The following is a 114579-nucleotide window of genomic DNA, read 5'->3' as shown; positions in this document are numbered from 1 at the left end:
GTAAGTGTTCTATGGAGGCAACCGTTTTGATCCCTACAAAATGTAAAACATGAGATCAGTTAGACATACCAGCCTAAATTACTTGGTAGTCCTTATGTTCTTGCACTGGCTGCCAAGCACTTCATAGGAAGCTCACCCAGAAAGCAATGGGGTCATTTAAAGCTTTAGATAGTCATGATAAAATAACAAGCTCAATCGTTTAAATCTTCTATTCACGCATTACATATGACTTAAATCTGCGTCAACTGGTTGGATCAGAATGGATTTTCCCTGGAAAAGCAAAAGGCTCTCTGTAAATACAAAGCAAACTTTGTACCAAATTCCCATTGCTTCTCCATTTTCAGGATAAAAGCTATTTGAGTAACTAAATGATGAGTAGTGGGCAACAGATTTCTGTAGAGGCTAACTACAGACTGATCTATAAGTACAGGATAACTACTGTGACTGATCTTGTATCTTCTGAGGCAATCGCTCCCTACACTATTTATCGCCTCACAGTCTTGTATTATTACCACAAAAATCAGTGAGGCAGGAAAGTGCTGTTATTTCTTTTTTTTTTTCCTTTCTTTTTACAGATGGGAAACTAGGACACAGAAAGAGACTAGGGATTTGGCAGACAAACTGATTATTGTACAGTACATGTAGGTTGTGAACTTGCAGTATTTATTAGCTGCCCATAGGCTTTTTACTCATTAGTGAGTGCATGCTGGCTTACCAAGTCTTTTCTCCCTACTGTGGGATAAGGATGTACTATGCTTACACATAGGAATTAATATTCTTTATGGATGAGCTGTGCTTATAAAGTTGTTATATAAAGTCAGCTGTCAGACATTAATTGCACTAAGTAATTGAAAGTAATACAGTACTGTTTCAGGAGTATTATGCTTTTTTGCATACTTCTGTTTGACAAAGAACAGATAGCTGTTTGTTGAATAGCTGTCAGCAGCCAGTTTGCTGTAGGTTCCTGTCCTTGCTTCCTCTTCAGTAACTGACTGCCCATCTTACTCAAGGGACTTCTCCAAAGGAAGTGACCCCCCTGTCTGTTTACTCTAGGCAGTGTTCAGTCTCCTTAAAGTGAACCTCCACAGATCAGGTAGACTTCAGCACTAAAAAATAAAGCTAATGAAAACCTGTGCTATGCTAAAGGAGAAGTCCTCTAAAAAAGCCTCTAAGTCCTCAGGTTGGAATATCCTCTGTGAATTTTCTGCTGGATATGGATTTCAGCTTTTTTTCTTACTTTAGGTATGTGAAAGCACAGCAACTCTCCCCTTTGGATTTCTGGAGCTTACAAAGAGATTGCTACAACACATGTGCACATAAAACTGTATATGTTTAGGTGGACCTAAGTCAGATGTCACATATGCACTGTGTAGTCAAATCTGGCATGTGAAGCCTGAGCAAAATGGGTAAAATGCACTCAGAGTAGTTGTCCTTTACCCATATGCATATCTGGGTAATTGTCCAGTCCAGCTTGCAGAAGATACCACTAAGATTCATCTTAAAAGTGCAGCCAGTGTTTTTCTGATTGTTATTTAAAGTACATTAAGTCTTTACTAAATAAAGTGTCACCTCTTTTTTATGCTTTTATCAAAAATGGTGGTTAGGATAGCTTTAAAAGAAAATCATGCAAGGTAGTCTTTGTTCATTATTTCAAATGAACAGGAAGGAAGACTTATCTTTTCTGAGGTGAAATCTTGTACCTTTTCTATGTTGAACTATACTTTCACCCATGATTTCCTTGAAATAATTTGATTGCATTGCTGATAAAATGCTACATGGTTAGGGATAATAAAGTGCAGCCCCAACAAAAAACTGTTGCAGTGTAACATACATCAGTGATCACTGAGTAGTTGGTCATATTTGTACATCACATGTATATTTTAATATAAACAGGTTCAGAGGGGAAAACAACAGCAGAATGGAACAGAGTTTATAGACCAGTTACTAACAAGAGGAAAGAGAAGATCTGCTGTCTAAAAAGGAAAAAAAAAAGCGCTGCATATTCAGATCCTCAATCAGCGTGAATGGCATTAACAAAGGATTCATCTGCATGGATTAAATGGATTATCACAGCTGCCTGGTGAGTTTTACAGAGCACTAAAATTTTTAACTACAGTCACTGAAATACATTTTTAGCCATCAGTTTACAGCAACAAAAAAAACAGTTAAATGATTTGCAGACTATCATAAATTTGATAAACATGCAAGGTAGTTTATCTTATTCATTCTTGTTGTAACAGTTTTACCATTTAAATTTCAGGTATGACATTACTTAAATAATAGAAAACAGAAACTTTAGTTCAGTGAATCTGTTTTTAGAGGAAAAATGTTCATACCTTCTAGCGATAAGATGCTTGAGGAGGAAAAAGTAATGACAAATTCAAACCAGAATGTCTCTTCCCAGTAATTTGCAGATGAGGGAGAGTTGTTATAAGGGATGAAGAAAACTTTCATGGCATGAGATGGAAATACTTAACAGCCATGGCAGGAGTTCTTTCTGGAGGAGAGCCATCCTAAAGGAGAAGATTGGTCACTACAGTCAGGCGTGTTCAAAGATTGTTTTGAGAGCCCAACTCTTCAGTTTTCCTTGTTTTATCAGATCTTTGTGCATCTTCTTGAACCAGGATCTTTAGGACTCTGAAATTAAGCTTTTCTATGTGAGAGCCTGGCCTAGCAAACGTACCTTGTTTGAAGCAGACATCAATGGATTGCTAGGCAGTCATCAATCATATTGATATGCCTGAACTGTCTCCTGTGTCTTTTTCATGCTTATTTGATTTTTGCAAACCCTGCCTGCTTGCTACTCAGGGATTCTCCAATGAGCACCCTTCCATCTTGGTCATCTCCCCAAAGCAGCTGTTCTTGTTGTTGTTTTTCTTTTTAATTTCCCCCATCTATTTTTAAGTGGCTTGCCTCTAAAGGCCTTATGATTATTTGAGTACACAGACAACATCTGTCTGCATTCTGGAGACAGGGATTTTGAAATGACAGAGGACATTTGACAGTCTGGCAAACACGTGCCTACCATACCTTCCTGAAAAAAGGAGACTTCAGCCTAGTACATCAACAACATCATCATTGAATTTCCATTTAATTGGCAAGAGTTTCATAGAAACTTGTCATTTTCTTGAATGAAAAATATCTTGCACCTGGCCAATGTTAACATGGGAAAAAATATTTATAGAGATTATCTGCAAGTTCAGGAGGTTAAGAGAAAAAACAGCCTCATAAATTAGTTACAGTCACACCATAGACCTATTCTCTATTACTTGCTTGAATTTGTCCCAGGAGTTAAATCCTTTCTACACCAACTCACTTGATACATTAAGAGTGGAACTACCAAGATTAGCAAGGACTCAACGGCTACCCATCCGGCTACAGTCCAGCAGTGTGGACTGTTGCTATCTTGGTTTCTGAGGAATATGGTCTTGGCTTCAAATACGGGGCTAGCGGGTAGCGCTTAGTGTAGTTGCACTGCTGTTGCTCCTCATCTTGTGCTATAACTGCTGTACTCCACCAATCACTACTTTGTTTTTCTTTTTTTTTTTCCTCACGAGTGCATACCTCTCCATATCTTTTTCATTCTAGTTTGCATAGTTTTTATTTATTTATTATACTGCGAGCCCACGAAACCAGTGTCTCCAAAGGATGCATTTCCTTTATTTTCCCTCTGGGCAGGTATAATACTGCCAGTAAATCTATCAGGCATAAAGTCACTAACAATAATGCATATGCCAAAATCCAGGAATTTTGCTTATACATTCCCTGTCTTCCCTTGCTCCCTTTTCATTTATTTACCTATTTGGAGCTTAGATTCTGTATACAGAAAATGTTAGACTCATTATTACACAAAACTGCTCTGGGATCATGCAGCTATTCTGAGTGTCTGCTCCCCTTTTCCTCTACCCACTCCAGCCTTCATTTTATTATCACACTCCTTTTGGGGCTCATGTACTTCACCTCCTGTCTGCTATGGAAGCAGATACCTGTCTGGAATGATTGCTCTCTGGCCAGTCTTAATTCTGAAGCTGGGGTAGGTTATGAGGGGGAAATGACACAAGGGCTTTTACATAGTCTTAGATGTCCCTGTCTGTTTACTGTCAGTTTCACATATCCAAAAACCATAAAATCATAATGCGTAGGCTGACCATTTCTCGATGAAAAGTAGTTCCCTTTATAATTGCATTTGTTTAGTAAATAAGTCCTGTTTGGACTGATTAATCAGATGTACACGCTTCTCACTTTTCAGAGGATACATTTTTGTGAAGATTGGATACCAGAAGTTTAATGTTAATGTAGTTTTTTCCTCTTTTAAATCAGGTGGCTGCTGATTGTTTTTTCAACACAAGAAATTGATGGGGTAAGTGATACAGATATTTACTTCAGAGAGTTGATAAATGGGATTTACAGTTCAAACAAGCTCAAACATTATGTATACCAAAACACCCTATAGTTGTCTAGCAAAACTGTGCTGTTTCAGTATTTCTGCACTTCTTTCTGATTTCTGTTCTTATTGCTAAGATACTTATCTCTCATGCACTACCGATTTCCCAGTTGAACCATTTTGTAATCTTCATCTTTGGATTCATTTTTTTTTTTTCATTTTAACTTTGGCATCTTTAGATGCATTCAGAAAGCTCATTTATAAAGCTCTCATGCACTGAATTCATTACCTTCCTTATGAATCCCTTCAATGGCTGTATATTATACTGTATATTTTGCTTGTGTTAGCTTTCAAGCCCTTTTAAGTTAAACTTCATCTTAAATGATATCTCTATACATTCACATCTCTCTGAAGCCACAATATCATATATAATGTATTCTCAATATCTAGTTTACCTTTCTCCCTATGCTGTCCTCCATATTACCCTGATGTTTGCAACACCCTTGCTGAAACTGAGTCCCTCTACTACTACATTGATAAACAGCTCCAGCAGCACCTGTCCTGTCTCCTTCTAATGATTGGCTTATAGAAGAACCCAACTCCCATACCTTGAACAATATTAGAAAAGGCTTTTTTGTTGTTGTTCCTTTTAGTATCCTCAGCTGCATTATCTATGAAAGTTATAAGCGTGTATTATTTCTAATGACATTATTTAATTATCTGCATGCTAATATCTTAGATGCTAATATTTTAGAAAAGATAAAAAAAAACTTGTATGAAATAAAAGAAAAACCTGTTATTTCCCCCAAAGTTGTAGAACAATATTTTTGTCACATTTCAGAAGAGAATGAGCTTGCAAGTTCTTCAGTTGTCATTTCATATAGACACTGAGAATCTGCACAAATTATTCCATGTTACATTTCCTAAAAGTTAAAAAGTGAGCAATGACCTATGCAATGATAAAGGTGAAATAAATTAAAAGGCTGAAAATATTTACTTGTTTTTGAAAATGAGCATACAAGAAGCAGGATACCAAATCTGTACATACATTTGATGGGTAGTTAAAAATAGCAATTACAAATAATTGTGTGACTCTAGTTAAAGCAAATGAATTATAATGGTTGCAGAAGCAGTCTGCTTTATTGTCTTCCGTGACCACTGTGATATTTGCCTTTTTAGCAGCAGTATTGATGGTGGATGTGCTTTTTAAAATATTTTTTTCCTAAAATAACAAAGAACAACAACATAGCTCTTACTGGAAACTTGCATTCCATTGACATTCCAGTAGAGATAAGATTTTAATAACTAGGTGAGGGACTACTGTCGAGTACATTAATCATTTCATGGGAAACCCAGTATGTGAAAGTGAAGCAGTCAGTGAGAGAGCCCATCATAACCTCTTGCTCTGAGGCTTGGGAGTACCAGATATTCTAAAAATATTATAGATAGAAAGAGCAGAGTTTTCCCTCTTTATCTAATATTTGTCAGTGTCTTTCTCCTTGAAAAATTAAAGTAAGAACCTACTGTGTTCTGATAATCATTAAAACCAGGAACAAAACAATGTTGACCTTGATAAAAATGAAATCCACATTGAACAACTATTTTCATACTATCACTGTTTATTAGTTTATTTAAATTATTTTTAAATCTTTAAAATTCTTGTCATCCTTTTTAAAATTACTTTGAGTATTTTCACTCTAAATTATATTGGAAAAATAATGCGACATTCCAACCACCTAAAAAAGTTTACAAATATATATCGTGTGGATAATTAGGATGTGTTTACTTTAATGCTAGTCAATGGGAAATTGAAAAGAGTAATAAAAAGGTAAATCGCAAGGTAAATCTACTGAATTTACATTTTCTGGTATTTTAGGTTTTCCTCAGGTATACTTTTTTCCCCTCATTTCTGATTTGTGAAATAAAATAGTCACTTCCTTGCTATTAAGAGCACAATGAGAGGAAGTTATAATACAATAATAAGTAAATTAGTAGTAGGCAATGGATAATTCCACTATGCCCTTTTTTTCTCCCCCTCCTCATATAATACAAGAGTTAAATATAAGGCCTTATTGCTGAGTGGTCATCTTGACATCTTGATATTCAGCCTCTTTTAAAATTTTTCACTTTATCTTAGTTAATGTCCTAACCTAATGGCAATGGGTTTACAAATGGTAACAGATTCAATTCTGACTTTGTTAAAATATTTCTAGATGTGACCTATTTCCATGTTTATATTTAGGTGTAATATTTAGCTTCACTAAATGAAACACAGTTAATATCTTTCACCTTCTACATCATGCTTTTGCCTATTGCTTCTGCTTTGACAGAATATTTATGCTAAGATGTCTAAGGGGATTTTAAATGAGGGTAGGGGTGTTTCATTAATTAAGCATTGGAAAAGTTTCATATGATGCTAATAGACAACTTCTAGCCCATTCAACCTAAATAAACATCAGCATAGCAAACAGGTCCTTTTTGGATTGCCACCAAGGATACTGATGCATCATCATGTTTCAGTCCTCGGAGAAGCAAAATTTTGAAGATGTGCTGCTGCTTCTGTATCACTAATATGAACAACTGTAAATAATCAGAGAGGCAGGTCACGTGCTGTGGTAGTGCAGTTCACCCTCACTTTGCCCCATGACTGGCAAAACAAAGTGCAAGCTGAGCGTGCGAGAGCAGCTTGGAGGCTCCAGTTGTGCTCTGTGCTGCCAGTGCTCACCCAGAGCGGGAGAGCTGGGTCCCGGCGCTGCAGAGAAGCGCCCTGGCCACCTCCCAGCAGCAGAGGGAGGGCATTTCTTGTGCCCTGTGCTCTCCACTGCCAGACCAGAGGACCTACTGGATTGTAGATCTTTCCCTACACATGGGAGTTACCTTCTGACAAAGCACATACCCATACCACTCCCAGGCACGTGTTTGCAAATGACAAATGACACACAAATCACCACTGTTCATCAAGAGTAGGTAGCAGGCTTGCCAGCTTGAAAGCGTGGGCATCACTCCTCTAAGATAATGGTTTTTCTCTCAGATCAAAACTATCCATTCTTCATTGTGTCAAGTTGAAGCGCTATACTGTAACCTGAGGGTTGCTGCTGAGCCAGGTTTCCTGTGTAGCAGGAAATTGCCCTGTGGCTATGCAAGGGTAGCCATATTTTTGATCTTAAATAAATTTAAAAAACCCATTTATTTAGATGATATTTGTATAGATCAAAAGGTTTAGGGCATACCTTAGCTGTATACAAAGTAATAGTCTCAATTCTGATAACATTCTGACATAGATTCCACAAAGTATGTTTAGTTTTATAACAGATAGCAATTAAACAGCAATTTCTTCCTAGTATTTTACCCTTTCAGGAATATCTAACAATTTAAAGAAAACTAATGAAATGTTCTATCATGTGATATAGTAATTGCTGTCTGCTGCATCTTAATAAATTCATAAACTTTTGATTTTTAGGGTGAATATGCATATATTGATCCATGCGGGGGACAGGATTGTTCAGTTTGTCGGTGCTTTCCAGAAAAAGGATCAAGAGTAAGTGATAAGTAGAACTACTGATAACTCTTGTTGTAAGTACTGCTTCCTTGGTACTCATCACTTCTTTCAGATCAATATGTCCAGTGAACAAAAGTAAGTGAAAATGAACAAGTCAGAATTATGCTAACCTGCTACATACAATCATTGCTCTCTATCACTGAAGTACAGCAATGGCAAAGAAAGTTAAGATCTATTGTGGGCAGGCTTGCTAGTAATTAGGTGTATAATAATCTCAGTAGCTTTGGTGGTGTTGTAAAGGAGAAGATTCTCTTGAGATTATCCTGATGCTTAGACAAAGGTTAAGATGTATTATGTATACTAAGATGTATTAAATTAAAAAAAAAATCTGTATTAATTATCTCTTAAGAAAATGCTTTTCCTTTTTAGCAGTTTTGTGAGAACTTAGGTATTTGATTATGTCATTCTGATCAGTTTATTATTTATTTACTAAATAGAAAACAAATCTGAATTGTCGTAGCCCTATAAATAATTGTAAAGTGTGAAATTAAGCTTAGGTATTTCTCTTATAATATGCTACAACTAGTAAGTTCTGCATATTCCCCGTCTTGATATTTACTTGAACACTTGTAAGAACTAGATACCATCTCTTGGAAGTGTGTGTACATTGCTATTTATCCATTGAAATATGGTCCAGCTATAGCTACTTTTTATATACTTATAGTTCTTTCTCAAAGTATGTATATAGCATGCAGTAATTATAGCAATAGCAAGTGACTTAAGTGTCATATGAGGAAAAGACTTATTAAATACCTTCCATGATTAGCGAAAAAAGGGAAAGTTTCAGTTAGTAGAAGAAAATTTTGTTCAAAGCACTCAGAGTTTAGGACTAGAAAACTTAACTACTGTGGATCAGTTTTGAGAAGTTCTCCATGTGTTTGTGTCCAACCTGAGGAAATGGCCACAGAAGCAGGGCACACCTTTTGCCTCCTGTGCTTCTGCTTGCTGCAGTCAGCTGCATGCTTTGCTGTGTCATGATCACTGCCTGGGTGTCCTTGGATACTATCCTAATCCTCCAGGATTATGTCTATATGAAAGTCCCTTGTGTTGTAGGATTTTCATAATACAGGGCCTAGGATGTGTCTATCTGTAACACTGTATTAACAAAGGGGCGTCCCAGGAAAAGTATTTTGGCTAGCAGTGTCATAGTGTCTTTCAGCGCTACTGAATAGACTGATTTGGATACCAAAAAACCCTAATCTGAAGTGTTATTTAAAAACAACTGACTTTAAAACTGGAAGAAAAAAAATGGATCATGAAATTTCTCACAAATCTAGTTCTTTCAGTAACCTAGAAGTTCTGGACTGCATGGCTCTATTCAGCCAATAATAAACACGCGCTGCACTCATGAGGGCTCATTACTAAGCTGTCCTCCCCATCTCAGTTAAACTGAGCCAAGATTCATGCATTTTCACTTAATTTTCTAATTACTTCCAAGGATTTGGATCTAAGTGCCAGATAGGCATTCTGTAGAGCAATAAATATTTTTAAAAATATTTTAAATCTGGGAATTGTACTCCATCCTAAACAGCAATACACACTGATGGATACAATATTTCCAATGTAACATGAATTTATATTCCATAAAATTATTACCATTTGTCAAAATGCGAGGGGTAAAAGGACTCATCCACTATATGTCATATATAAATAAATTTTGCCTCAGATACTTACAAATATTTTCTGTATTTATGCATAATGATGAGTTCTCTTATATAGAATTGATCAATCTTTTTTTTCTTTTTTTTTTTTTTTTTGCAGCCTATAACCATGCTCATTTCTGAACTTGGCTGGGATCTGTCTGCACTTTGACACACTGACTAACTTTGCTTCCTAGCTTTTGTGGAGACTACCCATGAAATAAAATACACGTTTATCTTATTGTCAGCTTTCTAGAACACTAAATAATGTTTTATCTACATTTTAGTCTGATTTTTGCTGCCAGGCTGGTTCCTCTGAGGTTTCCAATCTTCTCCAGTCCTCTCTTTGAAGTGCAAGAAATAGATGAACATTGAAAGACTCTGTCATTGTACAGTATGCAAGCTTAAAATTTTAGTAAGGTACAGATTATTAAATAAATCTTCTCTATAAAGAAGCCGAGATGGGGTAAGAGCGTATATTTGGTTGCTCTGTGCTTTTAAGTAGTTAGCTAGTTGTCAAAAGCAGCATGTTTCAACACATTGCTAGTGGCCACTTCCCTACATCCTTCTCAAACGCAGTTTTATAGCTTCATAGTTAGAGTGTGCCCATTTGCTGAAGGATTCACTTTGTCAGCAGACTGTGAACCAAGTTTTCTAGTTTCATTTAAGAGATTTTTGTTGACTTACAAAACACTATGACAGGTATTTGATGACATTGCCCTTATGCAAATTTTAGAATGTTGCCTTTTTACGCTTTCAGTGGAAGCATTGCTCCCTGGAACTTTAGCTGGGAAAGTACACAAGTTTTTTTCTCCCCCCCCCCCCGCCTCCAGATTTGGAGTAGAATTCCTTAACTTCTGTCCCCTAAAAAAAACAAAGACTGGGATAGTGAGAGAATAGAAAGCTGAAGTTAAACTTGTAAATATTTTTAAAGTTCCTGAGTAAACAGAATGGCTGTCAGAAGTGTCATGTGTATACTCAGAAGTTTCCATAGGAAAGCAGGACTTCAGTTCTTGCCCCAGTATCTTTGGCATAGTACACAATGAGCTTTTTTTTTTTTTTTTTTTCCTCCATGAAGTTTAGTATGATTAGTTGAAGCTGTGATTACCAGGAAAGCATAAAAAACTTGTGCAGCCAACTGTGAATGTGATGGAAATTAAGAGTTTAGCTCCTATTTCTCCACATAAAAAATCTTTTAAAATGTCAACATAGGAAATAATTTTCGCTGAAAGAGGGCAGGATAATTCAGGTTGTAGCTACAGAAGGGATGATTACTGAAGAACTGGTGGCCATAGCTGGATGATGAGAAACTAGATAAGTTGGAAGGAAAGTAGGAGCAGATATTCAAACTTGTATTCAATATATTATTTATAAACAAGCATATGTATGTACTGATTGCTATACTAGGTTTTAGAAGAGCTTGTGTACCTATTTCCCTCACCCTTAGGCAACACTGTTCTATAGAATAAAAAGATTTGAATTGCTATTCACTAGCAAGAAAGCACTGTCTGAAAAACATCCTTGTCAATATTCCTAGTAGCATATCCCATTCTTATGGCATTACAGTTAGACACATCACCATAGAATGTCAACTTATATTAGGAATACAGCCTTGTTGGAATCATTTTTGAATTATACTATTTATCTCTTGATTTTATGTCAGAATTTGGAAGTACTCTTTCTGCCATAGAACTCTGTTAAACTGTACTGTTAAGTCTCTGCATGTAGCGTGTGCCATTATACATGTTAGCTTAAGAACTAGGGAGCAATTAATGAGGAAAAAGTTGTAAGTGGGAGTATATAAACCAGTGAGCATGCTGGTCTGAACAACTGAGACTTCCTCCTACCTCTTCTCTCCCAGTCAAGATGTATAATCTTTAAAGAGGTAAGGGCAGCCCATTTTATTAATTTTAGGTGAAGAAAAATTCTTTTTCTTCTTCTGTTTTGCTCTCATACAATCCTACAGTCCTCGATTTTAATCTTCTTCTGATACTTCCCTCATCTGGTGGTGGAACCTTTCTTACATTTCACCTCTGTTCTCTAAGTCAGTTCCTTGATAACTCTATCAGAGGTGTTCAGAAATGCTGGATGCTCCAACAGAATTTAGATAGTTAAAAAGGAAAGTTTGCAGTTAGCACTGACGGATTATAAACCTGTCCTGTGGCGACCCCGCAGTTTTATCCCATTCAATTCTTTGGCTTTGTTGATAGAGTTAAGTAGATTTAGAAAGCAAGCGTCTATTCATGACCCAACCTGATCTAGCTTCTGCTATGAGATCATGTGAAATGCCTGGAGCAAAGTGAATAGCAAATATAACTCAGCAGGACTGATGTTCATTCTTTTGCTTATAAAGTGAGTGGCCTGTTTTCACGGTAGTTTCAAAATTGTCCTTGATGCAATATAAGAGAGAACCTAGAAAACATATCAAGAAGTTCTCGCAATTGGGGGCATATGAATTACAAACAATAAACATTCATGCAAGATACTGAATCAATTTGTTGTCAAAGGTAAGTTAGAAAGTCAGCTGATGTATATACATCTAGGGTAGCGAGGTAAAAAGTAGCGAAGTTTAACTCTGTGGTAGGTTGGTCCTCTGGCATCACTACTCTTATCACATTCTGATTATAGTTCCTGTGCGTTAACCAAGGCTAAGTTATAGAACAGTATGAATTAATTTAAGATCTACTAACTGGAAAATTGTGCAAGTTCTGTCTGTTTTCATGACCAAGAGGCATTTATTAAACCATGCCTATTTTCATGCTAATATGCTGTTAAAATTTTGTGTATGTAGAACATAAGTGTCAATTTGTTATTCATATGGAATATCCAACATTGTATTTGAGTTCCAAAACTGCATTCTAGGAAGCAAATACAAAACCTATTTTGGACATCAAAAACACATGTTTTAGCTGAATCTACAGTTAGGGATGCACCTCAAATTTGGCCCACTGTTTGCTTCATACTCTTGGATCCTTTTTCTGAAATTCTGAAGCTAGTGTTTCTGAAGTGTTTCTATCATATTTCACAGAGATTAGGTGAGAAATATGCAACAGCAGCCCTGGAAAAACTAGGCCCCTGGACCTATATCTGAAGCAGACCACAAGTCTATAAATGGGCCCTAGACAGTTCTCTGGTTTCAGGAGTTCATATTTGAACTGGTAGAGATTGGAGCATGTTTACTTGGATATGGAATTAGGAACAGCATCACTCTAGTTTCCTCGCTGTAAGGTTTCTTTGAGGTGGTTGTTTTTCATACAACATGTCCACCTAGAAGACCTGTAAATTAGCAATTTTCCTATTAGATATGTTTCATAATTTCCCCAAAGTTTTGATTATGATAAATAATCTCTTATTTTGTCCTGAGAGATCTTATTTCATATGTTCTTTCCTCAGTAATTTTGGTTTGTCCCATCATATTAAATACAATATTTTTGCTCAGTTACTGAAGATTTGGCAGCCTTCTACATACTGAAGAAGACTGAGAGATTGCAAAGCTCTATAAAACCATTCATCTTCATAAATCTATGGGACACAGATATTGCCAATCCGTAACTTTCTTTTCAGAATCAGAAGAGGAATAAATTTGATTTTGTTAGTAAATCTGATGTTAATTATTTGTGGTCTAAAATGCCCCATTTGCAGCTCTCTGCTTTTAGCCATTAACAGTTTTTAAGAGTTTCAGTGCTAAATTCTCACTCAGTTTTTCTAACACAATAGTGACACCCACTGGCTTAGTGGATGCTTTTTCTCTTCATAGTTGCACAGGGTTGAAAACAAAAAGATGGACACTGAAAAAGGTTTTCAGCTCTTCCCTGTGCTTTGTAATGCTTTAGTGAATTATCACTGTAAACTCTAAGCTGCATTGCCAGGCAGTATGTTCCTGTAGCATTTTGAATCATTAGAAAAAATGCAGAAAGAGGGTAAAATTTTCAAATAAGGTGCTGATACGATTTACATGCAGAGACCAGTCAAGCTTTACATCTTACTGTTGCATTTAACCAACTCAAAATCTGTGCATAGGAAGACGTTACCTAATATTTAAAAGTCATTAAGTGATCTGCTGTTTCTGGACAAACTGCATATAAAGTATATCCTATATATTAGAATAAATCTGTTACCATTTAACTCACAAAGAAAATTGTTTTAGTAAAAATAAGAGAATGGATTTAATGCTAAATAGCTGTATGTTCTCATCTGTATCTCATGTTCATAAACTTAGTATTTAGAAAGTAGTTTTTGGAACTGAAATAAAATTATTTTGGTCCCAGTTCTACGTAGCTACAGTGGAGAAGGAGCAGACACCTTACAGCCTCTGGAAACTGAGCCTTTGCCCTCTGGGATAGACTCACTCTTCCAAAAGTGGAGAGGAAATGGGTGGAGCTCAGAGGAGGAGCAAATGCTGCCATCTCACTGAGCAAATCACATAGGAAAATATATGTCTGCAAATGCCTGTGTGTTATCCACTGTTGCCTCTGTATTACTCCCCTTCCTTCCCTTTTCCTTCTGCCTTGGTAATATCAGAAGGACCCTGGTTGCATGACAGAATAATACAAAAAAAAAAAATCTGCATTCATGTAGAATGAAAAAGAGCACTATTATTTACCTAGGACCCAGGTCTGTGAATGAGTTATTTTCATTTTTGTTTGTGTGAACAGAAGATAAATGCAATTTACAAATCATTTAAACCTTCATATAGACTATAACCTATGGCACTGTTCTAACTGAAAGGAATAGCTGAGCTTCTTTTGACTGGATTAGCAATGAGAAGAGAATCACAGAATTTAGTCCAGTAGCATGAGCCAAAATTTCCCAGTGATTTGTGATTTTTTTTTTTAGATTTTTTTTTTAATCCCCCTTTCATTTCCAGTTTAAGACTCCTTTAAAATATCTGATTTTTAGGTACTTAGTGCTCATAGCACTCAAAAACAGGTGCTCTGAGGTATCTCACTCCAGGGCAACCAAAATGAGGTGTCATTCCAAAAAAAACCTTGGCCGTTGGCCTCTCTAAACAGTATTAAATGCTTTGCTGCATGATTCTGAAGTATTTGCAATCTTAATCTTAGGAAGCATGCTTAATTAAAAAAAATACAGTCTTGTTTTGTCTAAAGTCAGCTTCTTAATGCAGGTCAAGCCCAGGATATGCTAAAACAACAGACCATAGTCTTGGCATTGGTAGTTCCTGACCTAGACAATTAACAAGGCAGTGAAATCCTAAAGGAATTTATTGGCATCAGATGGCAGAGCAGGCATAATATTCTGTCCATTTTAACTGAGCTAATTTGTCATTTTCACATGAGCATGACTACCTTCATCCTCTTTATTTGGACAGCTGTCCTTTACAGTGGTAGTCACATTGGATGGGCACAAATAATAGATGTGATAATAGATGTTATGACATGGTATCAGTTTGGTCTTTACAAAGTCATTATCAGTCACTATCAGACTTTGAACTGAAAGAAAGAGAGACAATCCACAGGCTTCACATGGCATGCTAAAGTTGTATCAGCTGTCAAATCTATTGTGAATTCTGGATTCAGTGATTACTTTTTTTTGACTTCACTACCTCCTATTGAAGATATAACCCTGAAGCAATTAAATACACAAGGTAGAAACTAACTTAAGACATTTTATCAGCCTAAAAGGCCACTTGTCCTGGAGGTGTTCATTCATCAGTCGTAGAGGTTAATTAGAATTCATGCAGTGTCTAAGGTTTTCTGAGTACTGTGAAAAATCAAATGTCTTTAAGTGTCTAAAGAATATAAATAACATGATTTGAAAATTTTCTTTCAAATCCTGAAAGCAGAGCATGTACAATATGAATTAAAAATATTTAAGTTGCTCCAGAAGCTTCATGTCAAACTATACTGTTAATGCTTAGAGTATGCGTGAAAAATAGCTAATGCCTTTTCCCCCCCCCCCCCCCATCCTGTTAATGAGTGCTGTGTTTTAACAGCTAATTCAGAATGAGAAATATTACTTCTCCCGGTAGAAAGAATGGTTGAAACAGTTGTATTTTATTATGTTACTAGTCCCATTCATTTTGTTTTTTCACAAGCTGCAGTTGTTCATGGAAGCAAACATTCAAATTCAGTAACACCACCCAGACTCGTAACTTGAACATTGTTCAAAAGAATTCAGAATCAGAAGAATCTACTTCCACTAGTCCTGAATTTGCATAATATTTTACAATGTTCAAGTTACAATTCTCTGGTTATTCTAACTGTTGCTCAAGACAACTTGCTGATTCTGCCCGGGATTTTTTTGCATGACATTGCTGGCAGCAAAATCAAAGCTCAAGTGAGGAGAATCAGAAAAGACCAAAAGAATGCGAGTTACACAGGATGTTTTTCGCAGTCCTCTCTTACCATTATTTGCAGGAGTAGGACTTCTTTTCCTAGTCCATTGGCTAAACTCCTCATAGCTTCAGGGCCATTAGTGATCCGGACATGACTCTGGTATTGCCTACGCCAATAATATGTTTTTGTACCAAGCATTAAAGTGTAATTTACTCCAAACTATTTCTTTGCTAATTTGACAGAATGATGCATCCTCTACCTTTCTTAACTTCATGCCCAAAATATCAAGTACCATTTTTATCATTTTTAGAAGAAAAATAAAAAATAAATTAATAAAAAAGAAAATATTGGAGTTACAACTAGACTTAGAGTTATTTAAAATGTTTACTCTGAGTGTAATACAGCTTATTGCTTCCAAGTAATCTGACTCTCAAAGCCAACAGAACTGTCTACAAACACCTTTGATTTCTGACATGTTGTTTTTCTTCAAACTATTCATAGAAATAAATGTATTGTCCACTGTTTCAGTGGATGGAGATTGTACTGAAAAAAATGGTAGTGCCCTGAGTGGTCTTAGAGCTGTGTGCTTTTCTCTGGAAAGCACAGGGCTCAGTTTTGTTCTTTCTTTCAGTAATGCGATATAATTAATAAGTTAATTCTGAAAAAGAAAGCAAAGCACTCTTCAACTGAAAGACAAAACAAGTTAGGGCGAAACAAATATATAGAAATGCTAAAGATAAGAAATAAAGACCTGTAAACACACAGGATTTGTAGGGTTAAAAGCACAGACATTTCATATTTCAAGCTTGATTAATTAGAAATTATTTTCTCCAGTACTTATAAATTTATGACTTAGATGTTTAGCAGCACAGAACAAAATCTGCAACAAAACCAAAGCAGTCTCGTACCAACCCTTCAGCCAAAAACAATCCAGCTGCTCTTTGGCTTGGGAATCTTTGTTACTTATGGAGTACGGATATTGCCTTGGAAGAATTGGTAAAAAACAGATATAATGGTTGGTATGGTAATGTAAATACAGTAACTTGCAGTAACAGTTACATACAGATAAATGAGACTCTGTACCCTCTTTTTAATATAGGTAATACGATCTGTTACATAAACATGCTTGCTAATAACTACCCTTTTTCCTGTTGCAAACTTTGAAACTTAAAATGAGGCATTAAAATCTCAGAGAGATGACACAAGATATTTGAGCTAAAAACTTACATTATGATTTGAAAAAAAGAATGAACTTTCTCAATTTATATACAAAGTCCTTCTGCCTAAGATGAACCACCACTTCTCTGGTGGCAAAAATGTGATGCTTGGTGGTGCCCTAGGCTTGCAGAAGGTACTGCTTACCTATGGAAAAACTGCAGGTCTTCCTGTCTCTCCCAAGTATCTCAGAGGTGGTGCTGGACACCTAATTCGTGTGAAAAAAACTACCATCCCGAGGAACTTTTTAAATTAGAAGCTGTGATCCTGTAGTATCTAATGCATGTAAAAGACCTGCAGTCTGTACAGCAAACTACTTCAGCTCCTGAGTATGTGTGCATTATAAGCCTTATGTTAGCCCTAGAATCATCTCCAAAACACTCTGAGATTTACTGCATTATTCACTTTCTTCTTTGGATTCTTTTCAGGGTCAGCCTGGTGAGTTGGGAGCTCAAGGTCCCATTGGATCCTTGGGATCTACAGGACCAGCTGGTCTGCCAGGTGAAAAAGGTCAGAGAGGTGAGAATGGGCAACCTGGGCCAGCTGGAGGAAAAGGTGATAAGGTAGGAAACACCACAGACAGTTCTTTTGAGTGCATGCTATATATAATAGTAAATATTGCCAAGTAAAAAAGAACCTGAATGATAAAAAAGCATTTGCCATACCCTGCTCTTGCTCGCATAAAATTGTCGTTGAAATCAATTACGATGTCTTGGAAAAAAATTATGTGGGAGATATATGCTCTATTAGAAATGTCAGAAGAATAAATAAAATGAAAGAGATCACACTCTAATTGACACACACTGTATCATCATTATTAACCTCAGCAAGTGCTGTGGAAGGAATGTGGAGCTTGGGGGAAGACAGTGTGGTGCTTCTAAAGCAGTGTTGTACACTAAGCAAAACATTGCCACTTTGTGATGGGAGTATAACTTCTTATCTTTCATAGTTGTACAATACCTCTGCTTTGCCCTTGGTGCTTTATATCAGTTTCAATGGTCTCATTCAAAGGTCAATGTCTGTCATTCGTGAGATGTAAGCCGTGCTGCTGTACGTACAGAAAATGCCCTGCTGGTATTGCCAGAACTGGAGAAGAGTTCTGAAGTGACCTGCACAATTATTTTATATGTTATAGCCATATGCTATGTGTAGTTTTACTGTCTTCAGAAAATGATTTTGAGCTTAAGAATTTGACATTTGCCCAGGACCATGTGTATTTGTGTAGCAACTGAGTAGTTTCATGCTAAGGCTGTGCACCTTTTGTCAGATACTTACTTCTGATTGCAATATAACTCAAACTCATGACTGTAAACAAGACTGTTTCTTCCTTCTCACTATATAGTGTCATGTATTACTGCTTTTCATTCTTTTTAAGGGTTAATGACATCAACAGCTTTGTTTTTCTGTGTCACCTATTTTTTAGGGTCCCACAGGAGTCCCGGGATTTCCTGGTTTAAATGGTGTTCCTGTATGTATTGAGTGAACATTGCTTCATAAAAATTATAATCTGTAAAGTCATAGCAAGTCCTCTTATAGAATAATGTATTCCATAAATTAGTAGGTCTTATACCTGTTATTAACGTCACCTACAGCATTATACAGCTTGCAAAAATGTAAAATAGGTGTTAGCAATTGTGTTAATAAACTCCACAGAGTCCCTATAGAGTAAATCATTCTTATGGAAAGAGTGGTAGTGAAGGCAGAAACTGGCCTAAATTCATAGAGCAGATAAGTGTCAGAGCTAGGAAAAATTATGAGATTATTTTTTCAGGCTCTGTAGCAGGCTGCTTTCTGCAGTCGTAATTCCAAATGTATCTCCAATCATGTATCCTTTTTTTGTTCAAACTTTTTGATTTTTGCCTGAAGACCTTTTGCAGGAAAAAAGCAACCACTGAGTTCAGTGAGATTTACCTGCATAGGGACTGAACAAGTAAAGTCGGTCTTAGGCACATATTTATGTGTATGCGATTATGCATTTTTGTGACCGTAGTTTTCATTGTGAAAATGGTGTGCTAGAAGATCCAGTATTTTGAAAAATACCGTGTATTATAACTGAATTCATGCAGCTCAAAGTAAAAAATGTTGAATTTTGAATGTGAAAACAGAAGCAGAAACTAAAGGAATGCCTTAGCCTCTGCTTGTCAGCTGTCTATACTTAACAATAGGAATACTGCCAGAGTGTTTGTATAATATGCAGTTCACAAGGCTAAAATTTAGCACAAGAAAGAAGAGTCCTCAATAAACAGGTATCCTTTTCATGGAGAGAGGAAAAAAAAAAAAAAGACCACATACTTTCCTGATCATTTTCCAGAACACTTTCCTGATCATTTTCCAGAAGAACAATAAAAAATTGCGGCAAATTTATTTTTTCCCTACCAAAATTTTCAATTGTCATAATTATATTTTTTCACGTGGAAAGAACATTCCAAGGGAATTTTTCTCGCTGCTTCTAGTGAATGGTGTCTCATTTGCAGTACTATTGAATATTGAATATCCAGTCTGGATATTGGTTAATTTGTACTAGGTTGAAAAATCAGCTCCTTGGTTCCAAAACATACAGTTATATTTCCTTGCAGTCATGGTATGTTCAATTTAATCTCTGTCCTGTTTTTCATTATTTTGTCCTAATCGATTAAAAAAATATGAGACTGCTTAAGATGACATCTGTGTGTGTCTTTCAAAAATAAAGCTATGTGATTCTTAGGCAGGATGGCTTTTCCTTACAGCCTACAAGAAAGGCTGTAGGCTCTTTCTTTTCTACAAGAGAGATTAGAGGTGTGAGGACTAGAATTTGCTTTCCTTGAGAAAAATAGCGTGTTATTTGCTGACGGAAGTAAAAGCGGATACTTTCTGCTCTTATTTGCACAGGTCTTTCGATCCTGTGGTGTCCCTGTCATATTTGTTAAGCATCAAAGAACAAGATATGAAAAATTTAGGGTCTAGATTCTTCACCTGTTATACACACACACACACACACACACAAGTACTATTGATCACAACAGAAAACATTTCTAATCCTAAAAAGTATGAAGTTGAGAAAATTGTGAGGTGTGCTCTGTTGCTGTCCAGGGATATTTGTCTCAAATATTATGTTCAGTAAAAAAGTAGTTCCCTATTTATAAAGTTTTAGCTGTAACAAATATTAAACTGTCTGTCAGGGATTACCAGGAAGTGAAGGACCCCTGGGTAAACGTGGTTTGGATGGCTGCAATGGCTCAAGAGGAGATCCAGGATTCCCAGGCGAAAATGGATACATTGGACCAAGAGGTCATTATGTATGTTACAAGAATTCTTACTGTTTATTGATGATGTATATCTGCATTTCCTCTCCAAGATAACAGGCCTTAACATGGAAGGAGCTTTAGCCTATGGCACTAGCTTTAGGGCTGCAGATACTTGGGCTCATCTGCTGTATTAGGATATTTTTCTCTACTGCACCATTAAGTTGCATACAACTTTCATTCTTACTAAAGCTAAAGGGAATATAAGACACTTGGTAACTTGACAGATATAAATTTGAATATTAAATAAGTTCTTTTATCCTTAAAGTATATTTGTCTAACTTAAGAGTTAAGTTCCACTTTATTTCCCTCACACATAACCATACCAAAGCCAGTAGCACTTTAAGAAAGTATCATTGAGAAGGAATACCTCAAGACCATTGTACCATTTGAAAAATCTTAATAGCAGGGATACATCTGAGAGGACTCAGCAGTTAGCAAAAGTTTCAGCAAGTATAAATCTGTAACAGTTGAAGATTTTCAGTGGTAGATCACACAATTATATCAATGAATCTCTTCCAGACTTCTGGCCTTAAAGCTGTAAGCGGCCGTGTGCCGCTCCTCACGTGTATCTACTCACAACTGCCGTGTGCATAGCCAGGCTTGCCTGGGTGTCTGTCCAAATACATAGAGATCCTTTTAGTTAAAATGGTTAAAGTTAGCACTTCTATATTGGTCACTTTTCCTGTTAAACGATTTTAAAAATGCTTCCCATTTTAAATTTTTAGTCTGGCAATGCCTTATTAAAGAAGATAAAAAAAACACCTATCTGTAAATCTAAGTCCTATCTGTAAAATGATATAAATTGCTATAGATCTAAAGAAATTGTTCTGAACATATCTAGTCCCTAACTTTTTGCAGAAACAGGTTTTAGTTCTGAGTGACTAATATAGCTCATTAGTTGGTTTAGGAGCTTGCCTAAAATTTTCTAAATAAAGCAAAAAAAGCCAACTGCACATTAAATTAAAGTCAAATATGTTTACTAGGAGATAAACAACATGCTGATTCATCCCTAGGCAATAAAAAACTGTGCAAACGGTGAGATAACAAGACAACATTATCAAAATATAAAATATAGTAAATAAACAGAAAAAGCATTTCCAGTCTTGGACCTACCATAGAGTCTATTGAACTCACAACCTGATAAAAAAAAAAAAAAAAAAAAAGAGATAATCTGATGTACTACACCTCAGAAGGTAACCTTGTTATCCTCCAAAATGGTAAAATGGCTTCTGCTTGCTTTTCCTTACTTATTACATCTTTCAAAATGAAATTCGCCACAGTTACATACAAGGAAAATGAGACACTGGACAAATTATAGCACAAATCCTCCAACTCCAGGAGCATGCGTTTGGGCAGAGCTGGAAAAGTATTTGCAACTTGAAAAGGAATGGAGACACAATAGGCATGTAGACTTAGATATTCACACTAAAACTCCAATGCAAATTATTTGACTGCCCAGAAAAGCAAAACATTGCAGCTACATTTGCTCATGTACAAGAATGTCATTCCAACCTCTCTATGCAAATTGCCTGTTTTAAAATCAATTTGTTGCACCAAGTACCATCTTGACTATATATTACAGCTATTTTTTATATTTTAATATAAATATAATTTTTAATATAATAATAATTATATATATGTTTTTCCTAATTAAAACTTTGTCTCTTATAATTTTATGTAATGCTACATGCATACTTGTCAGCTTTACTTCTGTTATCTTTTAAGATCTGCACATTTACCTCCTGAGTAACTTGGAAAAGAACAGGGTTTCTATTTGTGAGAGCTTTTAAGTCATGTAGAGGGTAACAAACTGAATCTACTAAGGATATTTGATTATGTAAGAGATGAGATGTAAAATGTGTTTAGAAACATGAGTTAAATAATGCAAAGACAAATTTATATTTTCCTGTTGCAGCTGTTTGACCTGCTCTCTGTACACAGGCTACTGTAGATATATGCAGCTGCAAGCAGCTGTAACTCTCTTCTCTTTGTTGTTGCATTCCAGGGGTAAAGACTTTATCTATCTTATTCTGATTCAGGATTTAAACAGCCACATAAATATCAGCAAAACGATACAGCTTTAAAGAGGTTAAATTCTGTGAATAACAGTACCGAGTTTATTGAAGCCGACAGCTAATTGGCTATAGATTCCAACTAATTATACTCACTACATTTGGATATCTTGTGAAAAACTTTAGAAGGAACGCCTCTATATATCCATTTTTAAATATGTAGCATGGACATAATATTTAAGTAATAAAATAAGTTTTGCAAAAGCAGTCATCATTCCTTCTAAGACAGATTGAGGTTTTGAGGGTGCTAGGATAGACTAAGTTATGTAACTCCACTGCAAGTAGCATTAAAACTTAATTTTATGATAAACAAGGCCTTTCAGTGTTGGATTTACATTTTTTTGTAAACTGTGAAATGTATTTACTAATGTCTGGAAATGTTAAATATTAGGCATGTAAAGCCGTCCATGCTTTCAGCTTTTTAATGCAGAATTAACGTAGCTTCTTCTAAACTGTGGCATGAACTTCGGAGAAATAGAGCGCATAATAAATAAAGCCACTGACCCAGTGAAATAAGAGACTGCAATACCAATAGAAAGGCCAAGTTTGAAAAGACTCTAGAATGTACCCAAGAGCTAAGGAGTCCCTAACAGGGCAGAAGTCCAAAAGCTGTGAGGAGCTGTTTTGCTCCCTGGCAAGAAGGGAATTTTACATTTAAGGATCTTGTTAAATAGAAGAACTGCAAAATGCTGATGAAGCAATAGTGGTTCTTATGGATTACCTAGCGATACGTGAACACCAGAAGAACACAGCCAAGGGAAATACCAATGAATCTCTGCTATCAGAAAGCAGAGCAGAATATTTGACAAGATTTTTTTTTTTTTTTAATTTTAAAGGGGTATCCAGGACAAAAAGGAGAAAAAGGAAATTCAGTATATCTTTCCCATTTTGGAAAAGGACCTCCTGTGAGTATAGGATTACAAACTATATATATATTTATATATATATATATATATATATAAAAAACAAAAATATGTATGGCATATTTAATTATTTTCAAAAATCCTAACTGTTTAATAAAGCTTGCTGTAAGCAAGCTTAATGCAAATATACAACTTGATCAGATAGTTTAAGATCTTAAAAATTATAAAGCTACAAAATTTCCACAATTAAAAGTCAAAGATTTTTTAATAAGACTTAACAAATCATTAATTTGTTAAATGACTGTCATTACAGGGAGACAGAGGTGATCCTGGACCTCCTGGCATGCCAGTAAGTACAGTCAGCAGGATTTATACATACATTTTACATATAATAAAGCAATATTAGGATTTCTCTGTGCCTTTCATAAATAGCAATATTCAAAAACACAGTATAGCAAAAATTCAGTTCCTATAGATTGCCTCCATGGGTAGCTCTTGCTTGCTCAAAGAAGCAAAAATGAACCTTGCCCCATGCTGCACTGTGGTTTGGGCTGAAGCACTGGCAAAGCACTGGACAACTGTTACACCTGATATATTCAAGTCTGTCAATTTTTTTTTGAGATTCAAGATGCAAAGAGCTGTAACACTTTCTTCAAAAATATCTTTGGGATCTTCCAAGAACATGTAGCATTCTACCATATTTTGGCCATAAAAATACAACAGAGGTAGGAGAGAGGATTTAACGCGGTTACCGAGCTCTTATAAACTCACACTCTTATGACTCTGGGATCTTTTTTTAGACTCTCCATAAAAATATTAATTGATGAGCTATATCAAGTTCCCACACTCTAGAACAGCTGCTAAAAAGGTATTTGTTCAATCCATTGATACTGTATAACTTTACATTGCTCAGTATCGGTACAGTACCATCCAAAAACTAGTGCAGAACTATTCTAGTGACCATTACATTTCAGGAGAGGTATAAACCTCAGGCCAAGGATACCTGGGGGGAACGCAGTCAGTGGCCTGTAGACTGAGTCCAAGCAATACAGGCATTTTAGAGAAATTGCTTTTGTGAAGAAAAGGAAAAGCTTGTAGTTTTTTCACAAAGAAGTCTTTTTTTTTTTTTTTTCCATCTTTTTTCAGGGACCTAGAGGATCAAGAGGTACTACAGGCCCATCTGGATACCCAGGCCAACCAGGCTTGCCTGTAAGATCACCACAGTTACATAGCCTCATATTTTCAGGACATGCACAAATTCCAGTCTATTGCTGTTAGAACTTGTTTTATTGTCAATTAAGGCAGTATGAATTCAAGTCTAGACATCATTTCTGAGGTAGCTGATAAAAAACCGAGTTTCTTCCCTTACCTTGTAAGTTTGGAACTATGAGAATTGGGGTATCCGTTGTTCCTTCCCATGCCTATGTGACAGTGTTTCACCCTGGCAGCTAGAAGAATGCTAGTAGTGCTCTCTCCTTTATTCCTCTTCCCCAAGCCCATCTTGGGAGACAGGAAAAGGGAGCCTTTCTGAAAGTAGCAACCAGGTGAGGTAAATTGCAGGTGGAGAGGGGTGCATCCCAGGTGGAGATTCTAACCCTGTGTGATGCTGTCAAGTAGGTATAATTTTCAAAAGAAAGCTGTCTTTTTATGTGAGACATCCTAACTTTTCTTCTCTTTCTTTTAAAGGGTACACCAGGTTTCCCAGGTTTCCCAGGTGAACAGGTAGGCAACTTTTTTCCTGAAGCTGTTAGTGAGATAATGCATTAATTCATACAGATCTTGAAACATCTCTTGTGGTTGTTATCAGGTTTTTTGATGCTTTTTGAATTAAATTCTGTTATCAGGATTTTCTGATTATCTGTAAACTGTGTATGTTTTTTGTCAACTAGGGAAATCCAGGCATTGGAGTGGATGGACAGAAGGGGGAGCCGGTAAGAAAACAAATGGTATTAAAGCTGTCTTTGCTCTAGAATTAGAAGCACATCCTAAGAAATTAAGTTCCATTTATTGAAGATCTCCTGAACAGAAATGCATGTTTGAGTTTTTGTTGGTTTGACTATACACAGGTGTGTGGGTTCCATGTGGATCTTTGGATTTTCTGATCTTGCAGTGATTCTGTAAGAGCAGGAGAAGCACATAGCCTTATTTCCTCTCCCCGTCTCCACCTTTGAGCATATTCATGGCTTCCAACACCAAAGTAGCATATTTGACTTTTCTTTCATGAATTGGTCTAATCGCTTTTTGGAATCCATATAGGTTTATAATATGCATAACTTTCCATAGCAAATCTCCTGTTTACATGCAGGAAGCCATATGCTCAAAGGCTTCAGGTTGGAACGTGGCAGCAAAGAGTGACAGTCATGTAACTGGCTCAGAGCTGGAACCATGACTTCAGAGCTCTCATTTATTTCCTTAACTGTAATATTATTTTTTAATGATGGGAGAGAATAGAAGTGAATTAAGATTTTCAGCCATGCTCATCGGGGAAGAATGTAGAGAAGCTTACAGACCTCAGTACAAACCCTGACTTATCTGCACGTGTTTAGTGAGTAAAGAAATACATAAGAAATACATAATTCTGCAGTACAGTATGCATGCTAAGTCTCACTGAATTGCTGCACTGAACAAAAACTTTCCTTCTGCTGTTCCTCTGACTTCTGCAGGGTGATGTTGGACTTCCTGGGCCACCAGGCTCACCACTGTTAATTGGACCTCCTGGAGCTCAGTTGTTCAAGGGAGAAAAGGTGTTAATCTCTATTTGCATTTAACTGTACTCAACTTAGCAAGTACAAGCCTGTGATGTAGTTTTTGCAATGGAGTCATACATAGGACATACCTTGCTGTAATAAACCATCACCTTCAGTAGAAAACCCGTTCGGCACCCTTCCCACAGGCCTTGAAGCTCATTGCCTGGGAGATGGCTCTTTATCACAGTAAGGAAAGTTAAATGGCACATAGGCATATCATGCATATCCAAATACACTTAGAAGCTTTTCCTGTACACTTAGGGTCAAAAAGGACTTCCTGGGGTTACGGGATATAGAGGACCACGTGGACCTAAGGTAAGTAATGTGATTTTTTTATATGCAACAGTTTTATGTTCCTTGACCTGTAAGTGAATAATTGAAGCACTGCTGTATGAAATAAATCCCACTAACTTAACCTACCAAGTGAAACAAGTACTATTAATGTAATATATACATAACCTAATAAACATGCACATAAAATAAAGTTTATAACAGCACTTTACCAAGCATTTTGCTTAAAGAAAGTGTTTTGAATGTTTCAGGGTGTATCTGGGAGAGGAGAAAAGGGTGAAAAAGGTATTCCTGGATTCCTTGGAGTACGGGTAAGAAAGCAGAATAAACTATTTCCCAAAGTCAGTATGATTATTTTAGCAAATATTTGATGGTTAGATTAAGTAAGTTTAATTTAAAAAAGATTTTTTTAAACAAATTTGTCTTTCGATCTGAAGTATTTATACATTTTTTGCTCTGGGAGTCACCTCATCCCAGACGTAAGCATAAAATCATATATATTTTCTGTCCCTGGAAAGACAACAAATCTGGGGACTTTGCAATAAATATTTAGTATTGCACAAAGCTACTGTGATAACACAGTACTAACACTACTTTTAATGTATTTAGTACATACTGGTGTCAAGTGTTTGCAGCAGTTTCCACCTGATTTGCATAACAGTGCTCACATGGAGCAATGTGTCTGCTATTATGCTTGGTACAATATAATAAAAATTTAAGTGAAGACTTTCTGGCTATAGTTCAAATTCATGCCCATGCACAATAGTTGCAAATGCTAACTACTGGGAAATATTATGCTGGGTAATAATTATCTAAGGAATATTAAGTGTTCGGGTGTGGTTTCGAATAGCCTTTCACTGTTTTAGTTTTCAATCTGCTTGCTTTTAACAGGGTAGTCCTGGATCTTATGGACCTGCAGGGGTTCCTGGAATAAAGGTAAGAAATAAAGTCTAAGCAGCACACTGAGCAGTGGAATCAGTGAGGACTGATTTCCTATGGATTTGTGTAGATTTGGAATTTCTTGATGCTTGATAGCTCATACTGCATTCCCTCATTTCTCCCCTGCTGCTGTTGCCACTAAGGTTGTATGACCTCCTTCTCCTTGGAACCTCTGCCCTCTCTGAAATTGGGCAGAAGTTGGCAAAGGTATCCAAAGTTGTGAGCGAAAGGAATAGCAAGTGGAACATGCAGATAGCATGATAGAAAAGTTACATACCTTGGCAAGTTTTGTCACTTTGTCTTACATATATATTTTGTTTGCCTTTCTGGCTCATGAAATTCTAGTTTTGCTGTTAAGTCTGTGAAATGTTAGTTATGAGCTTACAACATCTTTCTGAATTAAAGCACAGCATATGTAAGTACATCTTGCTTTTTTCCTATCTCTTCTCCAAAATGATCACCAAATTTAGTTAAGGTATTCATAAATCTATTCATAAATCACATTAATGTACAGATATTTGCTTCTTGAATTATTCTCCAGGTGTATTATTTGCTAAATTACTTTTTACTTTGATTTATACCACTGTCAGCTCAAAAGAGTATGAATATTGGATACATGAATATATTAATAGATCATAAAAAGATAGGAGAAGCTGATATATAAAGCTGCTTTCCATGCAGTAATAGTTTAAGAGGGTCATTCAGCAAGCCACAAGCCAATTTCAGCTACATTAAACAGAAGCCATCTGTTAGAGCCTGCTCGTATGTGTTCCAGTGAGTTCTGTGCTCCAGCTGCACTGTATCCACTGACTGATATCTAAAATAACCTGATGATCTATAAAAAGGTGCGTGTGGAGGTTGTTTTGCTGAATAGATTGTATGAAATTCAGAATTCATTTTCCATTAAATCCTGTTGAACAAGTTCAGTTAAGTTCTTTCAAACAAACTGTGAATGTTGCTATAAGATGCCAGTATGACTGCTATATTGATTTTTGTGCAACATTAATGTATTAAGAGATTTACCCAAAGATATTTATGTAATCTTTTCCAGGGAGAACCAGGAGTTGCTGGTTTTCCTGGACAAGTTGGCTATCCAGGCGTAAAGGTAAAAAGAAAGAACACACACACACACATACATATGTGCATGTATCTATATAGATGGTAATAGTTCTTCCCAAATGCACCTGCCTATCAGATCATTGCTTTTTCTATAATAGTAACTACTTTTAAGATTTATTGTTTTGATAATAGTTGTAGTTACTCAGCACAGTAATGGTAAGTAACTATGGGAGAAAACTTTTCTGTCTGGTGCGTATGATGAGAGGGGGAACTCCACATTACTGACCACAGGAGCTGGTGATTCCCATTTGCCAACAGTTATTTCTGAGTTTATGTAGTCATAGTTGGAAAAAATTCTCCATGGATATACATTTTTTTCTGCCTTTTACCCATTGCTAGCATTATAACAATGCAGGATCATTTGGATGCTAATTAGATGTAAACATTGCATGTCTCATTCAGTAATAGAAATATCATTGCAATCCATTATCCTTCAAAACTGGAATCAAACCCTGAGTGTCGTGTTGTTAATAAATACTCACTGTGATAAACATATTACTTTAGTGAGGGGCATCGTTAATAAATGAGAGAAAATACGTGAAGAAGGAGTATCACAATGAATACACAGAACCTCTCCAATCCCTGTTCCTTAGCCCACAGCCTCAGAAGCCATCAGTTAATGCTGCAAAGTGTAAGCAGACAATTACAATTACTGCTGTTATGCAGACAACTTCTTGTCACAAGAAAATGCTAGGAAAAATTGGAATGTTTGCATAAAGATTCAGGAAGATGATACTACATTTGCTTATGCACAGAGCAAAAGAAAAATAATCATGTATCGATGCAACTGATTCAGGTTAATTCATGCTTATCTGTCATCATAAAAGTAATTTCCTATTTCTTTTATACAATTTTAAAACAATTTTAGAATTATTTTTAAATCAAAGTATTTCAATTTCAGTTATTTTTACTGTAATTGGCCCTGTTTTACAATACTGTGAATGAAGTAAGACACAGCAGTTGCAAGTTCCAAAATGTCAAGTAAATGTGTATGCATTAAGGTATATTACTGTTTAATTACTGTTAAAGAATTTTTGTCTGTTCTTAAATGTTATAAAGCGTCAGAATTGAGTTTCTTAGGTGATCTGGATTTGCCACATCTTTGTGCCCCCACTATTGTTGAAAAGTTCAGTAACACACTAGCAAAGTGCATGCTTGTATCTATCTGTAAACTTTATTGTTGGATTTTTACAGGGGGATCCTGGAGAAAAAGGGCCCCCAGGTCCTCCTGGAACTGTTGGAGCTCCATTCTTTCCTGTAAAAGGTTATAGCTATTTTCTATTACTTTTTCTACCATATAAAGTGTGCAGGACCTATTTTGCTAAGGTGTTTGAAAGCCATCATTAGTGATTCACCAGAGATCCTAAAACACTGTCTCCCTTATTGCCACATCCTGCATTTCATCCGAGTCCCACTGACCTTACTGGACCTATATTAGATGTACACATTTCAGATTAAATATTTACTTTAAATATCTTTATGAATGCAGTCACAGCTAGATCTGCCAGGCTAGTTGTTTAGCATATTTAGACCTATGAAAAAGACCCATGTTAGGTAATGGTAGTTTGTGTAGTTCCTGAATTATAATTCCAGGTGCAGCTTACTTTAAATCTAAGATGTCAATTGTGTAAGATGTTAAATTCACATATTTTAAAATTCTGTGTAGGTCTGCAGGGAGATCCTGGATTTCCAGGTCCTGCTGGTGATATGGGGTCGATTGGACCACCTGGCCCTGCAGGCCCACTAGGAAGACCAGGAGATGATGGAACAAGTAAGAGATGTTGGGATTAAAATATGAACTATCTACCTGTAGGAAAACTCCTTATTCTAGTTTGCAGTGAGTCACTAACAGTAAAGATGTGGACTTTCCAGACAGTTCTATAAAAATATTAGCTCAGCACTAAGTAAGAGCCAAAAAAAAAAAAAAAAGAAGGAAGAAGCCTCAAATAAAACATTAGGAATTACTAGGAAAGGAACAAAAGAGAAAACAGAATGCTCCCGACCACTCCAACCCTGTGGTATGCCTGTATCTGGAGTGCTGTGCCCAGAAATTCTCTTCTCTGCTCAAAAAGATGAAAACCAAGATGATGTGGATGATCCAAGGTGTGGACTTTGCTGTGTGTAAGGAAAAAAAAGATTGGCTGGGGTGACTGGAAAAAAAAAGATAATGAGGTGAAAGAAGAGAGTATTTGAAGGTCCAAGGCAGGATCCTTTTTTTTCTTTTTTTTTCCTGGGAATTTTGGAGAACCTAAAAAGATATGAATCAAAACTAGACAAATAAATAAAAAGGATGCATTTCGGAGGATTTTGCCCAGTTAAGTCTTTGTTATAGAAGCTCTTCTGCAGGATAGTTCTCAATGGCCTATAATTCCCTTATTGCTATCTCATAGTAATCTTTATTATGATGTTGTATGGGCCATATATCATTATTTTCTTTGCAGGTCTGCCTGGCCTGCCAGGAACAAGTGGGGTACCAGGACCACAAGGTTTTCAAGGTGACCCTGGTTTCCCTGGAACAGGTGAATCAACCCCAGGAAGACCAGGATTTCCTGGGCCGCCAGGATTACCAGGACAGCCAGGAAGACCAGGATTACCTGGGCCACCCAGTAGGTTCAGCAGCAACAGCGGTTTGTACGGGGCAACATCATTTTGCACGTTAATAGACTCAAGAGTGCAGCACTAACAAAAATGTTCTTCTTTCTCCACCACCATACTAACAAACATGACAAATGTTCCTTAAAAATACAGGACCTGAATTTAAAAACAGAGCTCATTATAGAGAAGCCCAAATCAGCATCCTTTGTAAAAAAACAAGAGCCAGAAAGTTCAGTAATGGGAAAGGAAGAAAGGGTAGCAAAAATAAAAAGCACTTGTGTGAACATGGACTCTAGCCAGACTGACTTTTGTAGAATGATCTGTAAGCAATGTCTTGTAAAGCATTTCATCAGATCAGTAGTTATCAGGTGAAGATGCCAAAATAAGGGAAAAGAGAACACGTGCATTAAGTTGTGAAAACAGTAAGCCTGATTTATATTAGCTGTACAATTTCTGTTTCTTTAAAGGTGTAATTTGTACTGACAGAGGAGTACCTGGAGAACCTGGAGCAAAAGGTCAGACAGGCCCTCCAGGAAGGAAAGGTGAAAAAGGAGAAAAGGGTAAGTAAGCCGGGATAGCAGCATTTTAAATACAAGACCTTAGCCAGACCTATCAGCACCTCAGGTCTAAATTTGCAAGCAGTTTATGGTGACTTGAAGGATCATGCCTATTGAAGGGTCCGTTAAGTGACCTGTTCATGTTGTGGCTTCTGAATTAATAATCATCCTGATACTGCAGTTTCTCAATATTGTAAAAGGATACTGATATGCTTCACGTCTGTTGAAGGCCATCATGAAATAAAATTTTCTGTGCGTTACACATACAGAAAAGTAGAAGGCAGTATTACTAATTTTGCAACTGTTTGAATGTGATTTTGCAACACCCACATAGGAAATCAAGGCCTCTGCTCATGTAGTCCTGGTCCTCCTGGTGTCCGTGGTATACATGGACCTCCAGGTACTCAAGGAAAGAAAGGACAAATGGGATACCCTGGAAGATATGGAGAAAAAGGCAGTCCAGGCTTATCTGGTGCAATAGGATCACCAGGGCTCCCTGTGAGTAGTTTTCATGAGAGAGATGTTTGTGGGGTGGAGGGTGGGGAGACAAGCTGCCCTGAAAAATTCTCTGAACATTGCTTTTATGTCTCCTTATTACATGTTTTTACAGCTTATTTAGGTTTTTTTTTTTCTTGCATCAAGGGGCAAAGTTTTATACCAAAGAATAGAATCCCCTGCTGTTTCTGTGGGGTGGTCAGGAGGCTTGGGAAGGCTGGTGTGTGTTCATTTTATTTTGGTTTCAGCTCTTTTTTACTTTTAGCTTTGAATACCCACCATTTTTCATGATAATATTGTTGACACACAGATTTCCTCTGTGAAATTTTTTTCAGTTATTTCAAAGGAAAGGATTTCCAGCAAAATGTTATTAAGACAAAGAACTGCATGACGTTAGCAGGTCAAGATGGATTTTATGTCAACATTCCTCTGAGGGTGGCAGGGCAAGGAAACCTTCATTTTAGTTAGACATTTCAAGCAATTTTCTTTTTTCTTGTCTTTCCTATTTTTCATATACAATGCTTGAAATATTTAGAGCGGTATCCACAGTCTTAATTACTTTGATGAGGCAGTCTGAATATAGTCTCTCTGCCACAGATTCAGAAAGGCAGTGTTATTTTTTGTGCTGTGTTTATCCCCTCAATGTTCCATATTACTTTATAATCTTCCATTTTCGGTCATGGTGCCAGGACAATGCCGTGTCTCTCTACGATACATGTATTAGCAAAAAGGCAGAAATGGAATTAAGATTTTGCCTTTGATTTACTAGTCTGTAGAAGGAAAATTACCAAAACCATCAAAATCAAGTCTCGTCAATTTGTGTGAATGTCTTTCTTGCTATATAAACTTCATCTACTTACCGGCACGTTCAGTAGCGGGAGGGCAGCCTCACTGAGCAGTTGTGATGCTCCAGTTGCTTGCCTCGGTGGTGTCAGGGTTGCAGTCTGCAAGAGGAAGAGTTTGTGAATTCTTTATATCTTAATATTCTTGCATTTCAAGCTACAGCTGAGAAAGGCCCAATTCTTTCCTGAATTACTTCATTTTATGTAGTTGTATCTCTGCACTTTTGGCAGAGATAAACTGAAAAGACAAGGCTCTGTTCAGAAATGTCTTTATAGATGTCAAAAGGGATAGTGTTTCTTTTTTCACTCATTACTAGTTTTAGAGCCCATGTTGGATATTTAATTCCCACTGTATATATTGTTTCATTGCTTGAGAGTAACTTACACTTTTTTGTTGTTGTTCAACGGCAAGGGAACACCTGGTTCTGCTGGGCAAGATGGTGAAAAAGGAGAGAAAGGTGACCCAGGAAGAATTAGAATAAAAGGCAAGTCTGCATTTTATCATTAGCTTTTTTGCTTCCTCTGTGATGCTTAAGTAATGAGAGAACTGCATTCATGTACTCTTATTAAAACTATTATTTGCCAAGTTACTGAATCCTAGAAGTCTGGTTTATCCAGACTGCTTTCTTGGTACTATCTATTTCATCATCATCTTGATCAAAACAAGTTATACTTTTTACTCTGAGACATGAAACAGGTTTAACAACTTGCTATTAATGGTAACAAATGACTTTATGTCCCGAAAAATAACCAGGATCCTATCAAGGTCCATATAGCTAAGACTAAACAGAACACAATTCTTGTCACAGTGTGAAGAAACATTATTGTATAACAACACATCTTCTGAAGTGCCATAAGACAGTGTCTCATCTGTTACCTTCATTTAAACATTCTTCCTGGGAAAAAATTAAATCTCAATAGCCATTCAAATTCCTGCTCCTGTTTCTAAAAATTACTGTGAACCAGGCCTTGAAGAGAAACAGTAGGCCACAAGTTGCACAAACAAAATTCTTGCAGTTAAACAGATGAAAGACCCTTCACAGATACGCTGATAATTTGCAAAAGAAGCTGAAAGCAACAAGTTACAGTTATCTGTCGGCAAAACTTAATTAGAAATGCTAAATTAATTGTTCAAACAAAAGAAAGTCTAACTTACCGGTTATAAAGAGTTAGTTTAGTTTTGGATGCCCATGTGTGTTTACGGATATTGAAGTGGGGTAGAACATATGCCATTTATTTGCAAAGTATTTCTTGACCCAGCAGAATGAATCTAAATAAAATAAATCTAGAGACTTGTTTTACTGTGTCAAGAATCCTTTATTTTTCTTGATGTAAAAATTACATTTTCATAAATAATGGAAAAGAAACATACACAGGCACACACATCCACAGCTTTCAGGAATTTTGGTGCAAACGTGCCACATGGCAAGGCTGTGTGCCAATTTCAGTGAAATCAAGGATTAAAACTTTGACTGATTTCAGTAGCAAAACATTTCTACTCTCTGCGTATGGAATGACAAGAAGTTGCATTCTTGTGCCTATAAACATGCCTTTTACAGAGAGACCAAGTTGTTCCATGAGGTGTCCAACTTCATACTGCCTTCCTGAGCCCAAAATATCTCACCAAGTGAATCTGAATTCAGGAATTGAAAATCCTTAATACAGATCCAGATATAATAAATGGTTACCCAGCACTTATACGAGCAGAAAGAAATTTTAAAAAGCTGCTGTAAATGTCATATTTCATTTTTCAAACTGTTTTAAGGAATAAAAGGAGAAAGAGGTCCTAGAGGGATTCCAGGATTTCCAGGCCAAAGAGGAAATTATGGCAGAGATGGGGAATTAGGATTGCCTGGAGAGAAAGGAGACAAGGTTTGTTTGACTTTCTGTGACTTTTTTTTTTCCGATTGCTTAAATAAAAGTGTAATTTTATTCCATATTCATAGAAGATTAATTCCTTTTACAATTTTGATCAAACAAATATTATAGTAATTAACCATTGAAAAATGATTTCCTTATAAATACCACTTTTCATTGTGGGATTTCTGGGTATAATTTCTGCATATACAGTGTGGATATGGGATCAGGAAGGCACAGACTCTGCCCTGTGTTCAGTTGCCTTTGTATATTTTAAACTGCTCATGTCATCCATCCAGTCACTTAAACTGGTACCAGAGTTTCCCAAGATACTTGTATAACACAGCTTTTGATAATCAAGGAGAAGAAAGAAATTAGGGCTTGTTCCTTCTTATCCACAAACTCTTTTCTTTTAGGGTGACTCTGGAGTACCACTGCTGGGTGACAAAGGGTTCCCTGGGGTCCCAGGGAGTCCTGGGGTGAAAGGACGTATGGGACTGCCTGGCCTGGGCTTTCCTGGCCCCCCAGGAGTCCGAGGAGTGCCTGGGGACTTCGGGGATCCTGGTAGTGTGGGGCCACCTGGGCCAAAGGGTCAGAAAGGTAAATCTGAATGTAAATATTAAGAGATAAAGAGATGAAATACTTATGGAACTGTAATAGATCCTACCAAACATTGATCATATGCAGTGTTATTCATTCATTTATAGTGAAAAGCAATTATGGCAAGTTTGATGGTCTTGTGAAACATGCCCACTGAAAAGTAGAGTGCTCTGTGGATTTTACAGGAAACGGTGGTGGGAGTATGAATCATTAGGGGCTCTGAACCTGCAAACTGGTACTTGCACATTGAAGTATTCCTGTATATAAGAATTCGCAGGCGCAGGGCAAGGCATTTTTGCTGAAGGAGCAGGGAGAACTCAAATGCTTGTGGCTCAGTTTGCTTATAAATATTCTCTGGTTAAAAACAATTCCAGCCTGATATCAATATGAATAAACAAGAAATGTACACAGAATTGAGATGAAAATGTTGTTTCTCTGTCTTTCAACCCAGCTTATTGTAAAGAGAAATTTCTGCTGATGCAAAGTAAAAATAAAAATCTTTGTCTTTACAAAGCTGCATTCAACATCTTGATTCACTACCAGTAATATAAATAAATAGTGTGAAAAATGTGTTTTAAGATTCTCCACCAAACCTCCACCAGAAATACAGTATGGGAAGGAAGATACGCCTATATAGTCCCTTCTCTTTGCCTGTGCACATGGTTAATTTAACAGAAATATTACAGCAAACAGTCAGATTCCATTTATTCACAAATAAAAACTATCAGTTTCTTTTTTTTTCTTCTTGCGTCAGGTGAGACAGTTTGTATTACTCCACCATCCCCTGGAAGTCCAGGGCACCCAGGTTTTAAAGGTGCTCAAGGTATGTCTACTGAGGGCCAGATGGGGGAAATTTCTGTTTTTCTTAATTGAAAATGAGTTTTAATTGCTAACTAAAAAAATTAACTATCATAAAAATATACAGTACACATTTTAGGTTTTAAAAAGGTATATTGCTCAAACTGTAAAACTGCAATCTAATACTAATCTAATATAAACAAAGGCTTGACAGCTGCAGTTTGCATGATCAAAAGGTGTGCAGGCTGCCACCACAGAAATGATTACATGAAGGTAGCTGCATGAAACTGTCCTCCTTCAATTAAAATGCATAAGAGAGACTGAAAATAGGCAGGTAGTTTGACTCTGGCAGGTCCTAGAATGCCTACATCAGGATGCCAGGAAAGAAAGGAGTGTTAAGCAAAGATATGCTGCAAGTCTGTAATTTCTAGACTGACATTGCTCATACCAAATTATGCCTGAACCTCAAGATCTAAATACTTATTACCAAGACTTCACTTGTTCAAATTAAATAAGAACTGTACCAGGAACTGGCCTAATGTTGCTTGTGATCATTTCCAAAACATTTGGAAAAAATCTCATGAAAATACAGAGATGCTGAGCAGAACAAATGAAGAGACTGGATTTTAAACAGTCATTTTAAGATAGTGGACATCACTACTGCAGGTGGTAGCTAGAGGTTTAATAGGTTGCTTATTCTCTTTCTGTTCCAGGACAAAAGGGTTTAAAAGGACTCCCTGGTCGTCCCGGACCAAATGGCTTTGATGGGCAGAAAGGCCAGCCAGGCAGACCAGGAGCAGGAATCCCTGGGCCGCAAGGTGAAATGTGCTTTTCTTTGTCCAAGAGACCTGCTGGTCAGGGTAAAATGCACACAAACAGGGTAAGGCAGCTATCATGGTCGATTAGAATGGGAATTACACTACAACTAAAGCTTAGGGGAGGATAAAGGGATAGAGGAATCTTTACCACTTCCCTTTCTTACCTCTAGGCAGGTACTTCAGTGATGTAAAATTCAATGCAGTGGAGGAAATACTGCAGTATAAATAGATTTGCACTGTAAATGGAAAATAACTAATACCATTTTAGCAAATAGAACTGGACAAAGATTGACCATACACAAAATAAACAGATGTTGCCCCAAACAAAATCAGTTCCCACAGGAATGATGCCCTTCATTCCTCATGTATCAATAGATGTAAATAAGGAATCTAGAGTATATTGTATTATGTTACTTTTCTTGCAAAGTGATAATTTATTTCTAGTTAAATTTGCATTATGATGTTCAACACTTCTTAAAAATCCTCTGAATTATGCCCTGTTTGAATTTAAAAATCATATTGACAGGCTTTCGAGGAAAAGCTGGTGATCCTGGCGATGAGGGTGTAAGAGGATCTACGGTTGATGGTAAAAGTGGTCCTCCAGGTCCACCCGGCTTAGATGGTCAGAAGGGTGTTCCAGGTGATACCACATATGGTCCTCCAGGAATCCCAGGCTATAGAGGACCGCCAGGACCACCTGGTGCGCAAGGAAGAAGGGGTGATCCAGGCATTCCTGGGCTTCAAGGTATGAGGTTTTTTTTTTTTTTTTTTAAATGAAGCATTTTAATATGCTCGGAGAAGAAAGTTAGCAAGGCCAGTGCTGGTTCTGATGTGGCTTACCCTTGCATGGATCCATAATGCTGACTGTGAAAATAGGCCATATTTTTACATTTGTATTCTTACAGCTGAGCAGCCACTGTAGAAGATCTGCACTGCAGAACAAGAATGCCTCTCCCCAGTCCCTGGAGTAGCGCTGCAGCTTCCTGCTGTTACTGTTGTTATTTGACTCTTAGGTGGCCATCTGTGATTAGGATCTTGTGCTCTGCTCCACATATATATTCACAAATTGCCTACTCTGAAAAGACGGAAAAAAAAAAAAAAAAGGCAAAAGGAGGAAGACAGATGATTTGTTTGCCCAGTGTTACACAGTATTACCCCCATCTGCGTCTCCACAGCACGACTTCCTTTCTGGTTCATAGCAGATATTCCTGTTTCCTTTTTATGTCAACACACACATGCCCTTCTGTGCAGAGAACCCTTGTAGAACTGAATCCATCTCTCTGCAGCTGGTCCATACCTGTGAGCTCCTTCCATTCTGTTCTCCCACACATCAGAAACAGCTCGTGTCTCGGGCCATAAACCCCCCTCACCTCTAGGTGAGAGCTGAATTGGTATTTGTTCTATTAGAGCAACAGCTCCACAACAGCTAATTCTAAATTACAGAAAAGCATCAGTTTTTGAAATTTGTACAAAAACTAGAGGTTAAGTAAAATATTCCAATAATCAAATATGTCACTTCTGAATTACAATTAGGAATTCTGAGGGATGGTAAATAATAGAAGGAAAACTTTTTACAATGTTTTTTGTTTCCAGGCCAGCCTGGCACTCCAGGATTTCCAGGAGCCAAAGGTTTTAGAGGCCCAGAAGGTGGTATAGGAGTACCAGGCTGCCCAGGCTTCCCTGGTCTCCCATGTGACAGGGGCTTGCCAGGACCACCAGGACTCAGAGGTGTCATAGGCCAACCAGGCGCTCAAGGTAGACAACATCTTTAGGTTGCCTTACACTGAGCTTTGTATATCTTTATATCTTCTCTAACAAACTTACCCTCTTTTTGGTTGTTTTTTTTTTGACTAGCATGAAAAATTCTGTAGTTGGTATAGACAGGGATTGTTCCTTAATAGGAAGCTCCCTTTTACCCAGAGAATATATAATGTGCTTCTCAGATTTTGTCCAACTTACCTTTTCCCTAAATGCTGTTCCTTAACCAGCCAAATCACAATGTGTTTGCTGCGGAATAATAAGAAGAGCAAATTGTCTCTTACATTGTTGTCCTGAGTAACTTAGTTCCTGAATTTTATCTTCCTTATTCTTTATCTTAAGTGTGATTTAAGGAAAGCTGGAAAAAAAGTGTATATTAAAACTACTTTTGAATTAAAAGTTAGGATTACTTTTAAATTAGAAGTTAGGATTTTTCATAGGAAGCTTCTACTGATATTTCACTCATTATAGAAAACAAAATATTCCAGATAAAAATCTAGACACAACCAAGATTCCTTTCCAGGATGGTGGCAAAGCTTTCAAGTCATTTTGCCATAACTGATGATTTTCAAGTTCACACCAAAATCTACCACTTTCTACTTTTTAAACACAATTACTGAGCCTTTTTTCCTGCATTTATGTACAACTTATATACGTAGAGCATTTTTTTCTCCTCTTCTCAGGATTACAAGGCTTTAAAGGTCAGAGAGGAGACAGAGGCCTTGTAGGACCACCTGGGCTGAAAGGTCTCAAAGGCTCTCCTGGCTCCCCGGGGCCCCCAGGACCTCCAGGCTCCCGCGGAGTTCCAGGATCTCCTGGGGATAGGGGAGCACCTGGTTTCCCAGGCCAAACAGGTACGTTGAGCATCATGCAAAGCCATCATGACTGTAACCACTCTTGTAGGGGGAGATCTTTCTGCTGCCATTAAAGCTAAGAAATAGTTTGCACCCTATTTTTCTTTCCAGCTTCTACAATATCTGCAGAAGGAGAAGACCCTAACAATAGCGTCCTTTATTCTTCCTTTTATAGTAAAATATAGGAATGAAAGGAATTTGAAGATTAAGGAACAGCTGGGGTATCCTGAAGTTTTACTTGTTTTGTAAGATCTTGCTGTCATATTTCCATGCACCATTTTCTATTTAATTAGGTTGTTATTGTGATATGTTAAAAAAACAATATTCCTGTTACTATATTTAGAGGATCTGCTTTACTAAGGCAGTGTTTGACTGCATGCTATGCACGCTGATCAGTAAAGGGAGAAGTAGCTTCATATTACATATAATTCTCCAGAATGTGAGAAATTGTGCAGCAGATCCCTGCCTACACTGGGTTAAGAGCTGCTGAAGCATGAAAGCGGCGTTTAAACTGGGCAGTTCCATGAGTTCTAGTGCAAAACTACATTTACCATGGACAGGAAAAAAAAAATCAAAGTTTGATGCGCACTAGGGCTGGACTAACCTAGTCAGCAGGGATACAGTTAGAAGGTTTTTTTGACTTGAACTAAGGCTAGATCCCATTGAGAATTGTATGAGATTTTAAATTCCAAAGGAAGGACATTTTCCAGGAAAATGAGATTAGGGGAAGGTGATATGTCAATTTAGGTGTTTTGTATCAACAGTTCAGAGCAGTTGTATCAACAATTTGTATCAACAATTTCAGGGCAATTGTTCAAAGTCACCAGAACCATTTCATGCCCCATGTTAGTAGAAAGCAGTATTAAAATATTTTGAGCACTCCACTCCATTTTTTTTGTGGAAAGATAGTGCTGATAAGAATTGGAGGACATGACCTCTGCATATAAGTGAGAGATTTCCTTGTGGTTGGCTGGTTTAGGTGCCCCTTTCCATTACATTTAGGTGCAACCTTATTCCCAAATCAACACTGACTTGTGAGCAAAAGTCCTGAGCTTCTGCAGCAAGGCCCTATTTTCTCTGTCAATCTGGATAATCGAGTCATGATTTCTAGTAGCCACAAGCAAAATCAGATAGTGACTTAGATTATGTGTTGTATTTAAGGCATGTGTTGGGAATAGCTGCTTTAACAACTGTGGGGTGTGAGAAGGAGGGGATGGAAGGGAGGTTTGTTTCAAGACACTCTGGATTTCTAGATGAGTTTGGATTTGATGAGAAGCAATGTTCTAATTATTGAGTAGTTTTCCTGATTTCCTAAGGAGTCTTTCTAAACACCCTACTTTTTGCTTTATACTCATTCTTAGAGTATGACAGCAACACCATAACAGACTGAATATGTAAACAAATGATTTAATATTACCAGGAAGCAAAGGGATTCGAGGACCTCAAGGATTCCCAGGACTCCCAGGAATACAAGGGCCAACGGGAATCCCTGGTTTAAAAGGGGAAGAAGGAGAAATGGGTCTACCTGGACCTGGTGGAGAATGTGGGGATTTGGGAATAAAAGGTATGTAAAACCCATCTTCACTCTGTAGTTTCATTACAACTGTGGTTGGTATATATTTACATTTTCTGCTTGTTAAAACAGTATATTCTCTTCCATCTCCAGATATACCAAATACAGTTCTCTCACTTTCAATTATGTAATGAAAATTCACTAAGAAAAATTAATTCCACTCAGGTCAATAGATGCATTTACTACTGTAGATCAAACCAGTTCAAAGAAACCTTGGATTTTGTCCTGTACACATCTGAAACTTAAGATTTTCATATTTTCTATATTACCTGTGTTGTTCACTCTGTGTAAAGTGTACAGAAAATAACTTATTTAAATATTAATACGGAGAGGAGAATAGTCATTTTGAGGGTGTAGTCATTCAAAATCACAGACTGCACAATGGACAGTACAATTGCCCTCTGTCTAGGCAGGTAGGGAATGATTCTGGTGTAGCATGGGCTCAGTTACTACTGATTTAAATAAAAAGCAAGAGAAGAAAAAAGTGGTGACAGCAGTGACCCTGCTGAAACAACTGGTATCTGCTGAAGACTTTCTCTGTGAGGAAAGCCTGAACTGAAATTACTTTTCAAGACATCTTAGCCATCAAGGATTTACTTATGTTCCATGTTTGGTTCAAAGGTGAAAGAGGACCACCAGGAGACAGTGGCTGCATTACCATTCGACTTGAGAAGGGACAAAAGGGGGAACCAGGTTTTCCTGGAGAGAATGGACTTAGAGGTGGAAGAGGTAAGACCATAAAATGAAGCTGTACACAGGGCACACGTCCCTCCGATTCAGTAAAAACGGCTGGTGTTTTCATCGGTTTGGCCTCACACTAACATCTAGCTTTGTAGATTCTTAAGCTATAAGTGCAGGCTAGTTTCTTCGAGCAGTTACTAAGGCAATTAAAGTGTGAATGCACAGCCAGGCTCCAAATCAGCGTCAAATCACAGCTTGAGTAAACTGGTCATCTTGTTCTGTAATTAACTTCAGGTGAAAAAGGCAATGTCGGTTCCAGAGGCATCCCAGGATTTCCAGGGAAAAATGGTCTCCCAGGACTGCCAGGTGACCATGGTGACACTGGACTGATGGGGTTTCCAGGATCACAAGGTTTTCCAGGACCAAAGGGCTTTAAAGGAATTATGGGCTTTCAAGGACAACCAGGTGACCAGGTAAATTGAAAGTGGCAATAAAAGATAACGTAGATTTTGCAGCTACATCTCTCCTGACTCCAAAAAAAATGGTACAGGGTACTTATATTGCACTTCCTCTTTAGACTGTTCTGCTGAGAAAAGAGCCTCAGACTCATAATATGAAAAGTCAGTTCCTCAATGCAACACTCCAATGCCTGGAATTCTTTTAGCAAAGGAATTGTAGGCAATGTCAATGAATGGCCTCTTGCCTCTCTCCTAGATGCCCGTTGTGATCTTACTATATTGCCACTTGGTGGAACATTTCACTATTTAGGAAAATTAACATGATTCTAAAGAAAAGATTGCCGGGTTACTTACTGGTGCTATCATGAGACAGCAGCAGCCCCAGGCTGAAGTTTGTATGGCTGCTTCTTCATGTCTCAGAGAGAGCAGCTGAGACACTGGCTGGGGGGCTTCTGTGCCCATATGGACAGGCTGTACTCAACACAACAAAGGTAGGCACTGCTGCTGAACAACAAATATACTAAAGCAAACATACATCACACGGGATGCAGGCTGGTTAACATTTGTAATATAGTAATATTTGCATAAAATATAATAACATTTGGTACATTTTCATAGTAGCTTTTAAATCATTCAAGCCCATTGGAAGGAATTTAAAATATTCAAGCCAAATATTAGCAAAAACTATAAAAACACAAATAAAAAATGATTAGAAATTATAATCTAGAGGCTCTTGGAAGCATTAATGATCAATGTTGGACCAGTAACAAAGATGGCATGCTTTTCTGCCGAGTTTAAGATATAGTCTTACTGATTGCTAATCTTTTTTTATCACTGTAAGAGAATCAAATGCTCTTATAGATAATTCCTATTACATGTTATATATCATACATGAAACATTATATTTTGTATTTAAATAAATCAGGGTGATGTTGGCTTACCAGGAATCCCTGGAAAACCAGGATCGACTGGCCCAAAAGGACCTAAAGGTAATAATATAGATGTGCTTTTGCAAGACAGCAGTATTATTAGAATGTGTATATTTTGATACATGGTGGGAACTTACTTTACAAGAGAAAATGGGACAGAAGTGAACATAAATCAGATGGGAATATCATTTTAAAAAATCTGATGTACCCAAAGGCAATATTTGCACTTAACAATATCACATCTTAAAATAGTTTAGAAGAATTTTTGTCAAATTTAATGGAATTTTAAAATTTAACCAAAAAAGAACCTATTTGTAATATATCTTTTAAATCTGTCAGACCAAGTGAAGGAAAATTTCATTATTTATGGCATTTTACAGACATAAAGTTTTAAAAACAGTACATAATGATTTATAATTATTTTTATATCCCTTATTTTCCAGTGTTGTAGGCTGCGGTATTTAAATACTTGGAAATTCTGTAACATTAAAAAAAAGGGCAGAATTTGTATTATCTATGCATCCAATACTATTCAACTGAAAAATTGAGTTTTTACTTACATGATTTTTGCATGGGTTGAGATCACTCTGAGAATTTGTTGTCTAATATTTAGATTTTAAAATTTGATGTTTAAACAAAATATAAAATACTTCACCCATATTATCCCAAATTTCCTTGGAGCACGATTTTATTCTTAATAAATAATGAAATTAAATCAACATCTAGAAAAAAGAAAAGAGACTGGAAAAATTCTTTCACAGTTACATTTTCTCTTTCCTCAAAAATACGCAACATTCTCAGCTACGCAATGTATTGCTACATTGGAAAAAAAAACTAAAGAACAATACTCAATATAAGGTAAACTTTATCAAATGAATTTAAAACAAACTTACTGAAAAAATATCCTTAAAGCAAGCAGAAAATAACTAAAAAACATGGAGATTGGCAGAGTAGATGATCTCTAGCGATACTTGGACTTAGTTATTTCCTCTTACCTTCACAGTAACATCAGACAAAAAAAAGCTTGAGACAGCACAAGTAGGCAGGAAAGGTCAGACATCTGTACAGAAAACAGAAAGCAAAATCCCTTGGAATTATTGAGTCTGATAAACAGGAATTTCAGCACAGCCAGAAGGAGGTTACCTGGCTTAAAGCCCCAGATGTCCCTTAAAAGCTCTATACTAAGTTGACTCATGCTGTACTGATTTTGCATATTCTTACAACCTACCTCTGTAGGAGTTCTATGTTTTATTAAAGTGCTACAGGGAATGTATGTAACATCTTTCAGCATATTCAGTATATGCTGCCAATACTAGAAAAGTTACCATAATTGTTGAGGTTCTTTGTGTGTTGTTACTATGGAAAATGTGCATTGATACTGGCAGGAATCTAAATACAAATAATTGAGTTAGTACTTCAAGACAGCCTGAACTGGCAGATAATTTCCATGTGCTAAAGCACTTCGCATTCTCTATTCTCACAGTCCATTTTATAGAATTGTCTTCTAGCTGTGAATATTTGTGAGGAGGTTTTTCAGTCCTACAAAATTCTCCAGTTTGAGTGTTGTAGATGAAAAGAATATTTATATCAAATGAAACTCATCCTACCTTAACAGGTGAGAAAGGTGATCCAACTGTTCTGCTTGGTACATGTGGTCAAAAAGGGCCTCCAGGAGATCCAGGATTACCAGGTACCTCTGTACTATTAAGAGAATTGGACATAAGAAAATTTCTACAAGCTTTGTTGGCATGTGGGAGGGATTGGGAAGAAGCTCTGCTTTCTGTAAGTATTGAGCTGTCTTTTCTATAGTTACAAACCAACAGGTTGGAGAGGTATCACAATATTGCTAGTGTGAGCGTAGAAGATATAGTCAGCTATAGTTTAATACACCTGTGAACATACCCTGAGCTACTAGGAGAAGAGCTGGCTTGCCTGTATCTTGTTAGTCATTTATACTCTTGCTTTAGAGATACCAGCAGAGAGAACAGGAGATGCAGTGCTAACAAACACATGCAGGCATCTAAAGTATTGAAAATAGAATTCTTTTTCTATTCAAACAAAACCTTACCAGACCTTTATATTTCTAAATATGCAATGAGGAATGGGTAACTTATTAAATGAGAAACTACCTTTTTTTTTTCTCTCTTTAAGGACTCTGTGGATTCCCAGGAGAGAAAGGTTCATCAGGTATCCAAGGGCAACCTGGAAGACCAGGATCCAAGGGGCAACCTGGATACCCAGGAATACCTGGATTTCCAGGTAATGCCAAAGTTTAAAACAATATTGTCATGTAATAGTTCAAAAGAGATGGAACAGGCCAATGCAGTGGAGGATGCACCTCTATGGAGGAGACTACTTTAGTATCCACAGATAGTATCCACATAGAATCTGTTCCAAGTCTCTCAGAGGAGCAAAGTCAGTTGGTTCTTCAGACCTTTTAATTTTTTTTTTTTCCTCCTCAGGTGCTATGGGCCCTCAGGGATTGCCAGGAGAACCTGGAGAAAGGGGGAAACATGGATTTTTAGGACCTCCAGGATTGCAAGGATTTGCTGGTTCTCAAGGCAGAAAGGGTAAGCAGCAGAGTGGAATAACAGCATCAGATGTTACTGTCCTTTTAGCACTGAAAATAGAAAAGCGCCTTCAAACATGCCTAACAAAAGCATGATTTTGATTCCATATTCCATATACACACACACATAAAAAAAGAGTTAAGATGGTTCCTAGCATCTTTGAAAATCCCACTCAAGTAATACAAATGCCCCCTGCCCAAATTATGCTACAATCTAAAGTGAGTAAGAAGGAAAGTAGAACCATACTGATGGCAGAAGTAAAGCAAAGCAATCGTCTTTTTTTTTTTTTCTCTCCAATAATTCAGTTTTTTTCACTTTCATTTCAATTATGCTGTTTTACCTTTTGACCGTGGAGTGCCACTGTTACTCTACGAAAAGAGCAGGCTGCTTTGGATTGTTTTAATGATGAAAAAACATAGTGTCTTCAAACACTGGAAACTTCTAAACCCGTTTTATCAAGTTGTGATCATAAAAATAACCTTGTCTTGCAAAAACAAACAAACAAACAAAACAAACAAAAACTCGCTGGATTGTATGTAGAAACAAAATTACATTTCCCCAGTGGTTGTTATATTTAGATTGAACAGTGGTTGATCTACACAGTTGTTTCTGTTGAAGAAGACTATATCCTCATAAGTATAGAAAACGTTAATAATGAAATTAAAAGTTACATTTTATAAATACACTGATAGTTGCCTCATAACCTGTTCCTGGGTAAAAAGAGTAACAGTAATGACCCATATAAAGATATCACAGTAGTGTAACACTTGAGTCTATGACCAATGGTTACAGAGGACAGGAGATTCTCAATTTCAGCCTAAGGGAAGGTTTCTAATAGGCTACTAGAAAACTGAATTAAACATGGAAACCATTTATGACTGCTTGTAGAAAAATACTGGGGTACTGGTTTAAATTGTCATACAGATTCCTTGCTGGTGCATAATCCAAAAGACAACTTTTCATTGTCTCAAACAATATTGGCTTCTGCACTGAAAACAATATCTAAGTTTGAAGAAGAAAGCAAAGCATTGCATTCCAGAAAACTTTTTAGTAATAGATGGATCCTTTCCATCTTGTTATGAGCAGTCAGACACTTACCTCCTACATTATACAGAAATTATCCCAAGTCCTGCAGAGGAAACCTAATAAATTAACATGTATTCTGGAGAAAGGAAATTTCAGTTTCAGATGGAAATTTATAAGAAACCAAGTTGCCCATTAAAGCTTTGACCCTTTAATTGCCAGGATAGTTGAAAAAAAGGCATAGTACCTTTGAAATTTTACCCAATGATAACAACTAGTGGATCTAAGTGGAATTAGTATTCCAGTTCACTGTAGAATATGGATCTTGTGCTATTTTTAATAAAAAAGTAGCATTAGAAATGAAATGGTTAACTAGTTGTGTATTGCTAAGGACACAATCTTATTAGTGTAATTGCTTTTCATATACATTACATGTCTCACACCTGAAGAATTTTTAGAATAAGAAATATACTTCAATAGCATCTATAAAAGATCACTTTTTTTTATTACAGAGATAATTTTACTACTTAAGGTCTCAGACTGACAAGCCTTACTTGTGTGAATAATTCTTGATGAAGCAAATAGTAAGATCAGCAGAATTACTTGCATGAGCAAAAGATGAGTTTGTCTGTAAAACAGAGACAGTGGTTCACATATAGGTCAGCCAATTCAGCTGTACCTAGACGTATGAAACTCTTAACAGTCCAAAATCTAGAATTACAAGTGTTGATGTTATAATGAATTGTTGGCAAATGTGACAGAATTTCCTTGGAAAGCGAGTAAACCAGGCCATCAGTCTTGACCAAATATGCTAAACATCCAAAAAGTTTTAAATGGTGAACTGAGTGCCAAAAATCATTAGAGCCCATAATAATTTTAAAAATACTATTGTTAAATATCTCAAAGTGGCATGCAAATATTACATAAACTTGAAAAAGGGAACATCCCCAAAGCACAAGCAGTCTATAGAAAGTAGGATTGCAAGTTGGAACAAATGTCATGAAAAAGTAAAGAGCAATGAATCAAGGGCACAACAGATATTACCGGGTGGATTATTAGCTTTGCATATTATAAGCAGGATTCCTTACATAGTAGAGTATATTAACAAGGTCTTGCAGGTTCTCAAACAATTTTCAGCATTGAAATTTTTCCAGGCAAGTCTCTACTACTTTGCTTTTGTTAACTAAAATAGTCCCACAGTTTCTGAGAACAAACCATTGGGACATTATTTTCTTTGACTATTAAAGAACCTTAGTAACCTTTTATTTTTCCTTTCTCAGATGACTGCATCTTTGACTTTCATATTTGCCTGGTGAATTATTTGATGAAGGACATTTGCTGTTGCTGGTGTTTGCAGCAGTTTGTCCCTACCAGATGTGACTTGCTTATAAATTAAAAGAAAAAAATATATATATATATTCATATATGCTTAACTCTAACATGATTCCTGTGCTGGATATACAGCAGATTTTTATCATGCAGAACATGTTGGGATCAAGCACAGAAACTGGCACAGATATCTCCTCTGCCAGGAAAAGGCTAGACAGAGAAACAGAGACAGGAAAAAAGGCACAGAAGAACTAGGCTGGAAGGCCTAGGTGGTAGCAGAAGGAAATTGGCAGAGGAGAGCAGCAGTGGTGAAAGGACAGGAATGGACACCGACAGTAGTGTTGAGCATCTTGAACATCAGCATCCACTATGTTTTTTTTCTCTTCAGAGCAAGAGGCGTCTTAAGTCTACTCTTCTGTCTGAAATCTCTCACTGTCGCCAAGTCTCCCATCAGTTCTGTCAAAGCTATTCCTACCAGTAGCAGTTACAACCTTAGCTCGAGAAAGACACCCCAGAATTAGTCCTGTTTCCTCAGTGCCCAACTGATAGGGTTTTACCTATCGCAGGGCCACAAGGGTGATTAGGGGCCTGGATGATCAGGGGCCTGGAACATCTGCCCTACAAGGAGAGGCTGAGGGAGCTGGGCCTGTTCAGCCTGGAGAAGAGAAGGCTGAGAGGGGATCTAATCAGTGTCTATAAGTACCTCAAGGGAGGCAGTGAGGAGGATGGTGCTGGCCTCTTTTCACTGGTGGCCACTGACAGAACTAGAGGAAATGGCCCCAAACTGAAACACCAAAAGTTCCACAGGAACTTAAGGAAAAATTTCTTAACAGTGAGGGTGACAGAGCATTGGAACAGGCTGCCCAGAGAGGTTGTGGAGTCTCCTTCTCTAGAGATCTTCCAAACCCGCTTGGATGCAGTCCTGTGCCACGTGCTCTAGGTGACCCTGCGTGTGCAGGGGGTTGGACTAGATGATCTCTAGAGGTCCCTTCCAACCCTAAGCATTCTATGATTCTATGATTCTACCTCCCCTCCAGTTCTAAACACCAACATCTTATATGAAAGCAAACTACATGACAAGAACTTTAAACAAGTTTCAGTATTAAGCAGCATTAAGTTAGGAAGTATAAGTAGGAGCATTGTGATGTAATTAATTTATATCTCCCCAAACAATAACATAGTGATGACTGAAAAAATTCTGATTTTTTGTCTTTTTTTCTAGAGTGTTTTTAATGTGTGTTACAAGTTACTGATTCTCATTGGCATTTGCACAAAATAACACCTACCTTTCTCTAACCAAAGAAGTGCCAGAATATAGGTACTATTTTCAATATAATATCAATAAACTTTGAATTTTACTTAAAAGGAACGTACATTTATTTGTACTTCTTTATTGTTCAAAATGGAGACAGCAAGGCACTGTAAGAAAAGCCTGCAGTTTGTATTTTATAAGTGTACGTCTTTTGGCTGTTTCATACTTCATCTACAATTTAGGAAGCTATAAAATGCTAATGACATGGAAATATTTGGCTCTCTACTAAATAAAATGAGCACGATTTCAGATTAGTTCAACTCTTTTTTTTTCTTTTTTTTTTCTTTTTTTTTTTAAGGAGTGGGAGAGGTAAATTGCAGCCATGTTTTTATTTGTTGTACTTCAGTAATTTTCCAAAAAGCACAGCTGATAAGAACAAATATATCCCTAGTGACAAAGCTATTGTATACTATCCTACTTCAGCACTGGTCTCCATTTCAGGTGTGTAAGTTTGTTGCCTGCAAAAACTTTGTGCTGTTAGGTGTAAAGAATTGTTGCAGGATACTGGTGTTTTGCATCCCCTGTCCCTTTTGTTAAATCTGCAAGGACAGGAGAAAAAAAATCAAAGCCACACGGGTGTGCAAACCGCACAAGCTAGAAGAGCGGCTGTGCGGAAGCCCCATCGTCCCAGCCCGCCGAGGCGGCCGCTGGGGGCCAGCGCGGCTCCCGTGGGAGCAGCTGCGGGCAGGGAGCAGCTCGTGCGTCCAGCCGCGGTCTCCAGGGCCGATGCAGAGTGAGGGCTTCTTGCTGTTAGCTGCAGTACAGAAATACCTAAAGGATTAAAGCGCATGTTTTCTGATTGCTTTGATGTGAAAGGATATTATGGCTGCTATTTTCAGATTTCCTTCACACTTCCCTGTCCAAGACGACTGCACTCAATTACAGTGTGGTCTCCTCTTCTCTTGCCAATATGAATCAAATTCAGCAACTATTCTGTCTAGATCCAGAATGCTGTCAGCAAAAACGGCATGATTTTTAATTTTGGCTGTTTAAAGGATTTTTGTAACATTCATTTTGTGGCCTTTAATACCTCTCAGGTCTTCCTGGACTGCCCGGACTAGATGGCTTGGATGGACTAAAAGGTCAAAAGGGTTCCCCAGGATCTCCAGGTAAAGAATGAAAATAGTCATGTGGAGCAGAAAATGTCTTGAATGACTGAATGTATGAGGAATGATGCATGTTATTTTAATTTTTGCCTTGCTCAGAAGAGAACATTAAGTCAGGATAAACTTTCAAACAGAACCTAAAGCTAATAATCTCGTAACACACCTGCAGTTAGTTGTGGAGAAAACTTTAAAACTTCCATTACTCACGTAGTTTTGTTAGAAACTTTCAGAGCTGTTTTTACAATGAACATATTCAAATGGAATATGTTCAAAGTAAAGTCTCCATTTTTTTTATATGTAAGAGATAAACTAACAAATTAACAGGAGACTTACAAAATCCCAGCCCCATTAAAGTCAATGGGAATTGTGCCACAGACTTCAGAGGAACCTGGATTTCACTCATGCTAGTCTATTTGCAACTTTCAAAAAGAACTTTTGAAGCAGTATTAAAATCAGTGCTCACCATCCATCTAGAGATTAAAAATTTATGCTGATAAAAAATTAGATTTAAGACCCTGAATCAGTTTACATTTCATATTACAAGACAATAATACCATATAAAATAACCCCTGAAGGAAAGAGGTGAATGAATAAGGGCCAGATTCAACAAAGCTGTATCCAGCTTTCAAGTGAGAACCAGAAAAGTAGTGCTAGGCAGCCCTTGCTAAGGAAAAACATCTGCAGCTGCTGTTTCTATTCTGCACATCTGTAATTGTACGTGCTATAGACTATATGTACATGACAGTTTTTCTATAAAGGTCAAAGTGAAACAGGGATCCCCGGATACTCAGGAGAACATGGGCCGAAAGGAGACAGAGGTGAACCTGGATGGCCTGGTATTTCTATTCCAGGTCCCCCTGGAGAAAGGGGGTTCCCAGGATTCCCAGGTAAGAAAAGCTTTTTCCCTCATCATGCCCTGCAAACCTGAAATGAAGCTTGTGAAATGAAGTAGGCTCTTCCCCAGCTAGCATGAACATGAATACATAGACAGGACATGCCCTCAACTAAGAAAACCATTTCCAGTGCAATACAATGCCACTTTCTTACCAGTTATAGATAGATATAGATATTATGTTTACAGGCCAGTTAGGAGTGAGAATAGAAGGCAGTGGACTTGGACAGACTCAGGGTACTGCTAAAAATTACCTCTTGGGGAGAAATTCCTGAAGAAAAAATGTGCAGGAGAGTGTGTAGTCACAGAAATACAGTAACTCTATCATCTGCCCTGATGTCAATGAAAGATGCAACTATATTAGAAGATTGTTATGATTATTTAAGAGCTTTGGTGATGAAGGAATTGCACAGAAGTAGGAAGAAGCAAATGTTTGAAAAACAGATATGAAGAAGTGGTACAAGATGTAAGGAGAAAAAGAATCAGGCAACATCAAATATGAGAAAATCACAGGGTTCCTCAAAGCAAACTTCCTGAGATTAATTCCAGTGCGGTAAATAAATTCAAGACAAACAATCAGTTGTCTTCTCAATTCAAACAGTTACAAGTTTTCATGAACTGAAGGACTGTGTTGAAGAATAGAGTTGAAAACAAGCTCAAATAAACTAGATTTCTTTCGTGTAGAAAAGAGAAGTCAGCGTACAACCCCCGGTAATAACCTTCCTGTATTCAAAAGCATTATGCAGGATGGTGACTAGTAGCTCTTCCTACACGTCATGCAAAGTAAGACTTAAGTGCCTTTGCAAAACAAAACAAAACAACAACAACAACAAAAAACCCACAGACATTAACCATTAAACATCAGGCTTTACACATCAGAAAAACAGTACACCTAGGGCTAGTAACTTTATGTTGTTTGCTATTAGTTTTTAGAAAATAGCTGAACTCTCTCATAGACATAAAGTTATCCTGCCGCAGGCAGGATAGTCTTAGAGTCTCTACTTGTCTTGCATTTTTACAATTTCTGTGACTGTTAGAACTCAGGGATAGAGCATTATCTCTGGTAATGACACCCATATGTAACGATCCATTCTGTAACATTTTATTGAAAGGAATTAAAAATTTCAGAAGGTAGCAAGTATTTTCAATTCTAAAAAGTCTTAATTAGTTTAATCGCCAACATATTCAGTATAAAACCGGCAGAATATGTTACCTCCATGTCCATGTCTTGACATTTCAGTATTTTATTTAATAACTTATTTCTGTAATCTAAAATAAAAACAGACCAAAAACTCAGCACTTTTCTTATGTGATCCCATAGGTAGAAGAGGAGCTGTTGGACCTGCTGGACCTATGGGAAGGTCTCCTGTGAGTGCTCCTCCTGGTCCTCCAGGTGACCAAGGACCACCTGGTGTAGATGGCATCAGAGGTATTAAGAATCAAAAATATCAAATGTGAGCCATGGTGCTGTTAGGAGACTCTGGGTTGTTGCCTGTGGAACAACATCCAAAAGTTCATAGGGAACAAAGAAACCAATCAAAACCTCTATGAATGAACAGAGAAGAAAACAGTGGACAGGTCACTGGAGCAAGAATAAAACAATGATCTCCAGATTCAGTTTTCTTGCCTATTTGGTGGTTCTGTGCAAGTTCCATTGTTACAGCATATATCCATTTCCCCACAACCATAATGCAAATAGGGTTCCTGCTGTCTCTTTTTAGTAGGAAGGATAAAATGCCTTGTCCAGAGCTTGTGTGGGCATTTTCTTCAGTTTCCTTTCTACGGTTTTACCTGCAGCTGGTTGGAAACCCAGAAAAAGCTTTCTGATCTAAATGCAGCCCTAGCAGAGATAAAGTCCTAACACTTCTGTAAACATCTCTATAGACCACGTGTTAGGCCCTGGGCCAAACTGAATGCTGTCAGCTCTTCTGACCTTTTTACCTTAGGTAATTATCTGACCTTTTCCTTGCCTAGTCAAAAGATTGGGAAATAGGGGATGGGGATTGGAAGGGTCTACACTACTCTAATAAACACAAAGAAACAGTCTTTCAGTAAAGGTAACATTGACTTGCTGCTTCGTCCTTGTGCAGAATCTATGTAATTTTAGAAGCTATTCCCCTGATTTCCTTTTTACCAGCACCTCGGAGAAAGACTGAGGCTAGTATTTCCAAAAACATGCAAGTTCCATACCATATCCCAGTGAAAAAAAATCAGTGGAACACATCTATTTTAGATGTTCATGCTTTGTGTATTTTTTCAGAATAAAATGGTTTTACTGTAGGTCAGCCAGGGAATCCTGGCCCTCCTGGAGAGACGGTCTTTGTGCGAGGAGATCCAGGTGATGTTGGTTTTCGAGGGGCACCTGGGATTCCTGGACAGCGAGGGCAACAAGGAGCCAAAGGTCTTCCAGGGAACCACGGAAGAAGAGGCCCACAGGGTATGATGTGAAGCTTTTAAGCGGCGGGTATGAGCCAGCAACTGGTCCCTCTGCACAAGGATTGCTGTCGGCAAGGCTGCTGCAGCCACGTAGAAAGGGGCACCTCATAGTTGGGCTCTCTTATCTACAGAGAAGGTAGGGCTGGGGAAGAAGGGCCAGATTCACACACAGTGGTTGCAACATCTTGTTGGAGGACTCCCCCACCAACCTGACATTTGAAGCCATTTGGACTCTGTCTGCATGGATTTTGAGAAACCATGGAAGCTGCAGACAGGTATGAGCTAACACGGAGTCACACGTCCACACTGTGAATAGCTGTTTGGCTCTCAACAGGTTCTTTAGTTTGGAAACAGGGATCTAAATTCTATGCTTCTTCCACAGATTGTAGAGAAAATGTTTCTACACAAGCCCTTTCTCTTCTCTACAAAAGGAAAAGTTCTAAATATTAATTAAATTCAAGAGTAGGGAGAGAAGAAAAGAGAAAAGTTCTGTCTCATTCTTTCTGAGACAAGGGAGTTGAGCATCCCAAGTATGTGTTACTCAAGCAGCCAGTCTTGTGTGTTCACCTTGGAATGTGAACACATGTAACTGCAGAGCTGTTTGCTTTGCAGGTCCTATGGGAATCCCTGGCCCACATGGTCCACCTGGTGCTACAGGACAGGCAGGGGACCAAGGTTTTCAAGGAAAACCTGGTCCTCCAGGTCCCTCAGGTACTTCTGAATCTGTTGTTGTTTGTCATTCATTTACAACTCATATTTGTATTCTTATATAAAATATTCTTACTAATATTTACTTGAATATAGAAAATGTAAGGAACTTTGGAAAAACTCTAAATCTGTTTTTCCTATGAGCTTGCTAAAAGTATCTGAAATGTCTTTTTTTTTTTTAATTTGATGTCATCTCATGATTTTAGTTCTCATTCTGTTCTTTATTCTAATTTACATGCCTGAAACTTGCTCCTACCTGAACCACAATGGCTGCAATCTGCTTTTCATTTTTCAAATCTTTCAGGTGTCATAGGTAAGGTGATGTTTATTGATTACTGTTTTTATCTGGGCTTCCTTCTTTTTGGATACACTCCATTTAATTAGAAGATCTTCGCCAGGCTGCTAGGAATAGGATATTGCCACAACAGTGCCATTCTATTAAGATTTTTCACATAAACAGCTTGCATATCCAAGCAGAGCATTATCATAATGGTGCTGCATAAGATGGCTCATGCTAAGACATCACTTATAATTTTGTCCAGAGATATATAAAATACTTCTGTTTTAAGTTATTTATCCGTTCATTTTGTTCACTTATCACAACAGACACTATCTAGCCAGAAACCTATCCAGAGTCTGAATCCTACACAGACTGACACTTAATTCTTAGTGTGATTAAACTGATGTGATATTGCTTTTGTTCCAAAATGCAAATAACCAATAACTTTTAGAACAGAGAGAGAGAATGGCCACAATATTTTTTGTGTGTGTTGTGGGACAGAACAGCTAGGATTAATTGTAATCATTTGGGGGCACATTAACACCAAATAGAGAATGGAGACCAAGTGTCAGCTAGCACACGCTTATGGACACATGCCATCCTGTTAAATGCTGTTCTTAAAGGTTGAGAGTGAAGTTAAAATGAGTGAGACAGATCATTCAAGTTTTTAAATAGTTGACTTTAAAATATCCACTTGAATACCAAAATCAACTAACAATTTTTTGTCTGATTTGTTTCCTATTACACATTTGAGGTGACCCCGGTGAACCAGGAAAAATAGATGACTCATGCCCTACAATCCCAGGGCCTCCTGGAGAAGCTGGGCAAAGAGGAGATGATGGTTCTATAGGATTACCAGGGCCGATAGGCCACCCTGGACCCCAAGGTAAGCTTAGGTTTTGAAAGGCTTGGATGGCTGTTTTAGTTTTTCAAACAAGGTATTGGAAAGGGCTCTTGTCCATTTTTTATCTTGTCTCTTCTTCCTAAGTATTTTTAGCTGTCTCCAGAAATAAATAATTGCTCTGTTATCCTGCTTCCACTTCTGAACTACCACTGCAGTCACAAGGAACGAGAATAAGCTATAAACCAATTACAGAAGGAAAAAAAAAAAGTTCTAGACCTTTCTGTTCCTTATATGTAATTTCTTGATGGTCTCAGTTTTGCTAACTGGCAATGTAAATGGTGACAATGATAGATGTTGAACGCAGCCCTGTGAAGGAAGAGCATGCCCTTTGTATTTGTCTAGGAAGAAAAGGTGAAGAAGGGTCATGTGGCCTGCCGGGTCAGGATGGCTTGCCTGGGCCACCTGGGCCTCCAGGGGACCAAGGGAGTACAGGAGAACAAGGATACACTGGGCCACAAGGTGAGAATGTTTCATTTCCTCTGTTTACCACTGTGGGATGAGATAATCATATGCTGCGATGTCTTCATTTTAAAGATAAACTTACTGATGCTTTTGGGAAGTGTTGGCTCCAGTTCAGAACACCTTCAGTGCAGTCAGCAAGATTTGCTGCTCTCAGTAAGCCCAGACTAAAGAGGTAGATTAGACTGACAAGGGCACTGCTGATGTGTACAGCTAAACCAAGGTTCAGCAGAAGAGGGGAGCCCGCAAGACCAGGGAGAAGGGAGTTTGTTCCTATCGGTAACGTTCACGCAGCAACGCAGTCACGCGACTCGGAGATGAACGAGGCGATGGAGAGGCCACGTTTGCTTTCCGCTCCCCTCATTCACCCCAGTTCTCTCTCTGACCTCAATACCAGACCATTCCTTTTTCCCCTGCAGCTCAAGTACTGGTAACAATACTTGTGGATTGATAGCAAGTAAAAAGGCCTCAGCTCCAGAAAAATCGCAATATACATTATTAACAAGAAAAACAAGTCCAGACAGCAGTGTCATCCTAGGGAACAAGTCCGTAAAACTATTGCCCACCAAAGTTCATTTTTTCGTGGTCAGATATCCATGCAGCACAGGACAGAGGCAGGACCATAAAAGGCAACATCAGAGCATTCAGCAGCAACTTACTTCAGTTCTCTCCAGTAACAAGGATAATGCGAGTCTTCTGTTACTTTTACTGCCCCCAGAAAGCTGTGTTATATTCAGTCAGGAACCTCTTACTGAGCACTAACATAGAGCAAAATATAAAAGCTCCGACTAGTTAAGTGTTCACTTAACCAGCAAATTGTTTTACCTTGTCTCCTGTGCATCAGGTCCACCTGGCCAGACCGGTATCCCAGGACCACCAGGCCCTCAAGTTAGATCTGAAAGTGGATTCTTGCTTGTTCTCCACAGTCAGTCAGACAGAGAACCACTCTGTCCGCAGGGGATGCCAAAATTATGGACTGGCTATAGCCTGTTGTACCTGGAAGGACAAGAGAAAGCTCATAATCAAGACCTTGGTATGTATTGCACTACAGTAGTCACTCTCCAATTGAGATCTAATGTGATGTGCTCTATTTACAATAAAAGACAAGCCTGATGGGGCACACATTTAAGAACTATCATCAATTATTTACTTTCTGTAGACTCCATACTAATTTTCAAGATTTTTTTTCCTATATTGATTATAATGAATTTATAATGAAGAGGGGCCCATTTTGGTGTCTTGGGCCACCTGTACCAATTTTGACTGAAGTTAGCTGCCTAAATATGTGGCCAGAAATGCAACCTTAAAAATTGAGCGGCTGCAATTTACATAGAAGAAAATTATTGAATTTTTGTCCTCTTTTTAGACAAGAGGCAGAGAAGTCCCTTAGGATGAAAGATGAAGAAGATAATAAGCTGAAAAAAGAAGTTTTAAAAAGAACTTACTAAAAGTAATAAAAAATAGATATTTTTAGTACACGAGTGTTGGTTTGAAATGTTTTCACTATTACATGTTTGGTATTCCCAGGGTAGCCAAATTTAGTAACACAGGGCCTTATAGCAACAGTGAAAATAAGAGCCAAGTAAAATAAAATCCTTGTTCCCTCTGACCAAAATATGTTCTTTTTGCAGGCCTATTCCTTACTAAGGCTACTCTAGATGCTTTCTTATTCTTGGAATGGAATAATGTCCGTGATAAGCACAACTGTCTTTTGTGTAGGAGTGTTATATGCCTTTACAGCACACTTTAAGGTTTTGGTGCATTACAGAAATAATATATCGATCATGAAATTCAAGGCAGAATATATTTTCAGTGATTACATTAACTGAAAGATCACAATGAAACTATTCCAAACTAAGTTCTGGAAGAAGAACTTGAATCTGACATATGCAGTAATCACTCCTTGGTTCCTGCTAGTGTCTGGCTGATGAGAGTTTTGCAGCATGGGTGCCTCTGTGGCGAGTCTCAGTCCTTTTTCCGTTAGTTTGAGAGTCCATGAAACCAGGAAGGCAACAACCTGGAAGGCAACAAAACACCTAATGAAATTTCTTCCCAGGTCATTGATCACAACAGCTTGTCACCCTTCACAAAAATGATCTATTTTAGCAATGTTGGTATTTGGTTTCTCACTGCTCCTAGTGAGTGTGTAAATAGCCATTTTCCTTTTTAACCAGCTGCTACCTCTTGTCTAATGAATTTTTCAGTGTTGTCACAGTTCAAAAATTTGTCATCATAACAGTTTCTCATGGTGGCAAGCTACATGTTTAAATACTGTGACATCCTGAAATGTTATTGGTCAAAGACAGATATCGATTATTAAAAAAAAGTTTCTACTTAAAATATTATTATTCATTTTGGTAGGGAAATTTAGGAGTTGTGAATTATGCAGCATCTCTTAAGTAACATAGTTTTGGAACAACATTGGCCAAAATACTGCTTTGAACTTACCTGGGAAAAATGGAGTAATTTTCAACATTTGTTACTATTTTCAGGTCTAGCTGGATCTTGTCTTCCTATATTTAATACCATGCCTTTTGCTTACTGTAACATCAACCAAGTTTGTTATTACGCCAGCCGAAATGATAAGTCTTACTGGTTGTCAAGTGCTGCTCCTCTCCCAACGATGCCGCTCTCCGAGGAGGAGATCCGGCCCTACATAAGCAGATGTGCCGTGTGCGAGGCGCCGGCGCAGGCTGTGGCCGTTCACAGCCAAGACCAGTCAATTCCTCCCTGCCCACTGAACTGGAGAAGTCTTTGGATAGGATATTCCTTTTTGATGGTAAGAGTCTGCACACACGAGCATACACAGAGAAATTTCTTTCATATGGCTTTTGTGATATAAAGGTTCACACATTTGAGCTTTGACAGGTGAACTCAAACATGTAGCAAACCCTACAGAGTAAAAGCAACACCAAAAATGGATCAAATCCAAGTTACAGTAACGTATATAAAGAATGGGCACCATAACGTGGGCAAAGATGCATTTTGAGAAATTCAAAGTTCTTTTTAATGCTGTCCTCCAGTCAGATCTGAAGCAAGTTTAGAGAACATCATTTAGTATGCACCTGGATTACTCTTTTCTTCAGTTTGATAAAAAAGGGTATAAGGAAAATAAGGTGCTTCCAGACTTTTTCATATATATAATTTATAAAGATTAAGACTGAGATTAAATTATTAAAGAAAAAAAATAGAGATGAAGTTATTAAGGAATTACTGAAATTTTTCTTCAGCTAAGAAAGCTTACACCAATCTGTGAACAAAGTAGCACCATCAAAGCAATCAAAACCCCCAAGCACATGAACATCATTTACCTGTTTTTCACATGCAGTGATCAAGGTGTTTTTTTCCATTGTTCTTTGCAGCACACTGGATCGGGTGATCAGGGAGGTGGACAGTCCCTTATGTCACCTGGAAGTTGCCTAGAAGACTTCAGATCTGCACCATTCATTGAATGCCAGGGTCAGCGGGGAACATGTCAGTTTTTTGCGAATGAATACAGTTTCTGGCTGATAACAGTGATGCCTGAATTGCAGTTTGCATCAGCCCCTCTGTCAGGAACTCTCAAAGAAGGACAAGAGCAGAGAAAAAAAATCAGTAGGTGTCAGGTGTGCCTGAAGCATGGCTAACAGTCAGGAAGAAACTGAGCAGGGTAGGGAAGAGCAGCATGCTCAAGGTTAAACATGACTTGATATTGGAATATATTGGAAAGTCCACATTTCTTTTGTATTGATATATAGCACTGAAAGATGCATCTATGGACTTTTATCCACCCATGTGCACATCTACAGATACTAAGAGCTACTGTAAACCACCTGAGATCAGAAAAAAAAAAAATCTGTCACACCAGCGTTGACTACCGTAATATAGAGGCAACAGGGAGAATTTGGAGTCTTGAATAAGTTGTTCTGGATTACCCAGGAACACATCGCATGATTATACGAGACAACAGATTTTCCGTTAGAAGGAATATTTAGAACAGGAGGAGAATGTGTATTTTATAAGGCGTATTATAAACAACACCTCTGATCGATATATAGATAGAGATGTGCAAATACTCAGTGCCTTCTCAGAAGCAGAGAATAGGTGGGGTTGACAGGGACCTCTGGAGATGATCTGGTCCAACCTTCCTGCTCAAGGAGAGACAACTACAGCAGGTTGTCCGGGACTGCATCCAGTCAAATCTTGAACATCTCCAAGGATGGAAACTCCACAACGACCTGCGAGAGTGCTCAACAGCCTCCTGAGGAAGAAGTGTTTTCTTATGCTCAGATTGAGTTTCCTGTATTTCAGTTTGTGACTGTTGTCTGTAGTCCTGCCACTTGGCATTGTTGAGGAGACTCCTACTTGGTTGTCTTTAGTCCCTCCTGTGAGACATTGATAAACATTGATAAAATCCCCCTTCTCTTCTCCAGGCTCTTCCCAGCTCTCTCAGCCTTCCTTCATGAGAGATGCTTCAGGCCTTAATCATCTCTGTGGCCCATTCTGGACCCATTCCAGTAATTCCGTGTTTCTTTTGTACTGGGGAGCCCAGCAATGGACACAGCACTCCAGATGTGGCCTTAGCAGTGCTGACCTGAATGGAGAGACCAGCTCCTCAACCTGCCTGCGCTGCTCTTCCCAAGGCCCAAGAGACTGTTGGCCTTTTTTTACCAAAGGACACATCTCTGGCTTGTGTTCAGCATGATGTCCATCAGACACCTCTGGCCCTTCTCTGAGCTGCTTTCCAGACGGTCATCTCCCAGTGTGCGATGGTGCTGCATAGGTGCTGCCCCTGCTTCTACCCAGGGGCACAACTCGGTGCTTTCCCTTGTTCAGCTTTGTGGGTTTCCTCTCTGCCCATTTCTGCAGCCTGTTGGGGTTCCTCCACATAGCAGCACAACCAGCTGGAGAAACAGCCTGTCCTCCCAGTTTTTTTATCACCTGCCAACTTGCTGAGCGAGCCTTTGGTCCCATCATCCAGGCCATTAAAGAGGAGGTTAAATGGTATTGGCCCCAGCATCGACACCAGGGGGGCATCACTAGTGACTGGCCTCCAGCTGGGCTTCCTGCTGCTGATCACAACCCTCTGGGCTGGGCAGTTCAGCCAGGTTTCTGTAAAGCAGCTTCACGGCCCCTTCCTCCTCTGCCGCCGCTTGTCTCCGTCTATCAGCTGCATCATCAGCTTGTCTACAAAGATGTTCTAGGAGACGCTTTCAAAAGCTTCACTCAAGTCGAGATAAAAGTCTTAAGCACTGCAGCTTCAATTCCCAAGCTCAACAAGGTTGCCCACTCTGTTTCTGGAGGATGGGCAAAAATGTAATTTTATTGAGAACACATGCTTGCACATAATAAAATAGTGAAGATCAAATCTTGCTTTACCATTGCAGTACCGAACAAACTGGAAAAGAAGTGTTAATTGATCTTTTATAAGCTACAAAAAAGTTGCCAAAACACTAGCAGCAGGTTGTTATGTAAGAAAATAAAATTAGCTGAAATAATGAAGCCTTAAAAACTATATTTGCAATTATTTTTTTTCTGGAGCAGTTAAATGAAATTAAGCTCTAGTCCAAAGAAGTTGCCAATGACAATTAAAAAGAAATAGTACCCTGGTGATAACATGGGTGATTTCATCTGCATGATGCATAAAAGAAATCTTTGAACAATCACCTAACCCTGAAGCAAATAAATTTTGTTCATTTTTGTTTGTTTGTAAATATACCACAAAAGGAAGGTGAACCTTCACCTTGCAGCGCCTTATGGAATCTTGGCTTTGGAGTTATTTTGATATATTACTATTAACAGTGTTTATTGTTTAAAAGTTTAGAAGCTAAAGCACTACCTTTTGTAAAAGCTGAATACATCTGTACCTTCATTCATCGATAAGGGAACAAAAGTAGGATATGTGCATTTGAATCACAGTGAAACTACTGAAAAAAATGCATTGATTGCAGAAGGAGAATTCATTGTGTGCAGAAGGGCCACAAATGCTCTTTCTACCCCTTAAATAAGGGATATTTTCATAGAAGAGATTAAAGTGTCTTTCTGCCACTTGTGTGCTACAAGATTTTTCTTTTTTTTGGTGAGCAAAGTATTTTTCAAGCAGACGGAAAATCACATCTGTAAATCCTAATTCAAGAAAAAGCTCCTTGTAAAGGTATCACGAGCACGCAATGTGATCAGACAACTTGAAAGCTAGATCCAGAGCCTGAAACAGCAGGAGAGAAAGATGCATCTTTCTGTCTAGCAGTCCTAGCTAGAGGAAGGCAGGATGGGCCAGTCCTCCTGGCGCAGTCGTGTCAGCCTGTGTCGCTTCTCTGACAGCCCGGAGCAGCCCGGCTGACACGGGGCCAAGGGCCCACGGGGCTCTCCCAGCTGGGAAGCAGCCAAGAGCCAGGGCCCAGCGCGGCCCTGCCGGGCTCCAGCAGCCCCTCGCTGGGCCAGCTCCTTCGGCTCGCGCGCAGCCGTCGCCCCACGCGCGCCTCCCGCATGCCCTCTGCGGCTGGCAGGACACACGGGTCTTGAGAGGGAATTAATCGCTGCGTCAAAGAATTTAATCCATCCTGCCCCAGACGGCATCTCCCACACACAAGAGACTCTGGCTTTCTGGTTGCAGAGAGTCTTGAGCAAAAGGATCTCCATCTCCAAGGTGCAGAGCTGTGAGAAGAGAGCAGCTACTTAAGGCAGGTCCCACGCCTTAGTTATCTACTCCTTAAGCAGTGCAGAAGGCTTTTCCAAGAAGGCCACAGCTGATGTTTTCTGAAACACAATTGGTTTCAGTTTCTATTCAGCAGAATTTAGACACTGCATTTTCTTTAGTTGTCGCTCCTGCATCCTCACTGGATTTGGGGAATTCCTCACTAAGGTCCCATAAAGGGCAGTTTCCTAAGAGTGCTCACCAGCCTCCTCCTCGTTTGCAGCCTCTGCTCAGGTTTCTCAGACCCCCTTTAGATACAGGGGGGCTCTGCTCTTCCGAGAGCAGTTAGAGAGCCCACGAAGCAGTGCTGAGGCTCTCGGAACTGACTGTACTGTGGGCACTTTAATAAATTGTAATTAAATCCTTATAGACTCTGTTGCTAAAGGCTTTGTCTCAGTAAGACAAATTAAAGACAAATAAGATGCAATACAATGGGATTTAGGAGTTGAGTTTTTGTTCAGAAAAATCTTATAATACCCATAAAAATCAACAAAGAAACAAAGACCTAATCTAAATAAATAATCTAAAGTCCCTTCTTAGAACTGTATCATCTTGCACTTGCTCTTAAATATGATGTAAAACAATCACGTTTTCTGGTATTTTGATGCACACTTCTTGCAACAGTGCCAAGAATGGTTTACTAAGGTTGCTAAAAACATACTATACTGGAGATACTTTTAGGCTGTCATTGATAGTTTGGAATACATAAGAAGTATGCCAGTTTGTTTCATGCTTCAGCAGAATCCATCTAAAATATTGCACTCATTAAAAAAAAAGTTGTACATAAATTGCTTAACATTATAAAGCAAGCAAGACATAGCCCAAATTAAAAAGCAACATGTGCTTTAGTTGTGTAATCACTGGTCCACTGATTCTAAGCAGCAAATAATTAGGTGGGTTATTCATATGGGACTTAATTATGACATTATGTATAAAAAAGAATAGTTAGACTGCTTATAAGAGTCAAAACCCTCCTCAAGGCAATGGCCTTGTGCTAGTCCTTATAGCACAGGTAACCTGCACAACTGTATTCAAGGGCTCTAGAGCTTGGGCAAGCCTAGCAGAGAAGTGAATTTTATTGTAGACAGCAGCCAGTATAGAAGAGTGTCCTGGCTACACTGGGAGGTCACTGGCGTTAACACGGTTCTGGAGAGCTACCCTGGAACTGAACGCAGAACTGGGATTACAGCGAGGCAGGTTGCCTTCCCATCACCCTGGCCAACGACGGCACCCGAGGGCTGCCAGCCTCTCACTCGTGGCAAATCCTCAGGACACTGGCAACATCTCCCTCTGCTCCCAGCCAGGGCTCTAAGGCAGGAGAGCAGCCATTACTGCTCAGCAGTTCATACAAGGATTTGGAATAAAGTTAAACTGCAAACTCCATCACATTCGGCTGGGTAAAACAAAATTCTGCTAAACAGAAAAGCCAGATCTGACCACAAAAGATACCCCTATGTTGGGCTCTGTATGCACCTCTTTGGCAGTTTTGCATGAGGAAGACAGAGGTTTCTTTTCATTGAAGAGAAGATTAGAATTTCTCGCAGGTAGAGAGCAATTAAATTCAGATGGGAATTGAAGCAATCTACATTACAAACAGCTACTCTGAGGCAGCTGCAGCTGTAGTTCATTAAGCCTCCACATACTATATCCTAAAAATGCTAAGGCAAGTCAGAACTTTCAAATGCATTTTAAATGTTTAAGCACGATAAAGTAAAGCATGTAAAAAGTGAAATACATGCAGTAAGTGCTACCAATATTATATAATTTTTGGCCATAAAAAGAGCTGAGCATGATAAAGTGTAGAAACTGAAAATTTTATGTACTCTACCTAAAGAAACGTTTTATCATTTCAGCATGTTTGAAATGAAATGCATCAAGGATCATTCATCCTCTGTTCTACTAGCTACAAGGACATAATCCAGTTTAAAATACATATTTCTTTATGCTGACAGCTCCATCTGTATTTCAGCTCCATGCAGCAGTGAAAGAGGTACAAACAACATATTCTTAATACAGTAAACAGACTCAGGTGAACACAGCAGCTAACCTGCTCTGGCCACTCTGACGCAAACCCATGTCCTGGATTTGTTGTTGTTGCTGTTAATGCTGCATGCAACGAAAGGGGGAGCTCTGGCCTTTGCACACCAACTATTTCAAAACTTTTATCAGAAGCTGCTGAAAGACTTTTCCTACTGATGGAAACGAAAGGACTCCTATGAGCACCAACTGAATTATGGTGTTTAAACTGAGGTTGAATTCGGCTCCTTAAAAACACAATTGACATATTCTTTAACCAACAGATTATACAACAGATGCAGAACAATACGCCTAACACAAATGAAAGAAAAATAGTCAAAAAGATAATTTCTTACTCATTTGCAGTGTGCAGGTTTAGGGGACATTCCTTAACTTCTAATCTGGGCATGGAAAACCCTACATAGATTGCTGGATTCACAGGAGTGAAGTGCCCACCAACAGCTCTTAAAGGATCCTTGTGAAGAGTTGTGAAATTGGGTAGAAAATGAAACCCAACTCGCTCAACTAAGGCAAGAGCAAGTAAACAGTAGATGTTCAACAGATTGTAACAGACACTGGTCTAACCGCCTCTTAAAAGGCTAATGGAGGAAATTCCAGAACATCCTTAACCTGTTTCAAGGATTCATTACCCACATGGCTTAAATCTCTTTGCTTATATTTGCTTTGCTGCAATGGAAACTAACCCAATTCCTTTACCCTGAGCAGGCAGTGGAAAACAAATATCCAAGCTATTCAAATGTGCATGGCAGACTGTCTTTCTGCAGTCTTCTTATTCACTGAAAAAGTAACTGGATATGAGTAAATATTACAAGGCTTAGACGCTCACAAGATTAATTTTCCTTTAGAGCTGTATCTACAACTAAAAGCTCAAAACGGTCAATATTTGCTTTACCCTTTGAAGTCTCATAGCGAGTAAGACAAATTACCTTTCGGATTTTTTTTTAAAACTTAGAATAGAGTGGAAAATGCTTAAACAATCCAAGGTGAATATATTAGTGCAACCTCAGGACAACAGTTATTTGTTCAATGACCAAGTATTCTGCTTTTATGTGCCAATTTACTGTGCTATCACAACAAATGCAGTCACTATAGCAACTCCCACAGCAGTACCATCACAGAAACAACATTCACCTTCCTAAATAAGCAGCAAATTTTCATGGCACTTTAGAAAAAACTTTTTTTTTTTTTTTTGGGAGAATAGTGTGTTCTGCAAAAAAACATCTCCTCACAACAGGTTCTTCTGCCAACATTAGCCAGAAGCGTCAGCAAAAACTCAGTGAAATCAGAAACAAAAAGAAACAATCAGCCGCTGCCATGCGTGACGCCAGCGGCTCTGCGCTCCGTGCAAGGCGCTGCAGGCTCCCTGTGCACCCAGGGCAGTCCCGCTGCGGGGAGCAGGAACAGGCAGCACCACACGTCCAGGCCAGGAGGCTGTTCTGGTCTCCTCTGCTGCGCGCTCCCTCCGCAGCCACAGGGCCTCGGTGTCGGTATCCACCAACCAACTGCTTCTGGTTCGAGGGACATTTGCCCTTTGCCAGGTGGAGTATTATAAAATAAATAAATTATGATTCACTAAGCACGGAGTGAGAAGTGATAAACTGCAACACCCACTCCCTGTCACATCACAAAACTAGAGAAGCCCTTCAGCAGTTGTACTTATCCTATTTTTCCAAGTCCTTTGATCAAGTTTCTTAGGCAATCTTCAGGCACAGGTTGACCTACAAATTCCCACAGCCCTTTTTGGTCCCCACATTTGGTCAGGATCGCTGTACAGACTAACGGAGCTCTTGCAGGTTTGCTCCATCATCTCCAGTTTGAGTTCTTTAATTATATAAATAAAACTAAACCATCTGCCACAAAGACTGTTTGTTAGGGGATGTGGAACTTCTTACCTGGCACCTGAACACAAAGTGCAGAGGAAGCACTAAACATTCACAAGATATCACAGCTCCCGAGAAAAAGGAATCAAATTTCACATAATAAACATTTATACAGGACTACTATTTTTTTTCCCTTCCCCTTGAAGAATCCTTATTTTATGCAGACTGAGTCAGCTACTAAAGAGGATGAAAGAATATTTAGTGAGATATTGGTTTATGTAGACTGTCCTGAATTGTTGTTCCTGAAGAAAGAAGTGGAACAGAGCACATATTAGAAATTCATCTATGACTTGCATCTACCATCATCAGGCCTCTGAAATCGGAGGGGGTGGTGGTGGGGAGTGCTAAAGGATGCATCCAAATTCTGTAAAGAAAGCACAGGGTAAAATGCTACTAAAGAATCATTCTCTTAATAAACTTTCCAAAATACTATAAATAACAGAACTTCTTCCCAACAACACAATCACAAAACTTGCACAGAACTTAAAAAGGAGCAAAATTAGACCCAGCATAAGTTATCTGCCCCCACAGTGTTACAAATCTTCATTTCTAATAATATTTTAATTTAAAATTCATGCTTTATTAACTATTGTAATGAAAAACAGATCGTTTCGAAATGTGAAAAAATATTTATTTCAATTTCATATAGAAAAAAGTGCAAACAGCTAAACAACTTAGTACTGACAAATTTCATCAATATTTAGTGGCAAGCGCTTGACAAAATAAGAATAAAGAGGGGAACCCGAACAGAGATCCTCCACATAGGGAGGAAACGGAGTTTAACAGACCAAGTAAGGCACATTGAAACTTTCCAGCAGAGCACTGTGATTAGTTTGAGGCACCAATGCTATTCCTTCCTCATTTACAAAATTATTACACACTAAGTAAAACATTTAAAGCCTATGCAATTTTTTTAAATACATAATTAAGAAGTTGTAAGAAATTTAAAAAATTGACCTACTAGAAGATCTGAATATCTGCTGCTTCATTCTGGCGCTACTGCATATATTGTTCTTCTGCATAGAACAGCCAAGAGAGAAGACACCAAACAGCTTCGGTCCCCAAGCACCCAGGGCCTCGGAAAAGGCTGCAGCGCCCGCAGTGCTCCCGCGAGCAAAGGCACACGGCAGCCCTGCCGCTCGGCCGGCACCGCCGAGGCCTCGCGCCCCACAGCATCGGCTGTGCTGCTCCCGGGACAAGAGCAGCGCGGGCTGCAAGCAAACGGTGGAAGGGGTAACGGCACAGGAGAGAGCAGCCCTTGCATTTTTCAGCAAAGGCTTCCATTATGCACATTAGTGAAAATCAAAGATGGACATTATTTAAGCAATATACTCAACAATTTACCTGCAGGATTTTTTTCTATATGAAAAATACAGTGCTATGATATTACATTCAAAATGCAACTCAATGGAAAAGGACAAGTCCCAAGACTTTATAAAGCACAGATCAGTGATCACACAACCCTGAAAGAACGCATTGAAATTATTGATCCTAACATGCAACTAAATCAGTGCTGAAGAGATCCCAGCTATTCTGTGCCAAAAGACAACCACCTAATTCCTCTAGTGCAGGACTGAAAATAGCTATAGAAGGATGTCGCCAATCTCAGGAGAAATTCTCCCATTGCAAAAAGAAAGAGTCTGAGCAAAAAACAGTTTTGCAAAATGCCACTGGAACAAAAAACGCTCCGTTTGTTAATGTTACTAAATGGGCAGATGCCTTCAGCTTTGGTTGTATACTTGTGAGATCAACTGAAAGTCAGCGTGAGGGCAGCCTGCACGGAGAGAGGGTGCAGAGAGCCCGCCCGGTACCGCGGGGACGGCCCTGCCTGACAAGCAGCGAGCGCAGGGTCACTCCAAAGCGGCAACTGAGCTCTCGAGGCTCCAGCCGGGTGCCCAGGGAAACGCCTTCCGGAAACAGAGAACTCACCGTGCCCTGTATCTCCACCATGCAAGATCTCCACAAGTCTGCTACCGCTTCCAGCTCCTACTGGACCTCAGATGAAATACAGGTACAGGAACAGTAACACTTCTAAAGCTGCATGAACAACACGTACATGATACAATTTCCGAAGCCTGTAGAATATACAGCCTTTTAAGAAAGAAATAGATGATTTTTAAAGGTTTAAATTATTAAATAAATACATTCTTTACATGGCACATCATCCATTTCCCTTTCCATATAAGTTCTAGGAAAGTTATTTTAAATCTATAAAGGAAAGTATTTTTGGATTTAAACAAAGACTGGCTTTAGGAAATTATAAGTAGCGATAAGTCACATATAATCTCTAGGTGAAAATGACAAGATCTAAGGAAGACTGCACTACCCAAGGTGATATTGAATAATTTCTTACGCTAACTATAGCTGCATTTTTCTTTCTCTACACAGCTTGTAAGGCTGCTAGAAAGCTCAAGCCTATAGGCTGCTATCAATGCAATCTTTTAAAATGACATTTCACATGCCAATCCCAAAGCATAAGTCATCATGTACAGATAAAGTTTGCAAGTAAGATTTACGTAGTTTAAAACTATTAAAGACATAAATATAATGGTTTTGTAAGTGATGAAGAAAACCTGACTGAGAATGTGAGCAGTCAAAAAGCCAAGGAATTCTTCCAACTACACAAAAGAAAGAGAGCACGAGCGAGCAGAGCGCGTGCAAAGCCATCCGTCCACCTAGCAGCCTTCTCCCATATTCTCCCGTGCATCAAGACTGAAAAATGTAAACATCACAGTTTGATCCTCCCATCTCATCCTTCTGATACAAGCGCTAATTGAGTCTGAACTCTCCAAAACCCCAGCATATTTTGCAGTTTTGCAACTGGTAGCATACAAATCATTACAAATGAATAATCCTATAAATATTTTGGTAATTCTGAAGGGCACTTTGGAATTTTCATCAACACCTGCTAATTTCACCGTCTCTCAAACCTACGAAGCCTTTGCCTTCTCATTTCCTCTTCTGAAAGCTGCTCAGATGGAAGCCAAAATCCATAGGGTCGCCGCACGTTATGTGTTGATCCACCAAAATCTGCAAGACACGATGAAAAACAATTGCTATTTTGTTCTTTAATATGGGCAAATTCACAGATCAGCAAAACATGCTAACACAGAGTTGAATGTTTCCAACTCCAATTGTTTAGGACAATCAGAGTCCACAGCAACTGTTCTTACAAAAACATCCCCCCCAAAAAAAACAAAAACAAAAAACAAACAAGCCAAATAAGTCAAGTATATATTTCCTTAGAAGTTCACATTTTTCACAATCCCCACAATCCCTACTTCTTAAATTCTAGGTTATACTTTTTAGATGTTCTCAGTAGTTTCTCCTGGAAAAATGAGCTTTGGAATTAGCTGTTAGTATTGCTGTCCAAGATGTGGTGACCCATACCAGATGTACATAAAATTCCTTTTTAGTTGACAGCAAGCAATTAAGAAATAAAATACACGTGGCAGTTCAGCTGGAGAAAAACTGTAAGTAAAATAATTTGAGCAGAAATAGCACACAGCAAGGCTGACAGTTCTCTGTCCTGGGTAGTCTCTCCTGGCACTGCACGAGAGAAAAAGAACCATTTCAGCAACTGTGAATCCAGAACTCACATCCAAGGCATAGAGCAAAGTAAGGAGCAGAGGCTGTGGTTACTCACGGCCTCAGCCTCCCACACCCTGGGGGGACTCGGGAGACAAAGATGTGAGGCTGCCTTCCAAGCTTATGTGCAGTAATAAGGATAAATAAACTAGCTTTAACAATATCATTTCAGACTTGGTAGTATCTTGCATTAAACATGCATCTCGGGACCTTATTTAAGTTAGCAGTATGAATTTGGAAACAAAAAGCAAGTATCATACTAGTATGCTCATTTTCAAGACAGACTTTAATTACAGCTGTGTCTTGTAACAGAAATTGCACTGAATAGAGTAAGGTCTATTTATGTTGCACCATCAGTGAAAGTCCTGGTTCCAAACATCCCTGTTACTTTCTGAACCAATTACAAGCGGCTGTACTCACAGAGTACTCACCAACAAATGCAAGTTTCTGTAAAACATTAGAACATCTATATCACATTTTCTTCTTTACTTGCAGAGAACTTAAACTCTTCGAAGTTCGAAAATGCCTCGAGATAAGTAACTGCTCAGATAATAGTAGATGGGAATATTAACCTGAGTGTTTATCAGATGAGATGCACCATTTAAGAGGATCTTTACAAATTCATATTAGCATGCAGAAAGTGAATTTAATGTGCGTGTGCGTTTGGTATTTTATCTTCAGCTTGTCCCTGTGTCTCAACTGGCTAAACGCAAAACTGGAATGCATGCAGGCTGTTCCTCGATCCTCTGAAAATGCCATGCCACTATGTGACCAACACTGTGCAAAACCCCTGGATATTGTCAGCACCTCTTGCCCTACCTGTAAGCACACTTTCCATTGCAGAATAGCATGTGATAGTAAGATGCCTAGTATGTTCATCACTTGTAAGAAAAGTAGAAAATGTTTTTAAAAAATAAATTGCTCCATTATATATTGACCCAGTAAGAAAAGACTCTTGATGTATTTGAAAAGCTTTATGGTGATCTTCAAGAAAATATGTATTTGTACATCAAAAATGCAAAATGAAGAACTGTCTGAATGCAAGGGTTTGAATATATGTATTCATATATATTTATGTATGTATTTAAATAATCTTCTTACCCAAAATAGTTCCCTAACATCTTTCATTTTTAATACAATAGAAATGTTAATAAAATAACATACTTAAACAAAATATGCAGAAATAGTAATTTGTCACAACTACTTTCTATGCAGAAAAAGACACAATCTTTTCAGCACTGCAGGAAGAAAAATATATATTATATATATATATATATATATATGGAGAGAGAGTGTGTCAGGGAAAAATAGTTCCTCCATATCTGAGGGAAGCTAAAATACATAGAATTGAAGGCAGTGATCAAATAGCAGGAGATCCCACTGCAGCTTTTCAGAGATCAGAGCACTGCATCACCTCAACACCACAGTCTGCGCCCGGAAAGGCCAGATTCACAAACAACTAATTCCAGTCAAAAGGCATGTCAGACATGGAGGAGAAACTGTGTGGGCATCACTTGATCCCGTCTAGGCTTAGACTTCATCTTTTTCAAACAGTTCCAAGATTTGAAATGTCATTTTGGAAGACTATCAGGAAAGTACCCCGTACTGAAAAGCAAAGAAGCTAGAGAGCAGCAAACTGCTTTAAGCTATTTGGAGAGAGCTTTGGGGAACAATTTAATAGCCACTAATGTAACTTATAACGACGTGAGACCTGAGCCCATCCGCGGCTCGCAGGGGAAGGTGCCTCCCGTGACAAGGCTCCGTCACCCAGCAGATGGCACCGTGGCCGCACGGGCTGCCACGGAAATTAGGACAAGCTCCAGCCAATGAGGCATTCCGCGCTGTAAGCAGAATTAGGGTTATTTTGAAACAGATGGGCTCTACAGAAGCTGCTGCACTGAATATTAGAGAGTTGTTTATTGTCTGGCTGGTCTGAAACCCAGGGATTACTTGCCAGCATCTAGCAGTTTCTCTGTCACATCAGGTTTCATCAAAAGGAAAGCAAAGTGAAAGCCACTGGAATAGATAGATAGATATGTAGATAGCTAAGATTTTTAGATAGATAGGTATTTTTTGATAATAATAATCCAGTCCTAAGTTCAGAGCTTATATTTGCCATTATGTATAATATTTATAGCAGAATGTTTGCTCTGAAAAGAGCAGCTGAATAACCAATGTTTTAATGCTGCAGCTGAACAGCTACACATCCTGCTGTCTACAAAACAAGCCGCTAAGTTTTGCCTGTCTTGATAATAAGTAAAATGTGTCTAGTATTTTTAGCATAAGCATTCTCAAAACAAGGCTGTCCTTGCACGTGTGCTACACTCTTCTCTTGGGCTTTTTACTCTAATAGCAATCAGTTCAAGGCTCTTTTTCCCAGATCTTTTTCACACATTCTCAGCATATCAAGCATTAAAATACAGTTACTAGGTGCATGGCCTAGAAAAGAAGACAGAAAGAGGTGAAAAACTAAGAACATCAGCAACACCAATTCATCACTTGTCTGGTGGAAACAGCAGGCCTCTAAAGGTGAAGGAAATCAGTTCCTACGTGAAAAAAATATAGAAAAATATTTTCCTCTGAAAGCACTCGGGTGGAAATGTGACATTTAATGAGTTAGTGAAGATTTTGCTTCTGACTTGAGTGCCACAGATCTTCCTCAAAAAAATGTCTCCACCATCCAGAAATCACAACAGCAAGTTCTATTGAAGGAAGAAATGTGCTAATATACAAGTGCTAGATACTATTCTTATTCATTCACAATGCTATGACATATACGTAAGATCTAATTCAGGTCCTACTAAAGTTTGATTTTTTAAAAAAATCATACCTTCCTGTTGCTTAATTCCTTAACTGTAAACCACTACTAATGTTTGCATGTAACATCTTATGGATATCATCTATGAATTTGAGGCTATAACATTTCAATTTGAGGCAAGCATCATGAACAGATAAACCCCTGTAGTTTACAGATTAAACTCTGAAGAGTTTAACAAGAGCAGAATTCATATTCAGAACCATCTTGCAATACTCCCAACCATAATTAAAATATGTAACTGCTGCTAGGATGTCTAGCAAACCCTTTGCAGACATGATCAAATCTGTCCGTACTTCAGGTTTGCTAAATGTACCTGCAACTGCATTAGCAAAAATCTGCCTGAACTAACAGAACTAAGACTTTTTGATCAGAGCTGGACCCCATCCAGCCGCTTTCAGGGCAGACAGAGCTTGCTCATGTCTGTCTACAAGACTGCACAGACACATGAGACTGAATATGAAAGACAGAATTGTCCCATATATCCTTTTGGTGCATAACCTACTACTGCTGCAGACACAGGCTAGCGAGGAATGTACATGGTACTTGAAACACAAACACAAGCTATGGACTCCTGGCGGAAAACAAAGAATTAAGGAAGTGTAAAGGATTTCCAGTCTTAGAATTAATCTAACTAAAAAATTGCTAGAGTTAAAATAAGTCAACCAATGGATAAATCCAAGGTTAAGAATATTCACTGATCTTAGTTTGGAGATGATTATTAACAATTTCAGTTTACTACAAAAAAATTCATAATATTTTAATAAGTTTAAAAATCACATTTAGAAAAACAGTTCATGTTTACTTGGTGTGTTTCTGCAGGCCTAACAGAGAGGTATAACAATAAAGAAACTCCAAACAAAATCCCCTTCCCAATGCCAAAAATAAGAAACCCAGATGGATAGACAGAGACACCAATCCAGACTGGAGCCTCTCCACAGCAACTACCACTTTCTCCAGCGCGCGGGCGAGTGCTTTTATGTAGCCCACACACAGCTTCTTCTAATTATGCCCACAGCTGTTAAGCAGAACTGCCTGTTCTGCAGCAAGGTGACCCTGCCAAACCCACTGTGGAAGGAACAACATTTGTTCCTTTTTTTTTTTTTTTTAAAAAAAAAAAAAAAGAGGTCAAGTTACCAGGGGGGGGCGAAAATAATCTTTTGAATTAGCAGCCTGATCCAGAGATCACTGAAGTCAATGAAAAGATTCCTATTTGCATCACTTGGATCTTGGATCAAAATACCAAGAACAGAGTCTATCTCCATATGCAAACCATGTTTTTCTAATAAATCTAGTGTGAATGTAAAAAAATATTCCTAGCTGCAGTCAGAGATATTTTTTTCAACTTTTAAAGTGTTTTCTTCCTATTTTTATTTTCTTTGGAAGCTGAAACTTTAGCAAGAAGGAAACTATCCAAAAAAAGCTGTAGTGGCAAAGCCTTCAAAAGTGTTTGTGTATTTCGGAAGTGACAAGAAAAAAAAAGGCAGCATTCTGCATAAATTTTAGCATGGTGTCGTCCATAAATACTTTGGTCAGCGTCATATACGTCTCAAAACACAAACAAAATTAATGATTGTTAGAGCTCCTATCTGATAAAAACCTTTGGAGCAAAAGATGAACTTCATATCATAAATAATCAGAATGTAAGAACAAATATGTCACTGCCGACTTCTTGCCTAAAGATTAAAAAAGTTAACCCCTCATTCGGGCAGCGTTCTCAAGAATACATGACATTCTCCCAAGGGTTTGATGGAAGGAATTAATCATAGGACACACTGTAAAAGTGTGTCATAACCTCGAGAAGGTTAAACATGGAGAGGAGCAATGTCAGCGCAGTGCAGTGCCCGGGACAACTGAGCAAGCAGCACTGGGACAAAAGCACAGAGCAGAGGAGCCTTAAAAGGCAGCTGTGCCAGGGTGCCAGACCACGGCTCTGTAACCATGCACAGGCTAAACCCTTCTCGACATGTGTGTGCCACAACATTTCAGTGCTGCCTATTTTCACAACTTTGAAAGTGTGCAATCATGGTATAATTCAAGCAGAATGGAGACATACTTTTAAATTAACGGTGTCTGTGTTTTTATCCCTATAATACATAACAACTCAAGAAAGATGCAGCCAAGCAAGTCTGAAAACTTAGGGAATGTTGTCTGTAACAGCGAGCTGAACTTAACTGTGTCTTGTCTTTTTTTTCTTTCCCCCTCCCTGAAGAGACACATGGTGAACACCAAATCCCTTTTATCTGCATTAGCAACTTTAAAAAGTTCCTGGTAATGATCTTTTAACAGAACACAGTGCTGTAATAAATCTGAACCAGTTTTATTTCATACACAAAGTATGCTTCAAAGACAGGAGGAAGAGGAGGCACAGAGGGCTCTCAGTAATGGTCAGGAGGAGGCGAAGCAGGAAAGGCACAAGACGATGCAACCTACTGAAGCTCATAGCAGCAGTTAGCACATCTGCCAGACTGTGGGTTCATCCATCAAAAGCTTTCCCTGACAACCCCTCCTCCAGACACCTGAGGAAATGTCCTCCTCCAAGCTCTACTCTCCAGGGCAAGTTGGGCCTCCCTGAGAGGGCCAATTTTTAAAGCACGTGGATTCACACATATTAACAGCCCTAAAGACAGAAGAACTGAAGAAAGATGGGCAGCACTGGTAGGAACAGTGCAAATAAAGGAGGAATGAATCTCCCCTGACTATATTCATCCTATAGAAATCTTTATGCAATCTAATACCTTAAATATAGTACCAACACTGACCAAAACTAAATCAAGCACCTTGATGTCTGTTTTCAAACCAAGCACAACTGCCTGAAGCTGCTTTTAATAGCTGCATTTCAGTATCTGAACCAAGTGGGCACTGTGGTAATAAAGATTTAAAAATTCATAATAAAATACTCATATAGAGCACATTTTTGGTAACACGGAGATGGAAAGAGATAAATTTAAAACTAGCATTTTCAAAACACTGATCTAGATGAGGCAGTGCCATTTTAATGGTCAAGTGAGGACAGAGCTCAGAGGATACCTACTCCAGCATTTCAGAAAGAGCTATCTAGAACATATTTTTTGATTTAAGATCCCTATGTGACCTACACAGGGAACACAGCTAGCTGACATACAAAAACGGAGGCACGGCATCAAAGCAGCTTCCCACCCAATCCTACTTCCTAAACTACTGCTCCTGTGGCAGAAACAATCAAAGAATGTCATTGGAGATTTGATAATGCAACAATTGCACGGCTTTTGAAAAACATTCTCTACAGCATGGTATTTCCTAGGCCATATTCTACCTTTTTTTAAAAAACATTTCTTGCTAACACCTTTGCTGAGAAGGTGAATAGTAAGACTAAAATCAGCTATTGCAGGCACAGTGTCAGGTTCTTACTGAGCAATACTGCTACAGAGATAACTAGCTAATAATTCTAGCGCTACTTTAACTTTGCAACTATTAGCATTTTTATTCATTTACTAAGAGGTTCTAATTGGTTTAAAAGGCCAGTTTATGAACTAGAAAATTAAATGTGACAAAGGCAAAATCAAGGAAGAGATACACTGCTGAGAGCGAGAAAGAAAAAAGATCAAAGAATATGCTAATAAACTGAATTTGATACTTGGTATCTATCTGCCTTTTGGAAATATCTCTCAGTCAAGGCAACATGTTCTTTGTTATAAAAGCTTGAAAGCAATAGTGCTGCAAGTTAGTGCAAGTTTTGGGTAGAGATTTATGAATGATGCATTGAAATGGAAACACGGGCAGTTATGAGTAGGGGCATTTATCTCTTCACCTTGATGAATGCTTCCTTGCACTCAGGAATTTTAAAAACAACAACAACAAAAAAACCCAAAAAACAAAACACACATACACACACAAGAAAATGAAAAAGAATGGAAGTGACACTGCTAATTATCTAGTTATTATATTAAGATTAAATGTTATAGTTTCAACAAATTGAAAAGAAATATCAAATTAGTTAGAAAGGTCTTTGGCCAAATTCCCAAAAGAATTCATATTGGCATGCAAGAGATTTTTTTTTTTAATTTATTCTATTTATTCATTTTTTTCAGTCTTTATACCAGAGAATGTAAATAATTTTAATTTTTGCTCTTTTAAAATCATCTAAATATATTTTAAAAGATTTGTGTGACATAATAGTGCTCTAATAATGTGCTGTTAAGTTCCAATAAGCTTTCCCTCAGTTTTCAGAATCTGACAAGTTTTGTCTACAAAGTATTTTATCCCCTTTAGACTTCACTCACACTAAGAAAAGATAAAATACATCCCAATGAGTAATACTAAACCAGCTATCAAACTTCAGTCAAATTCAGTAATTTTCTGTTCTTAATTTCTTTTTTTCAGGCCAGTCAACTAAAGCCCAGAGTATAAGCTTTCTCTTAGGTGAAAAAGGACAATATGAAGAGTAAGCAGCCAGTATACTGCTCCTCAGTTAAATATGTGAAAAAGCAAAATTAGGCAGAGATAGTGTTAGTATCGGTAACATACCAACTTTTCTATTATATTGTTTTATATTAACGTTTAGAGTATTATAAGAGATTATGGTGCGGTAGCTTAATTTACTTAGCTTTTTTTTTTTCTTAGGAAAAGGATTTCTGTGTAGTATTAACAACATAAGCAAGCAATTATTAATAACTGCACTTTTCACAAAGGGAATGATACAGCATCCTTACATGGTGTTCTTAAAAATTGTACCAGGAAATTTTCCTCAATTCTTTTTCTGAAGAGAAAATTTTCAAAATATTGGAAACAAGTCATGAACAATGCATTTTCTTTTTAACTCCCCTCTCACTATTAATCATAATTAAAAAATACAAATACTATGTGATTCCTACCTCTTTCATTAAGACTGTTTAGCACTGCCCTTTCAAGCTGCTCCTCTTCAGTAAGTCCACCTGTATAAACATCATAGTTCCTCGGTGTGCTGTACTCATAACCTGGATGATTGTAATACTCTGTAAAATTGGAATAAACAACTGTTGCTACTCACTGGGACATGGTGAAACAAGATATTATCCTCATACTAGTTTTCTTTCATAATTTATTTTATTCTAATTTTAGAAGGAAACAAGGTTAGAAGTTCCAAATATATATGACAATTTTCTAATTCACAAAAACAGTCCAGGAGAGTGATCAACAACAGAAAGGTGGACCAAAGACCTTAGGTCATCATTTTTCCAATTAATTATGTAAAAACTATGTAAAAACTTACATAGGTTTTTCAACACTAGTAAAAGTGGTCTCACTGGTTTTTAAAGTGGAAATAAGCTTTTAGGTAACTGAGGGCACTTACGCGAATAGTGGTCTCTCTGACGAGTAGGGTAGGTGGATGAAGAAAAAACACCTAAATATAAGAAGAATTATGCATGCATTATTAAAATAATCATATTGTCCATTTAAAAAGAGAAAATAAAGTTTAAAGTGTTGTTTCTTTCAGAATGTTTGTTTGATATGATACAAATATGAAACTATGAACATCTATAGACTTGTTTTTTCCATTGGTGAGTGTATGTAACATCGGTAAGCTTGTATTTGGCTCCAGACTTAATATTAGCATGCAATAATAAAACAATAAATAAATAAATAAAACAATATATCCATGCAGAGTAGAAAAATGCAAAAACAACCTAAAATATGTTCTCTAAAACATATCCAGAAAAATTTCTGAAGTGAAGTTATACCTTGAGAAAACTAAAGACTATAATAACACTACACTCTTTTTGTGCTGGTAAATGATGAAAAAAGCCTTTCCCAAACGATAGGAGCTTCCACTAAAATGGATACAAGTAGTAAAAAGTAACATAGTAACATACTGTCCTCTGGTATATTTTCATGCGTTTACTGCACTTTGTGAAAAGTTACATATTTCAATACCATTTTACCTGAACTCTACCTGAACTTTAAATATACATTTTTAAAGTACAGTAGAACTTATTCCTCCAAGCGCAAACGCCTGGAGAACACACTTATTGGTTATCATTCATGTTAAAGAAAGCTTTTCTTTTGCATTCTGTTTAATAAAAACATACCATCAATCACCTAAGTGCCTGGATTTTTCTAGTTAGATTTATTCAATTTAAAAAATAAAATAAAATAAAAAAATAAAAAATAAAAAAATTATTCAAATAAAAAAATAAAATAAATATCACAAATGGAACCAGCTATATACCTGCACAGGCTTTCATGATCTTTTTCAGAGGTCCCATGGTATACATCAGTCCAACAAGAATCCCTGCCAAATGCCCAGCAAAGGAAGTCCTAAGAGAAAGGAAAAAAGCTGTGAGTAATAGAAAGGTGGCTTTTTTTTTAGTAGGGGACTGCAAATTTTGTTGTAAACCAGAAGCTTCCTGAGTTACTGGACTGAGACCAAGCACACAGAACGAACTTGTCTGCAAAGACAGTGGGGAATTCAAAGGTTTGTTAATTTCTGCTCTGACATACACACTTGCTGACTTCTAATTTTAAAGCATCACTTACTTGAAATGATCTACCTGGGCAGTTTACAAAACCCTCTGCACTTTTTAGCATGCTTATCTTGAGGAAAAGCAGCAAGATCCACCTCTAGGCTGCATCTGAGAACTGCAGCTTCACCACATTAAAGTCTGAGCCATAAAGTTAATCTTATAGCTATGTATATAGCTAGTATAGAAGAACACTTCAGTGTTTCTTGTGAAAGTTTTAATTTTGCCATTTTATGCTTCCTAGAAATATCCAACATGGTCAGAAGAATGTGGGCTAAGGTGCCAAGTTTTCTTCCTCTGACTTCTCTAAAAGTAGTGGGGATACAGAGTTACAGAAAAACATCCAACAGCTATCCTCAAGCAACTGAAAATCAATGAGCACAGAGTGTTTTAGCTGTCCAAAGGACAGAATGTTGCTCACGTCAAAGCATCTAAAGTAAATGCTTTAAATTGCTTCTCTATTATGAAGTTTAAAAAAGTTATAATGTTCGAGAAGCTAATATACTTTTTAATATTTACTAGCATATGTGATTATAAATAACTTAGTCTACTGGATTTTTACTTGCTGTCAAAATTCAAGTAACCCATTTTTCCCCTACTTTGTAAAGCAGAAATAAAACCCTTGTCTAAATAAAGAATAGATCTAATCATGACTTTAAAAAGCAAGCAAACAACGACAACAAAAAAAGCCCAAGTTCTGGTCAGAAATCCAAGACAGCCACACAGACACGGTAATGATGCTCCACATACTCATGTCAATACAACTTACAGATGCCATTGGTAGGAATATAAGGGAACATATATGTGCCACTAGAGGGAGATGAAAATCAACTCTAAATTCAGTCTTTTGCCATCTACTGAACCATGCTCTGGTACTCAGCTGTGTAAAACTGCAGTTCTCTTCCACAAGTTACCAGCAAAATTTAAGAGGGAGGAGTAAATGCAGGGAAAAGTTATAGGTAAAAAGTAGGTGGTAAAATAAACTATTTATAAGGAATTAATTTCAGATTCCCTGTTGCAAAAAATACATCTTTGCCTGTTTTGAAAAGTGTGATACCTATTATGGAAAATATTAAATATTTTAAAAAACATTACTCTAAAAAAATACCAACATTAGATTATTTATTTACCTACATTCCTGGAAGCATTTTACAGCACATTCATGCTCATTCGGGCTTACCTGAGCCTATCACCGTTCCACAAAATGCAAAAATCAAGGTGAAAAAAAATGCTGAGTGCAATATAAACAAGCAGAAACATCCAGTTTTAAGAAGTCTTCAGCAAAGCAAAAATTTCTATTTGATGACTATTGAACAGTTTAGCATAATAGGTGCCCAAGCTATATTATCAAGCGAGCCATAGATATCTGCTATTAATTTTTAGTAAAAAAAAGTTATATTAGAAGAGTAGAAATAAACAATTAAAATGTCTAAATAGAGTATTCTAAGCGAAAAATAAGATTCAGACACACACACTCATACAATACTACTGACATGTACGAAATGAGTATAATATTTGACAATCTATATCAAATTTCCCCCCTATGTTGTGATACATCTTCTACTCCAAGGCTCTGCTAGAGAGCACACATTCGCTAAACAAATCAGTAATAACAAAGCAACACAGTGCAAGACTCTGGAGCTATTTATTTTGAAAAATGATAAATGGTGAGACAATGAGATAAAATTCATGTGTTTATTTATACACACAGTTAATTTCCAAATTAAATTAAGCAGGTAGTCACCTACAATTTACACCCTTTGCTATAAAATTAAATCTTGCTTGGAAAGTAGGCAATGTAGTTAATTTACTCTCACTGAACACAAATTAAAATAAATCAAGTGATCACATAAGGGGAAGAAAAGAACAAAAAAAACCCCAAAAAAAAAAAAACCCACAAACAACATAGAACCCATTTTAACCAGACCTATACAGGAAAATGCCATCGTTTCTTTTACTAGCAACTTTTCTAATTCCAGGTATTTTGTAATAAATTGGGAACTGAGCTTTTGCTTCTTTTTAAATGCTAGATCTGACAGAATAATAAAAGACTGGAAAATGTTTCCTGACTATTTATCCCATAAGAGAGTCCCGTAAGAGGCATTCCACACATCACTAGGAAAAAAACAAAAACAAAAACAACAAAACCCCTGCTGAGTACATTTTTTTCTAACCAGTTGTGCATCGCAACCCATCCTCTTGCACACTATTCTAGGTCCCCTTGAGAACATTGGGCTCAAAGTCTGGCTAAAAGTAAAGCAGGTGGCATCTTTAGTTTTCTTACAAGCCACAAAGCCTTTTCCAGTGTTACAGGAAGGAACCAAGCTGGTTTACCCTGATCTTTCTTGAAATGCCTTTTAGTTCCTACTACACTTCAATTGCTTCATAGAAGAAGAGAGGAGTAAGCAGCTCACCTGGTCTACAACTCTTGGGCTCCCTCCTCATTCCAAGAGGCACCATCACTTGCCCTTTTCAAATTACCAGAACTGATTTGCTTCATTTCCAAAAATAACTCACGAAGGGTTCCAGGATCCCTCCAGCGGGCTCTAAATAGCCGCCTCTTGGGCACATTTACTAGCTCCAGCCACTGTAACAAGATCTCCCTGCTTGCTTATTCTGTGAATCTGTTATCAAACGAGAGTGTTTATCTGACAATATTCTCCTGATGAATTGCAATGACCTAATGATTTCTAAGAAACAGGACTGGTATTAAAGAAGAACATTAGTGCAGTGATGGCCACCAGATAAATATTGGTTTCTCAACAATACATTAAAATTACTGATCTGCTCCTGTAATTAACAAACACGGGGCTTAAAACTTAAAGATACATGAATTTGATCTGCTCTTTAATTCTTATCATGAGGTCAAACGATGGCTTACAACTAAACCAAGAATGTGAAGGACATATCATGCTTAAGTGCCTCCAAGCCCAAATTACACTGCTGTTGCAGCTTTCAATACTGTGACATTACTGTGAAAACAAGCTAGTACTTCAGGTAAGGGATGTCAGGAAATCTTTAGTCAAAGCGACAGAAGTGTTTGTCAAGCAAGAATAAGCCAATTCATTGATTCAAACAGCTGTAACAGTCAAGATGTTACAGCAGAAGGACCACTTGTATTCTCCCTCTGTGAGACTTGCTGATTTAAAATCCATGAATTCTACCCATATCAACACAGCAAGACAACTCATCAATAAAACTCTTCAACAGTAAATATGACTGATAACCAGTGATGGTCAGTGATCTCCCTAAACATTAAGCAACGAGCAATTAAAAAGTCAACTAAGTAGGAAAACACATGCATAACAAAAGGTCTCACAAGTGTTTCAATATTAGAGCTTAAAAAAAAAAAAAAAAAAAAAAAAAAAAGTATTCACACCAGAAACAGAACCAGGGTTGGGACTGGGAAGGAAATCAAAATTTAGAACCAGATTTGTCAAAATATGTTTATATAAATAACTCTTAAATGAAAATCTCAGTATTCTTACTGATGAAGTTTGATGTTTTGACTATTTTTTGTTCAGATATTTTGAGATCCTGTAGATTCGTGGAAACCATGTGAAATGAAGAAATTGATTTTCATTATTGATACACTGTAAATTATAACTGAATGACTCATTTCCAAGTGCCATCTTGAAGTCTCGCTACCCCAATCACCTGTGAAGTGATCAAGTCTGGACAGTCACAATATGAAACATCAATGCTCTGAACTGCTGGAAAAATAAGATCCTCTATTCCTCTTCATTTGTAACTTTTCACTCTCCCATGATTCTCATCCTTTCTTACTCTTAACTTTTGGGGGGAAAAAAAAAAAAAAAAAAAAGCCTGAAAATAACCATAATAACCATGAGGTTGAGTTCCTAATCCAGCAGTGCCTTCTTTGTCAGTTTGATAAAAAAAAATGAGGTAATATAGAAACAACCTTAAAGATTAACGTTTTCTTTAGTAATGAACACAGGTCAAGCACCTGCATACCAAATAGAAGACGTAAATAGTACATGCACAGTTCTGGAATGGGCACAGAGATTAGAAGATAACTTTTCTAAACAAGTCTCTTTCCAGGGAAAGATTTCATCCCAAGGATTGCTATAAAAGGGTGACATCCCAATCTCCTCACTTCTTGGAAGAGCAGGGGTAGAAAGAAATTAAATGTGACTTAAAATTTCCCCATAACAAAAGCATAAAATGAAAAAGAAAAAAAAAACAGTAAAACCCTAAATTTCACCTAGCATATAAATCTAAATTTCAGTACCCTCCATATTAGTTTTGAATCCTTCATTGCTTATAGATTCTCTGATGATCCTGTGATACAAATATCTTCTAAGGCAGGCCCAAGCTGAACCTACGTCCTTCTGACCAGACAGAATTCTGCCCCAGTCTTCCACCTCTCACCTACGCAAAGCTAATTTACGCAACCTGACCTACAAAGCAACACCATTTAATCTGACACTTCAAATACTACAACATGCCCTGAGCAGGCAAACTGCATTGCTCTGAGTGCTACAATTGTTATGGTTCATTTGGAGGCAGTTACTAATTAAACACACTGTGTTCTGGGACTTGAACTTCTAGAAACTACTCCTTGTTTTCTATCATCCACCTTATCATTTAAGTGCTGTGAAATTGCCCTTAATATCAGGATGGCATGCAACAGTCCAGAGGTTCTTTAGTCCAAGTAGCAATGTAAGCTCCCACTCAAATTGTGAAAGTTATTGACATTAGTTCTACACCTTCCATACAATTTTTACTCCATCAATGACATTCCTGTAGTAATATAACTGAAACAAACAACAACACACAATCACTACCCTCATTGTTTTTCCATGAATTGGGTATGGTACAAGATGAGCATATGAGGTTTTATTACAGACAATGTTCTTTCACTACTTACTAATAAGAAGACAAGTAGGATTATTAAATATACACCATCAAACAACCATTTTTGGCTAAAATGACAGTTTATGTTTTGCAGAAGAATGTATTTAATGCTGAAAACTTTGGTTTTCTATGACAGTAGTATAACATAAAAGACCTCAGCTCAAATTTCTGTTTGGAGCAGCGAGTACTTCAGTACTGCAGTTCTGTTATTTAATTTGGGATGCCTTGCTGTAGCCAGTCAGGTAGTAAGTCATGAAAACAGTATGAGTAGTATTTAGAATAGGTAATAATTGAACTTTCTTCTCCTTTTCCTAGAAAAGGAAATTTTTCATCTATTTATGTAATAGTATTTCATGAGGAATATCTCAGTCTCACTCCCTCTCTCCTTTTATAACCTTCCTGAAAAGTAGGAAAATATGTTTGTAAATTGTGGTTTGATAGAGAAATAAAGCCATCAAATCTACAAACTAAGTTTGGTAGTTTGATTTCACATCCATCCTCCAGTACAGCTAACAGTTCTAAAATATTATAAACCACAAACTATTGACTTGCAACTACAATTCCAAAAATCAGCTGTCAAAGAAAAGGCAGGCACTAATCTGAAGGGGCTTGGGGGAACTGGGGGAATTGTGCTGGCAGAACTGAGCACCAAGGAAAATGGAACAGTGGACTCAGCAATAGTGCAAGGCAATGAAATTGAGGAAAAAGAAGAAAAGAAATGGCAGTATCTGGATAATAGTTCTATCTTATGCTAGAGGAGTGATTGGAACAAACGGACATTTGGGACTATGAGAGAAATACAAAGCAAAGAGAAATACAAAGCAAAGTTTCAGGTTAGCTTGTATTGCTGAACGCATATGTCCCTTTTCCTTGCCCAGCAGCCCTCATTATCTTTCACAAGCAGAGCATTCCATTTCTTTCATTTTGAAACATGGTCACACTAGAAGATGCTGAGGGCAAAAAAGCACCCTGTATCCTCAATACTTAACTGTAGTCTCAATAATCATTTTGGATGGCAGGCAGGTACTACCCAAAATAAGTTTTCAAACAACTTCAGATACCCCAGATCTCTTCTACTATCTTTGAAATATTAAATGCACTTACCCTGGGGAAATTAAATGAATTGCCACCAGCTCCACCCAGCAAGCATATTTATTAGATATCTGCATTCCAAGGACACTGCTGAATCTTCCTGGATTGTAATGATTGTTAAGAACTTTGAGAGCAAACAAGACTCCTGTAAACAAAAGAACAAATCACATCAAGAGACAAGCATTTGGGTCCGAGTAATAAAGAAATAAAAATGACTCAAACAACTAAAACCATAGAACCATGCAGTTTCACAACACCAGGAAGCATACTGTTACATGCCAGAACAGCCGTAAGCTGCTTTTCAGTGATACCGTTCAATGCCTTAAAAAAATAAAACAGCAACAACAAAAAAAATACAACTTAGAATTGGCTATGCTATGCAAATATGTAAGTTACTTTTCATATACCCATTCACTGCAGCTATTGAGGTATTCAAAACAATACAAACATAATTTTAAAATGGAAGGTGCAGCTGTACTAATTATTAAGTATCAGAAAACACTTCGTGAATTGAGAAAAGCCATGACTGAAAACAAGACAAAGTGATGCATTAGTGCTGAGTCTACTAAAGAGCAGAATCAAGAACCCTGAATTAATGGAAAAATCACCTTACATATACTCCAGAATCACTCTTTCTGCAACAAAAAAAGCCACATAAATCACCTTTAATCACAATAAATAACCATTTGTTACTAATTGAATACAACTGTTTTAACATGTAAGCAACAGCTGATATGACAGAATGAGTTCACAGATTTTACTTGAACTTTCAAAATGTTTTTGAAAAGGTTCCTCTCAAGAGGAAACTGAGAACAACTGCTTGAAAAAAAAATCTGCAAAATGGCAAGTAAAAGATTTGATTCAGGAAAAATAGCTGAATGGATCACGATATAGATATATTACTAAACACATGAAAAAGGCTTCTCCCCGCCTCCCCCCCCCCTAGCTTCCAACACCATAGAAAACTCAAGAGCTAGCAAACTCCTTAACACACACAGGGACGGAGAGATTCTCATTCTATGATCATCCCTAATCTTTATGAGGAAAGACTAAACGAGCTGGGCCTGTTTAGTCTGGAGAAAAGACACTGAGAGGAGATTTAATTAACATGTTCAAGTACCTGAGGGGTGATTGTAGGGAGAATGGGGCTAGGCTCTTCTCTGTGGTGACCAGTGACAGGACGATGGGTAATGGGTTAAGTTGAAACACAGGAAGTTCCACCTCCATATGAGGAAGAATTTCTCTGCTGTGAGGGTGACAGAGCCCTGGAACAGGCTGCCCAGAGAGGTTGTGGAGTCTCCTTCTCTAGAGATCTTCCAAACCCACCTGGATGCCACCCTGTGCCATGTGCTCCAGGTGTCCCTGCTGGAGCAGGGGGGTTGGACTAGATGATCTCTAGAGGTCCCTTCCAACCTTAACCATTCTGTGATTCTGTAATCTTAAGCGTGCTCAAATAAACACACTGTCTCATGCAAACTTTTGTTATTTGTTACTGATAAAACTGTACTTGGTTTAGAAACTACAAATTTAACAAAGGAAAGAATACTGAATTTCTCAAGTGTCGTTTAGCAATTGTCTCTACCAATCCATCCTTGGCTCACCAAAACCTTGTATATTCAGCTTCAAATATTTTAGGTGCAAGTGTCATTGGAACCATTTAGGCCAGGTGTTCTGACAGGTTTCCCTGAGAAACAACAAACAGGTCTGTTTCATCGAACTGTAAAAACAAGAAAAAAAAAAAGAAGTATCCAGGCATCCTTAGGCTCTTGAAAGCTGCAAAAGTACAGGGTTCATAAACACAGATGCGGAGTGACTCTCAAAAGGAGGAGTTATCACCAGGAAAATACTCCTTTTTTACTTGTTCAACAGCTGTTCCATACATACACCACTCCCCGCAACTCGAGGAATGTTTATATGGGAGGATGTTGGAGGTTTATAAACATCAACTATGGATACTTGTTTTGTTGAAGTTGCCTTAGTCTACTGCTTGAATAACGGTCCAATGCACGTACATGTAGGCTGCATATTTCCAAGCTTGGAATATTCAGATCTGCCTGGATGAATACATTTTCTATATTCAACAGTAATATACTGACTATATAGTAACTAAAAATATTAATTTTACCTAAGCAAATTGCATCAACTACATGTCTTACCTGAAAAACCCACAGCACAAATCATTTTATATGTAGGGTCATCCAGTAGTTCTGCAAGTGCATATTCCAAAACCATATAAACAACTCCAATGAGCACTGAGAATACTGCAATTATATATGCAAGCCAAGCGCTTCCAAGCTTTCTTTCCAACATTATCCCTTTCCAAAGCATGGAAACCATGTTAAAATATAAATGCCAGTCATCTGCATGGTGGACAGTAGAAAGCAGCAAACGCCACCAATTTTTTCTGTAGAAGCTTTCATTTACACTGATGCACACTTCAGACAGTGGACCCAGGGGATTCAAAAAGAGAATAACATTCAGTGCAAGTGTCCCAAGTGTAACAGGAGGAATGTTCTGAAATCCAACTCGAGAAATTTCATAGAACAGCAAAAGCAATCCCGCACTGATTCCTCTCTGCCTTCGCTGCATTGTCACTTCTTACTCAAAGAAACTTGTTGTTTATTTCTAGTCTTCTCTTTGAATTCAAAACCATCTAAGTTCAGCAAATTCTGAAAGAAAATAAGAGATAAAGGCATTACTATATATGCATATTCTTTAGTAATGATTAATGACGGGCATTTTCAAATTCAGCAATACTTTTTTTTAAACCATAGTTAAAACTTCTCTAAATTCTCTAAACATTTGAGACAATTTGCCAAATTTACTAAACATTTGAGACATGCATCTTCCTTAATCAGAATAAAAAAAAAATCAGCAGATTATTGCAATTCTTAATTTATATGAGATACAAATAAAAGATTTATACAGAATAACACATATTCTGCACAAATAAAAATCTTTATGTATAAAAGATTATGCACGTAGGAAAAGGAACCCTGATGCGGTCCGTGTCTGTACAGCAGTCAGACAACAGGGATGAATGGGAATGCTTCACCAGGATTACAGCAATGCTATGTGTTATAAGCCATTCTGATTATTGGAAGCAATCAACGTTGTTAGCCAAGACACATTATGTGTTCCATTAGAAAGGGAAAAAGTATAAGAAAGAAAACAAACTGGTTATCTGAGAGCCTTCTGGAACGCAGTTCATTTTAAACATATAGTGCTTTCAACTGCCTGAACATTTTTCCTCAGCCTCTACTCGGTTTATTAAAAGGCTAATGAGACTTGAAACAATGAAGCACTTATTCCATTTGCTTTTTAAAAACTTACCACACACTTCAAAGTGTGCAAGTTTCCAGAACAGATTTGAAATAGACATTTGTCTTACATCTAGACTGCCACGTGTCCACATTTCTTGTCACCTACTCAAGATAAATGTCTGAACTAAACATTCTCAGAATTTGTTTGTTTTGTACTAACCAACTGCAAGGCATTTAAACTTTTACTGTGACAACCCCCTTCACTTGCTTGGCAACCATAAAATATTATGATTTCATATTATTGACAGATCATGTAATAAAGTAAATATTTTAGTAAATACCTGTTAAAATGAAACATTACACTGTCTTTTCCTATACCTATAATTTGAAGAGTCCCCAGATACGCTTGTTCTCCCCAAAAAGGCACAGAACGAGGAGCCTCGTTGCATAAAGTTTTGATTCACACCTTTGTGACGTGAAATCCAACCCACCACTCTTCACCTCACAAACAAAGCAAAAACACAGTCTGACATTGACCTGGATTTATGAATAGTGAGAGAAATACAATGTTTCATTTCCATCCTGCCTGAATGTAGACATGATGTACAAGTTCTCCTTTTATCTCTATGGCAGATCCTGATCTTCAAAAGATCTGTCACCAGTCTTCAATACAGGACTGCCAGGAATTTAATAAGTTGCCTTGTAAAAATGATTGGTAAGGGCAGCACCTTTAGCATTACAGAATCCTGCTGAGAAAGGTAAAATCCCAGGTTTTCTGTTAAAGTTCAGCTGAGGAGCCTGCCTAACAAGGAAATCTCTCCATGGCCCCTGCAAATTTCCCTTCGGTTCACACTGCAGAGTGGCCATAAATGATCTAGTCTCTCTTCAGCTGAAAGCAACTCAGGAATAGGCCTTCCAGTTCATGCACAGCCACCTCCGTCCGAGCATAGGCAAGTTTTACCAGAGGGGATTTACCAGCAGCTCCAGGTGCCGTGGTAGCGACGCAGTTTCCTAGGACTTAAGGCCTGTTTAGACAAGCGCACTCTCTGCTTGCCTCTCCTGGAATTTGGCATTTTAGGTTGAGTGTCCCTACAGCATCGCTTGCTTTAACGTCATAGCAGCTGATAGGGTAGTTTTAAGGCTTGAAGTCAGAAATGAATGTCATGTAGGAAATGAAAGCAGAGGCATATAGTGATCTTGAGCACATTTTAGAGAAAATGGCAGTAGAGATAATGTCTAAAATTCAGATAACAGCTGGACTTGTAGCTTGCACTACCCCTTACAAGCAAGTCACAAGTTAGACATCATAAGGTGGTGGCTTCTAAGCAGCCAGAATCTGATCATAACTCACAATCTCAAGTTGCAAAAAGGAAATGATAAAAAGAGAAAGAACAAAACCAAAACCATTTTCCGCTCCTGAAGTTGCATTAAAAGAAAGATTATTTGCTTTAAAACCTCTTTAGCTTATGAAAGTCAAAATAATAATTACTAATCATGTCCCTACAATGTGGCCTTGGAAATATTCAGAATATTTCTATGAAGTGACTAATCTGCCACTGAATTCATTCCTCCCTGATCTTCAGTCTATTACCTTTGATAGGTAACAGCTGCAGAAGTAAATGCTTTACCCATGTGCCTCAGCCAAGGTCTCACATGTTTAAAAGGATTTACTGGCAATACAAATATTAACAGTGTTCCCCTCTCCTCCTCTCAAGAGGGATGTCACACCAGTCTTTCACAGGGCAATATAAACCAGCTGTAAATAATACAAAGCCCATGCTTGAGCAAAACTTACTCCGCTCAAGCAGTTGATTATAAAGAATACTTTTCTGCTACAATGGCCAAACCAGTTATTTCAGTGCAGAGAAGGCATTAAAAGCAGGAATAAAAATCTACATATCTCAAAAACTCTCCTTAAAAAATATTGTCTTTCTTTATTAGAAAAGTCTGTGTGCGTCCTGTATAGACGCTGTCCAACAGCAGCATGTTACTTTTGATTTTGCTTAGAAAAACTTAAAAGCAACAGTTTTCTCTGCACATGCAAATTTAGATACCACGTAGGGTCGCACTGATAAAGTGCTTACAACATAGCTAGTGTCTGCACTTCAGAGCAGCTGGCGGTCCTATCGTTTTTATTAATGCGCAAGAAGCAGCGCTCCAAGGAAACGGCGCGCACAAGCAGCAGCTGGGAGGCCGGGCAGCTGCCCGGGTGCCAATCCGTGCCAGGGGGCACCGCAGTAGCGCGCACCCCCCTGCGGCACCTGCTCCCCGACCCGCCCGGCCCGCGCGCCGCGGTCACGGCCGCAGCGCCGCCGGGTGCGTCACCGCGCGCTTCCAGGAACCCTCGCGTTCCGCCTCCTCACACGGGCAGAACCAGCTCCCTACCAGCCGCCCTCGGGCACCCCCACCCGCCCGCTCGCGGCGCGGCCGTTGGCGGCTCCAACGGTTCCAACGGCTCCGGCGGCGCGCGCGCCCCCTCCTCCCCGCCCCGCCACTCACGTTCCCGGCGCACGCGCACAGCAGCCCCGGGAGCCCGGGCCTTGGCGCCGCCACACGTGACCCAACGGCCGCTCAGCGCCCAGGGAGGCGGGAGCCGCCGGGAGCCCGCGCGCGTGCGCACAAACCTGCGCGGGGGGAGGGAGGCGCCATCTTGCCGGCGGGCGGCTGCGTGGGCGTGCTCCGCAGTGCGGGCCGCGGCGGGGCTGGTGGCCGTGGCGGGGCACGGGCGCGGGGGGAAGGATGGGGAAGACCCTGCGGAGCCGCCCCGGCGGCGGTTTCCTCCGCGGGCTGAGCGCGGCAGCGGCCGCCGGCGGCTCCGCGAGCTGCCCATGAGGAGAGGAGGAGGCCCGCAGGGCCCGGGCTGCTGCCGCGGCTCAGGAGCCTCCGCACGGCCTTTAATTCCTCTCAACAAACACTGTGGGCTATAAACAACTTTTACGTAGCGAAATCTGCGATTTTTTTTCGTCATTTTAAGAGACATCATAAAATAAGCAGAAAATGCAGTTTTGTATTCCAACTGTGAATTAAAAGGATGGAAATAACCATGTTCTGGGATGTTCATTTGGCTTAACTAACTGCAAGGTTCTCATAAAACCACTGCCAGTTTTAATGCTGTCTGTAAAACCCTCTTGTTTTCTAAAATTTCACCAGATTTTGGAGTTAATGAATTGTAAAGGGCATCTACTTTCCAGTCAGAAGCTTTTGGATTGTGTTTATTCCAGCAACCTTTTTGAAAACAGCACTTACTTGTATCGTTTCACATTAAAAGGCACAATTGGATTTCTTGTGAAAAATTTTAAGCACAGATGCACAGTAGTAACTATTTCTGTAAGTTTAATAGCTGAGCTGCTTTAATTTTTCCAAACATTAAAGGCAGTTAGACGAACGTACTAGTTTCATCAGTATATGGAGTACTAGTCACTGCTGTGTTATGTATTATTCCCCAAATTTGACACAGATACCGAGACTGCAACCTTTTATTAATATTCAGTTGGGAATAAACTGAGCAAATTATAAAGGCCTAAAATAACAGGCTATCACAGAAACATTGGCAAGCTGATGGTGCAAATATGTGACTAGAAATGAATCATAAATAAAATCCATAGCCAAAGCTACATGTAAATGGCCCTATTTTGCCATCATTTATGTGGCACTTAGGTTTCATAGAACATTTTGGCAAGTCATAGGAGTATGTCATAGAATTTATATGAAAATTGTATTCTGCCCTTCCAAAAACAGCACCGAGCTCAGCAGCCTGGCAGGCATGAAAGGGGCTGAATTCCTAGAAATAGGGTGGAGATCAAGTTAAAGGAGCCGCCTTTGCCAAGACAAGCAACTTCAGTATAGTTTTCCCTTCCAAAACTGAACGGAAGCCAAAAGAGGAGGGCAGATTCAGTGTGTGCCACTAGTTGAACACGTTACCTAAAAGCCTTTAGTTTTGGCACATTTAGATCTTTTACCTCAACTATTGTTAATAACTCATAGAAATCACAGGACACGACAGCTATAAATGCCTAGACTGTTAGATTTTCTAACATACACCATTTTTTTAAATAATTGGCAGCATTTTCTGTAATAGCGTACTCCCATTTTGATACAATCATAATTCCAGTCCATAATTTTTAACAATGTAATAATTTTGCCTGAGCACAGTTCCAGATCTTATTTTTGGATGTACAAGTCTTGAAACTGTGGTTGTCTTCTGGGACCTAGAAGGTCTGGATTTCATTCCTAGTTTTCTTTCTATGTGAACCTGAGTGATATGGATACATATGCTGTGGATACATTCTTTTTTAAAGATCTGTGTTCATACCATGTTTTTTTCTCCCTCAGATGTGGGATATGATACTCCTTTAAGGCCTTAAAATGTATTAATACTCGTTGTACAAAACCTTTTATTTAAAGCAAAAAAAAGGATATGCTGGATTACTCATATAAATAACTGGTTAGAAAGGAAAAAAAAAGAAAAAAAGTCTGCTCACCTCTTTCCTTTATCTCACCCACCTCGTGGATTGCTTTGATGTTTTTCCTAAAGAGTTTGTTGTGCTTATCAATAAAGTAGAATAAAATGTGAAATACTGAACGACAACTTTCTGATGGAAAACTGAAAAAATATGTCTGAAATTTAATTTTGAGCCTTGCTCATGATAATTTTCCATATGTGAAATTACCTTAATATAGAAGACATTTTGGGGTAAGAATAGTAACTTAGGCTGAAGAGCACATAGAAGAGCACTTGCACATAGAAAGTTAGGTGTGTTCAAACAAGAAACTCTCCATTTCCAGTTAAGCAACTGCGGACAGTATAGTTCTTGTTCCCTATTTTTGACTGACTTGATTGGAGATTTCAATACTTTGAAAGAAAATAAGGAAGAAATAAACAAAAACATCATTATCATAAGCCATGTACCCTTAGCAAAAGAGTGACGCATACAGTTAGCACTGCTTACGCCTTATTGCTAACTATATAATCCATGTAAATATTTATATTATAGCTATTATCACTATAAACATACAGCTTAGTCATAGGCTGACCTATAAGTAGAAAGTGACATTGAAATCTTTCCTTTGCTTAAGAGCACAACATTTAAACAGGTTTTTGGAGCAGTAGAGCAGGTTTCAAAATGCTTACTTCCCCGATATTTACACTGAGGCTTTTCTACATACATGAAATCATTGGGAAGGAAGAGCTTGCTATAGAATTCATGGATGCAAATTAAATCCATATCTGAAGGTTATTTTTTTAATTAATGCTGGGAATCTGATAGCAGCATATTTGAAATACTGTTTATGTTAACAATCTTGAGGATACTAGTTACAACTAGCCTAGGAATGTTAGAAGTATCTCAAAACATAATAGAGGAACTGTGAATTTCCTAGACTGCTAGTACATGATGGTGTTTATGAATAATAGAGTAAGAAGAAAGAAATAAAAACCCAGTTTTTGATCCACAGGATAATATATGACTGAGAAAATTAACAGAATACAGATGATTAAAAGATTCATTTAAATCTGTAGCTACCTTATATAAAGCGGTTGTTCCACTCTTACTGTTCAGGCTCTGAGCCCAATATAATGCTGCAGAAGTTGAAAGGCAGGCACTTGTGTCAGATGAATACAGAAATATGAACTGATAACAGATTTTTTGTATGAATTCAGGGCTTAACCCTCTGGAGTCTTTGATCTGACATTTACTTTGTCTTTTCTGTGGAGCCCACCCACGGCAACCATTCCTTAGCTTGTTTCCATTCCTTAGCTTGTTTCCATTCCTTAGCTCGTTTCCATTCCTTAGCTCGTTTCCTACTCTCTCCAGTTCGACTGCCATCATCATTAACACTATCACTTTACAAAATACAGTATGAGCAAATGGAGAGAAAAACATAGATGCTTTCACTTCAGTTTGTAGAGATGAAAAAGAATATATCCTGGAGGACCTTGATCTGATCATGTAGTATGCCGGAAGGAAAAGAAGAAACATCTGGTGAAAATAAGAGTCTGTTGGCCTGAACATGGGCCAAAAGAAAAATGGACTAACATCAAAAAGGTTTCGTAATGCTTGCAGTCAAAGGGGCCTTTGATCGTCTAGTCACCTCTTATCCAGATACGCCTACACTGCACTGAGTGACTTCTGTTAAAACAAAGCATTTTCATACTCAAAAGCCTGAGCTGTTGTATGTTACCGGAAGAGAATGAAATATACCAAAGAATAAGGAATTGAACGTGTGAAATATGCCCCAAAGATTCTCTACTGAACTGGAAAAAAAAATCAGCAAAATTATCAAAATCAAAGAGAGTATAATTTAAAGTTATTGGTCGTAGCACATCACGATATAAAAATGTTTTGATTACAGAGCTATTTTATTATACAGTAACCTGCTACAACCTAAAATGGATTTAAAAATGTCTATATGCAAACATTGATCTTTGTTTTCCTTGACCACAGGAATGTTAAATAATCATTACCAAAACTGTCTCAAAATTGTTAACATAATAATAGTGTACACAGAAATTATTCCCTTGAATACCACTCTTTTTTCAGTAGCAACATAATTTACATCTCATCATTCACAGTTTATACAAATCATGAAGTTAAAGTATATTCTGCTGCTGGCAGAGCATTTTTGCTAATACTGTAGCTGTGAAAATTCTGTGATGATTTCCCATTTCTATAAAGTGTGCGCATAATGTTTCTTTTATGAAAACATGTTTTTGATCCAAATCCTTACGACACGTTCGCTGCCTTGGAGCAAGGATGGATGTGTAACGCAGCGCTGCCTCGTGCGCCCCGCTGCCCCGGGCAGTGGGTGCAGTGTGCTCCCCACGGACAGGAAATGTCAGTTTGCAGAGCTCTGGGGCTCTCAGCTCTCGAAGTTGGGCTAATCCAGCAGCAATGCTGAAAGGCTTTATCTGCCAGTCCTTGTTAAGAAGGATTTATTGAAGATAGTAAAGGAATTTCTCCAAAAATCACAGTAACGGCCTTTTGGAAGTCCTCTCTCACTCTCTCTTTTCCTATGGATGTGAGTAGAATTTGAGTGCAGCATGTTTTTGTCTTCTTGTATTAACCTTGCCTCTTCAACAGACACATTCATCAACTTGAGTCTGTAAGGTGTCCCCTAAAGAGAGCTTGACAGGCAGAGCTGAGAGCAGGGAGCATTTGGAAGAGTGATCCTAAGATTTTATTTTATGAGTCAGCATCTTTATTTCTGTTCTTCTACAAGGAGAGAAGCTACATCTCCCTTGGAAGTTTGTATCTCAAAAGTAGCCACCATAGCCACCTGACCCACTTCCCAAGCTCAAACTTGCATCATTTGAATTTACCATAGCTTCCTGAGCTGGCAGTAGACTATGGCAGAAATGTTTGCTAATGAAAAAAAAAAAAGCCCAAGCAGAGAAAGGGATTATCTTCACATAGGTTGTTCTCGTGCAAGATAGTTGCAAATACGATACTCAATCAATCTCAAAGTGGCATTTGAAATTAGTAAGAACTAGCAACAATTCTTGGAGAACATCATTTTAATTTCCCTTATTGTTTTTTTTTCCCTGTTTTTAACTTTATACTGTCTTTAAAACATTCAAATGAAAATAAAAACCTGCTGTAGTGAGAAATGCAAATGAAGTGAGGATTAAACTGGCTTTATAGTGTTAAGCATTTTTTTAACATAGCCAATGCTCTAAAAAATTATAATCAAGTTATGCAAAAGTATTGAAGAAAATAATGAAATCTGAGAGTTGTACTATATTTGTAGATCATAGGTAGATGGTATTCAGCTCAGATTCTGCTCATCAAAAGGTATTTACTCTAACCTGGCCAAACAGAATTTTCAGGTAGATGTAACACAATTTATTTGATCAGGAAGTATAGCTGGGAATTGTATAAAAGCTTTCAGGCACACAAAATCTTACTGAGATCTGAAATGGAAGCACCAGACTTCAAAGGTAAATACAAATGGAGGGCAATTTTTTTTCATTAGCCGTAGAGCATACTGGAAGTTACACACAGCAGCTGAGCGTAATAGCTGGTGCGTCTGGCTGGGATGGTGTTTGGTTATTGCATATTCATCAGAAATCAGCATCACTGCTCAGCCTGACTGCAGACAGCAAGATTCACATCTGCCCTGTTTTAGTGGTAGCGCTGCTGTAGCCTCTGTAGCCTCTGTAGATGCTGATCTACTCAGGACACTGATGCAAGCATTAGAGGAAGGATCTTTTACCGTACTGCGAAGCGTAGCTGGCACCCTCCTGTAGTAGGGGGTTGTGGATTCCGGGTGGCAAGGGACCACACACTTGATCTCGGCTATGGTATCACACGATTTATTTATATTACATAGAAAACCACAAACTTCCAGGGGTTAGTTAGAGAAAAATAAAGAAACAAGTAAACTAAACTACAAGGCGCCCTACTGGCTAACCCAAGCGTGGTAACATACCTCAATAACCACGGAGGAAAGAGCGCGATCATTAGTGACAGGAGGCAGCTGCCTGGGTCCCCACTCAGCAGGGGTCTTGGTCGGGTGTCCCCAACGCCGAGGTGGCTCCTTCTCCCCAGTCACCACCGCCCGCACCTCACTATTACAGGCTGTGATAAAACAAGCCTACGCGGCAGTAATTGCACTTGGGCTTTTCCCGTTTGAAAAGAGGAAGCTTGCCTGGCCGGAGCAGCTTCCACACTTCAAATGTCAAGTTCCCTAATCTATTATTTTTCATCCATCCACTCCAGACATGATGACTTTGCACACAGCTCAATTGGTTATGTCCCAAACAGTGGTTGTGAGACAAGGACCCCTGATATCCCATCAATCAATCATTCCCATCTAGTACACCTCATTAACATCTGAAATAGAAGTGGGGGATGCCTCCATGCTGGGACTGCCCTGGTGATACATGGCTGAGCAATAAATGGATCCACTAAGGAGCACAGTCAAACTGCAAATAGCTGCAATGGCTTCAGAGGTGACTGTCCTTCCCCTGCTGCTTGTTTGCTCTCCCTGGAGATGGCTGCCCATCACTGCTCGCTGTCACGGTGCTCTCTAATCTTTTCCAAAGCAAACCACAAGGATAGGTGCTTAGAATCAACTCAGAAATGTCTCTAGGTCAGAGCGAGGTTGAGGATGGCAAGATCCCTGTTGTCCCCTACATATACTCCAAGTAGGCAGCACAGCTCAGAGCCAAAACAGGTAGTACCTGTCCCTCCAAAACATCCTCAAAGCTGGAATCTCACTTCAAAGGCTCTCTCTGGAGGAGAGGGCTGTCCAGGCAGAGTATGTGAGCGGCATGGAGAGGACTGACGAGGGAGCTCAGGTTTCTGCATGGCTGTTCATGCAAACCTTCTAGGAGTCGAGCAGGCTGCTGGGGATCTTCCAGCTTTGTAGGTGGAAGGGCAAGTTTTTCAGCCAGTCAAAGGAACCTTCCCATTTCCCAAAAAGTCAGAGATGAATTCCCTAAGGGATTTCCCTGGAGACTTCCTCCTCCTCTACTGAAAAATATGCGGGAGTGTATTTGCAGCCTTTCTTTCCCTGGCTGAATAACACATACTATCTTGCTGCTACCTGTCACATTTATTTTGATTATTCTTTTTTTTTCTTTTATTTTGATTTGTGTCCAATGATGTTGAGAAATACATATTTTAATTACTTTCCATGCTCCCTTTACTGGCTTTCTATCTGTAAAATAATGGTCTTTGGCAGCTTTTTGGCTTTTGGCATCATAAAGTCCCTAGATCAGTTACAACAAGGTGAAGATTTCTTCTTTCACTTGTGAAGATTTCAGCCAGGGTTTCACTTGATTAATGAGCATTGGCCTATTCTTTAGATAAATTCATGCTGGATTTTGCCCAAGGGCTACAGAATGGGCACTCCAGGGAATTTAGTGGAAGAAGTCTGTACTTGAAATGACTTTTCTTTGAGATCTGTTTACTTAATGATTGCTTGCTTGGAGATAATACCCATGATAAGGAAGAAAAGCCAGTCAAAAATCTAGAGAGAACTATGTTCATTAGAATTTTCCACAGTTTACATATAAGAGCCCATTCTCTCTCAGCGGAAAGATTATCCAGCAAACCCTGCACTGGGCCAAGTCCTTTGAAGTAGGTGAGAACTCCGAGGACATTTGCTTGCACGTGCGCGGTGCCTCCCAGCAGCGTTTCAGTGACCTCTGCCACTCCGCAGGAAACAGCAGCCTCCTGCCCTTGCCAGAGAGGACCGGTGTGTCCACCTTCCCTGGGCACCGGGGTGGCGGAACAGGCTCTGCAACACCGATGTGCTCCCTGCCCTGCCTCCTCCTGTAGGCGGCTGGGTCTGGGGCTTGGTGAATTTGTTGTAAACACACACACGGTTTTGGTGCCAAAAACTGTGTTTCTTGGGTTTGGGTGTTTCTTTTCCACACAGCTGGTCAGGCAAACATAGGTAGGAGACCTCAGACAGTCTTGAAAGTACCAGGAAATGGGAAAAAGGAGAGAGAAGAGTAAGCAAGAATGTAAGGAACGTGGAAAGGAGCCAAGTGTTGTGATTGAACTTGACACTCAGGACATCAGGCCTCATTTTTCTGCTGTTTACAGAATCTCTACTTTTGCATAAAAAGTTTCACAACTGTTTTGATGCAGCTTTAGATTGTGGGGCTCAAATCTTTAGCAAAAAGAAGAAAAAAAACACTAAGTGCAAAATCTCTAATATTTGGGTGCTTAAATTCTATTGGCGTCTGAGAAAGAAGTGTTTCTCTGAAGGAATATTTTGCAATTCTGCAAATCTCAGGTTCATTTGCAGAAGGAGAGGAAATGGAAATGAATATGTGCACAGATAAAGTCAATAATGAAGAAAGCAGGAATGCAGAAAGCAACAGAAAACAAAACACAGTATATGTGCTTTAGAGTACTTGTCAATCTAAAGTAATAATAAATAAACAGAATCTTTTTAATTTGTGAAAATTAATCCATTTATGAGCTGAATTAACTAAAGCATATCCCCATGAAATAACCTTCATTACATAAATCAATGCACTGAGTTTGCAGCCAAAAAAATTGTACCACCATAGGTGTGAAGTTCCCTGATCATCTAATAAATTGATAACTTTGAAGCCTAGTTGTGACAATTTAAATGTCATCACTATTAAACAAGTTGCCAAAATGCAAACAACCATCCTAAGTCATTAAAATGTAATTATAAAGGACAGCTGGGTCTACTATCAATCTGGGCTGTGGGGACTCATAATGGGGAAAAATATGGAACTTTCACAGAACGGAAATGAGACTCTGTACGTGCCAGCCGGGGCTGACACAGGAAGGGAGCAAACAAAACACATCCTTGGTGCATATCCAGTTACTACTGTTCATGGAAGGCTTGTATTACTGATATGGGCTTGGAATAAACGCTGCCAGCATGACATCCAACAAATGTCTTTACCTAATCTCTACCTTATATGAAAAGCACTTAGTTTACAAACAAGGTAGGCTCAGCTAACAGGAGAAGCAGATAAACTGAATAGCAGTTCGGATCTAGCAGAAATGGCAATGTAATAGAGACTAAATTTGCTCTAATGTAGAATGCTGGCACAGGTTTTGTCTAAGCCTTGTTTTGAGAGCCAGGAAGACTTTAAGTGATAAAGAGGGCTTGAATTTTGGCTGGAACTAATAAAGACTAATAAAGACAAAAAAAACTGAATTAGGCTTTACAGAAATGTGATTTCTGAAAGCTGTTTTTCAATCATACTGATATCTCTAAGTTATTGCACTTTATATTTATTTTAGATTTTACTTAGCATTTATTATTTAGATTTGGGAAGATTTTTGGACAAAAGGTGCTACTGATAAGACCAACATCTACTGGGAAGTAGGGAAGATGACTTACTGGGTAAAGCACCAGTCTGTAAGTCTGAAGACTTTAATTTATGTGTATGATGGTTAAGTATAAATATGATATTTATAAATATATTTATAAATATGATAGTTAAGTATAAATAGACTAAATAGACTGAGTAATGAAAAGCTCTGAGCACGTGAAAGGAAAACTGAAGAAAGGGAGCACAGCTACCACCACAGTGCATAGGACAAAATATGGATGCGTCTATAACACCTTTTAATATGCTTGTTAGTAGGTTACCTAAACATTTATGTGGTAATATTGTAAGAAATTCTAAGCAACTGACCTAGAAGAATACCTCATAGATTGATGGTAAACAGAGAGCGCTGAATAAAAAGACCTAGAAAAGTAAACTTCTAACAGATAGGATTGGTACTATTTGTGTTCTGTCTTATGTGTCTGATTGTATAGGAATTATGAATATTACTCCATAACGCCACTGGCATTTGTTGTTTCTGTAAGTATCTGCACTTGAAGGAGTTGTATTTTCCTGCAAGATATTTAATGCAGCCAAAACAATTTTCTCAATTTATTTATTTTGGCCCTTCACATGCCAAAACACTGCCAATACCTTTCAAAACTTAAGGAAAAATGTTAGACACCAACAAGTAGAAATCTGATAATTTGAATGAATACCAGTGAAATACAAAAAGGTGATGTAGCATTAGAAAGTTGGTCTTGCCTTTAGATTAAAGGCCCACTTGTCCCATATACTTCTGGTGTTGCCTCTATATCAGAGAAATATTTGATAAAGCCACGTTACAGCAAAGCTATGTGCATTGCAGCTTGCCCATTCTCCCTGTACATTTTGGAAAGCAGTAATGCTTCAAGGGTTGCCTTTCAGCCAGACTGAAATAAAGGAAACAAGAAGGATGAGCAAGGAATGATGGAGGAAATGGCAGGAAGGAAGAATGCACTGCAAGGAAGCCAGAGGAGCCAGGACTCCGAGCAAGGGAAGGTTGTTTGAATTACTGATTTCCTTCCTCTTTATCCTTGGAGATGTCATAACTTGATGCAATACTGTAATTATCTACCTTTCTGTTTTGTAATTTTTTTTTTTTTTTACTATTTGTTGAAAATCAGTTGGCATGGAGCTTAGAGAGCCATTTAAGATTAGGAACTGCTTCTAATGAAGAGGCTGTTTTCTGATGCAAATGGGAAGCCTAGTTGAGAGACATATTTCTCTTTTTTCATGCAGAAAGATACAGCCTCTTGTCAGACTTTGGCAAATGTGGACTGCCCTACTCAAGGACATAAAGAAGCCTGAGCCTATCAACAACAGAAATAGGACACTAACCTGCCAAATATAGGGACAATAAAAGTCAGTAAAGTAGGAAATCTCATGCAATGTGAATGATTTCCTATATGGCATAAGCAAAATTTTCTGCTGTTTCAGTTTGACACGACTACACTGAGGATGAATAAATTTTAGTCATGAATGCTGTTACAAAAAGCACTCGGTTCCATAGGTAGATCACAGTGGTGCATGGATGTGATGATATGGTTATTTTGGAAAAGGAAAATACAATTAAACTTTTCGATAATTTTCATTAATGTCCTCCCTGCATAAGATGACAATTTACTCCTGGCTTAGAAAAATAAAATGACATATTAGAATCCCACATACACTGAAGAAATTTTGAGATCAGGTTAACAAAGGTGAAGCTACATGGTATTTGTCGCTGCACAGGGAGAGTCAGCAAGATGACATTGTAAAATATCCTTAGTAATAGTCAGTTAGAAAGTCTGCAGGGGATAAGGTCAAAGAAAGGTTAGCAGCTGACATCAAACCAGCAGCCAGATGTGCTGACCCTTAATCGTCGGCTTTGTGCACTGCAAATCAGCATAACATTATTGAATTCACCTTTAGATTAAGCAGCTCTGCTTTGACATATACAAGCCCATATGCAAGTTAATGGCTGTGTCGCCCGCTTAATTATGCAAGCTTTGATAAGCGATCAGCGAGGTGACCTCTGCACCCCGCAGTCTGCAAGGGCCTTAACCATTTGCATGTTCAACCAACAGAAAGTGGTGCTCCCCATTTAGCCAATACTGGATCATTAATTGCGGGTATACAAATTACAGCCTGGAAACAGTAATTGGCAGGGAGAGTGTTTTTTTTTTTTTTTCCTTTTTGCTGCTTAGCTCAGCACTATGTTATATTGAAAGCCACCTACTCATGTACTGACACAAAATCTTTGGCTTTGTAAATAAAACAATTTTTTAGAGACAGCAGGCCCAGTGAAAGCCTAGGGATTACTCAGTGGACTAAAATTAAGCATTATTAGAAAAGGATTTTGAAGGATTGAAAGTCTTGGAAAAAATGTTTAAGTTTCACGAAAGTTTGGAGATGACAAAGTCAAGGTTACGAATGCAAAAACTAGCTCTTCCTCATTGCTGGTACATGATCTTGCAGTCTTAGATTCTGTGACCACTTTGTGGAGGACTGCTGCATTAAAACTGAAGTGAAAAAGAGGTTCACATGGTGCAATTTCTGAGTTTAATAAATATTTTTGCTTTGTTAATGAAAATATTGAGACATTGACATACGGTTATCTTTCTTCAGTGGATATACTTCTGACTTGCTCATTACATGACACAAACTGCGGAGTAATTAGTGATGTTAAGGTCACTGAAAACAGACCTGGCTCTTCTGCTATGTACCACTGACCTCTGAACTAAAAAAATACATACTGCACATTGTGGCATGGTATAATCAGACTGATTGCTGATTCCACTGACACTGCTTCTGTTTCACACATTGGGGGAAAGGATTTGGCCAGGAACAGGTCAGCGGCCCCACGTCCTCTGCCCTCATTATTGTGCACAGTGAGATGTGCGTGCTGAATAAAGCAGGCCTGATGAAGAGATGGTGTGTTTCACAGGTTATGAAATTCTGACCCTCCTCACGATGCTGTTGCATATTCCTTCAGTGAAAGGCCGGATGGTGTCTGTAGCGCCTTGGAGGCCCCCACAGAGTGTTATAATCACAGCTGGCATAGTACCCCTGTTCTCAGGTGATGGAAACCACAGAACTTTAATGGTCTGATTTCTGGCCTGCTCCCCGCAAGACACCAGCATGTATGGACACAGTTTTTGCACATCTGATATTAGTGTCTTTATCTCCTATATTCCTTACCTCTTCTATTTTACCTTCTATTTTTTTTTCTATTTTTTATCCTTTGTTCTTATTAGCTGTTGCTATGGGAAAGTGCAGCTGAAGAAAAAAATGTTTAAATATTTACATCTGAATTTGTGGTCACTCTGATTTCCTTTGGTGACAAGTTCCAAGACAACAGTTCTTGGCAGTATTGTTTTCTTTTCACAAGCTTCATCCAGGAGGTTGGTCACTTCATCATTTCTGAGGAATGCAGCTATCAAGGGAGACTGTCATCACAGATCAAAATATCTTGGCTATACTGAGCCGTTTTTATAGGTCCAACAACAATTCTCCAGATCTCCCAACAAGTCTCTGTCTGACTTTCTGAGGAAGGCTTTACACTTCTGAGCAAATCTATTCCACTTGTAAGTCTTAAAATGTAATTAGGTACTTCATTTATGTGACTGCTGCCAGTGTCATCAGAGTGAGCAGGTTCAGCTGACAGAGAAGACATAAACTATATCTTGGCTTTTAGAATTCACCTCAGCCATCACAGAAAGGAACTGAAGATAATTCTTTCCAAAACCAAAACAAGAGTATGGCTCATGGGTGAAACTGTACTTTGCTGTAGCATCTATACACAAGACCTTGGTGTGCATATATCTAAGACACTCCATGCTGTTTAACAAGCTAGACCTAATCTATGTTTTATATTAGCACTCTAGTGTAACAAAGAAACCGGAAAACCTACAGTAGCTTAATTAAGACAAAATGAAGACATTTGAAGTTAGTTATATATGTGAAAGTGCATTTCATAATGAGAACAAATTCCTCTGGGGTATTTTTTTTTTTAATCAATTTCCCCACTACATGGGCAGCTTTGGACTGGAAGCTGGAAACAAGAACTATATACTTCTACTGAAAGTCTCCACATAGAGATAATTACTAAGGGCGACATTTTAACTTATCTTTTAGTTCCAGACTTGACAGCCCTTTGAGACAATGAGGGTGAAGCAGACCTCTCCATTAACTTTTTTCAGGTTGTTCTGCAGACTCGGGAAGACATTATTTATATTCTGTTCATGTATTTGAGTTGACCTTTGTTGTTGTGAGGCCAGAAACATCTGTTTTAGAAAACAGAAGCTTAGATTATTAATCACTACTTCATAGGAAGGAATTAATTCAGTAACAAACTCCATTGCTATAGAATCATGCAATAACAAGAGCCTTGCTGATAGCTTGGCTAAATTGAGGGTTTCATTGTATTGAGATGTCAGTCTCACATCTATCATCACTACTAAATAATTTTTAAAGGATTAAAAAGCCCAAGAGGTATCCTGCCCCCACATGAGATTCACAATCCATTTTTTCCTGTCTTCTGGGTACTATTTTTAGAAACAGTAGAAACAGACAAATCAGTTAGCAACTATATTCATGGGTATGGCTTAATCTTATGAAAGGGGAAAGAAGAAAGGCAATCGCTGCCGGTGCATTAATCAGAATATTCTTAGCAGGATGTTCAGGTTTTATTTTTGGTAAAAATATTCAAATTGGAAGATTGTGTGATCTTTAAGATTTCTCCCTGAGACAGCAAGCAGAGGAACTAAAAATGCACACAGGAGACGAGTGTCTGGAGGCAGCCTCTATGTGTACTGACAGTAACAACCCTGAAAATGATAGGTGCAAAACATACTGAAAACAAATTTCATCTTACTTTACAGTTTCAATAATAGCTTTGTACGTGTAACAGATGAGCTGACAATAAATACAAATGTAATCCAAACAGCTAGGTAAATTTAAATTACTCAAGCTGAAGAGGATCCTGGGTGGGGAAATAAGGGGAACTGCTCTACTTCCACTTGAAATCTGACCCTTGAAATAAGCATTTTCAAAGAAAAGGAGAACCAGGAATCATATTCCTGCTGCAAGTAGCCTCATACATGAAAAAATATTTAAATTGAGTGAACCTCAGCCTTGTGGTTTGCAACTCAAACCTTGAACCTAGAGATTTAACTCTGGCTTTCTTCAAATACTGGGTGCAAAGTGAAGAGCATGGTCGTGGCGTGCCACCCACCAGCCTGTGAGCAGCACATCTCCTCATCACACCGCAGGTGCAGGAGGGGAAACCCTGGAAATCAAACAAGCACAAGCAACCTGTTATACTAGACACCTCCTGCCCTCCCCCGCTACACTCTTTAATAGCTGTCCTTTACAGTTGAGTTCTGCTGGTTCCTTTCATCCTGCTGAAATCCATCAATTGACAACTATTTTCTCCTCATCTATGTATTAAAAGCAGAGACAAAAAAGCAGACATCATTGACTTCTAGAACCATTGTGAATTTATTACATCTCTGGTTGCAAATACCAGCTTCAATGTAAATACTGGCAAGTAAATGTATAAGCTGACCAGGAAAACTGGGTGCTCAAAAACTCTCTTTCTGGATTGGGTAGTAACGGAATGGTATGTTCATGGATATATGTAAACTACTAATAATCCCCAATAAGGCTTCGTAAATAAAAAACCCTAATGCATGTAATGCAATGCATATCAAGAGGGGAGCATATCTATGTAAACTGACTAAAAAGTCCTCAAGAATGAATGTTATTGAAGTGGCTGGAAAAGCTAGCAGAGGATAATAACCATGGAGACCTCCTGTTTGTCAGCAAGGACTGTTAATTGGTTGAACTTGCTGTAGGAATGTGCATGCCAAACAGGTGCAGAAGGTTTTTTAGCACCAGAGAATCACTTGATAGAAAGCAACATCTTTGGAGTAACATGGCATGGTAGGATATTTATAACATACATGTAATAATAGTATTTAATAGTTGTGTTTTAATATTAATAGTTGCGTTTGTGTGAATAAGATGTAGATATAGGCACTCTCTTAATTGCAACAGAAACTTTCTCTGCTCTGCCTTTGAAATTAATAAAAATTAGGCACACACATTTCTTTAAAGACCTGTCTTTTGTTGTGTAGAGCTAACTAAAAAACACCATCTTGTTTTAAGGGGATGGATTTGTCATCTTAATTTCTTAATTTTCTAGGAGCAAACTTGGAAAGAGGTGGAGTCCCTGCTCCGTTGTTACTACCTAGTCAGCTTTAATATAGTATTAGGGCAACAGGTAGTTTCTTTAAAATTCTAGCATATAAACTAAAGAAACCAGATGCCATCTAATTTAGATAATTTGGCTTTCTTTTTTAGAAAAGCAATTGCTGTTAAAAATAATAGCAGCTAGTCAGACTTTCTTATTTTTAATTATAGCCCTAGGGTTTGTTAAGATGAATGTTTTAGTGTGAGCACAGATCATCGGTGAGAAACTCAGGAAAGAGAGCAAGAATTTGAGAACTCCCATACAAACACAGTAGAGCCCATTTCTCCTCATTCTGTAGCTCTAGAGAGACCATACAAACTGCACATAAAATGATTAGCTATCAGTAAAACAGCCATCAATATTAAAAAAATTAATTAAACTCTCAGGTGCACCTCTGATTCATAATATGCTTGTCTTGCAGTTAATTCTCTCTCTTTGTGTCTCATTCTACTCCCAAAAGACTATCTTTAATTTAATTAATAGAGCTTTTCCAGATAAACATATGTCCATAAATTACTACTTCCTTTTCTTTCTATATATATACATTTTCCTTTCTGCTGGAATATTTTCACTGTAAACAGAAACAGAGTTTATATTGGCCCTGAAATTAAGAGTAACTTGGATCTCCTCATTTTACTAATGAAAGAGTAAGAATGAATATACAAGAAAATATTTTTCTATAAAACGAGCTCAATAATTATTTCATGGCTAGATCAATACTTTACTTGGATGACAGGCTGTTTCCTATTCCTCTTGTTTCTGCTAATCAGAAAGAAATATATATTTCTCTATTATTAAGCCCCCAAAAATCTCTAAAGGCCATTTTCTGAAAGGAAGTTCCAGAACCTCTTAAATAGGAATTCTGTAAAGTAATTGCTAGAAACAAATCATGACAGCTCTGTTTGACAGATTTATTTAGGGATAAACATAGATACTGGTTTGGTATACAAGATTAAGCTTGTAGGGTTCATTAATTACTCATAAATTATAAAAATTGGAACTTTGGGGATTTTTTTTTATGCTTCTCCTAAAGCCATCTCTAATTCAAACCATCTCATATGTAGGATTCCAAACAAAAAACAAAAGCCATTATTTTGTCATTAAATATTTTTTTCAAACCAGGCTGGTTTTGTAATCACTTAAACACATAATAAACCAACTCTGAAACTGTTTGAATATTTCATCAATTGAGTCTATATTCAATCTTTCAACAAATTTTAAAATATCTTAGAAATTTTTGCCTATTTTCTTTAATTATTTTTCTACTGAGCTTGTCTTCATATCCAGCCGGGCTGTTTCCACAGACTGAAGCCAGGCGGACATGCCCATTTCTTGGAATATAATCCATATTGTTTGGCATTCCTGAAATTCAAACCCACAAAGCCCAGCGCTTCACACCCAGTCAGCTATTGATTGCAATTGAACTGGATCCATATTCCTAATCTTTGGGGCTGACCAGTCTGAAATATTTAAAGCGTGGCAGTCAGGTGGGTAGGCGTGCATGAATAGGGCCATTTTAGGTGCTCAGCATATCCGAGATGTTTGCACAACAGAATATTCCTGCTAGTGACCAATTGTTAATTAGATTTGTCCTTGTTTAAGCAATAATGATGGTAATGGTGTTCCAAGTAAGTAGCAGTTATGTACTTCTGTTAGATTAAAACCAGTTTCTTCAGAGAGGTTCCCCAAAATGACTGTTCTAATTTAGCATGTATCATTTAAGTGGCAATTACTGTGGTAATGTTTTAAATGTGTATAATGCCTTTCATTCTATGCAGCAAACCTGCACTTTCGCAGAAGTAGGAGTTGAGAAAAACTAATGGGTTTTGACTAGACTGTTCAAAATAGGCTAGAAAAAGAAACATTTGAATAATGGCAGCAACAAAAAATGTGGTTTGGGTTATTATTTCATGCAGACAAACACGAAACAATTGAACAGATTTTGTCTAAGATTTCCTAAGCAATTTACTGTTTGTCTGAGATCAGTCAAGAAAATTTGGAGTCTTTAATGTACTAAGAAAATGATCAAGTATAACAAGAAAACAGAAGCTTAAACCTTCCACTCCCTTCCTTTGCCAGATAAAATGTATAAACTTTCATCTATACTTATTTATCAGTGGGCATAAGAAAGTAATATTTTTCAGTGCTTGACCTGTTGTCCCCAAATCTCCCTAAACCCAGAATAGCTCTTGGCAACCAGGCCAAACTACAACGAGAAGTATAGGAATCAGCATGCTTAAGCATGGTTATGCCATATCATTATGATTAAAGTTTAAAAAGTGTTGCCTGAAACAACTGCAGCTAACAATGTGCACTTGAATCAGCTAGACGTGCCTCAGGAACTCGAGGGAAAAACAGCCTGTGGATGACAACTTCTGTCTGAACATTTTACATTTCACCATGAAGCTTCTTGAACCCCAAAGTAGGGCCTCCTTACAGGATTAATGGTTAAAAATGCTCGGCAGAAACCTGTCAGTAGGAAGAGGTAACAGTTGTGCTCAGTTAAGATCACTCCAACATGAATCCAGTTGTGACCATCCCAGAAAGGCAACTTTGTATGGAAGGTAGTACCTAAAACGTAATTACATTTTATGGGGTTTTGACTAATACTAAAGAGGGGTGGTTTTTTGCACATAAGGTGAAATGAAAAACAGTGTATAAATAGTGAATTTACTATATCAGTGCTGGTCACCTCACATACAAGCACATGAATACTTTCTACGTCTCACCCCAGAAAGTGCTCAGCTAGTATGGGTTAGGAGAAGGAAGGGATTCTGAGTGAGTTACTTAATTTGTATTTTGAGTCACTCTCTTCCCAATAGTTCTTTTAAAAAGTCACTGGATTTTTTAATGTGTTAGCTTGGAAGAATATTTGGCAGGTTTGTAAATGCCTCTCTTTAGATAACGTGGAATTAACATCACTGTTTACAAATGAATATGTTTCTTTAACATCCTCATCTGCATTGCTTCATCCTGCATTATGCTCTCACCCTGGGGACTGCTCTGAGTCTGGACTTGATGCTACCTCTCTTTTGCCATACCACAGTGTGTCCAGAGGATTACTAAAATGTTGAGCCCCTGCTTTGTAAACTTAAAATCTCTTTAGCCTGACAAAACCTTCTGAAAGTTGGAATCCATTGATTGTCTTTTATGACATGAAAGCATTATATAATCAAAAGAAGTAATATGGATTTGACAGTATGTAGATTCCGAAAGCCACCAATGAAATGCGGTGGTGCTACATTAGCACTGTGTGCTCAAAAGATACTACATACAGCCTCATGCTGTAATTAACAATTGTAAATCCATTAATATTTCCACTTGATCATGTTGTGGTCCTTACTGTCTAGGAAGTAAAGATTAGTAGCTTATGCTTCCTTGTGAAAAAGAAGCTGAAGCATTAGGAATAGTATGAATTTTTAAACTGCAATAAATAGCAATAGATTGCTAATCCCCTTTGAGCATATCATGAATATGAATTGTCATTGAATTTTTAAGAGTCCAAAGTCTAGTTCTGCAGTCACATTCAACTGAGGGTACAATTTTGTAGATGCAAAGAATTGTGAGTCAAATAATGGCTCACAGCCGAGTGGTTCTTACATGTCATCATAGCACAGAGGACAAAATGCATTCTCTTTCTCTGCAATCAAAGCTGAAGAAACACAGCTCATCAAGTCAGCGCAGCCCCGACAATGGATTCAGTCAGGGACTGTGCAAAGGGTTATCAGTGAGCTCTGCTGATAGGCTCAAGCAAAACACCTACAAAATTAATCTCAAGAGCATAAGCAAGTCTGTGCTGCATCACATCAAGGTCCAGCTAGAGCACTATTCTGATATCAACAGCCAACAGCAGACGCTTAGTGGACATAAAAAGTGACATTTACCCAGAATACTGTCCCAATTTCCACAGATCTGTACCCCATACCCTGCCTGAGCCAGATGTGATATCCCTGTATTTCGTGGGAGGAATTTTTGCCAAGTATTTATCCATTCATCGACAAGTCACAGCATCCTGTGGAAATGATTTCAGTTTCACTGACATCATCTAAAGAAGTTGCTTTGTATTTGTTTTGAACCTTCTGTTTTCATCTTCCTTTTTTGTCTTTTGTGTTGGAAAAACCAATCCTTTTCCACCTTCCCCATGCCGACAAGTGATATTTCAAGTGATATTTCCAGATATCTGTCATATCCCTTCTTAGTCATACTTTTTCCAGACTGAAAAAAATATATTAATCTGTTAGCTCAATCTGAGCTATCCTTGGACATCTACCCTCTTTACGTTTTCTGATTCCTTTGTATTGTTTTTGAGATCTAGAAGTAAAATTTCGCAAAGGCACAGGGAAGGTGCACAATAAATCTATAGAGTTACAGAATTACGTTCCTTTGTTTTCTTTCTTGTTTTTACATGATAATTCCCAATGTTCTATTTGATTTTTGAGTGTTGAAGAATACTGAGCTGATGTAGTCATAAAATTGCCTCTTACCATTCCAAGAGCTGGTTCATAAATTGTTGTAATTAGGTCAGAGCCTGCTACTGAATATGTCAGGTTAGAATTGCTTTTATCTATATGCATGTACATTTAGCATTTTATTACTCAGCATCAAAAGTATCATGAGGCTTTTCTGCAACTCTGAACCTTTCATAGTTCTTCAAAAGAACAGTAGGCAGTGAAGTATTTTCCATTTGTAATCAGCAATTAAATCAAGGGTAAGTTTGATCCCATAACAGAAGTAACAAGTTCAAGGAACCCTAAATCACAGCAGAGCCTGTGAAACGAACCCCTACCTTCCCATATCAATAACCTGTTTTTTCCACTATCAGTGGACATAACCTCGGTGGTCTTTAGGTAACTTCAACTGCTAAACTCTTTGAAAAACACAACAATATTCCTTTAGAAAATAACACTTATTTTCATGCTCCATTAGTCTGTTTTTAGTCCTTCATTCCTGATTAGCATAATTGAGAAATCATTGGTGATCAAACTCAAACAGCACCTCTTGCTTTTCATTGACCTGGAATTAGAATGACCAGCATTCATTAAAAGATGAAGTTAAGCCGAATCTAGACAAGACCAAGTCTAACTGCTGCCATCTGTCAGCTACAGGCAAAACCTTGTATCTGCCTCTCATTTTCGGGCCTCTGTGGGCTTTGGCACAATTGTAAAACAACTGTGGACTTACGAAACTACTTTCCTCAGTCAAGAACTGTTTGAGATTATTGCTTTTAGCAGTGCACAGAGTAAAAATATTATAAATCAGATAAATGATTCTGTAACTTCAGTATCACTTATGAAATCCATGTTCCAGGCAAAACTGTCTGTGGAAAAGGAAACAGAATTAAAGCAAAAGAAATGTCTGTGAAACATGGAGACCTTTTCTGAATGTACTGCAAGCAGTAAATCTAAAGATCATAGATGCAGAGAAGAAGGTTGATCAGAGTAGCTTGGGAATTAACCAAAAGTATTCCTTACCTTTCTGTTAGCCTCGTGGCACTCTAGCGAGATAAACCAGTAGCAGTAATCTTTTCTAATTTCTTTGAGCAGAGACATAGGAAGATATCAAGGGAGATGGAAAAATAGAAAAAAAAATATAATCTTTGTAAATTGTTATTAAGTCTAATGCTTTTTAAAGAGAGGAGATGGTTAACTGATTTTTACTGTACAATTTAAACATGTTATTAATACATACGCTCTACCAACATGCTCATACCAGTAAAACTGCTTTACACATTAAGTGGACAATCCATAGATAACATGCTGCAGAAACAATCCTGGGAAATAAGGTATGGACAAGATGAATTATAGGCTTTTCTATTTCTCATTACTGTGATTCTGTCAACTACAGCTGCTAGCAGTCAGATATGCTTATTGTTCTTAATGCAATGCATTTGGAAGTCTCGTTAGTCATTCTATATGTGTTCTGCATGGGCCTCAAAGAGATGCCAGCAAAGGCTGGGGATGTAGGATCTGCTGCTTTGCATTTCTGCTACAGTCATTATATTGCTACCATTTCTTTAATCAAGAAATTAAATAACTTGCTTACTCAAGTAATAATTTAACTAGTTTAGAGTCAATCATGTTATTTTTGAAGTAGGAGTTACGCAAGCTTCATCCTTACTTTTGAGCACAGGAAAGTAAGCACTACAAATGAGCCTAAACAAAGATGCAATTCAATCATCCTTGGAACACGGGCGGGAACATGAGCGTATATGTGTCAATGTGTAAAAATACCTCATGGGAGAGACATGGAGGCAGATTCTTCTCAGCGGTACCCAGTGAAAGAGCAAGAGGCAATGGGCACAAACTCCCTTGCACAGCAGCTCACTTCAGCTCCTCTTGAGCAACTTGATTCAAACTCTGTGGGAAATGGAAGAAAATAATGTTCAGAAAGTTTTAATTTCTTGACCTACTATTTTTTCATGAGATGCTGCCCAGAACTGGAGTTCTTTTTTTTTTTTTTTTTTTAACTGAAGATTTGGATGTGGAAGATGAGATCAAGTGTTTTAGGAACAGCTGGAAGTGGGAGTTCAAATAAGAAACTTTCCCATCGATTGTTTTGGAAGGTGAATTGACTAAGCTGGTGATCAAGAGCTGCTTTTCCTACAGGCTAACAGCAATGTAACACTGTTGTTTGGAGAAGTTTCTTTTGCTTTGGATTCATGCAAGTGAAATTTTGAGTGGATCCTGGAAGTGTAGAAGATGGTAAGGAGAAGACTAACCAACCTCCTTTTAATGGAAAACAGTCAGGTAAGCAAGGTTAATAGAAAAGCGAGCAAAGTGTAGAAAAAATGTGTTGGAGGGGAGAAAAACTGGAAATAAATAAATAAGAAAAAAGCAATAGAAGTGTCTGAAAGCAAAAGAAAACTCAACAGCTTATGACATTTACCTGAAAAGATAAATGTTCATTTGGTTCCTCCTTATTGCATTAAGGATATGTTTAGTCTGAACTCCTGCTTTCACTCCATTTTTTTTTCATTCAAATGCAAGAAAGACAATGAGCAATGAGCTAGAAATATACTTTACCAAGGCCCTCTGTTTTTGTAGCTAGCTGGGAATATAGATGTACAGAGCTGAAGACAACTTCAAAAGAAGCGAGTCGTCAGTAATTTAGAGCAGCACTTTATATTTAATTACTTTGGATGCCTATAGTGGCCTCCCCAAGACACCGTCCCACCAGCCCAGCATTGCAAAAACACCAGTTTCAACTAGCTCATGGACCTGACCTGTCTGCTCTGCCAGGTTTGGTAGTAACACGACAGAAACTAATTGCCTCAAACAGATTATGCCACAAGGGATTGCCCTTTCCTAACTTCAGCTTCAGCCACTTAGTCAGATAAAGGTATGGGAACTTGGATCCTTATCTGATCTATTATACTCCTTTCCCTCCTCTACATCAAATAAACATTATCTCCAAAAGAAAAGTTAATTCTAATATATTCTGAGATGTGTGATCTGAACATGAGCATGAAGGGTACTGAACAATAAAACTATTCCAATTTGTAGTTTTGTATGATTTAAACCATCCTCCAAAAAATAGTTTTGAAAATATGCTTACAGTATTACTTGTTGCCTGTTAGCACTGCTGGAT

General features: G+C 38.2%; 2 protein-coding genes across 2 annotated transcripts; one reads left to right on the top strand and one right to left on the bottom strand.

The window, feature by feature from the left end:
• Positions 1-1800: 1800 nt before the first annotated feature.
• Positions 1801-59939, top strand: COL4A4 (collagen type IV alpha 4 chain). Its single transcript, XM_088528514.1, has 47 exons — positions 1801-2080; positions 4321-4360; positions 7845-7922; positions 17523-17657; positions 18518-18562; positions 20253-20369; positions 23287-23355; positions 23627-23662; positions 24460-24522; positions 25000-25035; positions 25203-25244; positions 25977-26057; positions 26322-26375; positions 26603-26662; positions 27243-27287; positions 28342-28395; positions 29604-29673; positions 30076-30180; positions 30851-31015; positions 31472-31564; positions 31896-32059; positions 33311-33383; positions 34664-34770; positions 35172-35355; positions 36110-36178; positions 36867-36971; positions 37498-37716; positions 38565-38726; positions 39413-39583; positions 41004-41147; positions 41778-41885; positions 42132-42310; positions 43221-43284; positions 44840-44914; positions 45376-45483; positions 45687-45794; positions 50496-50567; positions 51323-51451; positions 52778-52885; positions 53738-53893; positions 54505-54603; positions 54905-54913; positions 55635-55766; positions 56127-56243; positions 57088-57276; positions 58736-59022; positions 59606-59939. The coding sequence occupies exons 1-47, from the start codon at positions 2025-2027 to the stop codon at positions 59867-59869; spliced, it is 5046 nt and encodes a 1681-aa protein (XP_088384640.1). The 5' UTR covers positions 1801-2024; the 3' UTR covers positions 59870-59939.
• Positions 59940-69592: 9653 nt separating this feature from the next.
• On the bottom strand, positions 69593-88371 carry RHBDD1 (rhomboid domain containing 1). Its single transcript, XM_088528511.1, has 6 exons — positions 87842-88371; positions 85698-85830; positions 79424-79512; positions 78548-78598; positions 78090-78209; positions 69593-69863 (listed from the first exon to the last, which is right to left on the bottom strand). The coding sequence occupies exons 1-6, from the start codon at positions 88272-88274 to the stop codon at positions 69748-69750; spliced, it is 942 nt and encodes a 313-aa protein (XP_088384637.1). The 5' UTR covers positions 88275-88371; the 3' UTR covers positions 69593-69747.
• Positions 88372-114579: the final 26208 nt, after the last annotated feature.

The sequence above is a fragment of the Tinamus guttatus genome, unplaced genomic scaffold, assembly GCF_059628265.1.
Source record: "Tinamus guttatus ecotype Peru unplaced genomic scaffold, ASM5962826v1 Tinamus_guttatus_pri_ptg000311l, whole genome shotgun sequence".
Classification (NCBI taxonomy): domain Eukaryota; kingdom Metazoa; phylum Chordata; class Aves; order Tinamiformes; family Tinamidae; genus Tinamus; species Tinamus guttatus.
This window is presented reverse-complemented; position numbering and strand designations above follow the sequence as displayed.

Bases quoted from the DNA above. Each gene is read 5' to 3' on its own strand.
- COL4A4 (XM_088528514.1), top strand. From the start codon at position 2,025: ATGGCATTAACAAAGGATTCATCTGCATGGATTAAATGGATTATCACA. The intron at 18,563-20,252 runs GTATGTATTGAG...ACTGTCTGTCAG, and splicing joins CTGGTTTAAATGGTGTTCCT to GGATTACCAGGAAGTGAAGG. The intron at 44,915-45,375 runs GTACCTCTGTAC...TCTCTCTTTAAG, and splicing joins AGGAGATCCAGGATTACCAG to GACTCTGTGGATTCCCAGGA.
- RHBDD1 (XM_088528511.1), bottom strand. From the start codon at position 88,274: ATGCAGCGAAGGCAGAGAGGAATCAGTGCGGGATTGCTTTTGCTGTTC. The intron at 85,831-87,841 runs GTAAGACATGTA...TTTTGTTTACAG, and splicing joins TTGTGCTGTGGGTTTTTCAG to GAGTCTTGTTTGCTCTCAAA. The intron at 69,864-78,089 runs GTAGGAATCACA...CGTGTCTTGCAG, and splicing joins AAACAGTCTTAATGAAAGAG to ATTTTGGTGGATCAACACAT.